The sequence below is a fragment of the Catharus ustulatus genome, chromosome 18 (genome assembly GCF_009819885.2).
Source record: "Catharus ustulatus isolate bCatUst1 chromosome 18, bCatUst1.pri.v2, whole genome shotgun sequence".
Classification (NCBI taxonomy): Eukaryota; Metazoa; Chordata; class Aves; order Passeriformes; family Turdidae; genus Catharus; species Catharus ustulatus.
Genome location: NC_046238.1, coordinates 1,658,408 through 1,798,119, shown reverse-complemented (window position 1 = coordinate 1,798,119; position 139,712 = coordinate 1,658,408). Strand labels below are relative to the sequence as shown.

Sequence of the window (139,712 nt, the reverse complement as noted above, 5' to 3'; positions counted from 1 at the left end):
AGACAGAAAGGCAGAGCCTGCCAACAGCGTGATTTATGTTGGCTTTGGAGCTGAAACACTTGATAAAGCATCCAAAGGCTTGGCTGGCTGCACAGGGGCTGCAGCAGAGCTGGGTACCAGCCTGGAGCGAGGGCAGGGCTGGGCTGAGATCAGAAATGCAGCCCTGGTGACACTGGGCTGGGGTTTCCCAGCCTGCAGCCCCTTCTGCACCCACACCCTCTTCTGCCTCAGCAGCCACAGGGGAACTGCCTGCTCCAAAAAAAGGAAGAGCAGGTGAAGAGCAGCACCCACCCAGCCATGCAGCCTGGTGTTGGCCACAAAAATCACTCAACATCCTGCTGTGAAATGTGAAATGCCCCAGAGATGGAGATGGAGACCATGGAGGGATGTGTCCACAGCAGGATGGAGGCTTTGCAATTCCTCAAAGCCCAAACAACCACCTTGAATTTTTCACAGGGCTGGGATGGATGAACGGGTTCCCAGCAGTGAGGATTTGTTCATTCCCATCCCGGCAGAGATTCCTCCCTTATTTAAATTGTGTCTCCAAGGCTTTACCCTCACTCATCTAATAAAGCAGCGTGTCAACACCAGTTCTGCACCACGAAATGAAGGGCACTGAGCGATTCCCCCACGGGACAATTCAATAAAGAGAGAAGAAAACAAAGGATCATCTCTGCCTGAGCAAAGACTCTGACTCCGTGGGGAGAGGGATTCACCCTGTCTGCTGGGCAGGTGGGAATGCTGCCCTGCCCAGCTCCCAGCACAGGGGAATTAAGGGCTCTAAGCCACTGAATAAAAGCTCAGGAATAATCCTGCAGGTGGGGTGGACAGGCTCTGGCAGCAGCACTGGGCTGCCCTGGTGCCCTCACAGGGATGTGAATCAGCAGCAAAAGGCTGAAAGGGGAATTTGCTGATTTGGAGCAAAAGGACAATAAAGCCAAGCAAAACACTTCAGTTTAGTGCTGGGTTTAGCAAACCCCGTCCTCACACAGCCTCACCACCTTTCCCTTTCCCTCCCCCTGATATCTGCAGACAGCAGCAGTGATGGCATCCCTGGGTTTAACATCAAACTCCTTTAATTCTGTTTTTTTAATGAAAAGACTTGAGGGCATTTTTAGCACATCTCCACTGAGTTGCTTGCCCAAAAAAATAAAGACACTTGGAGAACAGAGCTGTCCTGAAACATCATAGCTGTCAGGAAATATGGTGCTCTTATCCCCTTTGTAGAAGGGAAGCGGGGAATGTTTCCTTTAAAGTGCCTCAAAATGAATTTAATTTAGAATGGATTTCACATTCGCATTTGATGAATTAAAACCAGTGTGGTTTAACAGCTATGTAATGGGGTATATATATGATCTGTTAAACAGGTGTTTGAGGTTTAGCAATTATCTAATAAGAGACTTATACATATTACAGTAGATAAACTTCAATAAATATGTTCTTAATCAACCGGAGAGCACTCAACATACAATTACCGTCCCTGCCACATCTTGTTGAGGCGAGCAGCTGATTCAGAGCACGGCAGGATTTTATGTGCTGCTTCAAAAATCCCTCCCCTGCCTCCTGTTCGTGCTGCTGGGCTGGGGTCTCCATGCTGGGGAGGAATCTCTGCAGTGATTTTTCCCGTGGGATATTCCCCATGGAATATCCGTGATGGGGGTCCCTGTGAGCAGCACGAGCTCCTGCTCTCCTCTCCCCACCTTATTCACCAAGGGGAATGGGGAAGGATTCAGGATGGAGAGCTTCATCCCCACCAGGAGGTGTCAAAAGTGGAGCCATAGGATTAATCCCACGACACTTTGGGATTGTGCCAGTGATCCATGCCCTGCTCCTGGGTCACTCCAGGGAAGGATGCTCAGCCCCAATCCCACTGTGGGGTTAACGCTCTCATGTTTTGGCTAATTTGCCACGTTCCTAGCTCGGGTGTTAAATCTAATTAGCACATTAGTGCTGGCTTTCCCAGCTGTAAAACAGCAGGGAAATCCCTGCTAACACCAGAGACAGACTCGAGAGCTGCCCCAGCAGCTTCCCCCATCGCTGGGTTTCACCCCAAAACCGAGCACAGTCCTCCCACTGCCGGGAAAACAAACACGGGCTGCTGTGTGCAACAGGAAAGTACCCAGAAAGTACCACTGGGTCACCGAGTTTGTTCTGGCTTGTGCACAGACTCTGAGCAGGAGTTTAAGGCAGTGGGTGTAAATCAGTGCTGGGACAGAGCAAAATCCAACAGCAGCGCTGAGACAACCTCTGAAATCGCATCCTGGAGCTCCACCAGCCCCTGCTCATCCCACATTATAGCACACACTGAAAATACATGTAACACACAGCACACAACACAGATAACACACAACATGGATAACACACAGCACATAAAACACACAACATAGATAACACACAACACAGATAACACACAACACTTATAACACACAACACATACAACACACAACACAGATAACACACAACACAGATAACACACAACACATACAACACACAACACAGATAACACACAACACAGATAACACACAACACATAGAACACACAACACAGATAACACACAACACATACAACACACAACACTTATAACACACAACACAGATAACACACAACACATAGAACACACAACACAGATAACACACAACACTTATAACACACAACACATACAACACACAACACATACAACACACAACACAGATAACACACAACACATACAACACAGAACACTTATAACACACAACACAGATAACACACAACACATACAACACACAACACATACAACACACAACACATACTACACACAACACTTATAACACACAACACATAGAACACACAACACAGATAACACACAACACTTATAACACACAACACGGATAACACACAACACAGATAACACACAACACAGATAACACACAACACATACAACACAGAACACTTATAACACACAACACGGATAACACACAACACATACAACACACAACACTTATAACACACAACACAGATAACACACAACACAGATAACACACAACACTTACAACACACAACACAGATAACACACAATATTTATAACACACAACACATACAACACACAACACATACAACACACAACATTTATAACACACAACACTTATAACACACAACACAGATAACACACAACATTTATAACACACAACACATACAACACACAACACTTATAACACACAACACAGATAACACACAACACAGATAGCACACAACACTTATAACACACAACACATATAAGAAGACACATCCATATGAGACACATCCATATGAGACACACATAAAAGGGATCCCCAGTGCCGGATTAACCCCATCCCCACCCTGGACAGAGGTTTGTGTGCAGTTCTGGTTTGGGACCCCCTCTCATCCACATCTGATGTGCAGCACACAGGGGCTGCAACAGGCACAGCAAGGCCATCCCCCAAGCAGGGAATTTTCCTCTCTTTCCCCTCGACTGAGCACATTTTTAAACACAGCATCAATGCTAACAGCCAGGCTTGCTGGGGTGGGCAATGGGAGTGTCTCATTGATTTCCCAAAGCTGGACAGCAGGAGCGCCCGGGGATGAGCGCACACCGGGCACAGCCCGCTCCCATTTAATGATTTCTGCCCAAGAACAGAAATGTGCAGCCCTCCCTCGCCGTGCACAGCCCACCACAGCTTTGTCTTCTCCTGCTGGTACTTTTTTTTCCCCATCATTACCGGCGCAATTTTATCGATGAGTGTATTGCTGGCTATTTAATTATTCCCTTTTAATCCCTCCAAGCAGATGAGACATAAAAGCAAAGGCCATTAGTGACTCTGGAGCAGAGCTGGGGCAGCAGCCTGGCGGGCAGAGCGAATCCCAGCCTGGATTGTGCCGCCCACCCACCATCCCTGTGCTGGACAACCCTGTGGGAAGAGGCATGCCGGAGGGAACAGCGTTTTAAATAGACAACAAAGTGGGGAAAACAAGGAGGAAGGTGCCAAGGATGCTCCAGGGGCTGTTTCCACCCTCCCCAGAGCTCAGACAGACAAAGGCTGAGCATCCTCTGCGGGATTTTCTGCCCAGCCCAAATTCGCAGCACCCCAACCCTGCTGTCACCCCCAGCACCCTGCAGGGTGATCCTGCCAAGCTTCAGCTCTCAAGCTCAGGTGGAAGGAAAGCAAGAGAAATTTGCTTCTTTTTTTAGACCTCTGAACGGAGAAGTTGTACAATTTCAGCGTATAAATAATTGAAAGGCTAATGTGATCTCAAACTGAGCACTTATGAAATGGAAACGTCCCTGTTGACAGATGAATTCCTGTAAATTTTCTTTGGTTGAGCTCAGATGCCCATTTTGTGCTTCGAAGCATATGAGGTCACCCTGGCTGGACAGCACACGCTGTGCCTGGCAGGGACCTGGGCCTTTGGAAAGGAAAAAAGGATAATAACAATCATAGCCCTAATAAAGGGTTTTAAAGGCTGCAGGATGGCGCATACAGCTCAGCGCACACATTTGTTCTCTCTCTTCTTCAAAGACCCAAAGAGGGGTCCCTGGGAGGATGGAGATGACCCTGGCCAAGTCCCTGTGCATCACCCCAGGGACCACGGGCCCAGCAGTGTGGGGGGATGGAGGGGAAGGTCAGGACCCCTCCCAGACAGAGCTGCCCCCAGCGTGCCATCACCTCCCCCCACGCTGCCGCTGTGTTTATGTTCTGCCTTCCTTCAATTATAATTAATAGCGGCTCATTATCAGGAGGGGACCGTTTATAAGATTCAATTAGAAGCCATTTATTTTAATGCTTTTGAACACAAAATGAGTTTGATCTCAGGAAACATTTCATTAGCATAATCTTCCCATAACGAGATCATCTCCTGAGCCTGACATATTTACACACGGGTACCAGGGGGAGGGACGGTGTCCGAGCGGCCGCAGCCCTTGGGATGGTCAGTGGGGCACGGCCAGCACCCTGCACACCCCCAATCGTCCAGGGAGTGGCATCCTCAGGGAAGGGCTCTGCAGTTTTGTGGGAGTTCAGCTCGCCCTGGCAGCCCCAGCGTGGTCACAGGTGCCACAAAGGCAGCGCTGAGCCGCCAGCAGCGCCTTGCCCTTGACCAAACACAGCCCAGGGGCTGTGGCAAAGCTCCCACTGACCCCTCCAGCTGGAACCCAGCCTGCTCCAGCACACAGCAAAGCTGTGCCATGGCACTGAGAGGGAATGAGATCATTTCATTTGACTGTTCAGCTTAGGAAATTTAGTCATGAAGCAGGAATGAAAACTTGTGTCTACTCCAAGTCAAAATGCTCAATACAGCATGGCCATTTTTTTCCCCAGGGATAATCATCTCTGATTTGTTGCCCATATGGAAGATGTATTGGTTTTCCATACAGTGGATGAGTTATACATTTCATAAGCTGAGCTGTCCATATATTCAAAGTAATGTGATATCATTCACTTACACTTAAGCTGCACCACCACGTATTTTGGGTATAAAACTATGCCATGAACATATTTTTAAATGCTTGGTCTTTATCAGAGCCCTGTCTGGAGCTATTGCCTTCCAGAGAATGATGCTCAGGGTGTTCTGCAAAACAGATAAAACACCCCAGCTCAGGCTCAAGCAGCCCTGGGGGGAACAGGTTGGTTCCAGGGGATGTGGGGGTGCAGAGAAGCTGTGCCTTGTGTGTTGGGTGGAGAAGGAGCCCCCTTAGCCCGGGATCTGCCTGACCCTGGGCTCAGACACTTTCCCAGGCCTGGTGCTACTCCCTGTTTAACCCAGGGCCAGGCACGTTGCAAACAGGCAGGAATTGAGGTCCCCAGATCATTGCAAATGGACAAAGGGTACAAAAAGAATGTAATTATGATTAGAGCATTGGCATTGGAGAGCAGCACGGGCAGTGCCCACACTGCTGGCCCCTCTGCTGCCTGGCTGGGGCACTGGGCACAAAGCCAAAACCCTCCCTTCCCAGGATCAGCTTTTAAAGCTGCCTGAAACGCCGGGAAATAAATTCTCCTCCAAAGAAATCTCTGGTGTCACAGCTCCAGATTATCTGCTAGTGCAGGAGGCAGCGCTCAAATATTTTAAATGTATGGGCCATACGTTCTGGGAAATATAACATACACAGCGAAAAAAAACATTGCCTCCCATATGGGCTTGGAGAAGCTGCGGATTACAGCCAGATGGCCAATAACTCAATGCAGCTGAACAGAAATCTCTGGGCCAAATTCATCCCCAGCACAAGCACCCCGAGCCCAAAAGGCTTACGACACTGCTCAGCTCCTCTGCCCGTGTTTGACTCCTGCAGGGTGGGAGTTGTCTGCCTGTGGGAGCCAGGTTGTGACAGCTGGAGCTGGGGATGTGCAGCTGCTCCTCCTGCTCTACCAGGGGTTTGTCCCCCCTCCCAGAGGGGCTGGAGCCCCCCTGGTTCTCTCACTCCAGGGATGGGGAGTTAGACAATAAGTTCAGAAGAATTTCATGGCACCACAGCGTTTCATACCCACTCTGTGGGCTCTCCCTTGTTGGGGTGTTGGGTACCTGTGTCATGTCCCCCCCTCCTCGGTGCTGTGCCTCCAGCTCTGTGCTGCTGGACACCCCCCTGCACACTCTGTCACTTTTCTTTAATGATTTTGTCAGGATAAATGAGCAGAAAAATCTATTTTTGTGCTTAATTTGCCGCAGAGCTGGGGTGGTGAACAATGCCTGAGCAGCCCTTGCCAAACCCACCCCAGAACCACACAGCTCCTGCCTGCTGGTGGCACAGGGCTGTGGTGGCACCTGGGCAGCTCTGGCACAGCCAGGTCGCCAAAATTGCTCCCTGAAAGTTGTACCCAAACCCTAGAGGGGCACAGGAATTCCTGCAGGCACCACACTGGAATTAAGCATCACACAGAGATGGAAACACAAGACCCTTCCCAAAAGGTGATTAAAAGGATAGCACACCAGGAGTGTTTCCAGCTGTTGAACAAACAGCTCAGAAAGGAGCAAAGGCTGGGGCTCCCCAGCTCCTTGGGGCTGCCAAGGCTCTGGGACAGGCTGAGCCTCCTCCAGCTCCACGTCACCGGATTTTCCCCGGGAGGCCGGAGCGCCCAGCGTGCCGCATCCTGCCTCTGGTGTGCCGTGAGTCACCCACCAGCCTCCCCCTGGCAGCACCAATCCTGCTCCTCTCCCTCTGCTCCCCCTGTGCCACTGTCCTGATGAATCATTAGTCTGCAGCAGGGACACCAGATGCGCTCCAAATGAGTCATTTGAAGGAGGTGAAAGGAAAACCAGACCTGCCACATATTGAACAATAAAAGGACTGTGGACATAAATCACTATTTTCACTACGGCCAGAATGGTTGTGGAGATCACGTTGACTTGACAAAAAAATGCCAGGTCAGAACTTCCAGGGATGAGGCAGCCAGAGCTTCTCTGGGAAACTTCTCCATTAATGCCTTTGCCTTAATTGAATTTAAACAACCCAGGGATGGAGCGGGTCCCTTAATGCAGCACTGGGGTGCCATCCCTGAGGGGTTTTGGGACAACCCAAAAAGAAAGAGCCAATCAGCCCTGGCAGGAGCTGCTGCTGCAGCCACGCCTGCCCACGAAGGGAAGGCAGGAGCTGTGGTCACAGGAATAAAGACAATTCAGTTTGTGACACAGATTAGAGGGCTCAGTGTCACCCCAGAGGGGAGGCAGAGAAGGGAGATGCTGCAAGGGATCTCCCACACGTTTAATGAAGCACAAGCACAGCTTCCCTCATTAACCCAGCTCCATGATGGGGTTTTATGGGATTTTTTTGGAATCTCACAAAGATCTGCACCCTGGAGCATCCCTCCTGGAGAAGGGGGTGAGCCCCTGGAGCTCTGCCAGCACCGAGCCCTGAGGATCCCAGTGGCAGTGCCAGCCACCACCAGGGCTCTGTGGGCTCATCCTGAATTCTCCACATTCCTCCCCTAATCTCCAGCTGCCCACGATGCTCCTCTCAGCACCTCTGAGGAGCTGGGGCTGTTTCTCCCCTGCTCCAGGAGCTTTTGCAGAGTCACAGTGGAAGCAGAGGATGGGACAGGCGTGGATTAAGGGCTCCAAAGTGACACAGACAAAAACATCTCTGCTAAACAGTGATATCCTTCCTCCAGCTAACAAAACCACTAAACAGGAGCAATCTGCCCACAGTGAGCAGAATGTGGGGCTGCTGGCACCCTCAGTAAATTCCAAAGCCCTGCAGCCCTTGCCTGACTCCTGCAAGGAAAACTCCAGGAGCAGAGCCATTGCCAGCCAGCAGGATGCCAGGATTTGTGTGTACCCAGCCTCCTACATGGGGAAGGCAGAGAGGAAGAGGATTTTGAGCAGCAGAGAGAGGTACAGAGAGCTCTGAAATCCCTCTGGCTTCGCTTCACCAAGGTCTATGTTTAACCAAGCCAGCTCCCTCCCTGCCAAATGCAAACATGATCCTCGGGGGAATAACAGAGCAAAGAATTTGGATGAAGAAGCTTTAAAAAAAAAATTAAAAGGAAAAAGGAAGACATCCAATAAATACTTAAGGGAAAAAATGAAGAAGAGATTTCCAAAAATTCAGAAGCATAAGGGGTTGCTCTTAGGGGAAAGCCAGTCTGAGCATTTCCAGGAGCTGCTGTTCCAGCACTGGGATGTCCCTGCCTGCCCCAGCAGCTTCCCATGCCCAGGAAATTTTGCTTTATTTCTGAGCATCCCCAGAGGTTACCCACCGACAGAAAAGTCAGAAACCACCTCAGGACATGTGCAGTGCTTAAAAAAAGACCCAATTCATCCTGAAGAAATCTGGAGGTCCTTCACCATGTGGTCCTGCCCTCCAGGCTGACAAACCACCAGGAATCTCCTGAGGGGCAGCCCAGGGCCAGTGCAAACCCTGGGGACAGCAGAGAGGAAATTAAATCTGGTTGATCTCCCTTCCTCGGTTTTCTCTCCCTCTGGTTCTGTGTTTCTAGAGTGCAGCCATGGCAGGGGGATGTGGATTCTCCCCTACATCCCCCCCAGTGCAGGATGTAGTGTCTGCTGAGCACACCAACAACAGCACCCCAAGGCTCCCCCTCCATCCCCAGCTCCCACCACTGACACAGACAGACGGGCTCTGAGCAAACAGAGAGGGCAAGGAGGAGGTTTTCCCTTGTTTTTATTGCCTGGCAGTGAGGTCACACTGGTTTTGGGGCATTAATTCTGCACCAGTGCCATCCCCCCCCAGCCCAGCACCCTCCTGAGCAGGCACCAAAGCCTGGGGAACCATGCATGCAATAAATGATGCTGTTGCAAGATGGATTTAGCTGCCTGCTGCTCTGAGTGGAGCATTACATCCCACAGGGGAAGGGGAAAAGCCTCTCCTGGGGGATGGAGGAGCTGGAGTGGCCCAGCAGCTCCTGCCTGCTCCCCTGGCAGGAAGGGAAGGGAAGGGAAGTTTGTTTTCAAGACAGCTCCCTCCAGGTTCCTGGCTTTTCCAGATGGTTTGGCTGTCTGGGGATGCCTCTTGATGCCTTTCACAGAGAGCCCTCCCTGAAATATGGGAAATGGGAACTGATGCTGAAGCCAAAAAGCAGATTGCAGGAGGCGAAGAGTACAGATGTGTCACGAAATCCAAGAGTGGCTTTTCCTCTTCACCACTATGGCTCTGGGACTCCTTTTATAGCCAGAATATTAATGTGAAACAAACCTTTCCCGAAATGCCTGAAGCTGAGAGCCTCTTTCTGCAGCGGAAATTGCTAATTCAGTGCAGGGCAGACCTATGTCCACAGGAAATGGGAGTCTGGAGGAAAAGCAGGGAATTCCTGGGGAAGGAATCCCTGGATGAGCCAGGACCTCCAAAGGGATGTGCAGTTCTGCAGATGGTTGTTGTAGGTCCCTCCCAGCTGAGCTATCTCACCCTGTTCTGCCCATTTTTATCTGTCACCCCTCTCAGGGACCTTATTTTGCACCCCCAGCCCTTGGAAAATCTCCATTTCCTGGAGCTGTTTCCAGGGAGACTCTGCCACTCCAGCAGGGAGGAGAAGGCACGCTGGCTGCTTTAAACAAGAAAATCCATACATGGTAGGAAAGTTTGTAAAAGGCAGAATCATTTCGATCTCAGATAGAGCCAGCACGTGATGGAAAGAATTTCCCCACTGGCAGGGCAGGAGAATCAATTTAAGGTGTTTACACAATGCAAAGCTCCCAGTGTATAATTATCATTTTATAGTCAATCAATTGTAATTCTGATCCAGAGCACAGCACAGGAAAATTAGCATTCAGGAGTACCTTTGATAAATTAGTGAGGATTACGGGGTCTGTGTTTGCAGAGATTTTGGTCTGGCACTAAGGGAGGATTTAAAAATGGCAAAGTTTTTGCCTCTGCAGCTGAATACACATGGGACTGAGGAATTTAAAGCTGTTTAGTTCTGGAAGAGAAGTAGGATTAAAGCTATGGAGAGGGCAGGGATCTATTCTGTATTTGATTAGGAGTTTTATGATGCAAAGAAGCTTTAGGGAACGCTTCAACTCTCCGTGCACAGGATTATACACATCACTGTATTAATTATTAGTATTAGAATAACACCTAAAAACCCCAGCACAGCGGGCAGAGCCCTCCTGTTCCATAGATTTTGTGTTTGAGCCAAGCCCAGCTGAAGCAACCCAGGATCTGAGCTGATCCCTGGGGTAAATTACCTTGAATCACCCCAGTGCAGCCACAAATCTTTCCCAGAGGAAACCTCAGACAGGGGTTGATGAGTGTTTCCAAAAAAAGACCTTCCCTACAGACCTGACATCATCATCATCCTTTGCCCAGATTGCTGCAGCAGCTCCTGAGAGGGAGTGCAGCATTTCTCCCTGCCCAAGCACCACTTTGCCAAAAAAAAAACCAAAAAAAACCAAAAAGCATCCTCAGCAGGGGTTTGGTGAGCCTGGAATCAGTTTTTGGTGGCAGGGAAGGTGGTGCAGATGGAGGGATGCTCCCAGGAGCCCAGCACTGCCTCACCAGAGCTCAGGGATGAAATCACTCCCAGAAAACAGCAGGAAATCGATCCAGTGAAAGGAGATGCTTTTCCTGCCAGGGGAAGGACTTGCCCAGCTCACAGACTGCACATGGAAAAGCAGTTTCCAAAAGCTGCTGAACTGAGAACTGAGAAGCTGAGGGTTGGGCTGGCTCCTGGCAGGAGGTGCCTCCTCATCCACCTGCCCCCTCCAAATCTTTTCTTTGGGAAAAGGAAAAATTTGGAAACCCCTGATCCCAGGCAGGTCCCAGGATTTCCTCCCCTGACCTGTCCTATCACATACTTTTTCTAAAATCCCTTTTAGCAGCACAATTAATAGACAAAAATGCATGGGGAGGGGAAGAGAAATTTTAAAAAAGGAAAGGAAAAAATAAAAGCAGCAGCAAAAGGGGCCCAAGCTGAGTGCAGGGACTTTGTGACCAGCACTCCATCCTTGGGGAAGCCCCTGGGATGCAGGGAAGGATCTGCTCTGTATGCACAGCCCAGCCTTCATCTGCTTTATCATGGTAATACCGGGAGCCCAGTCTGGTGGCAATAATCTCCTCATTCTCTGCCATTTCCTCACGGGGGTAAAGATCAGGGAGCATTAACACAACGGATGTGCACTTTGAACCAGAAGCTGTTCCCTGGGCTATAAATCTGTGCCTGCCACAGCAGCACAATGGCCCTGATATTAATTACCCTGTCGCTTTGCCAAAGGGAAAGAGCCCTGTGCTGCTGCTGGGCAGGAACAGCCCTGGGGACAATCCTGGGACAGCCTGGGGACAGCCCTGGGGTGGCTGGAACCACAATTTTGGCTGCACATCTCCCTTGAAACCTCTTGAATGTACCTGGCATGGTCTGTGCTGCTCCCTCCTCGTCCCCAGGATGAGCAATAAAAGCACCAGGATGGGCCATGGAGCCCAGCCATTCATCTTGGGGTAAATCCCAAACAAAAACAAACCAGGTTTTTTTTAAGGTTTTTGTCCCTGTGCTGGTCCAATCAGCCCTCCCAGACAAATCTGCTTTGCACAGGTTTGAGGATGCAGGGCACAGGGGGTGCAGACATGAAGAACAAGCTGAGAGCCAAGGAGGGCAGGGAAGGAATGTGTTATTTTCATGAAAACCCACAAAACACGAGGCATTTCTAGCATTTCTCAGGTTAAAGTGCCATCCACTCTTTTGACACCTTTCCCATTGTTTCTCAGAGAAAGAATGGGAACAGGGAAAACACACCAGATGTGAAACCTGGGTGATCTCTGGGTGTCCCTCAGCCCCCAATAACAGCTGGACATTGCTGCCTCAATTTTCCCCTCCACATTCACCAGGAATCTCCCACCACCATGGGATGCACCCCCACATTTTTCCCTGTGACCCTTCTGGCTGGAGACACCCCTCAGATGTCACCCAGACCCCCTGAGCAGCAGAACTGCCAAATTCCACACCCCAAGTGCTGCAGAAGGCAGTGCCAGGGGGGAATGATGCTGGGGATTGGGGTGTGGGGAGCAGGGTCACCCTCGGGCTGCTCTCCCCCCACACCTCCTGCTGTCCTAGGAGATGCTATTTCTGACAAACACAAACCTGCTTTCCCTTCCCCACAGCCAGGAAGGTCACATCAAGCGAGTGGTGAAGATTTCCAGCTCGAACAGACTGTTCGGGGGTTGTTTGCTGTAAATTTTCTGGTTGGTTTGTTGGGTTTTTTTTATTTTTATTTTTATTTTTTTACATCTTAAGAACTGGCACAGCAGAGCCAGCACACAAGACCTTGTCTCACATGAGACACAAAAAAGAAAAATGCAGTTGGTGCCCAGTGTTTTCAGAGCATCTCCTGCCTGACTTGCAGACCCTTTGACCCACTGCAAACTCTCACCTCAGCTGGCAGTGCCACCCCTCCATCTGCACCTCCCAGCTCCTCTGAGACTGCAGCCAAAAGCATCCCTGCTTTTGGGAGCCAGAACAGCAAAATTCATGTGGAAATGAGACCCAAAACCATCGGTGCTAATGGGAGGGAGAGGTTGTACAGCACGAATAAAAACACAATGCCAGTGATGCAGAGTGAAACGGCAGCATCCATCAGCTCTGGGATGTTTGCTTGCAGAGCACAGGCTCTGGCTATTAGCTCCACCACCATTACAGAAGGGAAGGGGGGAATTACAGCACTTTTTCAGCCTGGCTTCCTTCCTGCCTGCACAACCCATCCCTGTCTGTACTAAAAGGTGTAAAAGGACAAAGAAAGATGAACCAACCAAGCAAAACCCAGGCCACAAGAAAGCAAGTCCATTTATTGAAGAGCTACTTACATCCTAGGAAAGAAAATTCAAAGTATTTCAAAGCTAAAAACTGCTGCTCCTCTCTCCATCTCCACTGAGAGCTCAATAAATAAAAACTTGCACCCCTTTGCACCTGGATGAAACCTTGCTTGGGAATCACCAAAAAAAACATTTCCTTAGAAAATTAGGATAGGAAAGACAGAAAAGTCAGAATTCACCACAGCACAACCTGCCAGGACACACCAGCACCAGCTCCTCCATCAAAATACATTTCCAGGGCAATTCCCCCAGGAAAAAAAAAAAAAAAAAAAAAAAAAAAAAAAAAAAAACCACAAAAACAACAACAAAAACAAAACCAAACACCTTTCTCCCTGTCATTTGCTATCACAGCATTAATTATCTCTCTTCTGACACTCCATAACTGGCACAGAACCCAAAGCATTTTGGACTCTGGCAGGAGAATCTCTAATAGCTGTTTATAGCTGCTGTGTTAGAGTGAAAATAAAACCCCTGTGCTCAGCAAGGCGAGGAACATCTCGCCTCTCCATTGCCATTTTTAGCTCCCTGGAGGTACAGGAGCACTCAGAGCCTGGGGAAGGACTCACTTCTCACCCATGGAGTGTCTGATCTTGGTGGAAGAGGCAAAGACAAAGCCCTGCCTGTCTGTGGGGATGCTGTGGCTTTTAGCCACAAGAGCATCTTCACAAAAAAAATCCTTTGGTTTAAATGAAACTCTCTTTTCTTTCCATTCCTGGTCACACATCCTTTAGTGACCTGATGTGAACACTTTATGAATCATTTTATTTTTTCACTCTGAGGGTAAATTAGACCCAAAAGCAAAAATCCTTGTTCACCACTGAGCTGGTCTCAATGATCCTCACAGGTTCCTTTCCAGCTGGAGGTATTTTATGATTCTAGAGGAGTTCTTGCTGCTGGAGGCGTTTTTGGGGTGCAGCCCTGTGTCCCTGCCAGGCTGTGCTGTCCCTGCCCTGCACCTCGGAGCAGCTCCCAGACAGGCAGAGCAGGAAAAGCACATTTTTAATTAAGTGATTTTGGCCCAAGTTTTTATAACCAAAAGGCCCCAGAACAAGAACAAAAGCTTCCTTTCAGGCAAAATAAATGTTTGATGAGGTATTTAATCAAAACCAGCACGACTTTGAGGGAAGAGGGGAGGAATTGTGCCAATTGCTGCGTTTTGGAGGATGGGAGGTTCCCCTGCATCAGGACAAGCCCCCTGATTGTCCTGCAGCCCCCACCCCACCATTCTGGTTCAACAAAGGACAAATGAGCAAAACTTGGGCTCTCCTCAGATATCCCAGAGCTGGTTCCAGGGAGTTCCTCACTCTGCAGAGCCCCTTCCCAAACCAAGGCTGCTCCTCCCAAGGCTGCTCAGAGGGACCTCACACCTCCCCATCCACTGGGGAGAATCCTCTGAGCCCCTCTGAGTGATTCATGCAAGCATCACCTCTCATCCTGCCCCCCCAAAACCCTGTACCAAAGACCTGCCTTGAAAATATATGTATATATATATATATTACAATTTTTTTGCCTTCTAATAATAAAACATTTAGTTCTAGGTCACTAAGCAGAGGAGATGGAAGATGAGAGGGAGAGCTGCTCTGATCTCTTTTGCAGCTTTTTATAGAGGAATGTTCTGCTTAACTACCTGGCTGAAAAATAAAACCTGCCTGCAGCAGAAATGGGAGCTGGCCCCCAGCCAGGGCTGCCCAGTCCAACCTGCTGCTGTGATCAGCCCTGGGATCACTGGGAGCCAAAGGCGAGCAGGAATTCACAGCACCGGTGTAAAAAACTCATTTTCCCTGGCTGGAGGAGCTGGATGTTCACAGGAGAGCTGAGCCAGCCCCAAAATCATCCATCAGGGGCAGCAGCATCCTCCAAAAGCACCAGAGGGGCTGGAGAGCAGCTCAGCCCTTCTGCATCCCCTGGATCCATCCAGAAAATCAGCACAGCGTCCCAGGGACACAACAGCTCCCTCCTCACGTGGTTATTGACATTGGAAATGTTAAATTGGCAGATTTAATCCAGGATCATCACTAAACCACCCAAACCAGCAACACCTGCAGGGTTTTTGAGCCCTTCCACCTTGCTTTGCTCCAAGTCTCAGTGTTATTTTGGGAATAACTCTGGACAAATAAAGGGAAAGGGAGTACAAAGCCAGTGTTGGCATTTGGCTGGATTAAACAGAATATGAATTTAAACCACTGGAAGTTCATCCACTCCTACAGCAACATGCTATAAAGCTTTACACACATCGATTTAGGGGGAAAAAAAGCAGTTTGCTTATTTTTTATTCAGCATTATGAACCAATAAGAGAGCAAAACCCAAGTCATTACTGAAAAGCCAGTGCTCACGTAAGCCTTACAGAAAATGTCTGTCTCCTGGCTTGATAGCCATAACAAAAATGATTAATAATCTGCTGCAGACACTTATAATTGCCATAGCTTCCTCTCGTGAATTTAAATAGCTTTCTTGAATTACTGCCTTTGACATAATCAATAAAGCTGAGTTATTGCTTTATCAGCCAGGTCTCTATGGCAGGGCAGAAACAGAAACCTGGGGAGGTGAAATCCCTCCAAAAATTCAAAGTCAGGGGGGTTGTCCCCAGCAGGGCTGGGCCACTGTGGCCCCAGAGCCCCTCCAGGGTTATTTCTGTCCTTTAAACAGCCCTGGCAGTGAGCTAGAGACAGGATGGGAACCCATCACAGCAAGCAGCAAATATTTAATGATCACTTGTAAACTCAACATGTTTAACTTCTCCCATTCCCTGTAAAAGGGCTCTAATTTAGCCCAAGAACTCTGAAGTTAAATGCAGGGTCTCAGGACATGCCAGGGTGTCAGGGGGACACGGGGAGAGTTTCCAGGCCAGGATTTCCATCCTCTCCATGTGCAATATGCTGTGAGTGTCCCAGGATGTGGCTTTTCCCTGCCCCCAAAATTAAACTTTTCACCACAGTAAGGATAAATACTGTGTTTTCAAGTTTCAGATAAAAATCTGAAATTTATAGATGTTTCCCCCTGTCATCCTCTGAAGAAAACAATAAGAATATTTCTTCCTAACAGGCAGAAAAAAGCAAGAACTCTTTTTGAGCTCTCAGGAAACAGCGCTGATTTGGCAAAACTCTGCTTTAACCCAAAACCCAAAGCCACAAGAGCTCCAAAACCCAAAGAAAAGCATCCCAAAGCCATCCACCAACTCAATAACTTTGGGGCAGAGCAGAAATGCCCAGGAGATGCTGCCCCATCCCTCTGTGTGACATCCCAGCCCCTGCTCCTGCTCTGCCTTGGCTCAGGCTGGGGCTGAGCACTGCTCTGGGACAGATCCTGCTTTCTGCTGGGAAAAAAGCCCAAAAATGAGCTAAAAATAATCTCCCTGAGGCCAGCAGTGTCTTGGGGAGCGAGTGGTCTCGCAGAGGAGAGAGGTTTCCGTTTTTGAGGCCAAACTAAATGTTGATTTTTATTGGGCTGGGTGGTTTTTTTTTAGAGCTCTTATCTCTTTCTTTGACTGGGGATGGAAACTGGTGAGAACCCAGTTTGAGATTTGGCTGCCCATCACAGGCAGATAAAGCATTGACAAGATTTTCTTGGTCAGATAAAGGGATTTTACTTGTTTTCAAATTCATACCTTTGATAGATTCTTTGAAGTGCAAAATATTTCCTTTTAATAAATGCTGCACCATATTAACATTAAGTAATTTTTTTTTAATATGAGAATCCCCTGGTAGACCTGCCCAGAAAGCAAAAACACCCCCAAAATTAGGGAAAAAAAAAAGAAATTCCCCTGAGGTTAACAAGGACTTCCCATAACTCACTCTGAGTCTCTGCCCTAATGGAGATGGATGAGTCACAGGTGGGGCCGCTCTGAGAAAATCACATTTTTCATTTTGATAGCACCTTTTAACAGGAGCTCTCAAAGTGCTTGAAAACCCTTTAGTGCTGCTTCCCAGGCATGGGGCACGGATGGAAATTCCCCCTGAGGGAGTGGATCAAGGCAAAACCTTTGGGTTTTGTTTTCCCTCTGCTCCATGATGCAGCAAAACCCAGGACAGGAGCTCACCCCATGCTCTAACATCAGCATCCTGGGCCCATGGATAAAGAAATCCCCAGAATTTCCTGGGATCCAAAAAAAAAAAAAAAAAAAAATTAAAAATAAAATACACAAGAAAAAAAAAAAATCTCACTATTGTGTTTTGCTTCATCTGTGCTCTCAGCACCGTGGAGGAGCCAGCACAACAAATATTTCCCACAGGATCATTTCTTTCTGAAGAGATAAATGAGCAAAATCTTGTTAAATTGAAGACCAGAGACAAGTATAAAGTGGGATTTTCCTGTCTAGGAATAAAAAAAATCAGTGCTCCTTTTTCTTGACTAACCAAAGAGTGCAGCATCTTTTCTTGTCACCTTAATTCCTCAGTGGCTTCCACCACACATTGGGAAAAGCCTTGCACAGCAGGAGAGCACCCACCCCATCTCTGGGGGGAAAAGGGGATTAACACACATCATCAAATCCCAGTTTTAGTGGAAACCTCTCTTTAATTTAATCAGCATCACGGATATTACACCAGCAGCGTGTTCAGCTCACAGCCAGGCACGCCTCTGCTGGGGAATTAGGGTGATTGAGAGGTGGAATTGATGGTGGGGAGGCTCCAGAGCTGCCTGGGGGTTTGTGCAGCCCCAGGGATGGGACACAGGGATCAATTTAGGAGCAGAATTTTGGGGAGATTCATTCTCTCACAGGGGGGTTAAGTGACACAAAGATGGGGAATCAGACATCAAATGCCAGCTCCAGCTCCTGTGAGTTTTGGGCTCCATCAGAGGTGGATGTGATAAAACTGTGGAATGGTTTGGATTGGAAAGGACCTTAAAAATCTATTTTGTCCCACCCCATCCATGGGCAAGGGCACCTTCCACCATCCCAGTTTGCTCCCAGCCTGGGATGGGGCTCCCCCACCCCCTGGATAAGGAATTTCTTCTTCACATCTAAATCTTCCCTCTTAATTTAAACCCCATTATCCATCCATTTATAAAGTTTCCCTGTTTCTGATACATAAATGCTGAGAGGAAATGACCAGACTTCAAAGCAGCCAAACCCCAAACACAGGCTTGGTTTGGTGAACACAAACAGCTCCTGCACTCCCAACACAGCCTCAGAAAACCTCAGGAAATTGAGAAAAATAAGGAGAGAGAGCTGGCAGCAGAAGGCAATGTCCCTGCACTGACACTGCAGCTGTGACACCTTCTCCAAGGGACAACATGAAGATAAAGTCCCCATGCCCAGCCCAAGGGATTGATTGATGATGGCAAGGGAAGGCACAGCTTCTGGGGAAGGGGAGAAAACCTGAAAATCCCTGGGATGTGGGATGCTCTCCCAGAACTGCTGTGCAGGGCTGGATCCTGCCCCAGCCAGGGGCACCCCAGCTGGAGCCTGCCCTGCTCCTGAAACCCAAACCCATCCTGAACCCCCAAATCCATCCTGAACCCCCCAATCCATCCTGAGCCCCCAAACCCATCCTGAAACCCCCTCCTGAAACCCCCTCCTGAACCCCCAAACCTCTCCTGAGCCCCCAAACCCCTCCTGAACCCCAAACCCCTCCTGAACCCCCCAATCCATCCTGAGCCCCCCAAACCCCTCCTGAACCCCAAACCCCTCCTGAATTCCCAAATCCATCCTGAGCCCCCAAACCCCTCCTGAGCCCCTAAACCCTTCCTGAACCCCCAAACCCCTCCTGAACCCCCCAAATCCCTTCTAAACCCCCCAAATCCATCCTGAGCCCCCCAAATCCATCCTGAACCCCCCAAATCCATCCTGAACCCCCAAATCCATCCTGAAACCCCCTCCTGAACCCCCAAACCTCTCCTGAGCCCCCAAACCCCTCCTGAACCCCCAAATCCATCCTGAACCTCCAAATCCATCCTGAACCCCAAACCCCTCCTGAATTCCCAAATCCATCCTGAGCCCCTAAACCCTTCCTGAATCCCCCAAACCCCTCCTGAACCCCCCAAATCCCTTCTAAACCCCCCAAATCCATCCTGAGCCCCCCAAATCCATCCTGAACCCCCAAACCCCTCCTGAACCCCCAAATCCATCCTGAACCCCCCAAATCCATCCTGAACCCCCAAACCCCTTCTGAGCTCCCAAACCCCTCCTGAAACCCCCAAACCCCTCCTGAACCCCCAAATCCATCCTGAGCCCCCAAATCCATCCTGAACCCCCCAAACCTCTCCTGAACCCCCAAACCCCTCCTGAACCCCCAAATCCATCCTGAACCCCCCATCCTGCCTTGTGCAGCCCCTCACCCTCCCTCTCTTCCTCCCCCCACACTTGCACCCTGTGGGATTGTGAATTTTCATTTCCACCATAAAATGATCTAAAAAGCAGAGGGGCCAAGCTCCTGCTCTCAGCTGCACAGAGGAAATTCCTGTCTGTCTCTCTGGGGCTTTGCTGGAGCTGCTCCCACCACCACCTTTTCATGGTTTTTTGACTCTTGCTGCCTCCAGCTCCTCATTCAGCTGCTCCAGTCACCAAATCTCATGATTTCCTGAGAGCAGCAACAACAAACAAACAAAAAAAATCTATTAATGCTGAGAATAAACCTCTTTAAGGGCTGCAGCTATGGGGCTCAGTGATGAAGAGCAGCAGAGCTCCTGGCCCAGGGAAAACCCTGGGAATTTTGGTTAAAAATTGCAATACAGAATTCAGAGAATGCCATGAAGGCTGTGGAGGGCAGCAGGGATGGTTTGTGCACCAGCCCTGAGCCTGGATCCAGCTGCTGCTGCTCTGGGATGGAGCCTGCAGCTGTGCCAAAGCCCAGCAAGGATTTTCAAAATGATTGGTGCTGGTTTAAGTGATCCCAGCCTGGCTTTGGGCAGTGTGGTGTAAACAGGGGTAATTGGCTCTTTGAAGGGAGTTTTTGCTCTGAATTCCTTAGAAAAACAACTGCCTTGGCATCCCACAGGAGGTGAGGGTGGGAATAATCCTGGAGCATCCCAGGGACCACAGGGCACAGCCCTAGGGGTTGAAAGCTTGCTCTGAATAAGAGAAAAGGGAAAAAGAACTTGTGGCCTCCTAGGCACAGAGCCAAAGGTGTGGTAAGGTGGAAACTGAAGCAGGAGCCCTCCAGCCTCTCCCTTTTCCAAATGGAGGGGAAAAAACTGGTGAGAAGAGCCAGTGAGCTGGATTTGAGAGAATACCTCATGCATTCCCCGAATAAACACATCAGCTGAGGATGGAGGAGGAGGGCAGGGCTGAATCCAGGCCTTGGGGATGTTAAGGAAACATTAGCAAGGGCTGGAAAAGCCCCAGCATGGCTCTGGATGGAAAATGTGAGGTTGACACAGGAGGTTTCCTGTCCCTGCCTCACACAATATTTTATTTTAAACACCCCTGGCACCCAGGTGCAATCACAGATGGAATCAAGGGTGGGGGAAACGTGCAGGAGTGATGATACACGGAGTGCTCAGCAGAAACAAAACATTGCAAGGAGTTACAAGCTGTAGGAACAGGCTTTTTGAAGTGTAAATGATGCTCTGAAAAGTCCTGAGGGTCCTGGCAGGTCAGCACACATCTCCCTGGTCAGCCTGTTCCTGGGACAGAGCAGTCTCTGTTTATTTACACACAGAAACATTCTGGCCTGAAGTTTTTATGATCACTTCAGCAGGAAAAACGTTAAAGGGACCTGAAGATTTGCAGGGTTTAACTGTTTGATTCAGGAGCTCTCTGCTGGGGTTTTGTCCCCCATGTCCCCTCTGTGCCCACACAGGACATCAGGAACTGTCACAGCTCCTTCAGAGTCACCCTGGGGCTCTCTGCTCTCACAAACTCATCTGAAAAACTTTATAAACAGCCCAAGTCCAGCCCTCTGGGGACCCAACAGGTCATTGCCCCTCTGGCTCAGCCTAGGTGAGTTAAGGGGACACCTAAAAAAGCAGATTTGGAAGGTGAGGTTCATTTTGTCAAACCTGCAATGATCACAGGACCTTTAGCAAAGCCTGGTCCTGCAGCAAACCCCACAGAACTCAGGTCACTATATAAAATAATCCATTTAAAGGCACCTCCAGTAAAATTAAAGAGTTTCTTCACAAGAGCCAGGTTTTGTTCTTGGCTCCTGCACTGAGCTTGTGGGGAAACTGAAGATATCACCTGCTATATTAAGCATGATATGCAGTTTAATGGCCAAAACCCACATATCTGGCCCTCAGCTGCCTCACCCACCCATGCTCCCAGCTCTTAAATAATTTGCTCCCTTTAATGTTTTTGTGTGAACAGGTTTTCAGGCATGGCAGGAATCCACCACGAGCAAAGAAGAGGAGACAGGGTGAACAGACATGTTTTCTAAAGCCAGGAAAACCTTGTTTGCAGGTCAAGATAAACAGGCACCACACAAATAGGGAGCCAAGTGATGAATCTGTGCCTTCCCACAGCTTTGGGATCTGCAAGGACACGATTGGGGCCAACCCCTTGGCACCCCAAATCCATTCCAGTGTTGGGGAACACCTCAGACCTCTGCAGAAACACAGCTCTCACAATGCACTGAAAAACACCAACAACAAAGCATGAAAAGCTTTTTGAAAAGCATTTGGACCAGCCCCACGGGCCAGCCTGTCCCAGGAGGGTGGGAGGCAGCCCCTGCCAGGGCTTACACCAATTAATGGGGAGTAGAAATACAAATTGTTCAAGCAGCAGCCGAGGGATTGCCGTGCATCTCCCCCAGCACCCAGCAGCTCCGGGCTGACAGAGATAATTGCAGCTGGGGGGAGAGAGGAGCCCTGCCTGCTCACAGCATCCCCCGAGGCTGCTTTCCCATCAACCAGCTGCTTGGTGAATAATCTGCCAGAGCCAGGCACCATCCCAAGCCCAGGAAACACCTCTTCATTAAAGGAGGGAAAGCTTTCCCAGCCCCTCACCTGTGCCCTGCAGAAGGTTTTTCTCAGGGTACCAGAGCATCTCCACTTCCAGCACTTCCCTGCAGTGTTTGTGGCAGGCAATAAGCCAACAGCATCATTGCCACGTTCCACCAGGTGTTTGGGTACCTTGGGTCATCCCCTAAAATCTCTGGAAGTGTTCCAGGCTGGGTGGACAAGGCTTTGAGCACCCAGTGGGTGCCATCCCTGCCCATGGCAGGTGGTTTGGGACTCAATTTTTAGGATCCCTACCAATCCAGACCATTTGGATTCCATGATCCCCAGCCCTGTCCCTCCCTCACAGCTGCCTGCACACACAAGGAAGGGAATTAAGCCGTGCAGGATGCATTAGTGATTTAACAGGGGGAAGGAAAGGACTGCAGATAAACCTTAATGATAGAAATGTAACCTATAATTAACAGTTAACATGCAGGGAAGATAGCCCTCAGATGGAGCCAAGGAGAAACTCGGTCATTTATATTCCATGTGGGTCCAGGAGCTCCCACACACACTGCCAGCACTTGCATGTGTAAATAACAGCTCCTTCAAATGAGGGAAAGAATTTACAGCAAACAACATTCTGTGTGCTTGCTCAAGTATCTTATGTTTAAATAATAGGAGCTAAGTGATGCATTTCTGCTCAGGCACTAATCACTTCCAGCTCCGTTAGGGAAATTGCCTTCTTCAATCATTCAGGACCATCTATGGCTTCTCTGGACCCAGAACTGTTCATTATTTGCCTCAGTGCTCTCATTCACTCGTGGATTTTTGGGGAGAACAATCAGAATTGGGGATTGAAGAGCCCGTGTGTGTGTTGCAGCTCTGGGCATTCCCTGCTGGGAGGGAGGAGATGCAGGAGATCCCATTCCCACCATCCCAGCCTGACACAGCTCTCAGGGCTGCCCAGAGCAGAATTTCAGAGCAGAGTTTCCAGCAAGTGCAGCAGCGTCCCCTCCCCTGCAAACACACTCAGGGCTTCCCTTGCCAACCCAAACATTATTTTAGCTGCAAAACCGAGACCATAATCCCTGTCACAGTTGGAGACCTGCAGGATTTTACAACCAAAGCTGGAAAACAAAAGGCCAACACTTAAGTTTTAATGCATCCCAGCTTTCCCCAGCCAGGTAAGAGGGGAAATCCTTCCCCCAGCTCTGGGGATCACCTGGGGATGGCAGATGCTGGAGCCAGGGTGGGGAGGACATGCAACCCACCGTGCTCTTAAAGCTGTTGTGCTTTTCCAACTGCTAAAATTTCAAGTAGGCATTAAATATCTTATTGAGACTATCAGCACATACAATTTGTGGTCATTAAATGCGTTTCCTTTATGTTCCCCCGAGGCTAGAACAAACCTTATTTTCAGCTCATTTGCAAGAAAACTCTCTGAAGACTATAATTTACCTGCTACCAACACCATAAATCTTTAAAATTAGTTACTTAACTGTTTGCTAATGACCACGGATGTGTTCACTAATGCAGCTACTTTTCAATTAGCTCACAAGAAGGAATTTGAGCAGAGAGGAATGCTTGGATTTTTTAAAATGTGAGTTAATGCTATCCCAAGATAACTGAGCACTACAGGACCCATCCTCCTTGTCACTCCAAACCCAGGATTTGGGGACAATAATTCCATCCAGGGTTGGAGAGCTGGATTCAGGCAGCACACACAGAGCAGCAAATAATTCAGGGAAAAGCAGGATATCGCCACTGTGGGCAGGCAGATGGGGATGCAAACAGCAGCTTGGGCCAGAGCAGGGATGTGGAGAGAGAATGGGACCAGCAGAGATGCCCTGAGCTGTGCTTTCCCTTTCCCTGCAGCATCCCCTCCCCTTCCCCCAGCCCCTCCAGAGCTGGCTGCACAATGTTCTGCTCCCCTCCTGCACAGGGCAACAGTTCTGCCTGAATTCCCACATTTATTCTTAATTACCTCATGAAGAAGTCAGATATATTGACTGCCACCTGTTCAATACATAATTCATGTGCCAGCAGAAGCAATTTCCAAAAGTTCACCTTGCTGGATCCTTCCAGGGGAAGGCAAGGCAGGATTTTTTTCCTGGGTGTCAGCAATCCCATGCTGTTAGCAGAGATGGATCCCTGCACGTGCTGCAGGGGCACTGCATTTCCAATCACCACTGCAAAACACGGGGGTACCAACACCAGCACTCGGAGGCATTTTGCAAGGCAGACATTTTAATTTAAATCGATGAGTTATTGATTCATTTTTCATGTGGGAAGGAGAGCTCAGTGTGTATTTCTGCCACTCTGTCTGTACTTCTGATGACCTCAGGCATACAGTATAAACCTGATGTAAAATATTTCCTTTCCTAATAGGGAAGCTTTTATGGCCTTGGACCTGAGTGAGCACAAAGTCATCTGGGAAAGGATGCCTGACTAGGAAACCATGGCAAGGAAGGTAATTAATGTTTAGCACATACTCTCAAATTAGCCTATCCCTGAATAGGAAGGAAATGAATCACGAGCTGAACTTTTATATAGCCTCAGGGTCTTCTCAGACACTTACAAAATTTCCTGGTGTACAGGAGCTGATAAAGGGCTCAGATCCCCACTCCTACAGGCTTGGGAAGGAGCAGAATGAAGCCAGCAGGGAGGGACCCCTCTGCTTTTGGGAGCTGCCCCATGCCCAGAGTTTGATTTTGGGAATAGGGAAGCTGGACAGGGAGGGATCTTTCAGGGGACAATCTTCATCAGGAAGCTCAGGGAGCACAGGGAAAGCTGGCTTTTGAGCTGTGACACTTGAAAGCACAATCCCTCTGCAATTAAAAGAATTACCAAGATGTCATTGATGCTGGACATTTCCTGATGGGAACCAACCCAGGAGCACAGCCTGTGCTGCAGGCAGGGTCCCTGCCCAGGGCAGGATGGGGAGCTGGCACCTTTCCCTGGCAATGCAGACAGGGAGACAGCTGTGGGTTTAACACTGCCTGCAGCTTTTCACTGATTTTTGCAGGTGAAAACATCCTTTTCCAGCCATTTCGATTCCCCAGCAGTGGCTTTTTTGCCTCCCATAAATTCATGCTCTCCACCCCAAACCATCACCTACAATGTCAGGGGGGGTGAGGCTGTCCAGCCAAGGAACAATTAATTAACCACAGTGACCAAAGGCCTTGCCTGAGTGCCATCTCTCTCAGAAATCTGCAAAAGCAATGAAAACAACACAAGGGCAGCCTGGCTGTGGAACGAGCTCTGAAGGGAAGTGGTTTTCCACAGATTTCCATGAGATACCAGCAGGTCTTCGCCCTGCCTGGGTAATTGCATTCTTTGAAGTCTGGCTCATAAACCAGCAACAACAAAAATCACTTTCATGTCTCTAATAAAGCAGAACTATAAAACCATGAGCCAGTTTCCAAGGCGAGCTGACCTGTGTGAGCCAGGACACCAGCCAGGCTGGGGACTGAGGCTGGGAGGAGATGGAGCAGCCAAAACAAGCCTGAGTGGAGGGGCTGTGCTGGGGCAGCATGAACCCCTGCCCTGAGGGATGTGCAGAGAAATTTTTGCAATGCTCCTTTGGATAAATACCATATTTTAGCCCCAAAAGCGACTCCCACATCCCAGCTTTGGCTGTGAGCTGGGAAAAGCTGTGTGCAAGTCCTGGTGAGCAGCAGCAGGAGCTGGGCACCCCCAGGATCAGCCCTCTCTGTGCCACCCTTTGGGGACAGATTTGCTGTCCCCAAATGCTGAGAAACCCCTCAGCACCCCCTGCAAGAACAAGCTGCCACCACTGGGATGAGCAAGGTAGAAAATTCTCAGTTCCTGGGGGGCTCAGCATCCCAGAACCAGCCCCCTCACACCATCCAGGGCCTTTATTCACCCCCAAATCCTTTTCCCACAGACATTAATAAGGTCTGGGCACACATTTTCCCCAGCTGCCTGATGAGAGTGCAGTGCTGAAAAAGTCCCTAATGCAAAATCTTCTGCAAGAGCACAGCACTGGAGCTGCTGCCAGGTGTGAATCCAGGTTTTTTTTGGTGAAGGAAACATCACATCAAGGGCAGTTTTTCACCACAGCAGACTCCAGGAGGTTTCTGCAGGTGAAAGGAAGAGCTCCCAAACATCACCTGGGTAATCATCGCAGAAGAAACCCTTCTGGTGATATGAAATGATAAATTATCTGCCAATAAGCGCCTCGGCAGCGATCAGGAGGCATTTCAGAGACGAGCAGGAGATGGGGCCGGTGCTGACAGTGACAAATTGGAAGTGCTGGCAGACACAGCGCCCTTCCCAAGCAGACAGGGAGGAAATGCCATGTGTCAGCATTTACAAATGAGACCTGCGAGCCTGCCGCAGCCACCGCCGGGGCACACAGCGAATTCCTCTGAGTCACCGGGGTTCAGAGGCGCCTCTGGCCCAGATCAGCCTGGCTAGGGGCTCATTTGCAGGGGGAAATGCAAAAAGGCACATTTGTCATGCACCAGTGTCCCCAGCTGGCAGCAGGGTTCTGCTTTTAACCCTCTGCTTTTAACCCTCTGCTCTCCTCTCCCCAGGCATGAGACCCTGGCACTGAGGAGTTGATGCTAAAGGACATTAAAAGATTTAATACTAAAAAAAAAGATATTTCAAGCCCAAAGCTCAGAACGTTGCTGCCACTGAAAAACAGTCAGGTCCCATCCCTGACAAAGAGCACATCCCACTGTGGGAAACTCCAGGGTTGTGGTTAGACAGGGAAAAGCAAACCCAAGCTTTGTCAGGGACAAAGGCTGCTCCAAAGGCACCTGCCCTTGCCAGCAGAGCAGAAGGAGCCTTGGCAGAGCCCAGAGAGAGCTCCAGCAGCAGAGCTACCTCGCCAGAACACGGATTCCGGAGCTAACAATGGCTCTTTGTGGGGCTAAACCACACCAGATGGCCTCTGCTGAGAGCATCCAAGTTTAAGGATGCACTGAGCCTTGGAGGAGGAGCAGGGGTGGGAGCAGAGCACAGGGAAAGGGCTGCAGGGATAATGGGGTGTAACATCCCCCTGTCCTTGCAGGGAGCTCCTGCTCTGCCAGCACCCACAAACACACCCAAAACCCCAAAAATCTCTCCAGACAGACCCAGGGAAGAAGCAGAGCTGGTTTGCCAGGCTCCACAGGGAAATACACCACTACAGCAGGATGCAGGTGTAGGAGGATAAATAAGAGAAAAAAAACCAGCAAAGGCAGGTTGCTGGTGTGCTGTGAAGAAAACCCTGTCCCAGAGAAGTGCTCTGTGTGTGCTACCCCCTGCACCGTGTACAGCAAAGGGGAATTGTGCCAAAGCCAGCAGGCTGAAGGAGGAAAGCACCAGGCAGTGAGTCAGAGGAAGAGATTTTGCCTATAGATGGAAGGAGAGCAGCACAGAGCTGCAAAGGGGGCAGTGGGGGGTGGAAAAGGCAGCAGCAGCAGCAGCTGAGGCGATGGAAGGAGCCAGGAAAGCTGAGCTGCAATGCAGGACGAGCTGGGAGCTGGGCTGGACATCTCTGCATTATGCAAGGCAGTAAAAGTACAACAGCCCAGCCAAGCCCTGCGTTCTGCAGAGCTGCTGTCATCGTCCCAGCGGGCACCACCGACCACAGAACAGCACAGGCCAGGGTGATGTGAGCAGTGGAAAACCAGCAAGAAGTTATAACCAACCAAACTCATGAATCAAACCAGCCCAAAGCCAGAGTGAGTGGTTCCTACAAGGGAAAAAACTAAAATTTGTGTCCACGGCTGTTAAAAGGCAGGGAGATCTGCCCTCGGGTTACCAGGGCTTTGCTGGGAGGGATGGATGGAGCATCTTGGAGCACTGGAAAATGTGAAAGTGCAGCCTCAGCTCTGGAGATGTGTGGGTTGAACCCTCTGGGCACACCTGGCACTGAAAGGGAGGGAGGTGCCCAGGAGGAGAAATCAGCCTCTCCCAGCACAGCACAGAGCAGAAAAGTGCTGTTCTCACCCCAAAACTACGGGCAGAGCTGCACAGGGGCAGTGCCCAGGCCAGGGTGGTGGCACAGGAGTGTCCCCAGCAGTGGGGTCTGCAGCCCAGGGCTGAGTTCCCACCCAAAACTTTCTCCAAGGAGTTTCACACTCCCCTCAGCTGCCAGAACCCACACACAGGTTGTGCCCTCACAGCCCCAGCTGCTCCAGGCTCCAAGGACAGCTGCACCCCTACTCCTTTTTAATAAACCCCAAGTTGTTCTGAGCAGGAAAACATTGGTTTGTTATGAATTTGCACAGTTTATCCTGGCAGCCCATCCATGCTCCCTGCCCACAACCTGCAGCAGGAGCACCAAGGGTCCCACTCTGCCAGATGCTGCTGGGATGGTCATGGGGCAGCAAAATAAATCTCCTGCAAAGCCCTGATTTCTTCCTGTGCCTCACTTTGCATCCCCCAAATCACACGTGCTGTGGCTTTTGCCAAGCTGAACTGTTAGGACAGAGAGGGGGGGAAAAAAACTTCAGGGGATTTATTTCTTGACCTAAAGCTATTCCTTTTGGAGGAGACCTTCCATGCCAAGCCCTAACAAAAACAAAAAAACCCAAACAAAACAAAAAAAAAATACAACCAGCAAAAAAACCCACAAAAAAAACCCAACCAAAAAAAAACCAAAACCCAAAAAACTAAAAAAAACCCACAAAAATAAACAAAAAAAATACAACAGAAAAAGAAAATAACAAAATCACATTCATTAGTCAGCTCACTTGGCTGGGTCTGTAATAAGAATGTAATAAACTTTCCATATGTCTCTGATAAACTAGACAGCTTAAGTTATGAGCAGGAAAAGGCATCAATTTTTAAAATGTCAAAATTTGCCATGAGACTTGGGCCAAGCACTTGTTCCTAACGAGATGGTGGAAAGAGTCAGATCCAAGTTTAGAGACAAAAGAGCTGGAGGAGGCCAGGCCAGCTCAGCCCTTGAGGCTCCTTTTAAAGCCCAGCTCCTTGCCCTGCTGCCAGCTGCCTGTCCCTGCTCCCGAGGCAGGTTTGTCCCCATCTCCAGGTGGGAGGCACTGCTGCCCTGCCAGGACACCCCTGGGATGGAGGGATGCTCCAGGCTGTGAGCAGGGCATGGATAAAGCAGCTTTGCACTCCCATTTTGGGCTGCACCCTTTGCCCTGCAGCCCCAGGGGTGTGATGCATTTCCAGACCCCATCCCAGAGAGCAGTGAGACAATGACCCTCAGCCCTGAGACAATGACCCTCAGCCCTGAGACAATGACCCTCAGCCCTGAGACAATGACCCTCAGCACTGAGACAATGACCTTCAGCACTGACATGTCCAGGAGCGCTGCCCTGAGCTCAGCTTTGATAAAACCAAACCAACACTCCTCTGCAAAAGGGTCTTGAGAAGTTCTGATACCCTGGGTATGACCCAAACTCTCTCTGCTGGGCAGTGTCACACACAGAACTGTCCCCTGCCCCATTCCTGATGCTGTGGATGGGGGCAAACCTCCAGCTTGACCCAGCACAGTTTGGTGCCCTGGATATCAGGACAAGGGATGCAGACTGGGATGGTCAGTCAGTCCCCAGGAGCAGGATAACAGCAGGCTGGCACTGGTCTATAAATATTTTGCAGCCTGTCCTCCTCACAGGTAGGCAGAGAGCAGGGTGAATGTGAGCAAAGCTCGGAGAGTGATGGTCTTTCAGCACTTTAATTACAAAGCAGTAGGCGAGAACAGCCCGCCTGATGTTCAGCAGGAAATTGAACTGCACCAGCACAGATATTCCTGCACAGCTCCCCTAGCAACTCTGGGAAAGTTTCCAAATTCCTGCACCATTAACATTTAAGGAATCGTCTCTGAACTCTGGTAGTTAAACAGCGAGGAGAAACAAGACCCTGTAAATGGATTTGTTCTGTGTAGGTCAGGCACTGAAGGGGCTGTTTAAATCAGGCCTTGCTGCTTCTCACTGACAGCAAAGGTCTGCCTCAAAGCACTTCATCATTTTTAGTTTTCCACTTATTCTTTTGCTCCTTGACCATTATCAGGCCAGGGCAATATCTTCGAGTGAAGGTGAGGGCACACAGCCTCCAGCTGCTGCTGGTGCCCACCCTGAGATCACAGTGATGCCAACCCAGCAGGGTGGGCTGGTGGCCACATCCCAGACCCCTGGGTGGACCAGGCCAGTGGCCAGATACAGCCAGAGCAGCCAGTGCCCATGGGAAGGGGCTGCAAGCAGCACTGTGGGTGTGGGGGGCACAGCTGCCCCCATTCCCAGCACAGATCCAAAATCACCTCCCCTGGCTCCCCCTCACCCTGCACCAGCAGACACCTTGGTGCTGTGGGCAGGAAAACAGCTCTGTGATTTATTTCCCCACTCACAGCAGCCTGACATCTTTATTGGTGCTTGCAGCAGGCACAGCAGTGCACACACAGACCCTGAGAGCAGCTGTGCTGCTGCAGCCCCCAGCACGAGGTGCTCAGGCTGCCCTGAGCATCCCTCCCTCAGCAGGAATCATGTCCTGGCTAAATCACCCCCTGGCCACGCTGCAGGAGCTCCTGTGCCTCAGGTTGGGTGGGCAAAGCTTCTCTCCAGTGCCCACCTCCCATTTCAGTTTAGCCTGAGTGATGGTGCTGGAAATGATTCCTTCCCAAACAAGCTGGAGCTCCCTGCTCCCAGAAGATGCAAAGTTTCCTCTCCCCTCTTACAGGGAACCTGCTCAATGCCACACAAGTACAATTATAGTTTATAAGCTCCTGATTCAGTGCCCTCAGTCCCAGACAGAGAACCAGTTCTGCCTCCACTCCCCTCTTGCAAACACACGGATTTGGGGTTCTCAACTGAAGAATCTAATTTTAAAAAATAAATTTTGTAAGCCTGCAAGCTGCTATCAGCACACTCCAAACCATTCCACCTCCTAAAACAGAGTTTTCCACGGCCCCTGCCTACAGGCAGCAAATGAAAGGAAGCAGTAAAACACTGACCAAATGTGCCCTGTCCCAGCTGAGCTGCCCCCAGCAGGACACACCGGCCCTGCCCAGCCCAGCTGAGGAGGTCACACACATCTGGGAGTCATCGGGAGGGAACAGCTCCCCATCTCTGCAGGGACACCAGGACCACCCAGAGCTTCAAAAGGCAGAATCTGCACCCAAAATCCACGTGCAGCCCAGTCCTTGTCCTGACCCAAGCTGCTGATGGCAAAATGCTGCGCTGGAGGATTCACAGCACCAATAAATTGAGCAAATTGCTCATCTGGACACAGCCTGCTGCCACGGGGCTTGGATCCCTTCAGGCTAGTACAAGGAGTTCATGATTTAAGAGTATATAATTTTTAAGTTTACAGTAAGTTTAAGAGCATGTAACAAGCCAAAATCACCTCCAATTAGTTCTTCTGGGACCACCCTGTGTATGGAAGAGTTTTACTCCAGCCTAATGACTCTGCCTCTCCTGCAAAAGGCAATTTTTTGGAATTGTGGAGAGCATGTTAGCAGAGGGGACTGTCCCCTCTGAGGTCTCACAGACCTGGCTGTGCTCCTGCCAGCCTCTGTGCAGGAGGTACCAGCACTGCCTCAGAAAAATCAGATTTGGCATTTGGAGACAGTACAAAGCACTTGTGCTCCTCTGCAGCCCAAATGTTTGCTGCATGTGTAATTCTCTCCGCTAACAAATCCAGGAGGAAGAAAAGAAAATTTTGAAAGAGTTTATGCTCACCCTCCTGGGGCTCTGTTTCAAGTCTAATTGCCACTCACACATATTGAGTTTCAAGTGAGGACCTCACCATTTCTCCAGTGCACACTGAGGATGGAGGAGAGGCTGCAGCAGGGCAGCAGCAGGGTCAGGGGGGCTGTGGCAGACAGCAGAGCTTCCCCCAGCCCTTTGTGGGTGCCAGGGATGGGGCTGAGGCTCCCCAGCCCCTGCTGAAGGATCTGGACCCACAGGCATGAGGAGGTTGTGACTATTCACACTCAGCAGTATTTCAATAAATGCATAAAGCCAGTGAGGTGCTCAGCCCCACCGCTCAGAAGGGGACCCCAAAACCCTCCAAGCAGTGTGAAACTGGGCTGGGAGCAGGCTCTGAGACCAGTAAATGAACGAGCAGCCCCCCCACAGCTGCAAGCACAGCCCCAAACACAGCCTGGCCCACACACAGCCCTGCTCACCTCTGGAAGGCAAATCCCCACTTGGAGCTGCACACTCCCGTGGTCCAGCACCCCTGGATTTACAGTTATCTATTTTAACCAGCCAAAACCCCCTGGTCAATAGAGCTGGCAGGAGAGCCCATCACTCAGCCACCCTGGCTCTCAGGCACGATGATGCTCAGGCATCAATCACCGGGCACAGCAGAAATAAAAGCACTGGAATATTGTTGTTCCAGGATTGATGCCTCTTGCTGTGAAAACAAACGTCCCAGGCTCGCCTCGGCGTTCATTTCTGATAAATGATTTGACTTCACCTTGACGCTCCTGTGGCAGCAGGAGACCATTATCCTGAGACAATGTTTTATTCTATTGACATTATCTCTTAATTATAATGTGAGGGATATCAAAGAGAGCAGGAGCCCACCCATTCCTCAGGCAGAGCTCCTGCAGTTTCTCCTGTCAGGATATCTGGGAGAGGTTTATTGCAGCAGTTCAAGGATCTCCTCCAGTCCAGCCTGCAAAGGGGAGCCTGACCCAGCTCAGTTCAGCCAGGGAAGCTGTGCCCCTTCACACAACCTCCAGAATATATGTTTTTATCCACTAGATTGCTGGTCTGGTTTCTTCTTTTTTTTTTTTTTTCTTTTTTTTTTTAATTTCCAGAAGCAGAGAGCTTTTCAGAAAGACAGAAAGGTCGCTTGCATATTTTAAACTGAGATTTTTAGCGAGATTCAAAAGGGATTTGGCATTTACTGTACGTCACTTAACATTCAGATGCAATTTTTGGAAGGGATCACAAACCTTATGCTTCAGGCACTCTGCCAGTTGCTAACTACTGGCAGGAGGTGAGTTATGTGCTCACCTGTGCTATTTTGGGGTTATTTTTCCCTGCAGAACCCCCCAGGAGCAGGCAAAGCCCAGACACTGCCAGAGCTCAGCCCGTGGGCTGTCAGCGAGCCTGATTGGCATTAATTGTTTGAAAGACTTTGTTTTGCAAAGCCCTTTTCAAGGCAGTGAACAAACAAGAAGGCGGGGAAGCAAAGCACTGCCTTGAATCCCTGAAGCACTGCGAGCATCCCTGCTCCTGTCTCAGAGCCCTGCATTGCTGCTCTGGAAGGAGAAACAAAAAACCAGCCCAGCAAACAGCATTTTTAATATTTAAACCGAGCCAAATTAATTAACTTGTGAGTAAAAACGGCAGTAAAAACTGGAGTGGGATGAGGTTTCTCCCCACCAGGACGCACCTGGGCAGGTGTGGTGCCAGCAGCAGGAGGTGACAGGAGGGCTGGGCCAGCAAAATCAGCACGTTCAGGATCAGAGGGGGAGGATGTGGCTCCCTGTGACATCTCCATTCCCACCCCACAGACAGCTCTGTGTCCCCAGGGCGCTCAGGCACAGCAATCCTGAACACACAGGGAGGGGCTGCTGTGCCACAGCCACACACCTGGCAGGTAAGGACAGGCTCAAACAACCCAGGGCTGTCTCAGGGCCAGAGCCCTGTCCCAGCCCCATCTCTGCTCTCACAACCCAGCCATGCCCAGCTCTCCAGCAGCAGCTGGAAACCAGAGCATGCAGCTCTCCACAGGGAGCATGTGTTGATTTGTTTCACGATTTCCATTAATTACCAGGTAAATGAGATCCCTGCACACTCCTTGGGCACCTTGCCTCATCTGTTTGGGCTCTGACAGCTGCTGGAGCAGTAAGTATGTTTTCATCACATGATGCCTGGCAGGGCAGCCTCTCCTCGCTCTGACCTCCACAATCATCCCATCTGCTTTATTTCAGCATCCTCCCCTGGAATTTGTTCTCAGCAGCTAAAAATCCATCCCAGTGCAGGCATGGGGGGGGCTCTGAGCTCCTGAGGCTTCAATTAGCAGGGGAAAAGAACCTTGAAGCCTGGCTGCAGTTTTTGGGCAAACGACACCCAGAGTGCTGAATTTGGGAGCTGGCACAGAGCTGAGCTACTGCCCACCAGGGACCAAGCAGATCAATCCCTGGTGCCTTCAGCTTTCCCTGTGAAACCTTTCCTGGAAAGCCAATTAACAGCACCTAGCGCCCGCTCTGCTGCTCTTAATTTGTAATTAAAGTCAGGCCACAGCTGAGCAATAGCAACCTTTGAGGGGAGGCATGGGGAAGAGGGGAATAATCTTTGATTTATTACGAGAGAGAGCCACAGCCTGGCTGCAAGAGGGACTTGTGCAATCACACAGGTTCCATGGCTTAAAGCCCCATTGACCAGCAGGGGCTGGGGGAAGGCAGAGCTCCTGCTCTCTCCCAGGAAATTCCAGGGATGGAAAGCAGACTGAGTAGGGCAAGAAGTGCAGAAGATGCCACAGGGCAGCCCCAGTTAATGGGGGGCTCAGAGATGTTCTGGGATGAGCTGGGAGCACCCAGATTGAGGCACACACAGGAGCTGGAAGACACCAAACCCATCCCAAACATCCCCTCGAGGTGAGCATCCCACATGGAAACACACCCAGGGGCCAGGCACGCTCCCACCCCACTGCCTGTGGTGAGCTCTGATTCAACAAGGATGGTTTTCCTGGGGCAGGGGCAGGTTTTGGATCACATGAAGGGGTGGGACGTGCTCTCACCCCGCTCATTTACAGCTGTGACATGCCCCAGTGATTTACAGGCACGAAGAGCAGCCCACTGGGCTCTCAAGGATTACTTAACACAGGATGAAGTGGATCAAATGCGAATGGGTGGATGGTATGTGAACCACTCCAGCCAGCCAGGGCTGCTAAACCCTCTGGTTTCTTTCACAAGGCTTTGAAATGGGGAAATGTAGCTTCAGATAATTTATTTGCTAGGGGCACTGAGGAGGGCAGGGGAGTGTTGGTGAGCTGAAGAAAATCCACAAGGTTCTGTCTCCAGGGCTGCCCCCACCAGGTGGGTGGGGAGGGGGAATGTGATCCCTGCCCTCAGCCCTGGGAGAGGGGTCACCTCCTCCAGAGCCCCCAAACTACTCCCATCAGGGCAGGAAAATTACCCTTGTAAAGAGAATGTTCTGGGGAAGGGGGAAGCACAACCAGGAGCCCTAAAATTCCCCCAAAAAAGGCCCCAAATCTCCCCCCAAAATCCCCCAAAACAGCCACAAATCCCCCTAAAATTCCGCCAATAAAGCACCAAAATTCTCCCCAAAATCCCCCAAAAATCTGCCACAATGGATGCAAAATCCCCCAAAATTGCCTCAAAAATGGACCCAAAATTCCACCCACATCTCCCTAAAATTCCCCAGAAAAGCCCCCAAATTCTCCCCCAAATCCCCCAAGGATGGCCCCAAATCGCTCTAAAAATTCCCACAAAAAGCCCCAAAATTAGCCCAAAAATGGCCCAAAAATCAGCTCTAAAAGGGCTTCAAATTCAGCAGGAAAATGTCCCAATATTCCCCAAAATTGGCCAAGAAATGGCCCTAAAATTCCTCCCCAAATTCCCCTAAAATTCTCCCCAAAATGGTCCCAAAATCCCCTTAAATGTCCCCCAAAATAACACCAAAAATGGCCACAAAACCCCTGAAAAATCCCCAAAATTCCCCCAAAAATGTCCCTAAATCCCCCCCACCAAGCCCCCAAAATGGCCCTAAATCCCCCTATAATCCCCCCAAAAGGACCCAAAATCCCACAAAAGTGGCTCCAAATTCCCACTAAAATGTCTCAAATATCAGCCCAAAAATGGCCTCAAAAATCTCCAAAATTCCCCGAAAAAGGACACAAAATTCCCTCGAAAATGTCCCTAAATGCCCACACTGAGCCTCCAAAATGGCCCCAAACTGCCACTCAAATTGTCCGAAAACTCCCCCAAAAAAGCCCCAAAATCCCCAAAAATTGTACCAAAAAGGCCCCAAAATATTGTCAAAAAAACCCCAAAATTTCATCCCAAAATGTCCCAAAATGGCCCCAAAATCCTCAAAAAAAGCCCCAAAATAGACGAGGGTCACGTGGCCGGGGAGGCGGGGCCACGTGACGTCACCGGGGGTCACGTGGCCGGGGAGGCGGGGCCACGTGACGTCACCGGGGGTCACGTGGCCGGGGAGGCGGGGCCACGTGACGTCACCGGGGGTCACGTGGCCGGGGAGGCGGGGCCACGTGACGTCACTGGGGTCACGTGGCCGGGGAGGCGGGTCCACGTGACTGCACCTCGGGTCACGTGGCCGGGGAGGCGGGGCCACGTGACGTCACCGGGGGTCACGTGGCCGGGAAGGCGGGGCCACGTGACGTCACCAGGGGTCACGTGGCCGAGGAGGCGGGGCCACGTGACGTCACCCTCGGGTCACGTGGCCGGGGAGGCTCGGCCACGTGACTGCACCTCGGGTCACGTGGCCGAGGAGGCGGGGCCACGTGACATCACCAGGGGTCACGTGGCCGGGGAGGCGGGGCCACGTGACGTCACCGGGGCACGAGGGCAGCTTTGGCGGCTTTTTAGGGCCATTTTTGGGGCAATTTCGAGGATTTTTTTTTTTTTTTTAGCGATTTTGGGAGATTTGGGGGATTTTTTGGGTGACTTTTTTGGGAATTTTGGGGGGATTTTTTTTATTTTTGGGGTTTTTTGGGAATTTAGGAGGAGTCTCCCTGGATTTTTAGGAAGATGTCGGGGGAATTTGGGAGAGATTTTAGGGGGATTTTTTAAGAATTTAAGGAAGATTTTTGGGGGACTTTAAAAGCGATTTACGGGGCATTTTTGGGGGTTTTTGGGGATTTTTCTGGGGGATTTAAAGGAGATTTATGGGGGATTTTTTGGGTGGATTTGGGGAATTTTTTGGGATTTAAGGGAGGAATCAGGTGATTTTTGGTATTTTGGGGAGGAATTTAAGTGAGGATTCAGGGAGGATTTTTGAGGGTTTTCTTGGGGTTTGAGGGAGGACTCAGGAGGGATTGTTGGGGAGTTTTGGGAATTTTCTGGGGATTTAAAGGAATATTCAGGAGGGATTTTAAGGGGGTGTTGGAGGTTTGCTTCCCTCCTTTTTCCTGAATTAGTCTGTACCAGGCTGTGCTGCTCTGCACGGTGTCATTGTGTCAGGAGCTCTGTGTTTGATGGCATTTGTCTCTGGGGCAGAGCAGCTGTTTGGTCACCCACAGGGGATCCCCTGCACCCCTCCAGGATGTTCAGCACAGCTGGAGCAGCCCGACCTGAGGGCAGGGACTGAGTTACCAACACCAGAAATTGCTGTTTGCTAAAGCAGTGCTCAAAAACACCACCAAAACCCCAATCACCATTTGTTTTTGTCATCACTCAGGTGGTTTTCCAGCTGCTGGTGGCATCCAGAGCTCTGGAAGCACAGTGCTCCCAAGTTGGACAGCTGAGAGAGGCTCAGTGTCACAACTGGGGACACTCCATGCAGATACAGAGCTGTGAACCTGGAAAACACCAACTCCCAGCCCCGGATGTTCCCATGGATCTGCTCTGCTCCGGTTACTGCACAAATGGCCCCAAGCCAGAGACTTACTTGGAAAAGCAGAGGAAGGAGAGGGGGAGAGGGTAATTCCTTGAAATGCTGTCTTTGGGGATGGATCTGCAGTTGCTGGAAATTCCTTCCCTGGAAGCTCAGCTGCAAAGCTCAGCTCTCTCCCAGGCCTGAGCAGTGCCTGCTGCTCAGCACTGGGACACTCTGACCCACAGGAGGTGAAGCCTCCTGTTCATGGGGTTGCTCAGGGGGTAATTTCCTACAGGAACTGCTCCAGGAACCAGTCCAGATGGAAAAGACAGAAAGCAGCTGGGGCACCTAGGGAGGTGGGGTTTCTAAAGCCCAGAAATGCAGCTGGACACCCCCAGGAACGCTCAGCAGCAACATCCACGGTCACAGGGGCAGACAGTGAGGAGGGGAAGGATCTCCGGGCTGGGAACCAGCAGGGTGCTGCCTGATGAGGATTGTCTGCACCTGAGGACAATTCTGTGGGGCTGGCAGAGCCCCTGGTCCTGCAGGACCTAAAAAGCAGCTGGAGAAGGGCTGGGCACAGCTCTCAGACCCTCCTCATCCTGCAGACACCACACATACCCAAAGCAGCATCTTGTGCCATCAGCATCAAATCTGAACCCAGTTCATATCTGGGAAAATTAGGAATTTACAAAAGGAAGAAAATAATAAACTTTTAAAAAGAAATTCCTGTAAAATAACATTGTGTGCCTCTGTCCTAACCCCCAGGAACCACAGATTGAGGGATCAAACCTCGTTCCTCAAGGGACTGATAGCACCATTTGGTATCCATTCTCCATCTGACTGCTCCTTTTTAGGAATTGTTTCTCTTGCTCCCAGGGAGCCACCAAACACAGGGAGCGTGGATCTGAGCTGGCTGCACATCCCCAGAAGCTTGGATTTCAGCGGGATCTCCCTGCTGCAGTGTGGGCACACACAGGGAAGGGAACCAGGGACTCCACATGGGGCTGGGGTCTGGTTTATCCCAACAGAGCCGGGGTTTGGCACAAGAACAGCCAGGACAAGGTGGTGCTGGGGTGCCTTGTGCCCACAGCAGCAAGGATGGAGCATCCCCAGGTGATGCCCTGGGCTGAGGTGTGGCTCTCACTGCCAGGACACCTCAGTGAAAGCAACGACTCCAAGCAAGAAGCACAAGGGGTTTTGTTCCCCTTTCTGAAGGGCAGGAGAATTTCTGGCAGCCCTAGGTGGAAGAGCTTGTGCATAGACAGGATTATTCCCACAAATGGTCCAGCCCTGACTGGCAAGGCAATAAAATTAAGCTCCTGTGTCCTCACAAGCAGGAGGCAGAAGGACATTTAGTCACACTCTTTCAATGAGGCACTAAGCACCATAAAGTTTAACACCGACCTCCAACACACCCCTTAAAACCCGAGGTTTCACTGCCAGAGCCAGGATTTGCTCTCTGCCACAGAAACACAGCCAGAGTGGCACACAGAACATTTCCAGGAGGGGAAGGGGATACCCAGGGCAGGAGGGTGATGCTGGGGTCACCCAGCACTGTCCCTGTCCCAGAGAAGGGACACAGGCAGAGCTCTCTGCATCCTTGGCACCTCCTGGGTGACAGCCAAGGTGGCAGAAAGGCACACAGAGCTGAGCTGGCCGAGCACTCAGGGCAGCTCAGGGCCAGGCAGTGCCCGTGCCAGCACTGCAGCACCTCAGCTCTGTGTCACACTGGGACAGATTACAGCAGCACAGAGCCCCACACACAGCCTGGGGAGCAGGGCACAGAGCCCCGAGCTGCACACAGCAGGGCGATGGGTTTGAGCTACAAATACCCATCCAGGGCCTGAATCCTGCACCACAGAGCCCTGCCTAAAACAGGATTAAACCCAACCAGCACAGGAGCACAGCAAACCCTGCAGTGCCCAGGCACAGCCCAGGCTCTCCTCCAAAACCACATGAGCTGCTTGTCTTCCCTCAGCTATTCTGTCTCAGAGAGGTGCATTGTAGCCAAAGACAAGAGGAACCAGGTACAAGTCACTTCATCTCCTCCAGGCACCTCTGGCCTGGATTTCGGGTCCTGCAGTCCCACACTGCAGGGACAGAAGGTTTTCCAGGAAGAAGAACACTTTCCCATCAAAATCCACCAGTACCACCCCTACAACTGCAACAGCTCCACATTGCTCTGTTTTGTTTCTTGGTTTTTTAAGCAATAAGAGCCAGAACTCTGCCCCAACAGATGCCTCTCCCACAATCACCCCAGCATCACCCTCACTCACCACCCTGCAGAACTCAGTCACTGCTGGAGGAGCCTTGTGTGCAGGAAACCAGAGCCAGAACTCAGGAAAGGACCTGGATGTGATGAGGAGGAGCAGAACAAACACACCGCAGAGCAGAAACTTGCTGGAGCTCAAACCAAAAGCTCCTCCACCTAACAGAGCTTAACCAGCTTTAACTGGCAGTTTTCACCCAGCTCAGCTAACAAGGAACACCTGGGAGCAATGAGGCACAGGTGAAGGGGATAACACAGATTGCTCCTGGTCTAGGAGGGTCCAAACCATCTCCTCACCCCTGCAGAGGATGGCCAGGCTGGGGGTGCTTCAGGAAAGATGGGACAGAGATGGATACAGGGAATGGGAAAAGTCTTTATGCTGCGTTTATAAACGCACCCTGCCCCCAGTGTGGATGGAGAGGGCTGTGTTATCTCTTCCCTCTCTTCCAGAGGAGACAGTGGAGCCTCTGGAGGGGAAGTAGACACCAAGCCCTGACAGCTCCCCCTCGGTGATGAAGTGCCTGGTGGATGGAGATGACTCCCTCATTTCCCATGGCTGTGCCAGGCCGGGTGAAAGGCGGCTCCCACGGCTCTGCACAGTAAATCCAGATTGTTGTGATGATAACCGAGCCTGTGGGGGCCAATTAAAATCCTCGGGAGAGGGTGAATGACTTCAACCCCCTGGCACAGGGGAGGGAGGGTGCTGCACCAGGGCTGTGACAGCCCTGAACGCGCTGTACGAAGGGAATTGGCAAGGGACAGTGAGTCAGGGCCAGGGAAGGACTCGGGGCTGTGAGAAGCATTTTAAAACGAGTTGGAAAATTCACGAGCAGCCAACAAGGTGACTGAAGTACGGGAGGAAAACAACGGGAGTGCTGAGTGCTGATGGACGGACACACCGTGGGGGTTTGGGGCATCAGTGCCAGGATCTCTGACTGTGCCTGGGTCACTCTGTCCCCCAGGATCAGAACCTGGGTCCTCCCTGTCCCCCGGGGTGACACTCTGTCCCCCAGGATCAGAACCTGAGTCCTTTCTGTCCCCCAGGGTCACACTCTCTGTCCCCCAGGATCAGAACCTGGATCCTCCCTGTCCCCCAGGTCACACTCTCTGTCCCCTAGGGTGACACCCCCTGTCCCCTAGGGTCACGCTTTCTGTCCCCCTCATGCCTGGGTCCCTCTGTCCCCCATGGTCACACTCCCTGTCCCCTTCTATCCCCCAGGATCACACCCCCTGTCCCCCCATGCCTGGGTCCCTTTGTCCCCCAGATCACACTCCCTGTCCCCCCGCTATTCCTCGGGGTCACGCCCCCTGTCCGGGTCCCCCTGTCCCCCAGGATCAGACCCAGGGTCCCTCTGTCCCCCAGGGTCCCTCTGTCCCCGTGGTCACCCCCCTTGTCCCCTCCTGTCCCCCCCCTGTCCCCCAAGGTCCCCCCAGTCCTGCAGTGTCCGCAGCCCCACAGCGCCCTCGCGCGGCCGCACGGCAGCGCTGCAGCGCCGGCCAAAGTGAAGCGGTCTCACAAGGTGTTCTGCAAAACCACAAAAAAACCCCAAAACCACAAAAAAACCCCAAAACCACCCGCCAAGGCTTGTGCTCAGAGCGGTATTCCTGTGTTTTATTGGTGTTCACTCGTCCAACTGCAATTAGCACCGTCGTGTGGTTAAAGCCTCTCGGAGCCACGCGTGGTTTTTGCTGCTGCACCCTCTGGTGCCCCAGAGCTCTGCCCCGCTCCCGGCTCCATCACCCTGTGGCTGTGAGCTGCTCTCTGCCGATGTTCACTCGGATCCAAGGCCACAGCGAGTTCACAGCTGCAGTTTAACAATCACTCTCAGTGGGGATTGGTGCCACGGAGATAACCCAGCAGCAGTGACCACAAGAAGGGACTTGGCCAGTGCTGTTGTACCTGCAAGACACACTTCAGGCACAGAGGGGAGTTCAGTCCCTGGACCAAAGGGCTTTCCCTGCTCTCTGGGCTCTAGCACAGCTGTTTCCATGGCCAGGCAGCCTAGGCCCACTGCAGGATGGGACAAGGCCAGCAAGGAATGCACTGGTCCAGGAAGAATTTGGTTTAGGTCCTGTGCTCTTCCTGCTCATAAGAGGAACGAAGATGTAAGAGAAAAGTATTGCTTACCCCACTAGAAAGTCACCTGGACAAGGGTTTCCAGACCCCATGAGTATTCAGGTCACACACAGTGCAACAAGTCCTCTGCCTCTGTCTCATGCTCCAGTGCTGGCCCCTTTGGTTTTCCCAAGCTCCTGGCTGGAAGTGGACAAGGCAGGTGTGGTAGACAACTGCAGACCAGTAATTTTCTAAAAATATTCCTGGCTTTGGGGTTCCTTCCCATGGAAGTGTGACCCAAGATCACCCACCCCCAGGTCACCCAACACACCATTTCAGAAATCTGCAACACTTTAATCAAACCCTACTTAAGGCCATTGTTACTTTCATGATTGCACATATTCCTCCTCAAAAGCACAAATATCATCACTAGCACGCAAGGACAGGGTCAGGCAGTGTGACCAGAGCTCCTGACACCTCCCAGTGCCCATGGCCACGGCCAGAAGAGCTGATCCTGGCTGAGCAGGCAGCAGGGACAACTGCCAGGAGCTGAGTGACAGCTCAGATGTACCACTGAGCTTTTGCCAAGGCTCCTCTCACACAGTCACCTCCAGCCAGCAGAGATTCAGTCACTGTGAGCTGGAATCGCTGTGGAGCACAAGGTCATGGCACAGAACTGGGGCTTTAAAAGTCACCACTACTCTCCAACACATGCAAAGGCTGGAGCAACCCCAGGCAGGCTCCAGGTACTGTGGGAAGAGACATCACTGAAGTGACAGCACCCAGAAATGATCTGCAGTGCAGCCCAGATACATCAAGTGGCAATAAAACTGTGAGTGGCTCCAGGACAGCGTGCCCCATTTGGTGAGATGAACAGTGGCTTTTAAAAAGATCACTAAATCCCATCAGTGCTACCTATACAAACCTCATTTATTTTAAAGGCTCTCATTAAAGTGCCTTTTATCCCTAGCAATAGGCAGTTTTAAATTGCAAATAACTTCTCAGATCAGTCAGCAACCATCTTCATTCCACCGGAGAGAAGGGCCTGGCTCAGGCTGGCCCTTGGGGACAAGGGAACACTGTGTTGAGGTCTCTGGATGAGCAGGAATGCTGAGCAGCAGGACAATCCCACAGCTGTGCAGGGGCTCCACTGAGCTGTCCAGGGCTTCACCTTCCAGAGGGCTCTGGGGACGTGAGGCAGGTGTCACCTGCAGCGTGGCTGTGTCACCTGCAGCGTGGCTGTGTCCCTGAGGGAAGGGTGTCCCTGTGGGATCGGTGTCCCTGGGGAAGGGAGGGTGTCAGGGCAGGCAGCTCAGGCTCAGCACTCCTGGCTCGGGGCGTCGGTGTCGTGCAGCAGCGGTGTGGTCTCGGAGGAGGAGGGGGGAGCTTTGCTCTGCCTGCCAGGGGCGCTGGGGCTCTTCTTAGCCTCGATTCTCTGCAGAGGAGGGACAGAGGTCACAGCCTGGCCACACCCAGCCATCCCCACCCAGGCCATGCACACCCCAAACCCCTTCCAGCAGTCAAGGACCCTTTTCTTAAACTGAAGATTTTTGTATCTCCTTTTTGTACCCCTACCATAGTTACTTCATTATTTCCATTGCTGCAGCACCACCCTGGAGCTGTGTGCAGGAGCTTGGGGACAGGCAGTGCTGCACACATCTGAGATGGAAGGCAGAGGGACACTGCTGAGGGACAGAGAGCTCAGAGACCCCCAGGCCCATCTCCAGCACTACAGCACTCATTCCCAGGACAGTGGTAGGTGCAGCCTCTGGGGAAGGGTTGGAAGGGTGGAAGCTCCTCCTCAGCTAAACACACCTACAAAACAGGTTCAGCACCCTCAAAGCTGAGCAGGAGCCAGAATCACCTTCAAACAGACCACGTGGGCCTGACCCTATTCATGCAAGAACCTCAGGAGGAGCAGCAGGTGACAGGAGTGGGTCCCTTCCTGCTGCTGGGGACAGAGACACCAACCTGCCCCTCACCCAGAGCCTTCTGCCTGCTGGGGACATGGATTGGGATGCTGTGGAGGGACTGTGAGGTTTGTGTAACCCTCTGACTATTGCCCATTGCTGTTCCAGTGTGGGCACCAGTGACACCACCAGGAACACCTGGAGACTCTTTGGGCATGGTGGTATTTGGATCTTGGAGGAATTTCCAACCTTAATGTGTCTATGAGTCTAGAGGTGTCTACAGATCTCAGGGGATACAGTCAGGGCAAAAAAGATGGTTAATATTAAAAGGTCACCTTCTCCAAGTTCAAGAATAGACCACCCTAACAAGCATCCCTAACAAGCCAGGAAAAAAGTGCCAGCAGGGCAATGTGGATGAACCAGGAGCTCCAAACACAAATGCAGAAAGGAGACAAATGGAAGGTGGGAGCAGGGACAGGTAACCTAGCAGGAACATGGGTAAACTCTCCCAGCATGCAGGCATGAAGATAGGAAAGCCAAAACCCAGCTGGAACTAAATCCAAGGATGCCAAAGACAAGAAAGGATTCTCTAAGTACCCAGGTGACAAAAGAAAGAGGAGGGAACCATGAGGGCCTGGGGCTGGATGAGGCAGGGGACCCCAGAAACCAGGGGAAAGTCTGGAGCAAGGAAGATTCACCCTTGGTGGAAGAGGATGAGGTCAGAGAACACTGCAGGAACCAAGACATGCACAGATCCAGGGACCAAGAGGGGATGAGTGGGCTCATGCCACAGCAAGGCCATTCCCTGTTGTCTTTGACCAGTCCTGGCCCAAAGACTGAAGGAAAGCAAATGTCTTGAAAAAGCTCAAGAAGGAAGAGCTCAGGAGCTACAGACCTGTCACCCTTCATCCTCAAGAAAGTGATGGAGCAACTAATTCTAGAAACCACTTTCAGGCATATGGAGGACAATTAAATTACCAAGTGTGGTCACTGGGCTTCATCAAGGGGGAACTGTGCTCAATGACCTGTGATGGAATGACTGGCTGGGTAGGTCAGGGGAGAACAGTGGGTACTGTCTACCTGGACTCCAGGCTTTTGACACCACAAAAACCTCACAGAGAAGCTGATGAAGCAGGGATTGGATGAGCAGGCAGTGAACAGTGGGTGGACAGCAGGCCCAGAGAGCTGAGCTGGAGGCCAGTAACCATCAGTGTACACCAGGGGTCAATACTGGGTCCAGGCCTGTTTAACATCTTTATTAATGGTCTGTAAAAACTGGGGGAGTGGCTGGAACACCAGAGGGACCTCAGCAGGCTGAGAAAGGGACTGGAAGGACCCTCATGAGGTTCAACAAGAGAATGTACAAGGTCCTTCACTTGGGATGAACAACCCCACACACCAGCACACACTTAGAGGTCACCCAGCTCTGCGGCACTTTGGCAGAAAAGGAGCTGAGGGTGGTGGGGACAGCGAGCTGAAGGTGAGCCAGCAGCGTGGCAGGGCAGCAAAGGCAGCCAGCTGATTCCTGGGCTGCACTGGGAGTGTTGCCAGCAGGTCCTGGAGTGATCCTTGCCCTCTGCTCAGCACTGGTGAGGCCGTGCATGGAGTGCTGGGTTCAGTTCTGGCCTTCCCAGGACAAGAGAGATGAAGAGTCCAGCAAAGAGCACTGAAGTGATTTTGGGACTGGGCTCTTATGTGAGCAGAGGCTGAGAGAACTGGGAGTGTTCAGCCTTGAGAAGAAAAGGCTGATTTTACCACTGAAAACAAGTTTGTGAAGGAAGGGTGTAAGTACAGAGCCAGCTCCTCTTGGTGGTGTCCAGGGACAGGACAAGAGCAAAGGGGCACTTAAACACAGGGGATTCCACCTGGACATTAAGAAATACTTTTTTTTTTCTTTTTTTTTTTTCCTTTTAAAAAATATAAAAACGAGAACAGGTTGCCCTGGGGAATCTCCATTCCTGAAGACATTAAGAGACATCTGGACATGGTGCTGAGCTAGGTGACTCTGCCTGAGCAGAGGGATTGGGATAGATCATCTCCAGAGGTCCCTTCAAGCCCAACGACTCAGTGATTTTGTGTTCCTGTAATACAAACCCAGATATTTTATACATCAGAAATCCCCTCCTGAAGCCTCTCTGCTGAGGCTCCCTGCATGCAGGGGAGGGGTGATCCCCACCAGTGGCCTGATCTCTGTTACCCCACAAATTTTTACCCATTCAAAAAACTTACCTCTGGATCTCCAACACACAGAGATAGGGGGAAAAAATAGGCAAGAGAAGTATTTCCTCACACCAATCCTACTTTTCCCCTGATCCCTGCTGACATTATTAGGGCTGCAGAGCAGGTCCACCAGGAGAAACAATAAGAGCATGTGCTTGCAACCTGGTTAAGTGCCAGGATTAAGACATCTAAAATTGCCCCAAACAAAGCCATGAGACAACACCAGGAGGGCATGGCTGGGAGATGTGGACAGCAAAACGTTTCATTTGATTGGTTTGAAGTGAGGTTTAATCAAATGAGGGTGAGAGGAAAGTGTGTTACCTTGACTGGGTACCCACCTACAGTTTGGCTTCCCGCAACACCGTCCCCTTAACCGGAGGCAGCTTTTGGGCAGAGGTGGCCTGGTTTGCCTTATTACTGTCTGAGCTCTTTTTATTGCTACTCCAAAATAAACAGCATTTTTCCTAGAAGACAATCAGTCTAGTTTATGGTGCACTCGGACATGAATTTCATGAGGGCTCCAATTTTCGGAGGAGATTCGGAAAAATCACCGGTTAACTAGAATCTAGTTATTAATTAAGATTTTGAAATTTAGATTAAACTAAATCCTATTTAAGATTTTTTTTTTCAGTGTCAAGCCAGTTTTTAAATGGTCTGTTTGCCTTTTGAAAGTGTCACCACACAGGCCTTAGGCCACAATGGCTACAACATCTGAGGGTATTTCACACCTGTACAGATTATGGAATTTTTTAGAGCTGCGAGTCTAACAGATGCATTTCAAACTGGCTCCACTATAAACTAGACTAAGATTTAAATGTTTCACTCATCTGCACTGGCTTCAGAGCACACTGCTCCCTCCAGAAGGCAGAGGCACACAAGACAGCTGAGGGAGGAGCTGGGTTCAGGGAGACTTTCACGCTGGCAGACACGTGAAGGTGTGGACAATGTCCCCTCTGCTCAGCGTCCCCTCTGACATCCTGTGACTTCGGGAGGCAGAACTGTGCACGATTAAGCAATCAGGGCTAGATCAGCAACACTTCAATCAAATGAGGAACACACCTTGGCTGCAAATCGCTGTCTTCCAGTTTACAACCTCTTATCTACTCATTAGGTGGAGACATTCATGTGTTGTACAGCTTTCTTAGAGATTTGTAAGGTCATTGAGGTTTTTAATCACTTTCCAGGTAGTCAGGCACTTCCTGCCATTGATTTTTAGTTCTAACACTTCATGACTCTTTTGGCTGAGCACAGAAATACAGCTGGCTTAAGCCTGGGTTTGGGATATTTCACAAGCAGATATTAAGTTGGCTTGAATGAGTTTAAAATCCAGCTTTTTTTCCCCTGACCCTCTCTAGCATGGTTAAATCTCTTTGATACCAGGAATTACGACTTGCACAAAGCAGGCTGAGGAAATGCCAGCTCAGGGCTGCAGAAGGTGTTAGGAATAGCTGCTCAGCCCTTCTTCAGAGCCCCTGGGGTCACATAGCAAAGTGCAACCACTCACACATGCTGAAGGGGAGCAGCTCACCCCAGCACCATCCTGGGAGCACAGAAAGGGTTTGGTGGTGAGCTCTGGGCTCCATGCTGGGCCACCATCACTCCCACTCTGCAGGGGAGTACGTGGAGGAACAAGGGGATTTGGGATCATGTGTTTAAGTCACTTAAGTAATTGCAGACTTGATTAAAATCCAATTACGTGATGCTCCGAGAACCCTGGCGCTATTTCAGGTGGGTTTGCATCGGTGTTTCAGGAGGGCAGGAAGCAGCTGAGCAAAGGCAGCCCCTCACACAGGCTTCCCCTCAGTCTGCTCTCATCCCAAGCACTGCCTTTTATCCCCACAAGCAGCCTCTTCTACCTCTGCAGCTTTAGAGCCAGCCTAAGCCACCTGCAAAGCTCAATCAGCTTTCTTTGATACAGGGTTAGGCTAGCAAGTTAGATCTCTACTTCCAGAACTAAAGCTTGTGGAGAGCTCAGTGTTACCAGATCACTGTGGAGCCAGAGCCACAGCTCTCCACTGAGTGTTTTGGCTGTTTTATATTCAGTCCTGCCAGCTCAGCTCAGCCTCACCCACTGCCTGCCCCACAGCACAGCTCCCAGCAGGCTTCAAAGGTCTCCACGTCTCAGTAACCTCAGATCCACAAAGGCTCTGAGGGTTTCACTTTCAGAGCTCCTTGGAGCAGTTTGCACTGAAATCAACTGTGTTTCAAGGAAATACAGAATCTGTGCTGGGCTGAGAAGCAGCCACAGTGGCTGTGCTCCCTCTGCAAGAACACAGCAACTGCATTTCACTGAGCAGGCTGTGTTCAGATAGCTCCATCCTCTGGAGAAGGCTCTGTTCTGACTGCAAAAATGCTGAGACCCTGCAGAGATCTGTGCAATGGCACAGACTTGGCTGCTGCTTTCTACAGAGGCTGAATTGACAAACTAGGATTGTTTCTTCATTAGCTAGGTGAGCTGAGAAATACCTCCTCCTCCAGGAAGCCACTTCCATCACTGCTGTGCACCAAAAATGCCAGAAATGCTGATGTTACCCATTGGCAGCCCAATTTCTAGATGGCTAAGGAAGTCCTGCTGCTGTCTGCTGGCACCTGGCACCATTAGGAGATTGTTGGTGGCATCAGCCAATGTTTCCTCAGACATGTTAGATTGTCAGCCCAAACTACATGGTGTGATTGAGTCTGATTTGACTGGCAGCACTTCCCACCAGGCATCTGCAGATCCTTACCTTACTCAATGCCATGAGCACAGCTGCTGAGATAATGAGTGGGACACTCAGCCCAAGGAAGGTGTACTGCAGGTAGTCCAGCACCGACGGGAGCAGCACCAGGTTGGTGTAAAACTGCTTTAGGACTGGGCCTTCCATGGATCCACTCTGCTCAAAAAAGCAGAGCTGTCAGTGGCATTCCCTCCCAGCCAGGGCTGAGACACACCAGCTGAATGATTCCTTTTCCCTCCACCTCCCAGCATAAATTGGGGAATTTATGCAAGATTCAGTCAGGCTAAAAGCTTTTACTGAATAGGGGTCAGCTGGATATGCACCCACAGCTGGAGGCTGCACTCCCTGGCCCATATGAGGACAGGGATGCTGGCAGCTCTGCCCAGGGCCCTATTTAACCCCACATCTAGGGCAGAGCCAGAGATTTACCAAGTATAGTGCAGGGTTTGTTCAGCTCAGAGGGATTAATGGCATAGCCAAGTATTGAAAAGCCTTCTGTTGGTGCTTAATTAGTCTGGCTGGCTTAAAAGCTTTATCCAAACTGGAGTTTCCCCAGCACTGGGTAATGGGGAAGCAGAAGCTCTGCAGAATGAGGCTGAGGAAGGCAGCTCACCTCTGCAAACCACAGCAGCGGCAGGACCACTGGCTTAATGTTCTTTGTTTGACTGGGGGGAAGAAAATTAAAAAAGAAACACACTCTTAGGTTTATGGTCACAATTACCATGATAATTCTTCCTAAGGGGACACATCTGACAGACTGACAGTGGCCAGGAATCCAGCATAAGGAGGTGGCAATCCCTGCTGCTCCACTGAGCTGCTCCCACCTTGGGGGACCAGGTGCTTTTCATGCAAGAGCAGAGCTTGTGCTTCCATGGGGCTTAACTGCCCAAAGACAGCAGTAAAATCCATCCAGGGTGCCTTCCCAAACCTGGGAGACAAAACTCAGTGAACCAGAGTGCTGAAGTTCATGTCTCAGCCACCTGGATGGCACCATGGGGGATGTCTGCAGGTGTTTGCCCCTCAGCCCAAGCAGCAAGAGCACACTGCCACCCTTGTTGGTATCTAACATCTGGCACCACACAGTTGGGTTACAGAGACCTCCTGTTGGCTTTCAGGAGTTGGAAGTGTCTTTTGGAGACAGGCTTCTCTCTCTACCCTGCAGGAATGGGCTTTGTCTCTCCATGTTGCAGGTAACTGAGAGGCAGCACAGTGCAGGTGAGCAGCTCCTGCCTCACCAGGAGGAACAGTCCCTCCCTGCTCAGGGACAGGGACACTGAGCTGAGCAAACAGGCAGCCACTGTCTGCACTGCTACAGGATGGAATTTGTGGGCACTGGAATGGCTGATGTTACAGCAGGAGCCAGCTGGCTCCAGCAACAGGACAACTGGTCAGGGTAAAGCTGCTTCATCTTTGGGGAGAGTAAACTCTGCAGCACCCTCAGCATCAGCAGAACTCCCTGCTCAGGGAAGGCAGGTGGACATTTCCAGGAGGTGACCACTTACGATATACCAGACACCTCCTTTATGTACAGGTTCAGCTGGAGCTTGATGGAGCAATTCATGGGGATGCCTGTCATCTGTAGAGGAAGAGAACAGACAGTTCATCAGTAACTTCCAAGTGACTTCTTGGGACCAACAGACCCTGTCCAGCAACATTCCCAGACCAGGAAAAGATCACACTTCAAAGCAGGTCTTGTTGACATCCATTAAGACACCCATTTCTCATGACGCTGCAGTTTTGCAACACATTTTTACAAGCAGAGAATTTTTGTTGGACTGTCCCTGTTTGTAGTCAGCAGCCTGCAGCTAGATAAAAATATAGCTAACTGTACTGTTATCAGTAGATGTTTGATACTGTAATAAACTTAATTAGATTTTCATAACTATGATAAGAAAAGCAGTCAGAGCCCAATGTCTAGATAACACACACAGCTTACCTTACCTCATGAGATAAATAGGTTTTTTTGCTTGAGTAAACATCACTGAACATTTAGAAAAACTGACCATGCACAATACAGGCTGTGAGTGGAAAATCCCAAAGTCCCTTTCCCATCAGCAGCTGGGACAATGACAGCTCAGGACACCCCAAATCCCCGCTCTGGAGTGGTGACTTCACCCTCACCCTGCAGGTACGTGAGGGGTGTAACACAACAGCCACACAGTGCAAAAGCAGTCAGTTCCAGATGGGCAGGTTGAGAGAGAGGAAGAAGCCAGCCCAAAAATGGAGGTGCCAGCTTGAGCCACAGCCTGTTCAGGCTTTGCCAGGCAGTTCTCATGGCAATGTGCATTTGCAGATTTGGGGCATAGCTGGGCTGCTGCCAGGTACACCTGGTGTTATAGGTCTGAGTCAGTGGAAAGAACTGCACTCTGCTTATCAAAATAATTATGTTTATAATTAGTTCTGCAATTCTCCAGAAGCCAGGCTAATTATTCAATTAGTTTATGGCTTTGATATTTTTATCTGCACATGCCCTTGCCAGTCTTTGCACTATGGAACCTGCTCAAATCAGTGCCACGAGAGCAGAGTGCCGCCACCACGCAGCTGATGGCAGGGTTCCCCCATCCTGGGCTGGTCCCTGGGCTGAGGGGAGGTCCCTGCTGGGCTCACTCACAGGGTGCACATCGAGGAAAAGCCCGTGCTGCTCCTTGCTGGGGTGCAGGCCTTCGACTGCATTCACCAGGGACGGGTCGGCGTTGTAGAAGTGAGGGTGGGAAATGAACAGCGGTGCATCTGCATGAGATTAAAGACATCTTAAACTCCTCCACACCCACCTAAGAGCTTTTCTTGAGGTTTTTAAGCCCTTGCAGTATTTGTTCTGAGCAGGCTTTTTTATTTTCTCCTCCCAACCAGCAATCTTCCCTTCCCTCCCTGCAGGTTGTTCCATGGATCTGGGAGGGTTAAGGGCTCTGCCACCAGCACGCAGCCACAATGCTGTGAGAACTCCCTGCTCCCAGACACGAGTTAGGACACTCAGTCTGGACTGTCAGACATACTCAGTTAACATTTAATTTGGCAGCAGTGTGGGCTGCCTCTTCCTTACTCTCCCCACCAGCCCAGGGGTGCTCCCACTCTATCCCTGGGCATTCCCACAAACGCCAGGCTCTCACAGGGCACTGAAGGAACTTTAGGCACAAGGGTTTTCCCTCTATCCCTCATTGCTGGGAGTGCAAACACAACCCACCAGTTCTTTTCAGCATCTCAGCAGGCACTAGAGCTCCTTTTTCTGGTCAACCAAGCTTGTGCTGCATCTCAAATTTAATATTGGTGCATTAAGGAGAGGCAGGGGTGGGAAGGACTTACTGAGCCTACAGGTGCTGACGTTCTGGATGCCAGACTGCAGGCAGGGGCAGAAGCCCTCGTTGGGTGCATAGTCTGTGCCGTTGGCAAAGAGGGTTTTTGGTGCCACAAAGCGATAGGTGGGCACACCCTCGAACTTCCCAGACTGCTCGTACACCAGTGTCATGGATCTGGAAGGGTTTCAGTGGAGAAGGATCAGGATTAGCTAACAGAAGTGGGTTCTTATCTTGGCTGGATAAGATGCAGTTGCAATGTAACTTAGACTTTGAGATCAAGATAAACCCTCAGAGCAGTGCTTTGGGGAATGGGGAATGAGTATTTAAGCCTTTTGCTTTCCATCTTTTAAGCACTTCTAAAGGGTTGGTCAGGACTAGTTCGGGAGAGAAACCACAGGCTTATAAGTCTGTTTGCTCTAGCCAGGTGAGATTTGTAGAAAGGCATGTAGTAATCCCCAGGGCTGCTCTCCAAGAGATAATACCCACTTTATGCAAGCCTTGGCTCTGAGGTGCTCCATTACAGGGCATGGACACTGGATAAATCTCTTTCACAGCCCAACTCAGCAAAACAAACTGCCAGGGGAGTGGAAAATTTCCCTACGTGACACACCAAGATTTTTTTTTTCCTTGCTATAGAGGCTATTGATGTGCTGCAACATTCTGGTCAGGTTTGAAGCAAGTTTCCAGGACAAAAATTTGCTCCCTTCACACTTGAGTGAGGCTTGCAGGGATCAGAGAACCACAGAATGGGTAAGTGGGTCACAGCGGGCTGCCAGGACATGCTCATTCCTACAGAGGCCTTCTGATGCTGGGAGCAAGGATGGGGGATTCAGGGCATGTTCAGCATTACACATGTGCCTCTTGGCTCTGCTCACCTTCCAGCAAGGAGGCAGAGATTGCTGCAGCACATGAGCAGGATAAAACCTCGGTAGCTGCCTCTCACAGGGGATGATGGACCCTGCCTGCTCCTGGCTTACCCAATGTTTGTGACACTGTGTGGACAGAGGCAGAGGTTTGGGGAGAAGACACAGCACTGTCTGAGAAGCTGAGCCACTTCCCCACAGCTCTGTGTGGCAGGAACCTCCTGTGCCAACAGGAAACCAAGCTTGGTTTCCTCCACTTCACTGCAAGCCCTGCCTGGAAGCATGCTCTGTTCCAGAGCTTTCTGTAGTTTTACAGGAGCAGTGTTTAAACTTTGGTTACAGGTAAACTTCCCTGTAAATTCCTGGCTTGGGGTCATTCTGGTGTTTGCTGATGTTCCTGGTGTAGAGGAATCCCTGTGCTATTGCTCAGCTCAGCTGTTTATTCACTGAAGAGGTCATTGTTCTCTATTCAACATGAGCACTTGCTTGTTTTGCAGCACTATCTACAAAGCTGGAATTATCATTATCTTCCCCAAGCTAGGGACAGGGTTTTGTGCTTGCTTCCCCTCCTTCCAGCCTCAGGCACAGGCACACAGGCCAGCTCTGTGAGGTATTTTAACCCCTGGGTGATCAGCTAAGGTCAGGGTGTCCTATACAAGCAAAAGGAGAAAAAAAAAACAAAAAGGAAAAGAAAAGAAGAAAGAGCCTGGAAATGGCAGCACTTATTTCCCCCCTGACATAATTTCTCCAAGGATTTAGTCAGCTGAAAGAGTTCTGCAGTTACAGTTGCATTTCCCTCTGACAACCCTTACTTCTCCTAACTGCCCACATCTTATCTACATTAAACAACCACATCTGGTTATTTTGTACTGATTAAACGTGGGCGAGTTGGACATTTCCAGTGATCTGGAAGGTATTTATGGACACCACAAGATGCTGATAATGAGACAACTAAGCTCAGAGATAATGCAAGCCCAAACTGCAGCTGAAGTTTAACTACAGAAATAAATGCTGAGCCCTGTGTGTGTGCAGGATGGGAGCAGCATGTCCTGCCACCTGCATGGGGACAGGCTGGCAGCTGTGGCCTCACCTGCAGGCATCAGGGCTGTAGAACTCCAGGGAGGTTGGGGACATGAAGGGTGGCCACATCTCCCCTGCTGTCCCGTTGATCATGTTGCACTGGCTGCTCCGCCAGTAATTCACCTGTGGGACAGGTGGAGAGAGAAGAACTCAGAAGGACGAGCCTGCTGGAGTCAGTTTTCACCCCTGCATAGAATGTGCACCACCCCACACTGCTTCCACAGCAGCATCAAAGATCTTTCCTGTCTTTAGCGTATTTTTCATCCTCCATGGTTCTGTGAGCCAAACATCCAGTCAGTTAATGCACAAGATCCACCTGCCCCCAGAGTTTGGTCTCTACATTCAACTGATTTTAGTTAGGAGCAGAATTCCAGAAGAGTAAAGCATCGTTTAACAAGAGCATTTAACACCTTCAACACAGGCCACAGGAACCTGAGGCTTCAACCATTAGAGCAACCAGCTCCAGCAGCACTGCAAGGGAGTGGCAAGTGAAACCCATGAGATGAATTTAATGCTTCCTGAAAAGCCCCTTGCCACATGGCTGCCTCCTGGCAACTTGCTAGAACAGAAGTTGCAACACCTGAAGTCCTGTAGAAACTTATCTTCAAACCTGACCCACGCACAACAGCACCCAGAGCTTTCAGCTCTGCCTGCTTTAAATCAGGCATTGCCCATTATTCAATTTTTTCATTATTCAATGTTTGCTGCCAGATACCTTCTTCAGCCCATTCCATGAATCCACCATGTGAACTTCACTGATGTTCTTCATGCCCGTGTTTACTGTGAACAGTCCTGAATTGGAGTTGTTAAACTGCAGAGAGAAGGAATGATTGTTTCATTTACTGCACACAGCAAGGCTGCAGCACTTTACAGACGCTGGGTGTCCCACCAGCTCTAGGGGTGCCTCACACACTGGCAGCTACTCAGCTTCTACTTAGCTGTGTTTGAGCTACCCCAAGATCAATATTGCTGTGGTTTTAGCATTCCCAGCCACCACTTTACTTACATCAATGAATAATCCAAACTTGCCCTTGAAAGGAAGCAGGCCAGGAGCAAATATATTTATGGCATCTATAAGGGGGTCGTTGTACCCCCACATGATCTCCTTCACTGTCCGGTTCATGAACGCCTTCTGTCCCAGGACAAACAGGAATCCACTCAGTGCCTCTCTCACACTCTTTGGCCAGTTTTCCATCATCACAGCTGCTCCCTGAGAAAGACAAACCCCTGGCATGAGAGCCCCCTCTTTACCAAAGATGAAACATTTTTGTTGCTAACAAAAATCCTTCTGCTGCTGCCATCTATAGCCCCAGAGCAATCCTCTGGACAGACTGAGGTTCTTCATTTATTCCCAGTTGGGGAAGAAAGCAGTTGAGGGCTCACAGGCTTGATTTCCCCACAGAATGCTCAGATGAGGTTGCAGACTCAAGACCAGCTGCTCTGCACACTGATTTTGGAACAGTAGCAGCCTAACAAACAATTAACACCCACAAAGCAGAAAATTGCATTATATAAACTTAACCACCTCATTGCTTGATCAGCCTCAAGCCCTACAAGAAAGTGATTCAATGCTGGATATCACCACCCTCCCCTCAAGCTCAGAAGGTGGAACCCATCCAGGATACAAGCACTTACCATCAGCAAAATGTTTGGCACAACAACGTACTCATCTTCTGTGCCATTGGACAAGCGTGGCTGGAAGAAAAATTTCCGGTACTCCAGGTAAGAAACGGTATCATTGTCATGAAATGTGATATTTGTTTTATTCCTGTACTCCCTGCAAAGAGAGGGGAGATCATGGGAACCATCCTTGGCAGAGTCCCTGCAGCCTATGGAGCAAGAATGGGCTGCACAAGCCTGGGCTTGCAGCTGGGGGAGACCAAAGGCCAGCGAGGAGCCACAGGGCAGCTGGGGAGGCAGTGTGGGAACAGATCTAAACCTCCCACCCAGCCAGGCTTAGGGTCTGGCAGGAGGACAGAGCAGCCCAGGCATCCCTGACAGGTTGGATTCCTGCAGACACAAAGTGTTTCTCTCCAACTCAGTACCCAAGAAATTTAAAATGAAAGCGTCAATCTCCTCTGTTGCTTCACCTACAATCACTGGAAAGCCCAGCCACATCAGGGAGGTGCCCAGACAGCCAGAGCCACAGCAAGCCACACAGCAAAACAACCTGCAAACAGCAGAGGACCAGCCAAGATGCCACATGTTCCCCCAGTGAGCCCACACTGATTTGCTCCCAAGCTCCCTGATGGCTCCTGGGTTCAGGACAGCCTGACCCTCCACATGGCATCGTGGCCTCTCTGCTCCTCAGGCCTTCATCCACATCCTGCACACTGCCCAGCACTGCTGGACTCCAGCCCAGGCCACAGGGGCAGCCCCAGCCTCATGGGGTGCTCTGCAGGAGCGTGGGGCTGTCCCCAGCATCACAAGCCTGTCACTGCTCCTGGAGGAATCAAAGCTCAACTCCCCGGCAAAAACAAAGTCCTTCACTGTGGAGCCTCTGTTTTACAGCCCACATTAGGGAAGGGCACTAATCTTGCTCAGCAGGAACACAAGGACACTAATAAGCTTTGCCCCTTTGTTTATTCTTATTTACAGTGAGTGAAGCTTTTCCCCAAGCCAAGAGAACGATGAGATGGAAATGTAAAGAACCCACATGGGGGGACGTGGCCAGGCCAGGGGAAACAAGGGCACATACATCCTGCAGGCTTCCCTGCACACCACTGCTCCAGCAGCTTTGGATTAGCCAGTAATCTTCCACATGAGCTTGCTTAGGCTGCTGATTCAACCTCACCACATTACCAAGCACCAATATATTGAAGATCACTGTTTATGAGAAGTTCACATGCTCAACTCAACATCAATCACTCCCTTCCCTTTCAGCCACCATCCTCAGCCATGGCAAACAGACCCAGCCCTGCTGTGTGTGGGTCTGACCCAGTGTTAGTGCTCCAGTTTCTCCAAACTGGTTCCCATGACCAGGGCACATTCTGGGTCTCACAAAGCCTTAGGCTGACCCAGGAACTTTGATATTGAGGTGACTCCAGCTCAAGAGCTGGGCTCTGAAATGCACAATGAAGATAAAAGAGCACATGGAAGACAAGGTCACCCACCACCACATCAACACCCCTCATACCCATGTTTGGACTGTATCAGCCCAGCTCTGCCTGCCCAACAGACCCCAGAAAAAAATTTTGCTCCACAGCTCCGTGGAGCACCCACCAATGTCACAGTGCCTCAGTGACCAGAGCTCCTGCGTGTGTCTTCAGCAAGATCAGAGCAGTTAGAGCAGATTTGGGTCACTGCACAATCCAGTGCCCCAGGCTCTCACCAAGCCTGCTGATGCCATGTCCTCCTGCCAGAGGAGCCAGCCAGCAGCCTGGCAGGCAGCACAGTGCTCAGGCTCATGCCAAGCTGGACACAAGTGGTACCTGACCTGTACACGTAGGGCCCACGCTGGCTCAGCACCGGCTTGGCTCCCTTCAGGACCTGGTTGGGGTTCAGCACCTCGAAGAAATACGCTGACAAGAAGAAAGGAACGGGGATGTCTTTCCACATTTGGAAGGACATGCTGCTGGGGTCAATCTTGACGTTCTGTAAGGAGAAAAAATAAGAAGGCCCAACTTTTGGGCTCTGTGGCTGCAGATGAACACATCCACACTCAGCTCAATGTAAGGCACAGCTGAAGGTGGCAGTTAGGACAGGAGCTCTCCAGAGGATCCAGGTGTGTGTTCAGTGGCAGACTGAAACCCAGCTAGATCTACAGTGAGAACTCCTGTGTGTGCAGAAGCATCAGGTTTATGCCACAGGATGTCTGCTGGTTTATTTATCCAGGCTTAACTTTTCTAATCCTACCCGCAGGGCTTCTGAATGTTTTGATATGCTGGAGACTTGGCTCTGAATTATTCACTACTCTGCATGTTTTATTTGTCTGGCAGAAAAAAACCCTGTCCCAAAGGCTTTCTCTCATGGGTTTGGCAGGTCCACACAGTTAAAAGGAAGCAAGGAGAGGTGGCACAGCTATCCTCATAACTGGGTGCCAGCAGGGAGAGCCCTCTAGATTTCTAAAAAGAAGATGGGATGGCAACCCAGCAGTGTCCCAACAGCACAGCCCAGGACAGCTGTGCCTCCTCTCAGCTGCCAGCCTGCATTGACTCACACTGATCATGAGGCAGGTCAAAGGCAAGGCACAATCGTGCTCCCATATCACTGTCCTGTGTGCTGGGAAATGCCTGCAGGAGCTCAAAGACAACTTAAGCCCTCCTCAGACAACTTAAGCCCTCCTCAGCTCAGGATCTGACACATGGGCACATCTGCCTCCTCTCCCTCCCTGCCTCCAGGGCACCACAGAAACTTTTTCCTTCTTAAACATTTACTTTGGACATTTTCCACCATGATCTTTTCTTCTGGAAGCACAATTCCTTGTCCTTGCTTGAGTAACCCAGCCAGCTCATGGAAGTGGGGTTGATCCACCAGCAGGAGGAGGGACGTGGGCTTTGTGCTGCTCAGTCTGACCTGACACACATCTGCTGACACAGGGAGTTGAGGTGCCAGAGGTTTCCCCATAACATCTCATCTCTGTTGAGACATTTCATGGCAAGGCTGAGCTGCCTGTGAGCAGCAGGCCCCTGCAAGCCCCTCATCCAAGCCCTACCCCTGGGAAGACATCTCCACAACGCTGTGCAACCCATCAAACCCTTCCCACCACCACTTCCACGCCTCCACACTGCTCTGATTTTGCCAGCTTCAAGGATTTCATGGCAAAGAAGCTGTAATAAAACAAATTTTTATTCAGTCTGCTTTACAACCCTGATTCCCAAGTGTCAAACTGATTATGATCATGAACATCTTTCCTGTAATTGCTTGCTCTGTTTTGCACTCCCTTGACCACCTGTTGCATATGGATTTATTTTTATAATAAGTACCCAGTCAGATGGAGCTGCATCCCAGCTCCCTGCTGCCTTTCCCAGCTCCCTCCCACCCGGGCACAGCAGCTCGAGGGACTCCACAGATGCTGCTAAGATCCCCACAACAGGGTAGCCTTAAAATTACACCACTTTTAGGTCAAAACAAACACGGTCATATGTCTGAAACAAAAGCAGAGTATTTGTCAACTAGATGGGTTGCAAAGGGTCACTGAGGTGTTTGACCCCTCCTGCCCAGGCTGATCTTTGTTCCTGAGGAACTGAAAGGAACTGGTTACAGCCCATGGGCTCCAGATGGAGCCAGCAGAGCAGCAGCTCCACCACAGCACCCAAATCCTGCTTCTCCAGGAGGGAGGCACCCTGCTCAGTAAAACTGAGACGTGAGGTTTCCCCTGCAGACTGGAAGGAGCAGTTAAGCCGGGTGTCAGCCAGACCTCACCCTCCACATCCTCTCAGCACCCTCCTCCTCACCCTGCTCCATCAGCCAGGACCTGGCTGTGTCCTGCTCCCAGCTCCTGCACCCAGGGCAGCATTGGAGCTCCCAAGTGGAGCAGGGATGAGCTGATGCAGCCTCACTGTGTGCAAGCTCATACCTTAGGCAGGTCTGTGGCATTCCAGATGCTTCCAGAAAAGCAATAGTCACCAGGTTTTACAGGACAAACCCCACAGGCAGCCCAGTGCAGATGGGGCAGGAGACAGGCTCCTTGCAGACTTCACCCAAAGACATCCTTGAAACAACCTGTAACTGAGTGCTTTTCCATCAGGATCCACCATCCTGACAGAGCTCAGGAAGCCAGATGGGCAAACCAGCCTCTACCTGCCCAAACCCAGCCCTCCAAGCTCCTCTTACCCACACTACTCTGGAGACCAACCCAGGAGTTTCAGTAAGGGCCTGAATGTTTCTCATCAGCCATCATCACTCAGTTATTAGGCTTAATGTGAAATGGAAAAAATATGAGCTCAGAGCAATTTGTGTCATGTTGAAGATGGGGAGACCAAAGGCTTGAGGTGAAGGGAGGAGAAACAAGGGTCGATCTTTTCCTCATCTTCTGCTCTCATTGCAAATTACTAGGACTTGGTTAATTAGGTTGAAAGAATCAGGATAGCTAAAAAGAGGACAGAAAGGTTTTTGCACGAAAAATGTCATTTCTGTTCTGCAGGGGCCTTTTATTTGCAGGGACCAGTTCCTGACATGCTGAAACTGAACAAAGATTTTCTGCTCTTTAATCTGCAGGACAGTCTGGCTCTGCCCAGCCAGCAGCACTTCCAAGGGGTATGTTTAAGTAGGTCATTTTCGGCAGAGACTTTGCGCCACACACAGCGCCAGCCATTGGCTATGAGGTGTTTGTTCACCTCTTTCATCAGAAGCAAATTTTCAGGGGCTGACCTGGGTAGGTGGAAGCTTGGAGAAAGGCCAAGGCAGGGAGCGCATCTGCCTTGGACAGGGAGTAAAAGGTTTGGCTAAATGTGGGGATGAGCTCTAATTAGAGCAGAACTGGTGTCCCAGCAGAGACAGGAGTGCTGTTCATCAAACTGTGCAGCAGGTACCGAACAGAACAACAACTCCATCCCCAGCCCCACATTTTGTCAACAAACCCTCTCCAGCCTCGAGACCTCTCCTGTGGATAAAACAGCTCTTCAGAGAAGCAACTCCTCAGGTTTTCAGTCTAGGAAAGAGGAGAATTTGGAGGCTGCTCCATGCACAAGGCTTCTCTGGAGCACTCCTGCCTCCAGTAGTGAAAGCATCTCACCAGAGCACGTGTGAGCTCATCTATTATGAGAGGAAAAACTGGTGCAGCAGGCAGAGGCAGGAGGGAAGGAAGCGCTGGTGATGCTCAGCCAAGCCTGCATCCCCAGCCATGCACAGAGCCCTCGCTAACCAGCGGTGTTTGAGCTGCTCACTGTGGGCAAAGGGTGGATTTGCCACCACCAACAGCGCTGGGCTTTCTGGACTGCTCCGCACAAGGGGAAGGTGCCCAAAATGCAGCGAGCCCAAACCGCACCAGGCACCGCAGCGAGCCCAAACCGCACCAGGCACCGCAGCGAGCCCAAACCGCACCAGACACCGCAGCCAGCCCCGCACCGCACTGAGCCCCGCACCGCTCCAGGCACCGCACCACAGCCAGCCCCGCACCGCACACGGGCTCCAGCGCACCCCTCTCGGCCCCTGCACCGAGCCAGCCCCGCACACGGGTTCCAGCGCACCCCTCTCGGCCCCCGCACCGAGCCCGCACCGCCCGCGCCACCCCCGCACCGCCCGCGCCCCTCACGGCCCGGCCCCCGCGCCCCCTCAGCCCCGCTGACCTTGTTGACCTGCTGCCTGATGATGACGGGCCCCACCAGCAGCAGGCAGCCCCCCAGGAGCGCGCAGCACACCCCGGCCAGCCCCAGCCCCACGGACAGCCTGCGCCGGGCCACGGCCATGGCGGGGCGGAGCCGGGAGCGAACCGGGACCGGTACCGGGAGCGGGTCCCGCCGCCGCTGCTTTATGGCCCCGCGGCCCGGCCCGGCCGAGGGGGCGTGGCCGTGCCGGACTGGGCGGGGCTTAGTGCGGATGCCACGCCCCCCAGCCACGCCCTCCCGGGAAAGGGAAGCGGAGCGTGCTCGGTGTGAACGCGTGTGTGCATGCGGAAAAACGGGAAATCTGGTCAAATATAGAGAGAAACGGAGTGTATAAATAGATAGAATATCGCTCGGTCACGCGGTTGTAGAGTAGAATGGGTTTGCGTTGCAGGGGACTGCAAAGATCGTCTCTCTGCAGGGACACTTTCCACTATCCCGGGTTGCTCCAAGCCCTGTCCAGCCTGGCCTTGGACACTTCCAGGGATCCAGCTTCTCTGGGAAATGTGTTCCTGTGCCTCACCATCCTCACAGTAAAGATTCTTTTTCCTAATATCTAATCTAAATCTAGGTTTTTTTCAGTTTGAAGCCATTCCTTCTTGTTCTGTCACTACCCACCCACCAGACAAAAAATACATAAACATGTTTATATTCATGTGTATATCTATATATATATATGTATATGTCTTGCCTGAGGAGTAAACATCCATCACCATTAACCTTCCTGTTTTTCCATTTAACCCAGCTCTGCTTTTCCAAGTTCTTTTGTCTGTCTTGTGCATCTGAACGTGGTCCTGAATAAAGCCTCATTGAGACTCATCCCCAGAAAATAAAGAGTCCAGTTTGTGACAGCCTGTTTTAAATCAATCGTGTGCAACATCCCATTGTCCCAGCTGAGTAACACACCTGGAAACTGGAGTGCTTCCACCTGTCCTGCACCATGAGAGGACACACAACCTGGTGGCTGTCACCAAGCATAGCACAGGATCTGCCTCCTGCCATGGCCCCCACCTCGGTGGAACTTTTGTATCTTTACACTTAATTGTGTCTTTTTTTTTTTCATTCTAAACTTTTTACCCTGATCGTTGCCTCTGTTTAATTAGCAGATCAATTAACCAACGTCTCTGTTCAACGTTGACCTCTCCCAGCAGCAACGCCTTCAGAACAGCACGAAGCAGGCACCGTGTTTGCTTTTACTTTTAAGAACATTGCCTTTACAAAGAAATGCTGTGAAATGAATTTTTCTTCAAATCCCAATAAACCCCAGTAAAATCCCAGAGATTCCCCGAGGCGCTGTGAACAATGCACCCGTGAGAAGATCTCTGGGAACAGCGTGTTCTGCCATGGTTAGAACAAAACACAGCCCTAAAGTCTGACATGCTTTGCTGTTCTCATCAAATTTTGGCTGTTCTGTGGTTGATCCCACCCCAGCTGTGGTGTCTGCTCAGGGGTGCTGCCTCTGAAGCGTTGGCACTGCCACTGTGAGCCTTGAGGTTCCTCAAACCCAGCAAAGTGTCCTGCAGAGGTCACTGAACCATAAATTGTCCTGGCCTGGAAGGGACCCACCAGGATCATGGAAAAAACCTGCACAGAACCGCTCCAAAATCCCACCACGTGCCTGAGAGTGTTGTCCAAACTCATCTTGAGCTGTGGTAGACTTGGTGCTGTGACCACTGCCCCAGGACAGGTTCAGCCCATCCTCTGTGGGTCCTAGCACCCATTCTAACCCTCCTGACACAACTTTATGCCTTTCCCTTTGTGGTCAGCAGAGGCTGACCCAGCTCAGGACACCACAACATGGGTTTTACCTCCAGGCTTCCTGCTCCAAGCCATTACAGATTTGTCCAGCATTGCTGTTTTTAAATATGCCATTGTAAAGGTTTTTTACTGAGACATTGAAAGGATTTCTTAGAACAGCTCTGCAGTCATTTGTGGAGGCTTTTGACATTCATCAAACACCCGGTGTCCTGCTGCAGCTCTGCCCTGGTGGCAGTCAGACTGCCTCCAAACCAGAAGCAGTGCTCCCTGATTCAGTGACACCCTGCCCTGCCCTGAGCAGACACCTGTGCTCAAGGAGCTCTGCTGAAGGGATGCTCAGCTTGCCAATTCTGATGTCCCAAGAGGACAGAAAGCCCACACAACAACAAACTGTTCATTGCAGGTGTTGGGGCTCGGCTCAGGAACCGGGAGCCAGGGGAGTGTGGGCAGAGCCTGGGGCACTCCCGTGGGGGAGGACAGGATGTCCAGGCTGGCACAGCACCAGCTCCCACCCACACAGCACTGAGCTCCTCAGCATTCAAATGCTTCCACCAGCACAGCACAGATCTTGGTGTTCCTTACAAGCCACACTACCAAAAGCAGCTGGTGTTACTTGAGTCACACCCTGCTGTCCCATCCGTGTAAAATCCCCTGGGCTCCCCCTGAAGCCAGTCACCAGCTCAGACCATTACTGAGCTCCCTCTGCATCCCCTTCCACAGGTGAGCCCATGTCATCATTCCTGAAAAGGGCATTTCTCTTTTCACTCTCCCTTTTCCCTCTCCACACACCCAGCACAGCCATGGTTAACTCATCAGCCCCTGCACCAAAAATACTTCAGAGGGAACTTCCCTTTTGCCAGGGCTTCTACAGCACACAGGAAACTGCTCTGTGACAGCTCAGCAGCATTTCCACTCGGGGCACAGCTGGAACAAAGCATATTCAGATTTCCATTAAGTACATCTGAAATTACTACTTGCTTAGTGTCATTAAGCTCGACAAAAAAAACAAATCCACCCCGTAACTGATGAGATCTACACTTCCCACCCCACTTTTGGAGCTCAAGGGCTGCAGGAGCACTGACACCCTGTTACCCCAGCCTGTGACAGAGATGCAGGATCACCCTTCTGCTGTTTCTCCACTAATCCCAAAATAAGGGCAGTTGCTGGGCAACCCAGAGCTGTTTCAAAGCCTCCCGACTCGGGAGCATCCCGTTGCATATCCCTGCTTACATAACACCCACAGCTGCACAACATCTGCAGGCGGGCACTGAGCTGCAGCCAGGTATCAGAGCACTTACACAACCCCAGGAAAACCATGGCTGAGGGATTAGCTACAATCACCAGGCATGTGGAAGCCTTGCATAAGGCAGTTTTGCAACTCCTTTGTCTGTGGAAACTACATAATTACTGTTTATTAGAGAGCTGGAGTCAGGCAATGTCATGAATGGCTGTTCATGTAACTTGGGACACAAACTTTTATGGATGCAACAGCTTTATTGGAATGAACAAGTAAGTGCAGGGAACATTTGGAAGCAACAACCTGCTGGCTCAGTTACCACCTCGCAGGCGCAGGACAAGGTGCAGAGTCGATTCCTTTTGGATGTTGTAGTCAGACAGGGTACGGCCATCTTCCAGCTGCTTGCCAGCAAAGATCAGCCTCTGCTGGTCTGGGGGAATGCCCTCCTTGTCTTGGATCTTGGCCTTGACATTCTCAATGGTGTCACTGGGCTCGACTTCCAGAGTGATAGTCTTGCCAGTCAGCGTCTTGACAAAGATCTGCATCCCACCCCTGAGGCGCAGCACGAGGTGCAGGGTGGATTCCTTCTGGATGTTGTAGTCAGACAGGGTACGGCCATCTTCCAGCTGCTTGCCAGCAAAGATCAACCTCTGCTGGTCAGGAGGGATGCCCTCCTTGTCCTGGATCTTGGCCTTGACATTCTCAATGGTGTCACTAGGCTCGACCTCAAGGGTGATGGTCTTGCCTGTCAGGGTCTTCACAAAGATCTGCATTCCACCTCGCAGGCGCAGCACCAAGTGCAGGGTGGATTCTTTCTGGATGTTGTAGTCAGACAGGGTACGGCCATCTTCCAGCTGCTTGCCAGCAAAGATCAGCCTCTGCTGGTCAGGAGGGATTCCTTCCTTGTCCTGGATCTTGGCCTTGACATTCTCAATGGTGTCACTGGGCTCGACCTCAAGGGTGATGGTCTTGCCCGTCAGAGTCTTGACGAAGATCTGCATTTCTCCCTGGAGGAAAAACACGCCGTGCTTTAGCGACAGTTCCCATTCCCCGCACGCAGAGCGGCGCCGTCCGTGACGTCACAGCGCAGGCCCCGCCCACGGAGGGGCGGAGCCTCCACCGGCTTCCCCTTCCCGCCCGAAGCGCGCGCCCGCCACCATCTTGGAACAGCGCTGCGCCTGCGCCGCCGCCATTTTGCCGGTGGCCGCTCGCCCTTCCCCGCCACCGCCGCGCGGTGCTGCCGTTGAAGGGGAAGGCAACGTCCCAGCCCTGCCCCCGCCATCACTGCCTGCCATCGCCCCCAGCCGCATCTCCTCAGCGCGCACACCCCTCCCTCCCGCACGTCCAGCCCGTATCTAGGCCCTCTCCCCACCGAGATCTCACCGCAGCACTGTTCAGTAAAGCCCACACCACAAACCTCACCCAGGCCCGACTGCGCCACGCATCCCCCCGCTCGGTGCTTATATGGCCCCTGGGGCCCCGCCCCCGCGTTCGGATCACTCCGCTGCGCACTACTTTCCTCGCGCCGCGCGCCTCCGCTCTCCTGCGTGGGCCCGGGGGCAGCGCGGCCAGGCGGGCGGAGGGATCGGTGCCGCGCGCGGGTGCGCTGAGGCTGCGGCGCGCGGGACGGCGAGCGGCGAGAAAACCCGGCCTGGAGCCGGCGGAGCGGGGCCGTGGCTGGCCCGTCTCAGTGACCCCAGATTGGAGACGCAGCGGTTGTAAAAGTTTTGTATAGAAGTTTTTTATTATGTTCAAGGGTTTAAACCCTGCAGTTATGCCCTGGTTTGAAAAACACCTCCTTGATTTCCACGCCGGGGCAGGGCGAGGGTCGTGAGGGGGGTCCTGAGGGAAGGAGCTCGTTGCTTGATGCCGAGGGACGCCTCGAGTGTTATTTCTGTGTGAGAGGCCTCTGCATGTGGTGGAACAGGTTTGTCGCAGAGGCTCGGTGCCATCGTCCCTGGGATGAGGGACAGGGCAGAGAAGGGGTCTGGCTGCTGTGGTGATTCTGGGCCAAGGATGGAGCAGCCTGGAAGGACAGGGAGCACCCCAGGAAAAGGGGGGTGCAGGGGGCTCCTGCCTGGGGATGGAGATCAGGGAGCCTGGAGAGGGGATGTGAGGGACAAAGAAAGGCCTGGTGGATAAAGAGATCAATTCCTGCAGATGGTCTGCCTGAGAGATAATCTGTGTGTGTATGTGCACACATAAAGTGTGCATCTGAGCTGTAATGGAGATTGTAACTCGGGGGTAAAATCAGAAATAATAGTAATAATTATGCCTAATTCTTATTCTGTTCTCAAGGAGCACCTTCTGTGCTGCACTCTGACAGCCAGCTCCACTCCAGCACCGTCCTACTCAAACTGCACAGCAATTCCAGGCAACAGCTTTGTCTGCAAGATTCGGGCAGTGCCATTTGGTTTGATCCTCCTACAAAATCCTGCATTTGGCAGCCCAAGGAAAAGGGAAGGGACACCGATGACACCCAGGAAAAGAGCAGAGCTCCAGCAACAGCTTTGTGGCTTGAGGAAAAGTGCCTGTGTCTGCCTGACACATGGAGCTCTGAGGAGTTCTTTGATCTCTGGTGCTTTGTGTTTGTATTAACACTCACTGTAGTGATAATAATCTTAAACATTCAGGTAGTTTAGATAGAAAAAACCACCCCACAGAAGTCTTTTGGTTACTCCTCAATGCTCACTGGCTGTGTGCACTGGTAGTGTAGAAATATCAAAAATTGGAAAATCCTTCCAGGTTTAGGTCTCTTCTCAGCAGAAAGTGAACAAGAATGTTAAGCTTGTTCTTTTAGTTACAAGGTGAGCACTTAGGACTGGTCAGAAAATCATCAAAAAGGCACATGGGGAAGTATTTTGTGACAAAAAGTGTATTACTATAAATTGTCTCTTACATTCACATGCAGGGCACATTCCAGAAACACAACCAGGGAGTAATTTACAACAGGGATCTTCACACTTGCCAGCACTGTAGCCAAACATTGGCTCAAAATAACAACTGGAAGTAAGGTGAGTAAATAAACAGCACAAGGAGCTTTTCAGCTGCTGTGGCAGGAAATGTCACTTTGCATTTGTCACCCCTTCTGCATTTTGGGGTTTGGTGCTTTGTCCTTTTTGGGCCTCCTTGGTGCACAGATGGGACACTAAAGCTGTGTGTGTTTGCACAGGCCTGAGGACAACCAGAAGGAAAAAAAAAAATCCAAAATTTTATGCCAGTGGGAAGTGCCATTGTGGGACACAATGACTCTGCATACAACATCACCAAAACGTGGGTGAAAGAGCAGTACTTTGCCTGTATAAAACACCACCAAAGAGTGGGTAAAAAAGCAGTACAGTAATTTCACGAATACAAGCCGCACCAATTTGACCAAAATTTTGGTGGAAACCCGGAAGTGCGGCTAATATTCCGGGGCGGCTAATCTATTAACAAAATTCTAAAAGCTGCCAACACGGAAGTGAGAGCCCGCGGCAGCCCCAAGCCAAGCTGGAGCCCGGCCGGCCCCGGCTGAGGTGGGAAAGCCTGGCAGAGGCGGGGCCAGCAGTGTGGGGGGCGGGCGGCAGAGCCTGAGCCAGCAGGGCGGGGGAGCCCGGGAGAACTGGGGCTAGCAGTGCAGGGGAGCATGGCAGAAGCAGGAAGGCCGGCGGGTGGGGCTGCCTGGCAGCGGGGGAAGCCCAGCAGAATCGGGGCCAGCAGCGTGGGGGAGCCCGGCGGTGCGGGGGCCTGCAGTGCTGGCCAGGGCGAGGAAACGCGGCGGCGGTGCAGATGGGAGGGGGCGGCCGGCGAGCCCGGCGGCGGCAGCCCGCCGGCAGGGCTAGGGAACGCGGCGCGGCGCGGCCGGCGAGCCGGGCGGCGGCGGCGGCAGCCCGCCAGCAGGGCTAGGGAACGCGGCACGGCCGGCGAGCCGGGCGGCGGCAGCCCGCCGGCAGGGCTAGGGAACGCGGCGCGGCCGGCGAGCCGGGCGGCGGCAGCCCGCCGGCAGGGCTAGGGAACGCGGCAGCGGGGCGGTGCTGACGGGAGAGGGGGGCCGGCGAGCCGGGCGGCGGCAGCCCGCCGGCAGGGCTAGGGAACGCGGCAGTGGGGCGGTGCTGACGGGAGAGGGGGGCCAGCGAGCCCGGCGGCGGCGGCAGTGGCTGGTCCGCCGGCAGGACGACTACGTAAACAGCGCAGCGGCGAGGCGGCCGGTATGCCTGCCAGCGGCGGCAGTGGCCGGTCCGCCGGCGGGGCGACTACGTAAACAGCGCAGCGGCGAGGCGGCCGGTATGCCTGCCAGCGCCGGCAGTGGCTGGTCCGCCGGCAGGACGACTACGTAAACAGCGCAGCGGCGAGGCGGCCGGTATGCCTGCCAGCGCCGGCAGTGGCTGGTCCGCCGGCAGGACGACTACGTAAACAGCGCAGTGGCGAGGCGGCCGGTATGCCTGCCAGCGCCGGCAGTGGCTTGTCCGCCGGCGGGGCGACTACGTAAACAGCGCAGCGGCGAGGCGGCCGGTATGCCTGCCAGCGCCGGCAGTGGCTGGTCCGCCGGCAGGGCGAGTACGTAAACGTAGCGGCGAGGCGGTGCTGACGGGAGAGGGGGGCCAGTGAGCCCGGCGGCGGCGGCAGCACCACCCGGCCAGCCCCGCCGAGCCGTGGCGCTGAGCTGGGCCACCCGGCCCCGTCGGCAACCATGAGCGGGCCGAGCCTTCCTGGCCCCGCCCCAAGCCAGTAAAGCCCGCTATGCCGCGATCCTGTTACTAATTGGCCAATTTGTGAAAGCTGCGCACGGATTCTCGCGACGAACGAAAGTGCGGCTAATATTCGGGGTGCGGCTTATCTATTGACAAAGACAGCAACATTGTCGAGGCACCGGGGGTGCGGCTTATAATCCGTGCGGCTTGTATTCGTGAAACTACTGTACTTTAACTGGATAAAAGCAATATTTTACCTGTATAAAAGCCCACCAAAGAGTAGGTAAAAAAGTAGTACTTTAACTGGATAAGAGCAATACTTTACCTGGATAAAACCCCACCAAAGAGTGGGTTAAAAAACAGTGCTTTAACTAGATGAAAACAATATTTTACCTGGATAAAATACCATCAAAGAGCAGGTAAAAAAGCAGTGCTTTAACTGGATAAAACCAATATTTTACGTGGTTAAAACACCACCAAAGAGCGGGTGAAAGAGCAGTGCTTTAACTGGATAAAACATCACCAAAACGTGGGTGAAAGAGCAGTGCTTTAACTGGATAAGAGCAATATTTTACCTGGATAAAACCCCACCAAAGAGCAGGTAAAAAAGCAGTGCTTTAACTGGATAAAAACAATATTTTACCTGGATAAAACCCCAACAAAGAGCAGGTAAAAAAGCAGTGCTTTAACTAGATGAAAACAATATTTTACCTGGATAAAACCCAAACAAAGAGCAGGTAAAAAAGCAGTGCTTTAACTGGATAAGTGCAATACTTTACCTGGATAAAACCCCACCAAAGAGTGGGTTAAAAAGCAGTGCTTTAACTGGATAAGTGCAATACTTTACCTGGATAAAACCCCACCAAAGAGCGGGTGAAAAAGCAGTACTTTAACTAGATGAAAACAATATTTTACCTGGATAAAACACCACCAAAGAGTGGGTGAAAAAGCAGTGCTTTAACTGGATAAAAACAATATTTTACCTGGATAAAACACCACCAAAGAGCAGGTAAAAAAGCAGTGCTTTAACTGGATGAAAACAATATTTTACCTGGATAAAACACCACCAAAGAGTGGGTTAAAAAAGCAGTGCTTTAACTGGATAAAAGCAGTATTTTACCTGTATAAAAGCCCACCAAAGAGTAGGTAAAAAAAGCAGTGCTTTAACTGGATAGGAGCAGTCCGTTACCTGGATAAAACCTCACGAAAAAGGGGATAAAAAGAGCACCGCCCACGTGGAGATGCCGGGGATTGAACCCGGGACCTCATACATGCAAAGCATGCGCTCTACCGCTGAGCTACATCCCCGTGCCCGCAGCTCTCCTCCTGCGCGCCGCCCAGCTCCGCGCTGTGCGGGATCCGGTGCGGGAAGGGCGAGCGCATCGAACCGAGCCGAACCGAACCCCGCAAAGCCCGGGTGCGCTGCTGTGTGCAGAGCCCGGCGCGATCCTCAGCCAGCCCTCAGAAATGCAGGAATGCGCTGGGTCGCACAAGCAAAACTGAATGATTTTGCTCTGTCGAAAATCAGAGAAATCCGTGCAGGTAAAAAAAAAAAATAAAAATAGGTAACAAAAATATTGTCAACCTCCCCGTCGGGGAATCGAACCCCGGTCTCCCGCGTGACAGGCGGGGATACTCACCACTATACTAACGAGGACGGTTGGAGAATTGCTCCCCGCAGGCCGGGCCATGCCCGCAGGACCCGCTCCGTCCCCACCGCTCCTCGGGAAGCGATTCCTGACACAAAGTCCCGCACTCGGAGCGCCAGCGCTGGCACCGCCTCAGCCGCCGGACGCGGGGCCAGCAGTCCCGCCCTCTCCGCTCGGCGGCAAAAGGAACCGTCCCGACAATAAAAGAACGACAAAAAAAAAACTTCTATCGGAAAGAAAAAGCCTCTGCCGAAACCCGGGATCGAACCAGGGACCTTTAGATCTTCAGTCTAACGCTCTCCCAACTGAGCTATTTCGGCAGGCAAGAGCCCCCCTCCCTGGCTGTGGATACGACCCCGCCCCGCGCCCCCCTGGGCGCCGCCGCCCGGCCGGTGCTCCTCCCGGTTCTGGGGATTTGCACCTTCCCGAGGGGATTTGTACCTTCCAGAGGGGATTCTGAGCTTCCCGCGGGGATTCGCACCTTCCAGAGGGGATTTAGAGCTTCCCGCGGGAATTCTGAGCTTCCCAAGAGGTTTCGCAGCTTCCGGAGGAGATTTGCACCTTCCAGAGGGGATTCGCACCTTCCCGAGGGGATTCACAGCTCCCCGCGGGGATTTTCACCTTCCCGCGGGCATTTCCGCCCCGAGGATCCCCGGCAGCCCCCGGCAGTACCGGCAGCCGCGGGCTGTTCCGCACGCACCCCGGGGTCGCGGCGCTCCCCTCCCCTGGCACAAAACGCGGCTGTGCCCGCTCGGTCCCGCCCCTCCGGCCGCGGGGGTTCCACGGCAGCACCCGACAAACCCTGTACGGGGCCGCCCACAAAAAATGACACGCGGGGACAAAACTAACTGCGCCTCCCCGTCGGGGAATCGAACCCCGGTCTCCCGCGTGACAGGCGGGGATACTCACCACTATACTAACGAGGATTGGCACGGTCCGTGTCTTGCTGCCCTGCAGTATGAGGTTACGGCCCCGCCCGGGCGGAGCTGCCGCCGTCCCGCTCCGCTCCCGCCGCCGGGACCCAGCGGGGGACACAGGCTGACCGCGAGGTGACCGCTGGGTGACCGCGATGTGACTGCGGAGCCCGCCCCGCGGCTGCTGGTACCGCTGTATTCGGTGTATTCAAACGTTCCATCAGCGCGGGGATGTAGCTCAGTGGTAGAGCGCATGCTTTGCATGTATGAGGCCCCGGGTTCAATCCCCGGCATCTCCACTTTTTGATTCTCTCTTTTTTTTTCCCCATCTTCGAGAAAAGCCGAAATTTCTCCATATGTTGCTTGTTGTTTTATTTCCCTTCCCTCGGCAGTTTACAGACTTGCAAGGAGCCTTGCCAAGAGCCCCCAGCACTCTCCTACCCCATGGTGCTGCAGTGTTTGACTGAAAATAATCCTTCTAACCTAAATCTAAATTTGGGGCTCCAAATCTAAAGTTGAAGTTTCTTCAGCTTTAGATAGGTGAATGCTTACTGCACCTGTTTTTAATGCTTCCTTGTGTCCTCTGAACTGTGTGGGAGCAGGGGGAAGTATTAATGGTGATTAAGTTTCGGGTTTTTTTGAGCACTGCTTTATTAAACAGCAATTTCTGGTGTTGGTAACTCAGTCCCTGCCCTCAGGTCGGGCTGCTCCAGATGTGCTGAACATCCTGGAGGGGTGCAGGGGGTCCCCTGTGGGTGACCAAACAGCTGCTCTGCCCCAGGGACAAATGCCATCAAACACAGAGCTCCTGACACAATGACACCGTGCAGAGCAGCACAGCCTGGTACAGACTAATTCAGGAAAAAGGAGGGAAGCAAACCTCCAACACCCCCATAAAATATGCATAGTTTTGAGGGGATTTTGGGGCTTTTTTCAGGGAATTTTGGGGCTTTTTTTGGGGATTTTTGTGTTTGGGGACACAAACAGCAGCTCCTTAGCACAGCCTGAGCAGTGACTTTAGCAAAACTCAAGAGGAAGCTTCAAGCTCCTTCCCCTCACTAATTAAACCATTCCTGTCTCCAGCCATGAATTTCCTCATCTTTGTGCTTCCCAAGATGTGCCTGCAGAGCTCTGATATTCTGCTCACTGCAGCACCCCACACAAAAACCACTTCTCCCATCCAAGACCAAGAATTTTACATATTTATTACAGTTCATATGACTAATATAGTCCAAAGAGAAACTTCAGGTAAAAAAAAAAATCTGCAAAATACAATGGATAAAATTATCCAAACATTAATATTATGAAATACCAGCCCAACAGCTGGCAGGATGTGTGGGAAACCAGAACAACACCTGGTTTGCTCACAAAAAGGTATTGCTACAGCTGGTTCAGATTTCCAAGGAATCTTTTGGAAACCTCTCAAAACATCTTGGAGAGGAGTCCATCAGCACTGAGAGTCACAGGGCTACTGGTGGCCACTTGAGGGCAAGCTCCTGGTGCATGGCCTCAGGCACCCACTGGCAATAGGCTGAGAGCAGATCTGCAAGGGAAGAGGAGCAGTTACAGATTGTGCTGGAAAAATCATCTGTGGGATCACCCCATGGGCCAGGACAGAAATTTCCGTGCTGCTGCATCTGGGAAGGAATTCTCATTTAATCTGGCACTCAATATTGAGGAAAATCCATTGTACCAGGAAAAAAACCCAATATATCCATGGGCAGTAGCACCACAGTTTAATACACTCTGTGGTTACAACTACAGAAAAAAAAATCTTAGAATACAAATAAATGTTGCTTTGTCATTTTTCACAAGAACCAAACATGGCATTACTGCTTCTGGTACGAAAACAGGAAATACTTGGAGTTTAACAAGTGAAATAGTAATTTTTTAAAAATTTAATTCAATAGTGCTTGAGGAACTCCAGTGATATGATGACAATCAGGCAAGCAGAACACTCACATTTAGGATCTTTCCTCCATGCAGCCAGCAAAGCCTCACGATTATCACAATTTTCTTTAACCAGAGCCTGCAGGAGGGCTTCTGTCCTGGGCTGAAGCCTGAATCAGAGATAGTGCAATAAAATAATGTTCATTAGCACAGTATAGCAGAGCTACAGCATTCAGCTTACCTTTAGGAACTCTGCATCTTTTGAAAAGGCTAAATACAGATGTAGAAACACAACCTCTGCATACAGAAATGTGCCACTGGCTGAAGAAAATTCACTGCAAGTATTTTCTTCCCCCCAGCACAACTTCTTGTGGTTAAAAGTAGCAGCAGGTTGGTCTTGTGTGTCCTCTGCAGCTGCAGGGATCAAGGCAAAGCAAAAAAAGGAGTCCCCAGGGGCCATGCAGGGCTCTGAGCTGACTAAAACAGGAAAACACTGGGTCACTGCAGGGCCCCAGATAACATCTGCACTTTTAACAAAGCCCTCCCAAACCCTTGTGCCTGGGAACTCCAGGGAAAGTCAGGGCAGACCTTCAGCAAGTTCATTTTTAAATGGGAGAACGGAGGGAGAGAAAGGGACAGGAGGGTCCCACGTCATCAGAAAACCCAAAACCCATCAAAAAACCCCCTGGCTGCTGGAAAGATGTTTTTGAAGAGAAATAAAGGCAGAGGAAGCAGCCAAATCCCAAAGCAAAGCACAGAGGGGAGCAATGCTCACTCCTCACAGGGGTGAGCAGCACCTGGGCAGAGCTCAGTGTCCCAGCAGTGTCCCCAGCAGTGTCCCCACCACCACCAACTCTCCTAGGACAATTTGCTTGGTGAGAAAACTCTTTTTTTTTTTGCAGCTACAGCCAAGATCACAATCCCCAACACCCTTCTCAGCAGTGAATTTTTTTTTTCAATTTACAAACTAAGTGTAAAGTGTTTGGTGGAGACCTGCAGTTTGTTTTTAACACTTACTTGGACCATGTTTTCAGCATTATGAGGGGACTGGACAGCAGGCACTGGCTGTAAGATTTCAGCTTTTTAATGACCTGGAAGATTTGTTACAACAATTATATAATGAATAAGGTAAATTAATCGTTAAAGAGAACAATCATCAATGAACTTGTGCTACCACAAATTTCTGTGTCATATTCTCCACCATCATCTTCCTCCCATCCACGTGTCCATAAATCTTGTTGGATAATCATGGGCTATTAGCTTTTCTTACTTTGCAAAAACAAGATTTAGGTTTGAGGGTATCTTTCACCAAAATACTGATTTTTTTCCTGGTTTTTTTTGTGTTTTAAAAATACCTTCCCCACATTTTCTACCACAACAAACTCTTCCATCCACCAGCAAGTGATTAGCAACAGGAAGACATAAAAAAATAAAGCCATAAGGCTCATCTACTCCAAAAATTGGGCTAAAACTCCTTGATACCATCAGGGAAATGATGCAGCTGCAACACACTCACCTTCCCTTCCAGCAGGAACCTGGCAAAGTGTTTGTAGCGATCAATTCCTGCAGGGTAATCAACTTCCACAGCAGGGAGCTGCCAGCCCACACGGTCTGGGAACAAAAACCAGCCCAGGTCACCTCCCTGCTCCCTGAGGAGGGCAAGGAGAGTGGGGAGGCACTGCCAGCCCCACCCAGCTCCACAGTGCCCATCCCAGTGGGAAATGCCAACATTTAAATGTCACAAACCCCATGGAGCTGCTCAAACCACTGCTGGGCAGCCCAAGCAGAGCTGGGGCTGTGAGAGCCTTAAAAGCAGCAGCAGAGCACTGCAGAGGGACACTCACAGAAGACACTGGGTCTGTGGCAGCGAACTCTGCCTGTCCCAGGGCAGTAGGAGGGAGCAGGGCTCTCCAGAGGCTTCCCAAAGTGGCAGTAGGGTGGCAGCAGGGCAGGGATCCACTCTGGTTCCACTGCAGACACACCTGAGGAGGGAAAACAAAAAGGAGTGCAGGTTTGCTGGCAGCTCACTGGCAGCTCCATGGGTATAGGGCATGGTCAGGATCTCATCTCCATTGATTTACTTGTCCCTCATTTATTAAATTTAAAAAAAAAATTGTAAAAAATCTGTTCAGAGACCAGCAGCAGGCAGCTGTGGTTGGCAGGGCTGAGGCAAAGCAGATGTTTCAGAAGCTGAGCTTTGCTCCAGCCAATTCTGCCAGATAAATTTTTAAAAAAAGCCAATTTATCTCCTGATCTAGGAAGGCTTAAGGATCCAAATCCCAGGAGTCACAGCCACTCAGTAAGGAGAGCACTCAGCCAGCACAGAGGGGAAACACTCTGAGCCATTTCTCAGCTCTCACCAAATGCTCTCCAAGGCATCTCTGAGCTCCTCAGCAGGGCTGCAGCACAAGCTGCCCCACAGCACTCACCTTTCATGTACAGCTTGGTAGTCTCAACGATTTCCTGGTACACCACAAACTCTGGGAGCTCTCTGAAGAGCACTGAGCTCGGGTGGATGAACACTGGGTCCTCCAGGAGTGCAGTCTGCAAGGAGGCAAAGATCAAAGCAGAGTAACACCAGTTATTGACAATTCAATTCCTTCACTGCCTCTCATTCCAGCCTCTCTCAGATGCACATTTGTGAGCTCTCCTTAAGTGATGGAGGCTTTTAATAACCCCATTTTCTGCTTCACATTCTCTGGAGACACCAAGCACTTTACAAGATGAACTAATGGTATTTCTCAGCAAATGGCAACACTGCAAACTCAGATTCCACAGAGAGAAGATGCAGGAAGCCAGCCCAGGCATCCTGAGTGCTGCACCCAGCCAGAAACCTGCACAGGAGCAGCTTTGAACTGAGCCAGACCAAGCTGCTCACCTTGTAGGCATTTTTCCACTTGTCATCCAGCAGCTCCTCTGCCTGAACCCTTCGGGCAACGTGATCCCCCAGCCCTGCCAGCACAATCTGCCTCAAGAAGGTGACCTGGGCTTCTGTTGGGGGCTTCATCTTGGGGTCAACGTAGAGCCCGGCGTCCGTGCAGACAGAGTTCACTGCGGGGAAAAGAGGTGGGAGAGGATTCAATGGGAGAAAAACGAGCTCTGTGGATGTGGCATCCCCCAAAAGAGAGCAAAGAGAGCAGCTGCTGCCCAGCCCCACTGACCTGCTGTGGTCAGCTGTCCTCTCAAGCGCCGGACCTCCAGCATGGCTTTGTAGCGCAGCCCGTTCTCCTCGCAGAACTTTGGGGTGCACCCAGCGTATTCACAGGCACCCACTGCTCCTGGGAGGGACCAGACAGGGGCTGATCAGTGCTGCTAATCAATCCCACTGGCAGAGAGCAGCCTGGAAAGCCCTGAGCTCAGCCCTGCAGCAGCAGGGAGCCTCTGGCCGTGCCAGGCTGAGGGCTCAGGGTGACAGCAGGGCAGGATCAAGGGATGGCACAGGGAATCTGTACCTAACATCACCATGAGGTCCCCCAGCTTCTGCATCGGCCCCTGCCCAGCCCACACCTTCTGCATCTGTGAAAACCTCACTCTCTTCCTCTTCAGCTGGGCTGCCTCCTCCTCGCTCACTGCTGGCCTGAAAGAAACCCAGAGGAGCACAGTGAGGAGGGGCAGGGTGTGACAGGCAGGGCTGTGACAGGGACAGTGCCAGGCTCACACTCTCACCTGTCCAGCTCCTCAAACAGCTCCCTGACAGTCATGGCAGACACGATGGTGATGGTGTAGGGCAGGCAGTTGTGCTGCCTGCTCAGGGCCAGCATCTTGGCATAGCGAGGGGCCACAGGGAAAGTGGCCATCACCCTGCCCAGGGCACTGATGGGGCAGCTCAGCTTGGCTGCCAGCTGCTGCTTCAGCCTGGGGAGGGAAAGAGAGCTCATCAGATGAAGTAACTTTGAATTAGAACGAGTTTGTGCTCCTGGTTCTGGCAGCCCATTTAATTTGGTGTGTTTGTCTCAGGTTTTGTTAGGTGCTGGTCCCAGAGGCTGGGGGGGAAGATTCCTCTTGCTGGCACAGCTCCCACCAGCCCTGCATGGGGCTCCCAGCAGTGTTTCCCTGCCCAGGGCCAGTGGAACAGCCAGAGGTGAACCAGAGACTGAGCTGATGCAGCTTCTGTGCCAAAGGAGCCCTGGGTGAGGGCTGAGGAGGAGGCAGGAGGACAGCAGAGCCCACAGGATTACCTTCCTGTCACAGGGGGCTCCTTCAAGGCACCCAGGGCTATCAGCAACTCCTCAGCTGCTGCCAGTGCATCCGTGGAAGGAGGTGTTGGGAATGGGAAGTTGATTACCTAGGGAAACAAGAGAAAAGCCCCTGAGAGACACAGCACCCACTGGAAAACAGCCTGAGCAGCCAGAGGAGCTCTGGAGGGGAGGGAAATGCTCCCCCCTGGCTACATGGACCAAAGAAAAACATTGGGGATGATTGCCAGGAGAGAGAGGAAAGGACACATAATGGCAGGAAATGCTTGGAACAAGAACAGGAGGAAACAGCAGCACCAGAATCACCCTCAGCTGCCACTGACTGCAGGCACCGCCCAGGCCAGGCTGATTTAGGTCTAAATTTAAGTGTTGTGCTTTCTGAAAGTGCTGCAGTATCTCCAGAACACAGACCCTGTTCAGACAGGATTTTTTTTTAACATCTAAGTATATAAGAAAGCATGTACTCCTTGAACAAACATGCCTGTTTAGGCTCAGTGGAATTCAGAGCAGCTTCTGCAACGTGCAGAACCAAACTGGACTCTCAGGATCTTCATTCCTACAAGGCACAGCTTCAAGCAATGACAATAAAATACATTTCTGTTTGTTTATGGTTCCTAAGGGCAATCACTTGGATGGGTGCTGTCCTCCAAAGCCCTTTCCAACTCACCTTTTCTATATTTAATGCCTTCATTTGCAGAATCAAGTCTTCCACAGGTCGCTTTGTTATTTCTGGAGCAGAAAATTTCTCAAAGTCCATGAAAACTGCTGAAGAGTATAATCTAGTGGATCAGAGGTGTTATTTAGAGTCTTAAAAGAAATACTGAATCAAAAGATGCATAGGAAAAAACAGCAAAGGATTAAAAAGGTAGCTGTGGATAGTATTTAAATAATTGTATTATTTACAGGTTGGGGCATTTGCCTTATTCATAACAAGTTAGCTTGGCTTGAAGTTAAATCTATCTGGCTGTAGAGAAATCTCATCTCATCTGGCCATGGTAAAAATCTAACACAGCCATGAAAATGAGAGTTTCCAGCAGGAGAAAGGCCCTTGAGAAGCCAAGCTCAGCCCAGTGCCAGCTCATGTTTGCCTTCACCTCTCCCACTGGGATGCAGAGAGGCAACCCCAGAACATTCCAGCAGCAGTGGGATGGGGGATGATGTCAAACCATCACTGAGAGCCCCTGGGCTGGCTGTCCCTGCCTTGGGCTGGCTGTCTGTCCCCCCTGGGCCTGTCTGTCCCTGCCCCCCTGGTCTGTCTGAGCCCCCCAGGCAGGCTGTCAGTCTGTCTGTCCCCACTCCTTGGGTTCCCCTTAAGCTCTCTCTCTGTCCCCCCAGGCTCTCTGCCTGTCCTCCCCACCTTGGGCTCGCTGTCTGTCTGTCCCACCCTCCAGGCTCTCTCTGTCTGTCTGTCCCTCCCCAGGCTCTCTCTGTCTGTCTGTCCCTCCCCAGGCTCTCTCTTGTCTGTCTGTCCCTCCCCAGGCTCTCTCTTGTCTGTCTGTCCATCCCTCCCCAGGCTCTGTCTGTCTGTCTGTCTGTCCCTCCCCAGGCTCTCTCTCTCTGTCCGTCCATCCCTCCCCAGGCTCTCTCTCTCTGTCCGTCCATCCCTCCCCAGGCTCTCTCTCTCTGTCTGTCCCTCCCCAGGCTCTCTCTGTCTGTCTGTCTGTCCCTCCCCAGGCTCTCTCTGTCTGTCTGTCTGTCCCTCCCCAGGCTCTCTCTGTCTGTCTGTCCCCCCAGTCTGTCTGTCTGTCCCCACACCCCCAGGCTCTCTCTGTCTGTCTGTCCCCCCCAGGCTCTCTCTGTCTGTCTGTCCCTCCCCAGGCTCTCTCTGTCTGTCTGTCCATCCCTCCCCAGGCTCTCTCTGTCTGTCTGTCTGTCCCTCCCCAGGCTCTCTCTGTCTGTCTGTCTGTCCCTCCCCAGGCTCTGTCTGTCTGTCTGTCCCTCCCCAGGCTCTGTCTGTCTGTCTCTCCCTCCCCAGGCTCTCTCTCTGTGTCTGTCTGTCCCTCCCCAGGCTCTCTCTTGTCTGTCTGTCTGTCCCTCCCCAGGCTCTCTCTGTCTGTCTGTCCCCACCCCCCCAGGCTCTCTCTCTCTGTCTGTCTGTCCGTCCCTCCCCAGGCTCTCTCTCTCTGTCTGTCCCTCCCCAGGCTCTCTCTCTCTGTCTGTCTGTCCCTCCAGTCCGTCTGTCCATCCCCCCAGGAGCTCTGACCTGTAGCAGTGGCCGGGCTCGGTGCGCCCCGCCCTGCCTGCCCGCTGGTTGGCCGAGGCCTGGGAGATCCAGGTGACCCTGAAGGACGAGACCCCGGTGATCCTGTCGTAGAAACGCTGCTTCACCTTCCCGCAGTCCACCACGTACTTGATGCCCGGGATGGTCAGCGAGGTTTCTGCCACGTTGGTGGCCACCACACACAGCCTGGTGCCGGGAGGAGGAGCCCTGAACACCTGCAGGGGACAGGGGGGGTGAGAGGCACTGACAGGAGAGAAGGGGACAAGGGGAGAGAAGGGGACAAGGGGAGAGAAGGGGACAAGGGGAGAGAAGGGGACAAGGGGAGAGAAGGGGACAAGGGGAGAGAAGGGGACAAGGGGAGAGAAGGGGACAAGGGGAGAGAAGGGGACAAGGGGAGAGAAGGGGACAAGGGGAGAGAAGGGGACAAGGGGAGAGAAGGGGACAAGGGGAGAGAAGGGGACAAGGGGAGAGAAGGGGACAAGGGGAGAGAAGGGGACAAGGGGAGAGAAGGGGACAAGGGGAGAGAAGGGGACAAGGGGAGAGAAGGGGACAAGGGGAGAGAAGGGGACAAGGGGAGAGAAGGGGACAAGGGGAGAGAAGGGGACAGGCAGTTGTCTTGGATGGGCTGCAAAAGGATGGCAGCACAGTGGCACTGCAAGGGGAGCCCAGGACCTAACTCTGTGTGTCCAGCTCTGAAATTCTTTGTCCATCTCAGTTAAACCTCAGCAATGACCACAGTGCTCCAGGAGGAGCAGGAGGACAGTGCAAGATGGGAATTTCAGCTCACTTGTCATTCAGACAATGATCACACAGCTCTGTAAGATCTGCTCACTGTGACAATCAATCCTTTACCTTCTCCTGTTTCTCTGGTGCCAGCAAGGAATAGAGTGGGAGCACATACAGGGGCAGGGATGAATCTGATTTCTCATCTGTAGGGAAACAAAGCAACACTGTTCAGTCTGATTTCCAGGCTTAGTCCCAACATCACTTCACTAAAACCAGGAAAGTAACAGGTACAAATTGGGACTGGAGCTGGAAAACCTTAACAGCCTTCCCATGACATGGGGCTGCTCAGGACAGGGCAAGCAACTCATGTCACTCATATCACAGGGGACACAAGACAGGGATTCTTTCTTTCCTCTGTGCCAAACCTTCTTCTGAGTCTCCATCTCCTAAATCCAGGTCAAGATCAGAGCCTGCAGCATCATCATCACTGTCAAAGTCTCTGTCTTCATCTCCTTCATCCACTGGCACCACAGAGTAATTGTTCAGATCAATTTTGGGGAGTGTCTGAGAAAGAAAAATAAAAACACCATGTTAAAGGGGGACACAGAGAGCACTTGGCACTGCTTTGAAAGCAAAGCTGAGCACTGACTCCAGAGATCTGAATCAGTGCTGCCTGCAGGGAGGCACCTGCTCCCTCCTGCCCTTGCAGGAATTCTTCCCATCACACATTACCAGAACTTTCCTCCTCTTCCTTGATTTCTTAAATTTCCTGAGTTCTTCCACCGAGTCTTCCTTGTCATCCCCTCCTCCTACAAAAACAGAGGAGCAGCTGTTAGCTGAGCATGAGGAAAAGGTCATGGGAGGAGTCTGGTCCCACTCCCACAGAAATTCCCACAGAAATTCCCACAGAAATTCCCACAGAAATTCCCACAGAAATTCCCACAGAAATTCCCACGGTCACACTAAAGGAAGAGGGGAAACTCAAACCCAAACTCAAACCAGCACAGAATTTAATATCAGCCATGATAATCATCCACAACAAGCCCTTTCCCCACCTTTTTGTGGTTTCAGAATAAAAGTTCACATTTTTAGATGCAAAGCAAGCTCACTTCTTAGCATGATAAAATTGAAGTTTTAAATCTGAAGTTTCTGTAGCATTACCTGCAGTGTTGTTTTTTTGGTATGGGAATGCTTTCCTTAATCTCCTACACAGAGAGTGAACTTCTGCCTGGCCTGTTAAAAACACCAAAATCCCACCTGCAAGAGGAAAAAAAATGGAAAAACTAAAAAAAACCCCAAAAAAACAAACCAAACAAAAAGAACCCCACCAACAATAAAATTCTGACATGTTCAGCATGAGGAATTTGAAGCTCTCCCACCTGCAGGCAGCATCCTGTGGATTTTGCACACTTTCCTGAAGCACTCCCCACTGTAGTCATCCAGAGGGGTTTTCTTGTTAAAATGCACAGTCACAGGGAATTGCCTAGCATCCACCTGCAGAGAAACACCAATAAAGGGTTTGGCTGCTGCCACAACTCCACACAACCATCACAGCATTCATGGGACAACCAGAAAAGCTCAGCCTGTATTTCTGTTCAGCTCTTTGGAACCCTACAGAACACCCAGCCCACAGAAATTGCTGGTGCTGTCTGCTCTGAACACCACAAAACCATGCTGGAAACCAAAGCTTTTCTCCCTTTCACATCATTGAGGCTTTCTAGTTCTCCTTAACCAGAACTTAAACAGTTTCTCAAGATAATCAGATTCTGCCAGGGCAGTTTCCTGATAAAAGTGGAAAGAAAAACACCAAGTCCCCAAAGAAACAATAGCCTAAACAAAATCACTGTTTTTAAACCCATATGTGAAATATTTCAGCAGCAAGTGGAAAGATGAGAGTGCCCCTGTTTTGCAGGTTTTATAAAGGTTTTTCCAGCTCCCAGGGAGGGGAACAGTACCTGGATGACAGGAGGTTTAGCAGAGAACAGCCTGGTGTTGTCAGTGAAATCCTCCACTCGCAGGGTGGCTGACATGATGATCAGCTTCAGGGGCAGCCCCTTCTGCAGGGACACAAATCTGTCACCCTGTGCCCTGCACTGCAACAATCCCCACCTTGAATTGCTGCTATTCCATTATCTACACGTGTCCTGGGCACTCCAAGTCTCAGTTGAACTGGATTTTTTTGAAAAGCCATCTCTTGGTACTGGTATTTACTATTTGGTGTAGGCTCTGTGCCTCTTCAATCATACAGAAAGACAAATGTGATAACTGAGTGTTATTCCTGCCAGATTTTCATGGAATTCTGTTGCACACAGGTAGAGATATTATAAAACAAAGGAGTTATAAAATACAGTTTAGGCCCTGCTACTCTAGCTAAGCTAACAGCCAGCTTGTAGCTTCCCATGTGAAAAATCCTAATAATGAAAGCAGCACAACAAACTCTCTGGTAAGAGAACTGTTTGCACCTGTAAAAACCAAGAAATGGGAATCAGGGAACAAAATACATAAACTATCCAAGAATAGAAAGATGTAATGCACAGGCACAAAAGCCATTTACCAACCAATAAACTGAATTTCAGTGCACTGTTCACCAATTAAGTTTAACATGGTGCCTTCTAATATTTCCTGTAAGTTGTGTGAATGAAGAATTTGCTTTTTGTGTGTGCAGGAGCTGAGTGCTGGGTGTTTATTACCCCAGGATTCCCCTCCTGGCACAGCCCTGCCCCTCTCACCTTGTGCCGGAGCGGCACGATGCGGGACAGGAGCCCAATCAGGATGTCAGTGTACATGCTCCTCTCGTGGGCCTCGTCAATGATGATCACCCTGTACTTGGACAGCAGGAAATCCTGAGGACAGAACATTTCAGCACCATTTCAGAGCCAGGACACGGCTACACAAGCACTGACCCCCAGGACACAGCTACACAAGCACTGACCCCCATGCACAGCTGGATTTCACTCACCCCACACAAAGCAGCCTGGCTCCCAAGTCTCTCCCTGCCCTCATCTTACCCAGCAAGACAATCTAATATTTAGAGATTTGGGCAGGAATATCAAGGGTAGAGATGAAATAAATCTCTGGTGCTGAAAGGGACTCTGATTTGAAAGACTGGCAACAAATCCACACTGGCCTCTCTTCCCAGCTACACAAAATTCCCTTTTTATGACACTGAGGACAGCAGCTCACCTTCTGAATCTCTTTGAGCAGCACACAGCAGCTCACCTTCTGAATCTCTCTGAGCAGCACACAGCAGCTCACCTTCTGAATCTCTTTGAGCAGCAGACATCACCTTACCTTCTGAATCTCTTTGAGCAGCACACAGCACCTTACCTTCTGAATCTCTTTGAGCAGCACACAGCAGCTCACCTTCTGAATCTCTTTGAGCAGCACACAGCAGCTCACCTTCTGAATCTCTCTGAGCAGCACACAGCAGCTCACCTTCTGAATCTCTTTGAGCAGCAGACATCACCTTACCTTCTGAACCTCTTTGAGCAGCACACAGCAGCTTACCTTCTGAATCTCTTTGAGCAGCACACCGTCCGTCATGAACTTGATCTGCGTCTCGTCCGTGACGTTCCCCTCGTAGCGGATCTGATACGAAACCACTCTGTGGGCAAACACCAGGGCAGGACAGCAAAAAGCACAAAGTCACTCCCAGAGCATCTCAGAGCCACCTCCCAGCAAGGTGTGAACCCTTTTGGAGCTCACCTGTGGGACAGGTTCATCTCCTTGGCGACTCTCTGGGACATGGACACGGCAGCCACGCGCCGGGGCTCCGTGATCCCGATGGCACCACCGGGGCTGAGGGGGAGGAAAAGAAAAGGATGGCTTGTTTTAATGAAACAGAGAAGCAGCCCTGAAAAACCACAACAGGATTTCTCACTAATTAAGTGGCATCAGTCACAGCCTCTTATTTACAGCAGGAATAAAAACACAGACAGGAAGCTTTGGGATTCCCCTCTGTTACATCTACATTGATCTCAAGGTGCATGGATTACAGCAAAGTTTTTTTTCCCCAAAATGTTGTCTCTGCAATTCCATTTGCTGCACATAAAATGCAGTTCCCACCTGGCATATCCAGCCTCGTAGAGGAACTGAGGCACCTGGGTGGTTTTGCCGCTTCCCGTCTCTCCACAGATGATCACAATGGGATTCTCATTTATGGCTTCCATCACCACTTGCTCTTCAGCAAGGATTGGGAGCTTTAGTCTTGCTTCCTGAACGGTGTAAAACACATATTTCAGTTGTGTTGTTTCTCACTTCTTTTTGTTTTCCTCAGGATTGAGGAGTGTTGCCTTTCTCAGACCATAAAATCCACAGACAGAAATTCTGCAAGCTCTGACCACAGAGTCACCAGAGCAGCTTCCCAGGAAGCAGAGGGCAAGCCCTGCACTTTAATCTGTGAAACTTCAGAGTCCCTTGAGTTTCTTAACATAGCACTTCAAGGGAAAACTCATTTCACAACTGTCTCATCTGCTAAGATTGATGCAGAGCCTCTTTGTTTCTGCACAATGCCCCACCTGCAACAAATGGGACAAAACCACACAGCACAGGACACAAAACAATGGAGAGCTGACAGGGAGATTTCCCAGCAAAGGACAATCAAGGTCTGTTAATGGTTTGTGTATATAAAATTAAAGATAAATGCTTATATCCCAAAACAAACTGAGATTTCCTGCTGCAGCAGACAGGTTTAAAGCTCAGCCCTGCAGGAGCTGCCAGAACAAGGACCCTGAGAGCCCCCAGCTGCTGGAACTGCCACCCTCTCCATCCCTCTGATAAGCAGTGCTGTTCAGAGCCTCACCTGCATCTCAGGACTCCTGTCCACAGGGACAAACACTGCAGGCTTGCAGGGAGCCCTGCTGGGGGCTGCCTGGGCAGCTGGGGCACTGGGAGCAGCTGGAGGCTGCTCAGCCCCTGCCTTCCCCACTCCTCCCTCTGCCTTTTCAGCATTCCCAGCACTGGCTGAGCACTTCTCAGTGTCCTGTGTCTGCTCCTCCTCCTCCTCAGAGCTGCTGGGCTCCTCCTCAGGCTCTGATTCTGACCCTGAGCTGTGCCTTCTCTTGTTTGCACCGCTGATGCTCCTGATCTTTTCAGGGACATCAGTCCTTGGCTCCTGTGTCACCCTGGAAACAAAACAACCACAGGTGAACTGTGTTTTGGCACCTCAAACCAGACAAAACCTCCCCAAAAAACAGGATCTTCACCCCTGGAGGTTTTCACAACTCTGCCAGTAAAGCTTTGGCTGCCCCAATTTGTATCTAAGCATTTTCTATCCTGGGCTTGATTCACTTCTTCTGAAGGCATCTTTGCAGTTTAATCTATAAATCCATCTCTTGATAAATCTAGCAACCTTGGTCAACATCAGTAGATGTCTTCCAGTACAAGAAAATAAGTAAATGTGCATCCACCAGTTTTGTAGTTTAGCATAATTACTAAAAGCCTACAGATTGTGTCACCCATCTCATCCCACATGAGACCAAATTCTTTTAACTAAAATCCTTTCACACAAGAAAATAACCATCACATTATCAGACAAAAACAGCAAATTATTTAACTCCATCCATTCTGAAGAAACTGTTTGCATCAAGAAGAAAAAAGAACAAACAAGGGAAAGCTCAGGATGTTGCTGCTCAAACACAGTGATAATTGCAAGGGTTCTACCCAAAAAGCTTTTACCTTTTAGCCTGGAACATGCGCTCCCCAGTCCCCAGTTTGGAAGTGGTGTACAGGAGTTTCATTTCTGCCTCAGAAGCCTGGACCTCGTTCAGCTTGCTCAGCAGCTCAGCTCTCTGTTTGGGGAAACAACCAAAATCAGTGCTTGTTTTGACCAGGAAATAATTTCATTTTAAGATTTGCACTTGAGCATTTCAAGGTGTGCTCTGGCCAAGCCTGCTTTGCAGCTGTAAACCCTCCAGGGTCAGTCAGAGCAAAAACAGAAATGGGGACTTGGCCTCACTGCAATGAGCAGCTCAGCTGCTCCCTAAAAACAGCAGAAAAGAAAAGAGATTTGAACTAAAGCACTGGAATGAGGCCTGGAGCAATGGGAGCCTCCCCTCAAATCCCTCCTGGGGCACTGGCAGGTCAGGCAGCCACAGTTCCAAACTCCCTCCAAAACCAGAGCTCCTTGGTGAAAGCCATGGCTCACACACTAACCAGGAATTGTGGCTGGAAAGGTTTCACAGAGACAGAAAAGCTCTTATTTCCACACTGCAAACACACAATAAGCCTCTCAGAAGCACTGAGGGTGCATGGAGGTTTGCAGGCCACAGCTGCTCACAGCCCCTGTGGGACAGAGAGCTTTAAAAATAAAATAACCTCACTGCCAGCTAGTGATGCACTCCACAACACTTGTGTACCTGCTCAGAACAGGAAATTATACCCAGAAATGAAGTGTTCCTACAGCTCCAAACCCACTGGGAGGGCAGGGAATGCCTTCCCCAGGGGAGCAGCTTTGTCACAGAGCCCAGCAAAGGGAGGCTGATGCTGTTTGAACATCACCTGCACCCTGTCAGACACACCTGAGAGTTCAGGTGACAGTGACATCCCTCTCAGCTCCTCAGCACCACCCCCTTCTCCACACCAGCATTTTAAGAGAAGAGAACAAAGCTGCTGCTGCCAGCAACAGCATCATACCTGCTTTTTCTTTTCCTTCTGCTCCAAAACTTTCTGCAGGTTTTTCTTCTGTTTCTTGCTCAGGGGTTTCTTCTGCTGTTGCTCAACACGTGGGATTTTTTTCTGCTTTGCTTTTTTTGCTGGCAGGACCAGGGCATTACTTTCATCAATCCCCTTCAGGGTTGCTCCATCTGAAGGCAAGGTTTGGTTATTCACTCCTGCCAGGTGGATTATTTTCAGCACACTGCTTAGCAGGCTTATCAAGCACCAGGCCAGATTTAGCTGTTTCAAACAAACAAAACCCTCATGCCCAGCCAAAAAAAAAAAAATCCTGCAACATCAGCAAGGGCAAAAGACCTCGAAATTGGGGATTCAATAACCCTGAGCTTTCTATAGCTCTGAGGGCGATTTTCCATGATTTATGTAACAACATTATGCAATTTTTTTGCCTTTTTACTCAATTCCCCAGGGTCAGGACACAGTGTGTCCTGGGGTGACTCCCCAGCTTTCTGCTTCAGTGAATTTTAATACTAAAAAACTGCATTACTAAATTCGGAATAATAAAAATAGAATAGCAAACGCCATTTTTTTAAAGCAACACTTGAGAAAGCGAACGTTTAACATAAATATGTTTAGTAGTTGCTTTAATAAATAATGGAACCACTGAGTGTCGTGATTCGGAAGGGACCCACGAGTCCAACCCCAGAACTGCTAGAATAGAGCTCTCAATGCAAAGCGAGGTCACAGAATTTGGGAATCAATTTGGCTGGACAAGACCTCTGAGATCATCATCATCATCATCATCATCATCATCATCATCCAACCTGTGACCCAACCCCACCACGGCCCCGAGCGCCACATCCAGGGACGGCGAATCCATTTAAAAACAACAACAGCGCTTCCGATAAAAACGCAATAAATACTAGCAAAGACACGGCAGCAGCTCCGCGCTCCCGGCTCTCAGCACGGAGCGGAGCCCGCGGAGGGGCCGCGCCGGTCCCGCCGCACCTCCCAGCTCCAGCGGCAGCTCCAGCGGCGCGGCGGGCGGCGGAGCGGGGCCCGGCGGCAGCCGCGCCTTCCAGTTGTGCCGGCGGCGCGCTCGGCCCATGGCGCGGGGACGGGGACAGGGACGGTGACAGGGACGGGGACACGGCCCGAGCTGACCGGGCCCGGCCCCACGTGCGGCTCCGCTAGCGCCACTTCCGGGAGAGCGGGGTCTCGCGAGAAAAAACGGGAGTGGGGCGGGGAATGGGGCGGGGAAAAGGGCGGGAAAGGGCGGGGCAAAGGGCGGGAAAGGGGTGAGGAAGGGCGGGAAAGGGGTGAGGAAGGGCGGGAAAGGGGCGGGAAAGGGCGCGAAAAGGGCGGGAAGATCCCGTGGGATCGAGATCCCCCATTCCACCCCACCCCACTCCACCCCATCGCGTCCCTCCCCTCCCATTCAATCACACCCCATTCCACCCCATCCCATGGATCGTCTCCCTTCACTTTCCCTTCCCTTTCCCCTCCTTTTCCCCTCTCTTTCCCTTCCTTTTCCTTTCCCTTTCTCTTCCCTTTCCGCTCTCTTTCCCCTCCTTTTCCCTCTCCCTCTCCGTTCCCTTCCCTCTCCCTTCCCTCTCCCTTCCCTTCCCTCTCCCTTCCCTTCCCTTCCCTTCCCTTCCCTTCCCTTCCCTTTCCCTTCCCTTCCCTCACAGCCAGGCACTCGCAGCTCAGTGCAAAGTCTCAGTAAACATTTATTCGAAGCTTTGCCACAATACCTTAAGTTGATTTGTGAAACTGGTCTACAAATACTCAACTACAGAGTACATGGTTTGGATGGTCCGATAAAGGAATAAATAAAGGCATGTAAAGCTCTGTAAAAATTAAGTTGTAACTACTAAACAGTATTACCATTAGGATCTCGTATGTGTCTAGGATCAGAAGTGAACACACAGCATCCCTTCAGACCAAATCATTTTTACATAAACAATTGTACAAACTGAAACACTGTAATCATAAAACCTGATGTACAAAACAGGATGTGAAATCACTACCATCAGTGCCAACAACGAGTGCTACCACAGCAAATAGAACTTCTGAATAAAAGGAAAAGATCGGTTTTTACATGTGCTGTCATCACAGGTCGATGGAATTCTCCAAAAAGTTTAAAATACATGCGGATACAATAAAACCTTTTGTTTTCCAACCCAGACAAAGAGAACTCATGGTCACTTAACGCCATTAGCTGCCAAATACGGATCAGTATGTGAGGCAAACCACACTGACACACTTCCACACCACCGAAGAGCTAAGGTTGATACTGCTTCTATTTTCCACACCGACGACGCAACGAGTCTTGAGAAGCAAATCACGAAGTGAAGGACGCGCTATAGAAGCACAGCACTGAGCCACAGCGGGTTTGAACACCACTCTGACACCCAAACCACCGGGAAAGGTCACATCCCACAGGACACACCGTCCCGAGGAGCTGCTCTGCCACAGCGGGGAAACACTGCACGAGGTCAGGGTGGCTCCCAAAGCAGGCAGCTGCAAACCCTCGGGAGCACGGGGATCCAGCAGCCAATTCCCATCCTCACACACAGGGATGGCTCCTCCAGAGGCTGCAGGAAGGTCCAGGAGCGGGATCCACCCTGCAGGAGCAGCCAGGTGGGGCTGTCCCCGTGTCACCTGTGCCCCGCAGGAGGGGCAGCTCCCAGGAGGGCACCACGGGCTGTGACAGAGCTGCTCCGTGAGGTCACAGCAAAATGTGGCTTGTCCTGTGCCATCCCTGCCCCAGGTGGGTGTCACCTGCTGAGGGTTGTCCTGTGCCATCCCCACCTGGGGCAGGTGTCACCTGCTGAGGGCTGTCCTGTGCCATCCCTGCCCAGGTGTCACCTGCTGAGGGCTGTCCTGTGCCATCCCTGCCCCAGCTGGGTGTCACCTGCTGAGGGTTGTCATTGCCACCCCCACCTGGGGCAGGTGTCACCTGCTGAGGGCTGTCCTGTGCCATCCCTGCCCCAGGTGTCACCTGCTGAGGGCTGTTAGTGCCACCCCCACTTGGGGCAGGTGTCACCTGCTGAGGGCTGTCAGTGCCACCCCCACTTGGGGCAGGTGTCACCTGCTGAGGGCTCTCAGTGCCACCCCCACCTGCTTTGCCCACAGGTGACACAGAGCCCTGCCTGTCTCTGGGATGTTCTGTGGGATACAAAAAGCAGTGCAGCCACAGGTTTCTAAAAAACAGCAAAAAACCCTCCATGGATAAACCAGATGGCCCGGTATGGAAAATACTTGTAAAAGGTATTTACAAAAGTTGGAAGAGATTAAATACAATACCACATTCATGTCCCCAAAAGCGCTTTCACTACAGTGCATGTTTAAAAATACAGAGCATTTTAAGGTATATATTTATATATATATATTTATATATATATATATACTGAAGATTAGATTGTGCTTTAAAAAAATCATTACTTCTGAATTTGACTAACGTGAAAACTGAGTGCTGGGAAAAATACTGATTAAAAACACCCAATTTTATATATACTGCTTTTCACATAACATTTTGCTATACATGGGATGCAAGTAAATATAAAAATACCATTTTTCAAGCAGCAGGGTGATCGAAATGAAAAGCATTAATATAGGAGGGCTGGTTTTATAAAACTAAGAGAAGTTATTAGAGCGAGACAGGGAGAAACTATAATCAACTTCTATATAATACTTTTAAAGAAATCTTTTTCATAGACAACTCTTAATATAGAAATGATTCAGTATTTTAACTTCAACGTTAAATATGGATTACACAAAATACAACCTGTGCAAACTGACCCATGCACGTTGTCCTAAGGAGGCGATGGAGCCGCTGACATGAGCAAGGTTTGCAAACTTTGGTCCTCAGGTCTCAAATTTGACAAAAACACATCAAGACCTGACAAGCTTTACTATTCCTAATTTCCAGGTTGGTGTTTTAGCCCAGTCCTCTGTGCAAAACAGTAGGGAGAACTGAGTTTACAGGGAAGACTCTGTAATACTATGGAAAATGAGCTGGAAAAAGGAATTTACTGTAATTTACATTTTCAGCTTGACAAAGTGGAAATGTTGCCATAGTCCCTATCTGTTCACAGAAAGATTTGAAGTTGTGATAAGCAGTTATTTCACAACTCTAAACCATGTACTTGTTAATAAATGGGGTGCAGGGGGATTTACAGGTGACACAAAAAATCAAAATGCATTCCAACCGTGCCAAGTGCATATGAACTTCAACCGTGTTGAACCAAAGTGATCACCAGGAGTAAAGGCCATTAACATGGATTTAAAAATAAAAAATAACCCCCATGGAAATGTCTCACACAGACCCAAAGAGGTTAGGCAAGTAACACACACATTTCAAGAAGAACATTAAACTTCAGCATAAAGAGAAAAATCAATTCTTTGCCCCACAGTTACATTCAGTTAAGCATCACATCCAACAAAAGCTTTGCCCAGTGGAAGAACAAGCTGTGCTCAGCTGCCCCAGCCTGTCCCACTGGAGCTGGCAGTGGCAGGCACACCTGGGGAACCTCCTCCTCCTCCTCCCCTTGCTTTGTAGCCAGGCCCATCCCAGACCGAGTTTGTTGCGCTTTTTGATGGAGTTTGTTTGGACCCTATGGGATATGGAATGCTCCAGCTGTGCTCCAGCTGTGCTCCATCCTACCCCCCGTGGTACCTGAACTGTGCTCACCACTCGGGGTAGGTGCTTCCCCTCCCTCACACATCTGTGTCCTTGGATGCTGCTGTTTCCAGGTGAAGCCACACTCCAGACTTCCTTCCCTGAGGTTACCTTAGTTTCAGTAAACCAGCACAGCCAGTGATACCCTACCAAGCTGCTTAGTTCGAATAAAACAAAAATCCTGCAAAATAAAATTTGTTCAAAGCTCCACTTTGAAAGAGAACTGCTTCCTGCACCCTCCTCTTAAAGGTGACTCGCTTTGCCCAAAACCTAATGAGGACACAGACTTCAAGCAAAAAGCTCCTATAAAACTATTGTAATTTTAGAAAAAAATCCAGATCTTCCTGAAGAGAATTTATTGCCGCTTATTGGTCCTGAGAAAGCTTTAAGCAACAATATATTAGCACGTGTTTTAACTGCTGCCTTTTCTGAGAAAGTACATGGGTCCTGAGGTTAAAAATCATGTTTTAGGCTATGCATTTAAGCTTGGAAAATGCTTCACTGTGCAGATCGAATATGAATTACAATTTGTCACGCTACACCTTCCTTCTGTGCCAATTTATTAAAGCAGATTTCCTTCCAGACACTAGCAAATTAAAGTTTTCGGGATGGAATGCAATGGTAAAATGCCACACATGTGCTTCCTCACACTGGACTGGCATTTAAGGACTTCAGATCTTCCTTCTCCCTCATTCCCCACCTCCTGTTAAAAGCTATGGTGTGAATTTTTTGGCCTGGATACCAGAAAATTCCTCATCTGATACTCTATGAAAGGCAACTTCAAGGCAATGAAATAAGCCAACAAAAACACAAAAACATTCACAACTCTGAAGAAAAAATATGGACCCACAGCAGTTACTTCTCAATGGAAGTGCTTGGTAGCTTGAGATTTTTTTTTTCTTTTTAACTGTTAAAGTGTCAAATTTGCATACGTTTAACTCAATTTCAATATCTGAAAGACTACTCAATTTGCTTTTATAAAAACTTTACAAAAGATGTTTTTAAATGCTTGTAAAAGTAAGCGTTTATCTACTGAGAAAATTCTAGTACTGGATAAAACTCGGAATATACAGCTGAATTTTGTAAATGTTTTTTCTTTTTTCTTTCTCCTAGAAGTCTAACGTGTTTAACCTAGATAAATTAGTCTCAGACATGATGAAAAGTTATAACTTTGCACACTTTTTACCATGTGATGTTTTTTGTTGCTTTGTAACTTCGGGTGAGACAGTGCTTAGGAATTTCCCGGAGCTGGTGCAGAGGTGAGCAGGGGCCGGCTCATTGCTCGCTGCCCCTGTCCAGGTTCTCGATCACCCTGGAAAGGCGGATGTTCAGCAGTCTGATCTGACTATCCAGGTGATCCATCTTCTCCTCCAGGCTGCTGTTGCTGTTCCTCCTCCAGTAAAACCCAACTGGCCCCGTCATGAAGTAGACAGCCACGACGAAGCAGAGCGGCAGCACGGCGTGCTCCGGGTCGCCCTCGTACTTCTGCAGGATGTACACGCAGGACAGGGTGAACAGGGCCACCCTGGCGATCCAGAAGAAGCGGCCAAACAGCATGTGCAGGAGATAGAAGAAGAATCCAAGGAAGAGAGATAAAAACCAGTAGGCCAGTAAAATGGCACCGATCAGCAGGAGGGCGCGGGTGGGGTTGTTGGCAATCGCTGCTGGGCTGAAGTAATGAGTCAGGTTGGAGGCTGAAAAACAAAGGAAAATGTGCAGGATGTTAACAAGCGTGGGATGAAGGTGGTGCGGGGCAAAAAACACCAGCACAGCTCCAAAAGGGCAAAGCCCCACAGCAGTGGAGTCACAGCCATGCTTTCTAAAGCGAGGGGTAAAGCTGGTTCACCTATTTCTGGATGAACCTTCTTCAAATCACTGGCTCAGCTCCAATGATTCAACTGAATTCACTCCAGGAAAGGTGCTAAAGGCTCTTTAAAGACAAACCACTGTAGAGCCTGAGGTCAAAATTCATACTGGGGCCACAGGTCCTGCTTTGTAAAAGCCACATTCTAAAGGCTCCCAGCTGCATCTTTTCCTTCACTGGTTTCCCTGCACTGTTCCTGGCTCTGTGAATCCATTTAATAACATTGAGGAACAACCCTGACTTGTAATTAATTCATTCTATACACATCCTGTAGATACACACACAGAAATGGAATGGTGGGGTTCAGTCTTCTTGGTTGAAGATACTAATAGGAAAGTCAAAGCCATGTAAAGCAGAGACACCACTGATGGATGTTTAAGCAGCATGATAAAATGCAATTGTTTTCCCATTTGCTTGTAAACACTGATACAGGCTGAGACAGTTCAAGGGTGAGCAGGCATCACACTTACCATCAATTCCAAGAACATCTAACAAATCAGTCCATATTCTCCAGAATGTGTCCATTAATACATCCACCCCATTCACAAACCTCTCTGTCAACCTTGAGAAAAACTGAGAAATAAAATTGAAAATTAAAAAAATCCTCAATTCCCAAAGTAACGCTTTGAGACTTATTTGTCATGAGAAGAATTATAATTCATTAAGCAAGAATTGTAGATTATTTCGTAGTCCCCACGGGTAAGATTGTAAATCTGAATTTTTTTTAAACTCTGTGAATCATGAATTTATGCGTTGCAATTATCGTTACTGTAGGTATTCTGGCATGTAAATCTATATGCTGGCAGGATTTTAAAAAGCACTTTACTGGCTTTACTATCGTTTTGAAGTTCAGAGAAAACACTACTACCAACAACCGGGTAAAGCAAACCAAAGAATTCCTTTTATCAAGCAGCCGAGAGACGTCCCCACCATCACACGCAAACGTCTCAGGTGCACTCGGAGGTCAATGGGACAGAATTTATTATTTCTCGCTGCTGCCTGAGGCAAGCAGGAGCAGAGGAATGCTCAGCTCCCTCCTTTCCTGCGAGTTCCGACGGCCCCGCAAGGATGCTGTGCTGATGCACACACCGCATTTCAGCTCCTCACCGCCAGCCAGCGGCCCCGGTCGTCTCCCCCACCCCAAACCACCTCCATTTCAGCATTTAGCTGCTATTCCCCCCAGCTCGCTGCAAGCCTGGCCTCCCGTTTTTCTCCCCAGCGGGACGAGGCCACGGCCGCTCCACCACCGAGCCCGCACCGGGGGGCGATGGAGCCGCGGCCCAAGAGAAGGAGGAGGGAGGAGAAGCGAAGGAAGCTCGCGGAGATGGAGGGGAAGATGGTGGGGGGGATGAGGCAAGCAGCACCCGGCGCCTCACCTTCTGCAGGGCCCTCACGTTGTCCTCGCCGAAGAGGCCGCTAACGCCCTGGTAGAGGCCGCTGGCGGCGCGGCGGAGGCTGTTCTGGCGATCGGCCCCGCGGCTCCGCGCGGCCTCAGCGCCGGGCCCCGCCGCGCCGAGCAGCAGCAGCAGCAGCAGCAGCAGCGGCCCCCGGAGCTGCACCCGCCGCGCCGCCGCCATGGCCGCCCCGCCGCGCCCGCCGCCGAGCAGCGCCGCCCGCAGGCCGCGCTCCGCAGCGCACCGCAACGCTCCGCGCGGGCGGGGCTCCGGCACGGGGCTCGGGGAAAGCGCGGCGGAATCGCCGGGATTGGGAACGGGGTGGGGGTAACGTGAGGAGAGCGGTTGTTCACTCTGCTGAGAGAGGTTATTCACTCTGCTGAGAGCGGTTATTCCCTGTGCTCCGTCCTAGACAGGCCGCGGGTGTGGGGAAATCACGGGAAAATGGGGCTGGGGAAAGGTGTGGAGGTGACCGTGAGGAGAGCTTCCCTCTCTGCTCCCCCCTAGACAGGCCGAGGGTTTGGGGAAATCACGGGAAAATCGCTCGAGAAAGGTATGGAGGTGAAGGTGAGGAGAGCCTCCCTCTCTGCTCCCCCCTAGACAGGCCGAGGGTGTGGGGAAATCACGGGAAAAACGCCGGGATTGGGAAAGGTGTGAAGGTAACAGTGAGGAGAGCGGGTTCTGCCCTCTGCTCCGCTCTAGACAGGCAGTGGATTTGGGAAAATCACAGGAAAATCACGGGAAAATCACTCGAGAAAGGCAGTGGAGGTAACGGTGAGGAGAGCGGGTTCTGCCCTCTCTAGACAGGCCACGGGTTTGGGGAAATCTCAGGAAAATGGGGCTCGGGAAAGGTGTGGAGGTAACCGTGAGGAGAGTGGGTTGTGCCCTCTGCTCCGCTCTAGACAGGCCGTGGGTTTGGGGAAATCACGAGAAAATCACGGGAAAATCACTCGGGAAAGGCAGTGGAGGTAACGGTGAGGAGAGAGGGTTCTGCCCTCTCTAGACAGGCCACGGGTTTGGGGAAATCTCAGGAAAATGGGGCTCGGGAAGGGTGTGGAGGTGACGGTGAGGAGAGCGGGTTCTGCCCGCTGGTCCGCTCTAGACAGGCCGCGGGTTTGGGGAAAATCATGGAAAAATCACTCGGGAAAGGTGTGGAGGTAACCGTGAGGAGAGCGGGTTCTGCCCTCTCTAGACAGGCCACGGGTTTGGGGAAAATCATGGAAAAATCACTTGGGAAAGGTGTGGAGGTGACCGTGAGGAGAGCGGGTTCTGCCCTCTGCTCCACCCTAGAGAGGCCTCGAGAGAAGAAGAAGAATCCAAATTCAGGGAAATCACGGGAAAATTGCCAGGCTGGGTGAAAGTGTGCAGATAACGGTGAGGAGAGCTCTGCTCCTCCCAGCATCAGTGCCCAGCTCGGGGCTCCTGAGCACACAGAGATAAGGAGCTGCTGGGCAGGGTCCAGCACAGGCCACAAAAATGATTTGGGGTTTGGAGCATCTCTTACGAGGAGACACTGATTTTATACTCCATCGGTGTTCAAACTGTGTGGCTCAGCCTAAGCCTGGTAGCTGAGTGGACATTTAGGATATAGACATCTCTGCTATGGCCTTTTTCCCAGTTTTAGTCTGGCCAAACCACTTACTTTCACATTTAGCAGAACCTTTCAGCATTGTTTTCAATTTGGCCCTGGAAGGGTTGGGCCCACATCCAGGGAGGTACTTAGGATTTGATTTCAGCAGGATATAGCTGCTTTACATATTTATAAATGTGCTTTCATTTAAGATTTGCTGATCTGTTGATACCTGTGTATAGTCCAAAGCCTCATCCTCTTCCAGAACAGGTTGGTAAGTGATGACAGGTATTTTTGAGGCTCTTGTGAGATTTCTGGTTATCTGCCCTCAATTCCACATTGTGCCTATGCTCTGAACACACACTCAATGTCAGCTTCTGGGCATTTCTTCCATGTAAAGAGACTTATGATTAAAAAAAAAACAAAAAACTTGATGATAATTAACTGTCATGAGTGTTGTTTTCTGTGCCTGGTATAATTCTTTAATTTGCTGTTGGCACAGCCTTCTCTGTGTCTCCTTGTGCTCTTTGTGGTCCAAGGAGTCTTGTTTGTGCAAATTTTGTTCCTGTTTGTGTGAATTCCCATGGTGGAAGCCCCTCAAAATCCCTTCTCCAAAGTGCCTGGTGTTTCTTCCCATCTGTTCTTCGCATAGTTCCAGAGCTGTGGTCGTGGCTGCCTTCTCAGGGCTGTCATTTGCACGAGGTCAGGATAATTTGGGAAACCTTGCTGGTATTTAATTGATGTCCTGCCCTGTCTCAGCGAGCCTATTTCAGGTACGTTTATCTCTGCAAATGCCCAGCTCTTATGAAATTACTGTGTGTATTTCACCCTCCTCGTTTAAATAAATGAAATAGCGTCCGCTCAAAGAATGCATTGCGTCATGGCATGGAGCTCAGATCTCAGCCACGCTGAACTTCTTAGTGAGAGGAGCTGGGAGGTTTCTAGAAAGGTTTCACTGTACAGAGAAGCATGAGTGATCTCTCTGTCCTCATCTGCACTAAAAACTCTCTAAGTTGTCTTGCTCAGAGATAGGGATTTAACAATAATTTGAACAGCGTTTAGAAAAAATTGGGGGCTTCTAGGGGTCTGAGTTTTAGCAGATTGCAGGGTTCTGTCTTTTAAAATCATCATTATGCTCAAAAAAGTGGCATGGCCTTAAAGAAAGCCAGCTGATGTTACCATGGGTCAGTTCTTAACCTCACTGACCCTTACATTTCTGTCTTTGCTTCATCTCACAGCCTCAACCTGTCATAGCTGATCTCTTTATGACCATTGCCATTTTAGGCCTTTTGTCCTTAATGAGATTTTTCTTGCAATGTGTCACTGTTTCTTTTCTTCTTTTTTTTCCCCCCCTTTTCCTTTTCCTTTTATTTCTTTGTCCCTTTGTGCAAACACCTTTGATTCTGGTTACTTGTACTCCTGACACCATGTAGAGGTTGCAGAGATCATAGACATCAAATGAACCAAAAGTTTCTTATTCTTATCCAGACTCATTAACCAGCTGGCTGATGTTCTGAATATAGGATTTTTTAAAAAAACTTTCCAAAATCTTTAAATTTCCTAATCCAATTGTTGGTTCAATGGATCATGGTCAGGCCTCAGCGTATTGCAGAGATCACCCTGAGGTATTATTACAAAACTTTTATCTCATAGATCCAGGCATTTCATCAGTCAATTTATTCTTACAGGTGACTCCAGGTTACCTCAGAGCCCACACTGGGGTAGTGCCATCAGCAGAATTATTTCTACTCATCAGCTCTGGACATCTTTTGAACATCCCCTAATCTAATCTGAGGCAGAAAACATGATTCCATTTCTACCCTATTATTGCTATTAGCAGGCGTAAGGCAGGGCTTAAAAAGATTTGAAAATGGGCAATTCCAGTTAATCTTATTTTCCTCTGGCTATCCTAATCTATTCTCCAAACTAATTGTAATAGTCACTGCAGTCCTCTTAATGCCCATTTTCTCATTAAAGGTTTGTTTGATTTTCCTTCTTTTACTTGCCATTTTTTCAAAGCAACTTCTGAAAGAGGGAAAAACTGGTTTGGATAAGGGAAAACTGGAATGAAGGCAGGGAACATGGATGCATAACCCCCTCTTAAGTAAGGATACAATAGTAAAATTGCTCCTAATAAGTGAGAAAGTGCTATCAGGTTTTATTAAAACCCCAATTTTATCAGCAAATCCATCATAGCCCTTCCTCCCTGAGCTCTAACTGGGTCAGTCCTTTCTAAATTACACATTTTTCAGTTCAGTGCAAGGATTTTTGGGTCCCTTCTCTGGTGATTTAGCTCCTCATTTTCTTTTTAGGTTGTTTGGGTGGGAAAATGTGGCGGTTCTGCTGCTGCTTTTAGGAGGAAACACTTCGCAGAAAGGTTGTTTTAGTCTTAAAACCCATTATAATGTGTTTTAGTCTTTAGCCCATTAGAACGGGCTGCTCAGGAAGGGGGTGCAATGACCCTGGAGGTGTTTAAGGACAGGTTGCATGAGGCGCTCAGTGCCATGACAGGGTGGTGTTGAGTCATAGGTTGGAATCGATGACCTCAGAAGTCTTTTCCAGCCGAATTGGCTCAGCGATTCTGTGGTTTTTTATCCTAAAACGGGCAATTTCGGCATCGCCTCAGCGCTGAGGGGAGCCCCGGACGGACCCCCGCCCCTCCCGCCGAGCGGCAATGAGAGCGCGCCTCTGATTGGGCACACCTCCCCCTGATCCGGCCGCTCATTGGTCAGCAGGGAGAGGTGCTTGAGAAACCTCTGCTCTGATTGGTCCGCGCCGGCGTCGGCTCTTCCCCCGTCGGGCCAGCCGCGAGGAGAGCGGGCTCTGGGCTGATGTGGGGCCAGGCGCGCCGCAGCCAATCAGGAGCGGCGGCGTGCGGGCCGCCGTGCGCCGCGCGGGATCCGTCCGCAGCGCGGGCCCGCCCGGCCCTGAGGGGCGCGGCGGCGGCGGGCGGGGCGCGGGGTCACGGCATCGCTCTGGGGAAGGCTGTGAGCATGGGGCTGCGAGCCAGCACCGCCAGACAGCCACAGCAGAGCCCTCAGTGCCGGGTCAAACCTTTAAACACCGCCAGGGGCTGTGATCCCACCACCTCCCGGGGAAGTACATTCGCTGTCCCCTCCTGTCAGGGAGTTGTGCAGTGCCAGAAGGGCCCCTCTGATCCCCCTTTTCCCCAGGCTGAGCCCCTTTCCCAGCTCCCTCAGCCCCTCCTGGGGCTCTGCTCCGTTCTCGGGACTCCCTCCAGCACTTCAATGTCCTTCCTGAAGGGAGAGGTCCAGACCTGGGCACAGGGCTCGTGGTGTGGCCTCCCCAGAGCACAGGGGTCAGCGGGCGGCCTCACCCTCCCGAGCTGTGACCCCTCAGCACCTGGGGCGGCCTCAGAAAAAATGACAAATTACCGCTTTGCTTCCAGTCCTGGCAAAGAGAGCGACAACCATAGAAGTCATCCACCAGGTGTGTGCTCAGGTGTAATTCTCAGCCTGTGCCAAAGCTCAGCTCAGAGCAGGCTGCTCATCACCGGGGTAAATGTGTGGAGGGGCTGCCCAGAGCTCTGAGAGCAAACCCCGCTGTCCCTTTTGGGTTGTGAAGGTGTTTATGGCACTAACAGAGCGTGGGTACATCCACTGCCACACCAGTATAAATTCTCTGTGGCACAGATTGCAGGAGGACGGATTCTCCAGGCAGTTTCGTCACTGCAGATCCCAAGCCCATTGACCCCTCTGGGACCCGGACACTGGAGCTGCTGTCCTGCCTTCTCTGTTATCTCTGTGCTTGGCAGGTGTTTGCCCACGGATTTCACACTTCCACTGACCTCTGAGCACTGCCAAAGCGAGGGCAGATAACATGTCCCTTAGGCTCTGGGGAGAGTTATTTAAAAATGCACCACATTTACGGTCTGTCTTGAAGCAAATAAAAAAATCTGGATTGTTTAAATCACATTTCCATGGCCTTCATATTTAATAAAGGAGCTGTATTCTTGCAGCACAAAAATCTAAATGATACATAGAGCAAGTATACAATCTTCTACACGTATTTACTTTCATATACAATGTGTCTGCATAATTTCCTATCAATTTCCCATCAATTTCCCGTCAATTTCCCATTTGGGAGATTTCCATGAATGAAAAGCAAACCCATGACCTTGAAAATAAGTTACATAAGCAGCATGGATACACGGTGAATCGTGGAGTGGTTTGGGTTCTGAAAGACCCTTAGAGATCACAGACTAGCAATGAATTGCACGTTGTTAAATGCTTTATTAACCATCAATCCCCGGCTGCAGAATCTCGATGGTCACACTTAGAAAGCAAAGCAGCAATAGCAAGTTTTAATCCAAGGTGCAAGCCGTGTAGGCTGGGAGCATTGCACAAGCGCAGCTGGGATGGCGAGGCCACGGAGAAACGCGTTTCTTGCCTCATTTTTGGGTCAGAAACACTTGTTGGTGCTTCTTGGGGAAAAAACAAATAAACAGAGCGGCGGTGATTGTGCGGAGATGCGGTGAAGAGCGCGAAGCGGTGGCGGCTGGTGACCTTTAGAGGTGACAGGGTGTCCTCTCCCCATTCATCCCGCACCGCCCGTGCCCTCCCCGTGCCCCGGCGCTGGTGCCATCCCCGCTGTCCCCTCTGTCACCTGTCCCCTGTCCCCACCGCCCCTCGGCGGGCGGGCCGCACCGCCCCGCACTTTTCTCCGCGGCGGAAGGTTACGGAGTGCTGCGCCCCGCGGCGGCTTTAAAGCGTGCGCACGGAGGAGGGGCCGCACTGAGCGCCGGGGCGCGGTGGGAGCGGAGCGGGCTGGGGCTCTCTCGGTGCCTGCGGGACGGACGCTGCTCGCCTCGCCCCACTGCCGCCGCCATGTCCCGCGAGCCCGAGATCATGGAGTCGCAGGTGATGTGGGAGCCTGACACGAAGCGCAACACCCACATGGACCGGTTCCGTGCCGCCGTGGCTAGCAGCTGTGGGATCCGCCTGGGTGAGCGCTGGGCGGGGGCAGGCGGGCGATTCCTGGGGCTGTAGGGGCCGGCAGGCGCTGCCTCCCCGGGCTGGCTGCACCGTGCGGCCCATCCGTGTGCTGCCCTCCTCCCGGGATAGAGGGGCACAGAGCTGCGGGCAGGATGCTCTGCTTGAGCCTGAGCCAGAGGCCTCCGGGGCAGCATCCGCTGGTGTGAGGGTATGTACCGATGGGAAAGGCAAACAGCGTTATCTGAGCGTGCTGCCGCGGCTGGATGGCAGCCCGGGCAGCGCTACCTGCGGTGTGCGGGTACCGGAGTGACTTGGTGTTTTATAGGGATGGGGGAGGCGGGATCGCTGTCGCTATGGCTGAGGGGAGTGTGAGCCTCCAGCACAGAGGGTGGCGTTATGGCCATGCTCGTGTTTTATTATGGACAGTGTGTCTGGTGGTATTGAGGTATGGATGGTGATATATGAGCTTGTTCTGTGTAGGTAAGGGGGTTTTCTGTGCTTCTGCCAGCTGTGCCTCTTCTGCTGCAATCCCTGCTTTGTGCTCGTTCACAAATACCTGTGTGGCTGTCGAGAGGTGTGTGGTTCTTTGACTTGGTAACAACCTGTTGGCTCTGATAGGATGCCTGCTTTGAGCAGGGGATTGATGTCCAGAGGTATTTCCAGCTCAGAGTGTTGTTTTTTCCATAACTATTGCCTGTCTGTAAGGAGTCTGTGCTGTCTCTGTGGACTGAGTGAACTCAGTGCATGTGGAGGTCAAACCCTTCAGTTCTGACTATATTTTATATTGTTCTCACTAAACATTTGAGGGTCTAAGCTTGTGTAGCTTTCCTGTAATAATTTGTGTGATGGAGGGTGAAAGGAGTAGTGTTGGCAAGTGGCTTGGAAGTTTGTCAGTCCAGGAGAAGTGTCAGTGGTATGAGCAGACATATTCTGGAGTGCTAGCAGTGTCAATAATGCTTCTGTCAGCTCGTGTCTAGCAGGTGTTTCCTTGCTTTGGTTATGTGTGGGTAAGCCAGGTGATTGTTTTGACTGCTGGTGATTTCCCATTGGAATCCAGGTGTGTGGTGTCCTGACTCTCCTGCTGGATGGGAAGCAAGGAAATCCAGGGTTTTGGGCAGCTCCTGGGTGGAATGGTGTAAGTGGTACACACATGATCAAGGGCTACCTGTGTTTATGGCTGAAATAACTAGAACTCTTTTCATCCCACTTGGAAGTGGCTATCTCTATTGGAAGGTGGATTCCTGTGTACATCTAGAAACCTTTCATTTTCCATTAGGTTTGCATTGGTGCTCCATGGCATGAGTGCTATTCACAGCAGAGGATGGATGCTCTCTGTAACATTAAGATGTGGACTCTGAGGAGAGCTGAGGGCAGTATAGCCCCTTAGACAAAGGCCCTGGAAATGTAGCAACAAAATGCAGTGTTTGATTGTTGAGTAACAGGCCTGTGCCCTGAAGGACTTGCATGCTGAAGCTTATTTGGAGCAAACTTTATAGACAAACCAGAATAAACTCTTCATGTTGTAAAAAACCAAGTCAATTGTGACCTGTAGCTTCTTGCATGTATCAAATGATTTGGGGCAGGTGGTGCCATTGGGTTTTGAAGGGGGAGATGGAAACTTGATTTTTTTTTTTCTTGTGTCAAGTCTTATCTCTGTGCAGCTGATATGTGGAGTAAAGGGTAGTGCTGAGTAACTCTGGAGTGTAAAAAGGGTGTGCAGAGGCTGGGATTTGGGCAATATGTAGATAAAATCTGTTATGGGAAGAGTCTTTGCCTTGTCTATCAGTAATAGCCAGGGGATAATCTCACTTTGATAGAAAGGATGGGTGGGGGAAGCAGTTTAGTGGCTAAGTGTGAGTAACAGTGCAGAGATGGTTTTGAATGTTTTTCTTCTAAAAAGCTGGACAATGTGCTCCTTGTAGAAAAGGGGTTGCAAAGATGACTTTGGCAGCAATTGGCTGGATAACAGGCTGAAAAAAACAGATAATTGGTGAAAATGCCTTTGAGTGGTTTAGCTGAAAGCACCACGTAGGGAGCAGTTGGCAGAGCAGCAAACTTACTGTCACTGATGGCAGAAATATTTAATTGGTTACTGGCACAGCTTCTGATATTGTGGACACAATGAGGAAATGTCACTTCCAAGCTTGGGATGAGGAATTGGCTTCAGTTATTCATACCTAGAACTGATTTACACTAAATTTCAGCATTTGGTTTGGATTGTGGGGTTTGTTATGCATGCTTCAGGTTGCTTCATGTGTCTCAAAATCAGCTAAGAATTAAACTGCTTATTTCCTTGTTTTTACTGACAAGTCATGATTTTAATATGTAGCTAGTAAACATCTTGTTTGACTTCATTCATGCAGTTTCAGCTTGAAAAGGTGAGCTGCAGTCTGTCAGACCTCATATTTACTGAACACTAGCTGTGCTTCCTGAGACAGTGCTGTTGATAGCAGGGCTGGATAATGAGTGCCTCTAATCTGTGTCCCTCAGCTATCAGAGGCCTTTGGCCCCAGGCTGGGACCTCACAGCGAATGTCCCTTGTTAGGAAGCTCTGTTTATCTTGTGCTGTGTGAAAGTATCGTGTTGGTAGATAGGAAGTGTCAACAAGCAGGACTTGTTTAATCTTCGGTGGCAGGGGAGTGTGTGTGCCTGTTGCAGGGAGTTTTTTAGAAAAGGTCACTGTCTCTGTGGGGGCAAATGGCTCCTAGCACAGTCAGGTGAAGTGATGCCATCTGTCCAGGGAGGTTCCACAGTCGCTTCCTTTGAGCAGAAATTATCAACTCTGTGCTCAGATTTATCTTCCTGATGTTTTTAGCCATGAATGTTCTTTATCTGGGATATCCCTAATTGTAGTTTGTGTGGATCCCTGTGATACTCTGCATGGTGCTGACACATATCTATTCCTTCCAGCCAACTATGATGATCTCTACCAGTGGTCAGTGGAGTCCTACTCAGACTTCTGGGCAGAGTTCTGGAAGTACAGCAACATCGTGTGCTCCCGCCTGTATGATGAGGTAAGTTCAGTGCTTATCTGCTCAGTGCCACAGAGCGGAAATAAACGGGTGTTACAGCCAGTCTTCTGACCTCTTCTTAGAACTCTGGCATGCAATAGGAAGAATTGATCTAGTTCTGGATTTCCTGATGTGTTGGGAGGTGCTACTGTGAAACTCTTGGGTTTTGTTGTGCTGTAGTGTCCTTGTGGCCGTGTGCTCCTGCACGCCTTGTCATTCCTGGCTGCTCGTGGGGAGTGCTGCCTTAGGATGTGCTGGTGGAACATCATCCTGGTTTTGTAAATGCTGGCATTCTCCCAAGTTCATGTTTGCCTTCTCTGACTCAGCTTACCTGATAAGCACACCTGTTACACTCTGGCTTTGTAGAACTGGTCATGGAAGCTCTGCAGTCAGGGGTAGGCTGGAAATACCTCTGAGGGAATGGTGGTGGAACACCAGACAGTGCCACAGTTCCTTTGGAGGAAAGGTGACTCTGCAGATGTTGCACATGGAGCCTTTGGACAGTCCTGGGGTAGGATCTCACCACCACCCTGTGGTTTTCCATCTGAGGGAGATGTTGGGCTAATTACTTGATGCAGTGGAACGTTCCTGGTTTTAGGACATGTCTTAATGCCTGGAGTCCATCTGTCCCAGAGCCCTCAGAGTTCTGGCAGTCCTGCAGAGGGGACTGGTCATTCTCTTTTCACTTCTCCTGTTTTGCTGATTTCTGGTGGGATAGATCAGGTGTTTCTTCCTGCCATGGGGCTGTGTGCTCAGGTGTCATTTAGTGTGACCCACCCTTCAGAAGAGTGAATGCAGCAAGAGAGTAAGAACTAGCCTGCTTTGAGGGGTGTGGTCTAAAACTTTACATTTTCTGTAGGTGCTAGCTCAAACTCTGGGAATTTTCAGAGTAACTGAGCTGGTCTGTGGTAGCTAGAGGGCTGAACAGTTTGGTTTGAACTCTTATAGCTTGATCCTGTCTGCTGGAAGTAAACATTGTTTTGAGGTAAATAAAGTTTTTTATGAAACAGAGTTGACTCTTTTGTTCCCAAGTATTGAAACAGCTTCTACTTCCACTGGTCATTCCAAGAAAAACAATAAAACTTTGTGTACAGAGAGTAAACCCAGCCAGGATTTTATTTAATCCTAGTAAAGGTTTGAGGTATGTGATGTGTAGCAGTTGACATCTGTCACTTGTGTCATGAACAGAGGTATTTCAGTGTGCAGAGCTGTGCTGGCAGGCAGCACTGCTGTTGGAATGTCAGCTTACAAGCAGCTGTTTTTAAACGAGGGATGTCTCTGAAATTCTCCTTTTGCTGTGAGAAGCACCTGACACCTGTTGGTGCTGTGGAGGGGCCTCTAAGGGAGGGATCAGGTTGTTCATCTAACCAAGTACCACTGCCAAAGACTGGGTGTAACTGGGAGTCCCAGGTGTTACCTGGGGAGGAAATAAAGGAGTAAGAGTCCTTGTGCTAGTGGAGCTCCTACAAGCTCTGAAGGATTTTTTCCACTTCAGAAAAAAAACTTATGTTGGACCTTGTCCTGGAAAATGTTGAAGGCATTCTGCTCGCTTTTCTTCAAGCTGAGGAAGTCAGAAATGAGTCAGTTGTAAGAGCAGCTTCTAATTGCTGCAGTAATGTCTGTTAGTATAAAAATCATTTGTGCAGCCTGGGTTGATCAAGTATAAATGTTATAATTCAGTTCTTGCCAATTGTTAGGAGCAAAGAAATCTGAGTTCCTTTTCTAGAAAATTTGAAATAAAATAAAGCAGTAGTGTACTTCCACATGAGTTTTAACTTGAAATTTAATTTAAAGATTGCCTCCAGTAATACATACAGTAGTTTCACGAATACAAGCCGCACGGATTATAAGCCGCACCCCCGGTGCCTCGACAATGTTGCTGTCTTTGTCAATAGATAAGCCGCACCCCGAATATTAGCCGCACTTTCGTTCGTCGCGAGAATCCGTGCGCAGCTTTCACAAATTGGCCAATTAGTAACAGGATCGCGGCATAGCGGGGTTTACTGGCTCGGGGCGGGGCCAGGAAGGCTCGGCCCGCTCATGGTTGCCGACGGGGCCGGGTGGCCCAGCTCAGCGCCACGGCTCGGCGGGGCTGGCCGGGTGGTGCTGCCGCCGCCGCCGGGCTCGCTGGCCCCCCTCTCCCGTCAGCACCGCCCCGCTGCCGCGTTCGCTCGCCCGGCTGGCAGGGCTGCCGCCGCCGCCGCCGGGCTCGCCGTCCGCCCCGCTGCCGCTTTCGCTCGCCCCGCGCCGCGCCTCGCGAGCGCCGCGCCCGCCCCGCGCCGCGCCCGACCCGCGGCGCTGCGGCGGCGCTTTCGCGGCTCGCGGTTCGCGGCTCGCGGCTCGCGGTTCGCGGCTCCCGGCGGCGCTTTCGCGGCTCGCGGTTCGCGGCTCCCGGCGGCGCTTTCGCGGCTCGCGGTTCGCGGCTCCCGGCGGCGCTTTCGCGGCTCGCGGTTCGCGGCTCCCGGCGGCGCTTTCGCGGCTCGCGGTTCGCGGCTCCCGGCGGCGCTTTCGCGGCTCGCGGCTCCCGGCGGCGCTTTCGCGGCTCGCGGCTCCCGGCGGCGCTTTCGCGGCTCGCGGCTCCCGGCGGCGCTTTCGCGGCTCGCGGCTCCCGGCGGCGCTTTCGCGGCTCGCGGCTCCCGGCGGCGCTTTCGCGGCTCGCGGCTCCCGGCGGCGCTTTCGCGGCTCGCGGCTCCCGGCGGCGCTTTCGCGGCTCGCGGCTCCCGGCGGCGCTTTCGCGGCTCGCGGCTCCCGGCGGCGCTTTCGCGGCTCGCGGCTCCCGGCGGCGCTTTCGCGGCTCGCGGTTCGCGGCTCCCGGCGGCGCTTTCGCGGCTCGCGGTTCGCGGCTCCCGGCGGCGCTTTCGCGGCTCGCGGTTCGCGGCTCCCGGCGGCGCTTTCGCGGCTCGCGGTTCGCGGCTCCCGGCGGCGCTTTCGCGGCTCGCGGTTCGCGGCTCCCGGCGGCGCTTTCGCGGCTCGCGGTTCGCGGCTCCCGGCGGCGCTTTCGCGGCTCGCGGCTCGCGGTTCGCGGTTCGCGGCTCGCGGCTCGCGGCTCGCGGCTCGCGGCTCGCGGCTCGCGGCTCGCGGTTCGCGGCTCGCGGTTCGCGGCTCGCGGCGGCGCTTTCGCTCGCCGGGCGGCGCTTTCGCGAGCGCCGCTTTCGCTCGCCCCGCCGGCAGGGCTGCCGCCGCCGCCACCACGCTCGCCGGCCGCCCCCTCCCGTCTGCACCGCCGCCGCGTTTCCTCGCCCTGGCCGGCACTGCAGGCCCCCGCACCGCCGGGCTCCCCCACGCTGCTGGCCCCGATTCTGCTGGGCTTCCCCCGCTGCCAGGCAGCCCCACCCGCCGGCCTTCCTGCTTCTGCCATGCTCCCCTGCACTGCTAGCCCCAGTTCTCCCGGGCTCCTCCGCCCTGCTGGCTCAGGCTCTGCCGCCCGCCCCCGACACTGCTGGCCCCGCCTCTGCCAGGCTTTCCCACCTCTGCCGGGGCCGGCCGGGCTCCAGCTTGGCTTGGGGCTGCCGCGGGCTCTCACTTCCGTGTTGGCAGCTTTTAGAATTTTGTTAATAGATTAGCCGCCCCGGAATATTAGCCGCACTTCCGGGTTTCCACCAAAATTTTGGTCAAATTGGTGCGGCTTGTATTCGTGAAATTACTGTACACTGCTCTCAAAGCAAAAAGCCATTGGGTTTTTTGGAATGGGATGTATTTTGAGGCTTGCTTGGCTTTCAGAAGAGCCTTTCACTTGGACTGAAGGAAAGCTCTTTCTGTAATGTATGTGCAATCCATGAGAGAGAACCTGAGGGTATAAACTGAAGCTTTCAAAAACACAAGTATAAAATAAAGTTTCTATTTAAAGATTTCCAGAGAAATGTGCTGCTGAGCAGCTGAATCAGTAAGCAGAGGGACATTTTGGGAGGAATTTAGACCTCTGGCTAATGCTAAGGAGCCATTTACCTATCAGTGTTATTCAAGTTAGGCTTAAATGTGACTTATGAAGGGGTATTTTAATACTTTGAGGCTTGATTAGTTCAAGATGGGGCAAATTTCCAGCTGACTATATTTTTGATGATTTTCCACGGCATTTTTCAGTTCTTTGCATCTCTTAGTCTGGAGTGCTAATTAATACAGGTTAATTAGGTTGGATCCTGTTAATCCTTAAAAGTGAGAACTTGAGTAAAAAGCTGGAACTCTTCAGTTACATTTGACTCCACAATTAATTATTTTGGATGACCATTGTGTGAGCTCCTGCTGTTGGTGGGGAAGAGTGGATGCTCCCTTTGAAAGAGGGTATGGCCTGGCACAGAGTTCAGATGTGCTGCAGCTCAGTCCCTGTTTGGGATGTTCAGGGACAGACCCCAATGTTCCTGGGGGATCTCCTGCTCTGGGTGCTGTCACAATGGTTTGTTTTAGTTGTGTGTTAAAGGCTGGTCCAAAGGTAGAGCTGTCAGCAAGGAGCTTTCCCTGGTTTGTGGTGACGTCTTTGCTTGTGACAGTTGACAAATAATTAAACTTTCCCGGCCTCTAATTACAGGGTCAGTGTCTGTTTGCCATCTGCAAGCTGGCAGAAGTGATTCTTGCCTAATGAAGTGCAAAGAGCTTGGAAGTAAGGACTTGTGTACAACGCTGTGAAAAAGCAATTCTGTTTCAGTTGTCCTGGAGTGAATTTCTGCTTCTTTCAGGTGGTGGATACATCCAAAAGCATCGCAGATGTCCCGGAGTGGTTCAAGGGCAGCCGGCTCAACTATGCAGAGAATCTCCTGAAGCACAAGGACAACGACAAGATTGCACTGTATGCAGCAAGTAAGGGAGAGTCATGCCTTGTGTTTCTTTGCTGCTCACAGGACTAGGCCTTATGGAACAGCTCTGAGGAAATGTGGGAATAAACTGGTTTGGGTGAAAGGGAAAAAGGGTGATGAAGTCAGTAACACTGCACAATCTGATGCAGCTCTGCAAAAGAAAAAAACCAAAAGAGCAAAACATGCTCTGGGAATAGAGACCTGAAAAGTCCTTGGAAAACTGAATGATTTCTTAGAGTGTGCTCAGCTGCATTAAGGTAGTGGAGGTCATGCTGTATTTAAATCACTCAGTATTTGAGATATTAGTTCACATTTGTCATAAGCACTCACCTACTGCTTGCCTTCAGGAAGTATTTTAGCATTGTAGCTTGATAATGTCCTTCCACCTTCTTCCTGTGCCTTTTATTTTGGGAATACTGAGAACCACATGGGGTTTAGGCAGGAATTAACTCTACTTTTGGCACCACAGAAGAAAGTTATGTGCCTGGAAGATTTGTAACTTTACTTTGCTGGAGTGCTAAATCTCAGAGTTAATTTGTTACACTGAAGATTTGAGCCTAATAAAATCTGTGTACCCTCCTGAGGATGTTCATGAACAAACACAGAGAAAGGACTTTTCTTTTTTGTCTACTGACTTTGGTAACTTTTTAAAAACCAGTTCTAATCTCTATTTGGTGGGATTATCTGTGCAGGAGTGGGAGTGCTTCCTTAGGGAGCTGCATTTGGGGCTTCCCTTCTGCTGGAACTAATCCTTGTCATGGGACTGACCAAACAGTGATGCTTCTTAATGGCTTATCAATGAACAATGAAGCCTTGCAGCTCCTTAGGAGAGAAAATGATGCAGAACTCTGCACTGACTGTGTAGGTGTTAGAAATCTTAGTTTCTGATTTTTGGCTATGTGGGAATTGGTTTTTGAGTTACACAGCTGTTTAAATACAATTTATTTGTGAGACAAGAATCACCTTCTGCATTGTTGAAGAAATCAGTTGCATTTCACTGGTTAGAGGTATTGAAAGAGACCTCTCTGATCTCATATATATTAAAATAAACTACAAGTTCAGAGAGAATGATGAAATCTGTGACACAGTTTTGGTGGAGTAAGAATTGATCTGGTAAAGTCTGGTGGAAATGAGGCTTGTAACCAAAAGCTGGCTTTAAAGTAATTGGAGGCATCACTTTCAGATTTTGAGATCATTAGAAAAGCTTCTTATGTATTATTTAGTGGAGAAAAAGTCACTGTAGTTGAGTGCATCTTGTGGAGCACCTGAAAGCCAAACATTGATTAACAAGTCAACTCTAAGTGTATGGAGAATTGATGTGATTGATTTGTTAATGTTTAGCTTTTAACATGTGACTTGGAGTTAAATATTGTCACTCCAGATCATCACAGGAATTAACAATTCAGTGAATTCCTTGGTTTGACATGTGATTATTGTTCTGTAGGTCTCTTTGTTAGGCAGTCATGGGGTGTATCAGAGACTGCTTTGTCACATAATCACAGGTGCTGATAGCAAAAGGAGCAAAATTATTTATTGGCTGATTATTGTGTGAATGCTGGAATGAACAATTGGCTCCTCTGCAGACTTCCACCTGCATTTTGTTCCTGACCTTCTGCTGTGTTTAATCTTCTTAAGGCCTCTTAAGTCAGAGTGGTTTTTGGTGACTCCCTGCTGCTGGGTCAGAGTGGTGCTTTGGGGGCCTGGGTCAGGTTTGTGTTCACTGGGGATGGTTCTGTGGGAGCTGTGTGGATGTCCCAGGGCATAGCAATCTAAATTAACTTTCCTAAACAATTTCACTTGTCACTGGCTCCCATGGCGAGTCTTTTTTGTGATTCCCTTCTCCTGGGGCTTTAATCGTGGAGCAAGATCAGTGTCTCATTTCCTGTTGCTCTGTGGGAACCCAGGCTCTGCTGGCAGCCCCTGCTCAGTTTATGAACTATATTAACAGGGACTTGGGTTGTTTTGAATCATGACTTGCTTTGTGCAAGTCCAGATTTATTGGTGTGAAGGTCTAAGAAGGCAAAAGATTAAAAAAATACCATTCCCTGCTTGAGGCAGTCAGACAGAGTAGCTGTTGGGAGGAGCAGGGTGTGCAGCTCACCTTTCCTGTGGCATCCTTGGCATGTGTGACTCCAAGAGCAGTGCTGGACAGGGGGGACAGGACAGGACTTGTGTTTGCAGCAGGCACACTGAGGAGGTGCAGGAGGGGACGTGGAAGTGACAGATTTTTGCTTTCATAACATTTCAGTTAGTTTGTTTTGTTTCACGAGTGATTTATGAACAGCTTATGTAACACCTGACATGGAGTACAATGGGGAGAACACCCTGCAGATCCTTTCAGAGCTGAGTGCAGCCCAGTTTGGTTTGTTTGCTTTGTGCTGCATTGACAGGGACAGATGTTCCAAAAGCACACTCAAAGTCAGGCCTGGCTGTGTATGATGATTTTCTAGTCACTGACTTGCTGTAATAAAACCTGAACTTGGCAGCTTGTGCTGCTTCTTAGACCTGATGAGAAAACTGAGCAAAAAGGGAAAATGAGGTTTTTATAGTGTTAGAAATTACCCTTGGTGAGTGCAGTATATTTGCCATGAATCCTCCCTGAGAGCACACCTTTCTCCAGTGAATAGTTTGTGTCTGCAGATGTGTTTATCTTTAGAAATGTCCTCATGCCTGCTGAACAAATACCACTGATTAATAATTGATTCCCATTAAAAAGAAGTGGTTTTGGTGCAGCATAAGAGGAACTTCAGAAGCAGAGATATAAATATTAGTGGAAACTGTTCTCATAGAATTGCTTTCTGTTCTTTTAGGATTAGTTGTTTGTACTAGACTAATGTTGCAGTGCCTGATTTGACTGATTGCTTTAATTTTCTTTCCTCAGGGGAAGGCAAAGAAGAAATCCTGAAGGTTACTTTTGAAGAACTGAGACAAGCTGTGGCTTTGTATGCTGCAGCCATGAGGAAGATGGGAGTAAAAGTAGGAGACAGAGTTGTGGGTGAGTAATTTTTTTTAAGGGCCAAGAAATGGAGTTTTTTTTTTTTTTTTTTTGAAATGTGGAAGTGAGTTGTCAAGAGTTAGAGAAACACGACTGTGCAATAGTGTTTCACAGAAAATTTCACATAAACATTCTAAAGAAAAGGCTCTTGTGCTGCTGTATTTACATTTGTAGGAAATGCATTTCTAGAGGGAAGGAGCCTGGATTAGCCTGCAGGTTCTCCAGCACCAAAGGGGGAAGGAAAAATGCTTCATTCACCAAGGTCTGCTTCAGAAACACTCTGTGGAAGCAGAGGTGATGGAGATGCCTCTAGCTGAGCCTTGAGATTTGTGTGGGGGCAGGAAATGATGCTCCAGGGTTGGCTGTCCTGGTGCCACTGGCAGTTCTGACCCTGTGACCTCAGGTGACCCAGCTCTGGGAGCTGCAGGTCTGGAGGACAGAACTTGTCCTGCCCCCAGAATGAGCACAGTGAGCAGCTGCTGGGCAATAACTCTTCAAGTCACCAGTGCAGAGATTAGAGATGGAACCCTGTGATCCTTTCAGAAGCTCACCACATTTCTGCAGCAATATTTCCTGTCAAGAGACTGTCATGTGTGTTTTTCTATATAAACCCTGAGCAGCTTGTCCAGGCTTGGAATGGAGTTACATTTATTTCTAAATTTGATTTGAGCTGGGTTTGATCTTCCAGCTGAGCTGCTTCACCTTTATTTTGTGTGCTCTGTGATACCCTTTAATTTGTCAATGTAATGCAAGTCAGAACTGCAATGTCCTTGAAGCTCCTTGGCTCCCACCTGGCAGTTCTGGTGTTTGTGTCCCTGTGCTGCTGGAATCCCATGTTCTTGGAGCAGCACTTGGCCGTTATCCTAAATAAGTGTGTGCAGATTGTTACATGATGCAAACCCAAGTGATGAAACTCTTGCTTTGTTTTCTGCATGCTACAAACTTGAACCTGTGTCTTGAAAACCAAAATTTAAACCCACAGCTATGATGTGAAAATGTAAATCTACTCAGAGCTCATTTCTTGCCTATGGTATGAGTATACTCTGTGGGACTGGCAGCCAAACATGAAATTATCACAGCTGGTGGCTTGATTTTTAACACTGAATTAGAGCTAAATCCTTAATTGGGTATGAACTATACAGTGAAGTTGAGTGGTTTGTCTTAATGGAGATACTCTAATTTTATCTCCATTTTCAACCTTAATGTTGTCATGTTCATATCTGACCATTTCTTGAGCAGCAGCAGCAGGGAAAATGTACTCTGTAGCTGGAGAAAACATGGTCTGGAAATGGAGCTTAGCCTGTGCTGCTAATAATGCTATTATAGTTTTTAGTAACAGTTCCTTTTAGTTAATGAGTGTCTTGTTTAGCATTACAGGCTGGCTGATTTTTGAATTTTTCCTGGTTTTGTGGCTGGCTTACCTCATTTAAATTCAAAGCACAGTTGATACTTTTTTAAAGTATTAATAAAGTCACTTTAGGTGCTTCTGTGGTGTCTCAACTTCCTTGCTGTGTTTCTTGCTATTCCAGAGGCAGTCATTGGAAGAGCTCAGCTATAACACTGCAGTCAGGCTGAAGCTTCCCAAACTGAGCTGGGCAAGAGACATGAAGTGTTGGGTGGGGAAGCTGGAGTCCCACACCCACTTGTGCTATCAAAAGTCAGGCTCTCCAGAACTTGCCAGAATCCATGGGGATGTAATTTGTCCCAAAACTTGGAGCAGATGGCAGAGGGAAAGGCAGTTCTCACTGTGGTTCATAGTAGTAACACAGGGCATGCTTCTGGTGCTTCTGCAAAATCAGTTTTGGAATAGAAAGGAGATATTCCATGAACTTCATTACAGCTGCCTAACATGCAGTCAGCCTGTCAGGTTCTGACACCCTTTGTTGACACTTCCTCCCAAAATCTGAGCTGTTGGAATTACACATGAGACTATTACTGTTGTTTTCCTGTGATTTTCATCTCCATGCTTTGCTGCCTCTAAGATAAGCCTACTTTAACTTCTCATTACACTTAACATACCCCCTAGTTTGTTCAATGCAATTTATGGTTGCATCATGACAGTAATAGTGTGTTGAAGCTGGAGGTGGGTGAGTGTGGGTGGACAGGCAGAGGTGTCAGCACTTTTTCAGCTTGATTTCATTCCAGTCTTCCCTTTCCATCACTGAGAGCACTTAATAGTGAACATAATTGAAGCAGATGTGTTGTGAAAGATATTTCTTCCTCTAAAGATGTCTTGTAGTCCTGTCAGTGATTCTTGAACAGTTGGAAGAGAGATAGAATACCTACTGCAACCTGCCCAGATCCACATGTGAGCTACTCCTGGTCTCCCACTGCCATCTGTTTGCCAAATAACAATGACTAAAATAAGAATAAAATACAACTGGGAGGATGTTTCTCCTCTCTGGATAAGTTGCTTCTACTCTATCCCTGTAGCCAGCTTTGCTCTGTTACAAGTCAGCAGTTAAAAACAATCTGATCTTCCCCATGTGTTCACACAAAAGCATCCTCAACAAAACAGCAGTGAATTACATTGTCTAAAGCTATTTTATCTATAGCAACTGTATTAGCCCTGCTTGCTTACGTGGGTTTTAAAGCTAGCTTTGTAAGGAGATTACCGGGGTGCTAATAGCTCCAGGCCACAGCAGTGTCAGGCACGGTGGCACTTGCAGGTCCTGCAGGAGTTGAGGTGCTGAGAAGGGAGAAGGGGAGTCTGGGCTCTGAATTCTCTGCTGGTGGAGTTCAGTAATACAAAACGTTAATATATTTTAGTTGCTGCTTCCTATTTTCCTTCCTCTTGATGCATCCTTTCAAGGCTCAGACAGCTTTTGATGCAGGGTCCCAGTTCATTTGTTGATTTATTTTTTTTCCTTCATGCACATAACTGGATGTTTGGGTGCCTCTCTTCCCAAGAGGAAACATTTATTAAACTTCATTAAGGCATTAAGTGCTTGTATGGAATGTGTTCTCAGCACTCTGAGGAATCAGACTTCTGCTCTAGTTTTCACCATCATTATATCAAATTTTTGGACTTCAGTTTTTGCCTGTTCTGTTGGTGAAGTGCTGCAGGGTAGATGAACACATGTGAGTGTAATCTTGGTGTATGCTAGATTAAGCAAATAGCAACTGACAGACAATGCTGAAGCACTTAGTCCTGAGCAGATCAGGCTGTGCCTGATAAGTGCCTCTTAAAAAAAATCCAGACAGTGTTTTTAAAATGCCACTTGTCCTGCTTAGAGACTTCACAGGTTTTATGTCAGGTAAAGCTTTCATTTCTCTGTTTTTATGGAGCCTGTGTGCATTTTTATAATTCAGGAGGAGTTCTGCTGGGAGCCTTGTGTGTCTGATATTCCTGCTTGATGGGTTCCCAGCTCCTGTGTTTGGAGCCCTTTATTCAGTTGCTCTCTAGTTCAACCAAGGGAAGATCCTTTTCTTTCTGGCAACAGAAGGTAATTTTCACCTTTCTTAGCACCTTCAAGAAGGTGGTAAGGAAAGATGCAGAGATAGAGAAATGCCTTCTGTTGCCTTCCTCATGCTGCCAAATCCTAGTTTTGATCCTTAGCTGAAATATCTCAAGGAGCATGGAGGCTCTAGTTAAATATGAGTAAACATGATAAATATTTAAATCAACAGTACCTTTACTCCTCTATAATACAGAGCTTTTGTACATAGGTCACTGCTCTGTGCTCCTGCCTGACGTTAATCCAGCTAAAGAAGTTGCCTTTTTCATCCTCTTTTGTCAGCAACATTCCTGTTTCTCCAGTTTCAGCCCACAGTGCCCTGAGGAGTGGGCTGACATCTCGAGGGGCACAGTCCAGCCAGAACAGACCCCTCTCTATTTCTGATGCTGTTGGGACAAATCTGAGATCCCAGAGAGCAGCAGGATCAGGTGAAGGCACAGAAATGCAGAGTCAGCTGCTGTGCATGTTTTGTACCTTAGGGCACTTTTGGCTGGAATCCTCCAAAACTGAGCCACCACCTCAAAGGCAGCTGACAAATGAAGGTGATGATTTAATTGTCTGGCTCACAACCATCAGCAGAGGCTGTGATCCTGCCTTGAGGGCTTCAGTGTGGAGTGGGAAAAGGAGAATTGCTTAGAACAGAACTGAAGCTTGTAAGCTTCAGTAAATATCTGCTCCAAAGCATGGGGAGAGATCTTTGAGATTTCCTTGCACTCTGGCCCCTGATGGTCCCATCCAAGAAATGCTCAGTGCAAACAGTTGGCATCAGTTAAAGAACTGCTTTCATCACACAGAATGACATTTTGGTCTGTTCTGGTTCACAGATTGCAAATTATTTAGGGAGGGATATTTGTCTTGCAAGAAAAATCACTGAGATTTTGGGATACTGTGTCTTGTATAAGCCTTGACCCCAGGGGAGAAATTGCAAAATAAATAATGCTTTTATGGGCATGAGCTGTTGCTGTACTTTATGTGCTTAAGAACTTCACTGAACAAACCACTATAAGCTGTAGGCAGTTCTAGGGAGTAATTTATATCTTAACATGGCATGAGGCTTTTATTCATAGTTGTGTGTTTTCCAGAAATTGTTTTAAAAGTTACTACTCCCAAAAGCACAGCAACTTTCAGGAGCACCACAGGTTTTAGAAACTGGTTTCACTGATTTCTGAATGAGAGAATCTCAGTTTAAGACTTAGTTTTAAAGTTCACTTTTTACAAAGGTGGGTAAGGATGGATTTTTTTTCCAAGCAATGTAGAAAAACCTCACAAAAATCCATCTTGCTACTGTTCTACTTGGTAATATTAACCTAACAGAAATTGCTGTTCCTGTCCTGAGATGTCCATCCATAAATATCCTTTGAGAAGTGCCTTGCTCTGGTGTTTGCTGTCTGGAGAGACTCCTGGTGCACCTGCAGTCCAGGGTCTCAGTGCCCACCACTCTGAGCAGATTGGAAAGTATTTTTATTGCCATTTCAGTTTTGCCTTCAAATGTAGAATTCTAATTAGATGTCAGAACACTGCAATTATGCCCAATTATGCTTTTTTTAGAGTTCTTGGACATGTATTTGGTTGCTAAAGAAAGATGATCTGAAACTCCAAATCTTTGATCCACCTCAGTGGAGTTGGAGTTCCAGTTGCAGGTTTTCATTTGAGGGCTGGATTCTGAGCAGTGCAGAGTCAGACTCAGCCACCCAGCACCTTCTGGAGAGTTGCTCAAACTGAGCTCACTGAAACTAAAATCTGACTTTTTTGACATTAATTTATTCTCTATGTCACAATAAACTCAATTTAAATCTTGAAATCCTGCTCCAAGCTAATGAGAGAAACCTGAAGAGCCACATTTGTGTGGGAATGTTCCAGGGCTTGTCCCACTCTGTTCCTCCCTTATCAGCTGAGACACTGGTTTTGCTTGTTTGTGTTAAATTCTGGCAGTATCTACCAGACACTGTTTAGCTTTGTGAAGCTGAATCTCTACTCTTGAACTATTTATGATCTTTCCTTACAGATACTGATTCTTTCACTAATGGCTGTTAAGACAGTCTTGTTCTATCCCCCTGCATGCTGCTGTCTTAGTCTGTGTACCCTAATCAATCCACTAGTTTTCTCTCTTTTCAGTGTGCTACCCTCTTATCCTGAAAGGCTTATTAATTATACAGGATCATTTGTAAATTTAGAGTAATATCGTAGATTAAAAACCCTGATACAAATGTTTTTATAAATTGATTTATTACTAATTCCTTGTCTAACTAATTTGGCTTCAAGATATGATAGTAATTGTGTGGAAAACTTTATCCTAGACTGAATCACTCTTTATATTATAGATTTTTTTTTTTAGTGTTGTTCATCTCTAACCATTGCACTGTGCCCTAGGTTACTTGCCCAACAGCATCCACGCAGTGGAGGCAATGCTGGCTGCTGCGAGCATCGGTGCCATCTGGAGCTCCACATCCCCAGACTTTGGCATCAATGTGAGTAACCTCAGTGCAGAGCAGCCCCTGCTGTGTCCCACACAAAGGTGAGGGTGAGGAATTGGGGTGGCAGATGGGTTCTGTTCCCTTCAGCCTTGCTGCCACCTCCTGGCACAGCCCAGCACTCCGGAGCTGTTCCAGCTGCACAAACCCAGCTCACGTTCAGTTGTCACTACTGATTTTCAGCTTGGTGGTTTGAGTGGCTTTAGCTGCTCACTGTTGGGATATTTTCAGATGGGCTCCATGGTCTTGGTGAGCTTTTGTTATATTAAATATGCAAGTGAGTAGCAGTGCAGCAGAGTTGTCTGAGGTTTGCTGTTCTTCCCAAGCCCCACCCAGGCTGCTTAGCCACACTCTGATTCCACACCCCAATTTCTCTGCCTAAGCTGTCCCATCCTTTGCTCCTGTCAGGGTGAGCTCAGCACCACCCTGGTTGGTTTTTTTCCATAAGGCTTTATTTGCCACCAGTGAGGAATTTCATACTAACATCACTAACCTGGTAAACTCATTTTTAGTGTAGAAATAAATGTGTGTGAAATTATGACACAAAGATGTGCCCTGGAAGCTTTGGTAATTTCTGCTTAATTTGCAAAGTTTTTAGCACAGATCAAAATCACTTCTAAGGGGGATTTTGAACTTCTGTCTAAAAGTTTACATATGAGAAATGTAGTGTTTTTGAATTGCACTGCAGAGAATAATGTTTTCTAGATAAAGCCTCAATTTTGGTGTTTAACCCCAGTGGCTGGGAAAATGTATGGAATAATCATTCCTGGATTAGCACTAGAGGGCAGCAGCATTCCATGCTCTTACACTTGAGGATGTATCATTGGGGAAAGAAATTATTTTTAAAAATCATTGCAGCATATAATGATCAATCTGTTCTACAAATATTTTCTGCTTGCTCAGAAAATGATGGTATGGAGTATTTGCTGTGCAATGTGATTCCATCTCTTATCTGGGGGAAGATTGTTCACTTCACTTGCATTCCAAAGGACTGGTATGTTTTCTGTCCATGTTGGTGTGCTGCTGTTTTCAGTGCCCAGCTTTTAGTTTTTTGTGATAGCTTTTTAATGAAGCTTGGCCTTGGAGCTGCAGTGCCATCAATATCATTTATTTTCCTTTGGCAGCATGTGTTGGCATGAATTCTAATCCTAAAATCCTGGGGGAGATCAGCAGAGGCCCTCAGACATTGGCTTCCATCCTGAGGAAAAGCTATTCCTCCTTTTGTGGAGTTGCATTAATACAAAGGAAGACTTTAGTGCTTGGAGAAATAGCGCAGCATTTTCAACATTTGAAGTCCAATTGTGTGTGTGTGTTTTGTGAAGCTCAGAAATGTCACTCCTCAGAGCTGCCTACACACACTGCAGGCTCTGAATGCCATCCCTCCAAAGGCTCCAAGCCTTGAGGAAGTCTGCTGTCAGAGAAGCACTGAGCTGCCTCCCACGCACAACGCCGCTCTTGGCAGCTGCTGCTTCATCTCTCTGCTCCCTGGTACCCATTTCCATAAATTAATGGCAAACTTGTGGCCTGTGCATGAGAAATGCTTGGGTTTATAAGTTCATAAAGAAGCTCTGCTCCCAGAAGTGGGTGAGGAGCCTTTGGTGAGCTCAGTGCAGCTCCATTTGTGGGGCCCTGCATAATTTTTTGGACTGAAGTGGAGGCTCATGGAATGGAATGAGCCATATCTGCTACACCTGAGCTTTTTGTGGAAGGAATTCCTTGCTGAGCCATCTGCTTGGATTAAAGTTCCAGTGTAGCAATTACATGTTCCATCTGTTTGCATTGCCTTTGTATCATATCAGGCTGCCCTGCAGGATTTGATCCTGCCAGTGCTAATGAATCTAACTGGGTGTGTGAGCAGATTTGGTAGGACCCTGAGAACTGGAGCCATCTCTGCTTCTCATTCACACTTCTCTTCAGATTTGATTCTTTTTAGAGGACCCTTAGTGCTCATTGGTCTTAATTTTGAAACATCAGGCAGCCTGGAAATGGGATGTGTGTGCCCTGCACTCAGCATGAGGGGTGTGCACACAGAGAAATGCACACACAGAAATGCACACACCACGTGTGTGGCTGCTGGGTCTGTTCCTGGGAAGTGGCACAAAGGAGGAGCTATGAGGATACACCAAAGCAACAGGGGATTTGACTTCATACATTATATTGTCATGTATTAATTAAATCTCCCTTTCTGAGTTAGTTGGGTAACACTAGGGGCTCCTTGGAAACTACTTCTGTCAGAACAGTCTCTTTTTTTGTTTTCTTTTTAAAAGTAATTGATAAATTTGAATGTCAGTGCATTGTCACTGTGTTTTCTTGTAATGTGAACAAGGAAAAGGAAATAAATCTTTGATAGCAGAGAAAGCTGTTAAGTGACATTCTCAGCTAATACATTTATATTTACTCATATCCTATACATTGCCTGTGGTTTGCTGAGGAGCCAGAATGGGAGAAATCATCAGGACTGGACTCTTGTCCTTTTGCAGCAGACTTTTTTTGTAGTGCTGAGCAACCCAGCCTGGAAAGGAGTTTGTAACAGAGTTGAGTTGATTGTGATGTTTTTGTTTTCATCTTCTGATTTGGCAATAATTTGTTTCTCATTTTGGCTGCAATGTAGAAGGCAAAATAGAAAACAGAAGAATAAAGAATGCTGGGAAGAATAAGCAGATGACTCAAGTCTGATTTCTGCAACATGATTTAGGAGATTGTTCTTGAACACTTAGCTGACAATTTTACAGTGTTCTGTAATCTTGTAGTTCTTAATGCTTCAAGTAATGGAGCTAGAGAGGTTTGAACATCAGTGTGCTGAGAGCTTTTATTGAAAGGATTTGCTTCTTGCTGTTGACTACAAAAAGATCCATTTCTGCTAGGCTGCTGCATGCAGTGTACACGGAAAAAAGTAAATGCCAGAAGGGTTTTAATCTCAAATAGGATGATAGCTGTGGTAAATTCCTGAACACAGTAAGCTGGAGGAGACACCTGAAGATTTAGCATTTGAATGTGTTGTGCTGCAGATTCTAAAGGAGTAACCTGTGTGTGTCCAACATCAATTTATTTTGCTAAAAAACCAGTGGTGAGGTTTCATTGTTAAAGGTGGCAGAACAAAGCTGCAGTTCATGTGGGGGCCAGCCCACCACATAAATAAATCTCCCCCAAGACTGGGGTTTGTTCCCCCCAGCTCTGGTGCTGTCAGAGCAACTTGGGGCACCTGGAGCTCCCTCTGCAGCTGCAACCTGGAGTCCTGTGCACCTTCCTGGGCATCAATTCCTGCTCACATCACACTGCTGGTGCCCTTACAGAACTCTAACCTGACTTGCAAGGTGATTTTTAGCTGTTCAGAGCTTTGTGAGCCCTTCCCTAAAGGGTGTTCTGTGATCTGTGGGGGTCTTGTAATTGGTTGGTCTGCTTGGGGGTTGTGAAATAAATTGTTACAAACCTGTTCTTCAGAGATCTTGTGTTAGTGGAAGACAAGCAGGCAGTCCTTTAACAACTCTCCTGGTAATTCTTGTCCTTATTCCTTGCTTGTTTTGAAATTTGCATTTAGCACCCACTGAAGTTTCCTACTGTAGCAATTAATTTTCATTTTTAACACATTTTTCTCTCCATCCCTAGGGTGTACTGGACAGATTTTCTCAAATTCAGCCTAAGCTCATCTTCTCAGTTGAAGCTGTTATATACAATGGCAAAGAACACAACCACTTGGAGAAGCTGCTGAGGGTGGTAAAAGGTATTTCACTGCATCCCACCTGCTCTGTGGCTCTGTGAGCACTCAGAGCCTGCCCTGCCACTGCTTGTTGCTGTCCTTCTTTACAGTGGCACAGTGGTCACTGAGCTTTTCAGAATAGATCTGGCTGAAAGCTGAATGTTTTTTCTGTAATTGTAACAATCTTCTGCTTGCTTAACTGTAATAGATCATCAGAAATTAGCCAACAGTGGGAACAGGGGCTGAGATGGTGTTTTTGAGCTCAAGGAAAGTGCTGCTGAAGACAAATGGGGAGGTATTACAGCACTAAAGCTTGCAGATTTACACATAAAAGGCTGGCAGCACTGAGGAAATTACATCTTGGGTAACAATCCAGTCCTCTGGGGTTTCAATGCTCAGTGCATCAGAATTATTTCTGTTACTTAGTGCATTACACTGTATGATTCAATCAGGCAGAAAAGGCCTTTGCTTATGTAACTGAGTGTAGCAAAGAATTGTTTTCTTCCTTCTTCCAGGGCTTCCAGACCTAAAAAAAGTGGTGGTGATTCCATATGTATCTTCAAGAGAAACCATAGATATTTCCAAGATTCCCAACAGGTAATGTGAGCACTGCTGGCTGCAGAGGTGATCTTACACATGCTTTCAGAAAGTTTTGAAATGTTCTTTTCCCCCCCCTTCTTTCTTCTTCAGTGTCTTTTTAGAAGACTTCCTTGCCACTGGGAAAGGAGACCAGGCTCCCCAGCTGGAGTTTGAGCAGCTGCCTTTCAGCCATCCTCTCTTTATCATGTACTCCTCAGGCACCACAGGAGCACCAAAATGCATGGTTCACTCAGCAGGGGTATGTCCTCCCTCCTGGAGCTGCACTGCCTGTGCTTCACTGCTTGCCTTACATTTCTCCTTTAACAGCATCACACCATGGTGTATTTTAAGGAAGAATTGATTGCTGACAGTTTTTCAGGAACTTGACACTGAGCCTTTTTATTTGTTAGTGGTTATTTGAAAGCAAGTGTGAATTGGTAAGGATGTAAAATGCTTTGGTTTAGGAATAAGTGTGGAGACCTTTCAGATTCCAGGTGTTTCCTGAGAACAAGTGTAGCTTACAGAAGCAACAGTAGATGTGGCCTGACTGATACTTGAAGAAAAACCAAAGAACTTGAATTGGGTTTGCAACTGATTTTTGGACAGTGTCAACTTGAGGCCTATAGGGAGCTTGCAGTTTTTATTATCTGGATGATTTTTTACCTTGAACATTATTTCATGTTTATCAGTTTAGAGTGTGTCATCCTCATCAATCCTTTAAGGAAGGAAGCCAGAGAGTTGGAATCTCCTTGAGTGTAGGTTTTGCATTGTATGGGAACTGCTTGAAGCAGTGTCTCATTGCTGAAGATATCTGATACTGGTGCCAGGATGACCCTTGCTCACATGCTTTCCACTTGCTGTTGATGTTCTAAAGCTCTTAAAATAGAGGCAGTGACTGCAGCAGTGTTAAAACTTTAATATAATCCTTAATAGAAGGCAGTTTTTTCCCATTTAAGGCAGGCAGGCTGTGTTGTGTAGGGCATTTGTACCAATGTGTATAAATGGAACTGCACATTTCTGCTGTTTGCATCAGGATGAGCACCCTGCAGGGCTGGGTGGCCTGAGGGCAGGATCCTTTAATGCTGTGCCCCCAGTTTTGTGTTCTTGCCTCTCTTTGATGGTAAGGACTTGAGGATTTGCCCCCAGACAAATCCCCTGCTGCCTGTAAACACTGCTTTATGTGTTATCAGTCAGTAGGAGATTGTACATCACGTGCTGCTGGCACCAAATGGTCCCTTGGGGACACAAATCCAGTGTTTGTGCAGAAGAAAGGAGGTGGGTTTTGAAGCCTGACAGCTGTTTTGAAGCTGTGCTGGCTTTAGACTGGTTAAGTACTTGCAGAGGTGGATTAGCAAAAACAGGACAGGTGTTTTGTTCAGTGATGGGTGATAAACAGCAGAGATGAAAAAGAGCTGTAGATCAGGCAAGAGGACTTTGCAACAGCAAAGTTCTTTCTTTTCCCATGGTACCTGTGTTAGTTTACTCTGAGTCATGGCTCTGCTCTGCAGCTGAATCATGTACAGAGCTACCTGAGGGTTTAGGTCCAGTCTGCTCCTCCTTGCTGGGAGGATGGCAGGGCATGGATGGATGGGTGAATAAGATCTGTTTGTGATTCTGTTCCCACTGAACAGCTCTGTAGTTGTGCACAATGATTATCTTTTTTTCTGGTGCTAACACCTCTAGCTGAAAAGCAAATTGTTGAATTAGGGACCTCATTGTTTGAGTAGGGCCTACACAAAGTCCGTGCAAATAAATTCTTAGAGGTCTTTTACACACTTGATTGGGTTTGTCTGTTTGTTCTAAGCTTAATCTTGTTTCCAGTGGAATTAATAGGATGATTTGCATTGATTTGGTTTAAAAAAAAGGCAGAATTATCCTACTGTCTTTGTTTTATTTTCCTTAAGCTTTAGTTTAAACCTAGGGTTTTTCTAGTAGTGAAAACAGCAAGAAGAGATGACATTTTGGTGAAGACATTTCAATTATTGCTTATTTATAGTATGCTCCAGTGCTGGTTTGTTACTGTACTGATTTTAGATGCCAATAGGCAGCTTATTTTGAATTCACAACTCAGTTTATATAATTCTGCAGTATATTTCTGGTGTGTTTTCTTGCTATGCAGTGAAATGACATACATAAATAAGGAAACTGAAGCCAGGTCATGGGAGATTTAAAAAATAATGGCTTAGTGGGTAGGTGTTTTTTATTTTTGAGGTCCTAGAAGCAAAGCTGGTTTTGACCAGTTGGGTGTGCTGCAGAAAGATTTTTTTAGTCCTGAAAACATTTTCTTCTTGCCTCATTCACATCAGGCACCTTTCCAGTTATTCTGTGCTCGCTGCTCTTGAGCCCAGCCTGGGGGGCTGCTCTTGAGCCGAGCCTGGGGGCTGCTCTTGAGCCGAGCCTGGGGGCTGCTCTTGAGCCCAGCCTGGGGGGCTGTGTCAGGCTCAGCTCAGCTCTGCTCCCTCCTGGGCTGTGCTGGGCTCAGCCCCAGCTGTGCCTGCTGTTCTCCCACACTCCAGATGCTCAGCACTTCACCAGCCCTGCTCCTGGGGAGGAGCAGCAGAGCAGGGAGTTGGATCAGCTGCCAGGTCTGGTGTGAAGTGAGAAATGCTTGGGGTTTATTTGGACGGTTGTAGAAGTCCTGTAAATAAATGAGTCCTGTAAATTAACTCAGGAGGGTTTTGGGCTGTGGGTTTAGAACAGCTCTGCCTTCTCCCTGAGTCCTTTTGTTCCCAGCCTGAGATGTACCAGGTTTGGCAGGGAAGTTGTTCATAGCCTGTACCTAAAACCATTGTTTAAAATCCCCTTTGGGTTCCCAAACTGTGAAGTGCAAAAAACTAAACAAAGGAAAAAGAAAACCAGTGTTTATCTGAATTGAATATGACTTTTAATTTTGCTGTTTTGTGTGGCTCTTTCAGAATCTCCTGCAGGGACAATGTGCTTTCCTTTAGAGATGCAGTAATTATGTAAACACCTGCAATTCTTTTGGCAAGTTCAGTTGCACACAGAGTTTCTGAATCCCGATTTTTTGGGTGATTCTCAGCTGTAGAAGATGGCAGCTGTAGCTAGATGGCAGCGTTGTGTCAGCTGAGGCTGTTCAAACTGCAGTAGGTGAATTCAGACCTGGTTCTTTTGAGCAGTGAAGTGAAAATAAGATTTACTCCTTTATTTTTATTTAATGTTTTCTGCTGTTTCTCCCAAAGCATGTGCCAGTTTTATGAGTCTCCTTTTTCATTTTGAATGTTTATCTGTAATCTGTTTTCTTTCAGTGTAAATCTTGTTTCATGCTTATGAGGCTCTTAATAGTTTCAGTACAGCTCCTTGCATAAATGCAAAAACCATTTTTTATTTTAACATTGGCTACATTAATTTGTCACTGCAGTGAAGTGACTTAATGAAGTAGTGTGTAAATTTATTTATCCCAGCTTTAATCATGATCAGGAAGGTGGTTTAGCAGCATTTCCAACAAAAGGAAGTCATCCATTTCAGGACATTATTAATATTGATGCTCTGAGCAGTGAGACATTTCACATTTCTAGTCACTGCAGTGTTTACAAGAGATCTGTACTGTCAGGTCCTTTGTCTCCTAGATGTTAATAGATAAGATAATTTGGACACATGGTGCTAATGTTTAGCAGCTGCTGCATTTTATGGCAGCTCTCAGTCCTTCACTCCTCCCATTCCCAAACAGACTGAAAATGGAACTGTCAGAGGGCTTCTCTGGAAAACCTGGCTGCTGAAAGCCTGCTGTTAAAATGAGGGTCTGCATGGAGAGCTCTGCAGCTCTGCTGGCTGTGTGGAGCTGGAGGAAGGGAGCTGTTTGTTCCATGGATTAAAAGTGATGTGCAGGGGGAATTGCTGAGGTCTAATGAGAGAGGTTGAAAAGTTCTGTGAGAAAATGGAGAATGCAATTGCTGCTGCTGTTAGATAGGCCCTGGGATTTACTTCAGTTGTAGTTAAAGGGAATTCTTGCTTTAATCCCGGAGTACATCCAAGCTATTGAGTGTTAGTGTTTTTTAAGTCTTAATGTGCTGTCAGAGTTCTGCTGTTCATTTGTGTGATCTTTTATTTTCCTTTCACTTTTTGCAGGGTACCCTAATACAGCACCTGAAGGAACACATTCTTCATGGCAACATGAGCAGCAGTGATGTGATTATGTACTACACAACGGCAAGTGGGGCTGCAGGGCTTTTTAAAAATACTGTAACATGTTTTTCCTGAAGAGATGGGACAGCTTTTCATACAAATCCACAAGTATACTTCTATGTGTTAGATTTTTTTTTCCTGTAAGGGATTGTCCCATCTGAGTTAAAAAAAAAATCAGGTGAAATAATAAAATGCAACAGGGACCTTTCTGATGAAAGGTCAAACCCATGTTAAATGTTTGACCTCACTGGTGAGGAAAATGGATTGATTTTTGGTCTCTTAGGTCTATTGATCAAGCTACCTCATCAATATCACAAATCAGATTCCACCTTCCTGCAGGGCTAGGTCATACTGAAGATGAGAATTTGTTGTTTCTGTTTTCTTTGTGAGGAAACAAACTGCTTGATGGGGGAAAGGGGGTAAACCTCAGCTGTGTGTGGGAGTTATGTGGTGGGGTGTGATTTCTTTTTTTTTTTTAATTCTGTGATTAAAGAAAAATGATTGCTCAGCCTTCAGTGACTGCAGCAGTTTGAGAAGGTGATGTCTTTCCTCATGAGCTCCCTTGTGAGCTCTAACATGACCAGTCAGTTTGCAGTATCTCCATGGAGGGATCATGGTAATTGCCTTGTCTGAGTTGTGCTGTCTCCTGCCTGTGCTCTGAGCTGTGTGTGCAGGGAGGTGTGGAATCCCCATCTCAGGAGGTGTTTGTGAGCATCAGTTAGATCAGATCCATCAGGAGCCTCAGCTGGTGCTGAGAGGATGAGCAGAGCTGCAGCCTTGTTGGCTGATGTGATCAGAGTTAGTGCTGAGGGTTTAACAGCAGGGAAACTTCAGGCAGGGGGAGTGGAGGGGAAGGTGGCACCTCTTCCATGAGGACTGGGATCATTTTTGGGTCCAGCTTCTGCCAAGATCTGCACCAGTGCATCCTTGTAGAGCTACCTGGAACTCCTCTTTCTCCTGTAAAAATGGGACAACTTTTCATACAAATCCACAAGTGCACTTTGAGTGTTAAAATATTTTACCACAAGGGATTGTCCCATTTGAGTTTAAAAAAAAATCAGGTGAAATAATGTCTGTACCAGCAGGCAGCACTGCAGCAGTGCCAAACTCATGGGGTTTCTTCTCTCCTCCAGATTGGCTGGATGATGTGGAATTGGCTGGTGTCTGCTCTTGCTACAGGAGCTTCAGTGGTGCTGTATGATGGATCTCCTCTAATTCCCTCCCCAAACGTGCTCTGGGACCTGACTGACAGACTGGGGTATGTACCCAGGGTGGTGGCAGTGGCTCCTGTCACACTGACCCAGGCAGCCCCACCGTGTGTGGTGTTCTCTTGCACAGCATGACACAATTTGTCTTTTGGCTCAGTCTTGGGTGGAACTGCTTTTAAAAATTTGTACTAAAACATTTTCTGAGAGAGGAGGGGAGACAAAGAGCTGATTGTTTCAAATTGGAGTCAGGTATTAGAATTCCAGGCAAACAAAGACTCTTGGTTCAATAGTTTTCAAGAGCAACCTTTTCAAAAGGCAGTAATTGGGAGCAATCTGAAGAGTAATTTCTCAGCACACTCAGAACTTAGTAAATAAGAATTCTTTTTTCAGGCAGCTCAACCTAAGATTTTAATATAGAACTTTGACTTAAAGACATAAATTGACTGGAAGGGCTCAGCAGGGCTGCTTATATTTTCATATTTTGCTTTTTAATCTTTAATGCCTAATTCATGCTGATAAGCTGTTCAGTAATTGTTTCATGCCATTTTTTGTGCCTGAAAATGCTCACAGCACCCTTTCTTGAAGCTTAAGAGAAATGGCAGGTAGCAGATAAACAGCTGTAAAACCCTGTGATTGCATTTAGCTTTGTACACTTTGTTAAACTTCAATTTTTAAAATTTATTTTGTAACGTTCCTTTTTTGCCAACTGCATGTAAGGAGTAAATTTGAATTTTATTACCAGTAAAACGAGTGTCATTTTTAATTGATAATTAAAATTGTTTGTGGTGGAAAGTGGATGACACAAGATTCACTTTCTGACTCTGCATGATTAATAATTTAAACTTGACTGTCTTTTGTGACATGCAATATTTAAAGACTGACATTTTGTCTCTGGCTATTATAACTGAAGCTCAATGCCAAGTCAAAATGCTTCCAGTAAAAAAAAAAAACAAATACAAAAGAAGCCCACAAATTTCAGCCATGCTTCACCCCCCAAGAAACCCTGGTAGAACAACAGGCAAAAAAAAAAAGATTGAGAAAGAACCCAGCTTATTTTTAAGCATTGTTTCCACATGCCAAAAGCAAGTGAAGATAAATGTGTCTGCATGTCTCACTTTTGTAATCTGGCGCTAAAAGTGGTGGCCATCTGGGTGCTGCTTCATCATGCAGTCTGTTCCCAGCTCACTCATATGTTAAATATGATAAAAAAAATGCTCCAACATGTGAAGATTACCTTATTCTCTGAAGATATGCACCACACTTTCCTTCAGAGAGTATATTCTCAGGGTATCATCAGGCTATCTCATCCTGCGTGGCAGGAGTGACTCAAGTGGTCATCCCTTAATGATCTGTGCAGGGGAATTGGTGGATGGTGACTCAATGCACTTCTGTAGCATTTGGAAGGAAATAAAGGGAGATTTGGCTCTACATGTGCTGTAGAGGAAGTGTCAAAGAGCTTAAAATAGAGAAGCATTTTGTATTCTAATGTAAAATAAGCGCTGGTTTGAGGCATGGAAGGGAAGTGAGATGTTACACAAGGGTAAAAATAGTTCATGTGGTCGGTGCACAGGGTGGCTGGGGAGCACTGGGCTGGGGGCTCTGGTGGTGGGAGCTTCCCTGCTCATGGCAGGGATTGGAACCAGATAATCTTTAAGGATCCTTCCAGTCCAAACCACTGTTCCCTTCCCATGTGCCTAATAAATTGCTGTGTGCACTGATGTGTTTGTGCAAGGAGCCTGTTCCCACTGAGGGGGTGTTCCAGCATGGCAAAGGGAGGGATCCCCTTTTGGCAGTGGTGAAATATTCCCCTCTCCTTGCCTGGAGCAGTGTCCTGCCTCCCATCTTACCTTTGGAGTCACAGCCAACCTAGCAGGGTCTCATTTAAACTCTGCTGGTGTTGCCCATGCTCTGTGCACTCAGGCTGTGTCCCCTATCCTCATCTATCTCTGCATTTTCTTGAGTTTATTGCTGAAATGTAAAATGAATCAGCAGAAGGCAGGCAAGAGGATTTCCTCAAGTCAGCAGGAGCATTAAACTGGCACTTCCATTGACAGATGGAAGAAACACAGCCTTTGTTTCAAGTTTTAATTGTATTGCATTGAAGAGCTCTAAGTACACTTTGCAAGGGCAAGATTGAATTGTTGGGCCAAGTTTCCTGTTCATGTAGGCATGGGCAGCTAGCTCCAGAAAATCACTGCTTGCTGTCCCAGAGTAAAGGAATCTTTTGTCAACCTGTGCCCTGAAATGAAGTTTTTCTGTGTAAGCCTGTGCCAAGGCACTCTTGGAAAATTAAGGAAAATTATGACCCATTAATAAAGTAAACATCATAACATTTTGTGATGTCTTTAGAGTGTTGTGCAGTTACAAATTCCTGTAAATCTAAGTGAATATGAGATGGGAAAGCTTTGCTTAATATTTAAAGATGGAGTTAAAGGTTTCAAAGCTGCAGAGATGACATTTGATCTGACTGGTTTTGATAGTTCAAAAGGATGTGCCTTGCACTTGGGAAGCTCTAAGAGGCTGCATTGTTTATCTAATCCACATACAGAGTGTGTAACAGCCTCTGCTCACTGCAGTGGGAATTGCAGATCTTTTAGAATCTTAGCATATTTAAATATGCAAAACATGTAAACTTTTTTTTTTGTCTAGGATCACCATCCTTGGAACAGGTGCAAAGTGGCTGGCTGTGCTAGAAGAGAAAAATCTAAAACCATGTAAGCTTCAAAAAGCTGGTGAATCCCTTCTGTCCTCCCTCCTACCTTTCCTCTCCTGGTTGTGGCTCCCTGTCTTGTCACAGTCCTTTATGTAATTATTCTGGATTGTAATGACAAATAGCTCCAAACACTTGGAGAAATTCTACCTTAACCTGTGTTGCTTTTCTCCTTTGTAAGGTGAAACACACAACCTCCAAACACTCCACACTATCCTGTCTACAGGATCACCTCTCAAATCTCAGAGCTATGAGTATGTCTACAAACACATCAAAAGCAGTGTCCTCCTGGGATCCATTTCAGGTGAGGCTTTTATGCTGCAGCATCTCAGTAATTCTCTGCCTGTGCAATTCCTCCCTGCTTGTTTGGGAAGCCTTTGGATCATTTGGGATTGCTTGTAGTTAAACTGGAATGAGCTGTCTTTAGTGCTGAGCTTTTTCTGCATAATTCACCGTGCCATAATGAAAGTCAGGCACTCCAAAGTGTTTTTGGTGGATGTTTTGGATTTTAAGTGTGATCATTTATTTTGACTGGCTGTCCTTAGGGGTGGCAGGGTGAGATCAAGCGAGGAGTCTATTAACCTACAGAACATCCTGTTCTGCATATAGCTGACTTTAGCAGAAAATACCTCTTGGAGAGCTCCCGTTTCAGTTCCTTTGTGCCAAGTAATTGGCACTGCAGATGGATTTTTTAGTAGATTATATAATTAGAGAAATACTGAGCCCCCATGCTGTGCAGTTTGTTGTGAGCAGTGCTGGCTGAGGCAACTTCTGCTCATGTCAGGTCCACCACAGCACTCCTCATTCTGCTTTGTAACAAGGACTGGCTTTTTCAAAGGGCTTTTAAACTCAGCTTGATGTTTTTTAAAAATATAACTACTCTGCTACTGAAGTTATCTCAGACTCTGGGCTTAGTAAAAGTAGTGCTGAATCTAGAACTTGCTACTACAGACATTAATAGACTCAAATGCAGGAGCCTATTTTTGAGAAGAGCTAACATGATTGATTTGTGTCTTAATTCTCTTCCATGAAGTCCTAGAAAGATTATAAATATTCCAGTTAAGTAAGCACTTTGACAGTATCTATTTTTCTTTAGATAACTGTTCATCCTGAAGGCCTGGCTCCCCTCCTCCCATGCTGATAAAGTATAAAAACTGAGTAAATGTAGAGTGGAATAACTTGACTAGTTACTTTAAACTAATGAAAACAAATAAGAAAACATTTCTGAGTAATTCTGTAAATATCTGAAGTCTGTAAAGCAGGGCTTGTTTATTTTCTCTCTCCTGTAAATGGGAATTTCCTTAAATGAGATTAAAGAGACAGTTGAAAGGAGAAAAGTTATGCCTTAAGGGATAGTTCTGCATGAAAGGCATACACACATAACAAGATAGATAAAGTAAGGAAGAAAACCTTTTAATGAAAGTCACAACATCCTAGATAAAGCTGTTTGTTCTGTGCTGCTTGCTGTGGATCAGGATCCTTTGGCAGAGGTTGGCAGTTCCAGACTTCCTATATAGTTTTCAGGTTTGCTTTTTCCAAAAAATACTATATATTCTAAATGGATTTTTTATTGCAGGTGGGACAGATATAATTTCATGTTTCATGGGTCACAATGTTACAGTTCCTGTTTACAAAGGAGAAATTCAGGCCAGAAATCTTGGAATGGCTGTAGAGGCATGGAATGATGAAGGTAACTATGATCCAAAGTGCTGTGCACACTTACAAAATACAGTAGCTAGATATCTTAACTAGTAAGTGTAAATACTCTTTGCTTTGTTACTGTTATTAACAGAAAGGAAATGCTGAAAATGCCTTTTTTTTTTGTTAACAGGAAAACCAGTTTGGGGTGAAAGTGGAGAGCTGGTGTGCACCAAGCCCATTCCCTGTCAGCCCACACACTTCTGGAATGATGAGAATGGAAGCAAATACAGAAAAGCTTATTTTTCCAAATTCCCAGGTGTGTAAGCAAGGCCTTTGGATGATGCAGGCTGTGAGGGGAGGCCCAGGTTTATTTTCTGCTGCTCAGGTGCAGCTTTGAGTCCCAATTTCCAGGGTGAGAACTCCAGTGTTTGATAATACCTCACTCTGTGTTCTCCTGCTTTGTTTTGAACAGAGATCCAAATAAAACCAGTCAGGATCTCTGCAAAGCCCTAATCCAATTTTGCTGCTGCTCTCTTTGGGCAGATCTGCCTGTCCCAGACTGCTTGGCACAGGTGTGAGATGGAATGGGCCAGGTACAGTCAGCTGTTAATGAGTGCTGCTGCTCCTCTGCCAGGCTGCTCCTGCCTGCCTGGAGCACTCAGTCCCAAGGCATCAGTGCTGACCTGCTACCTCATTAGCATCAGGATTAATTATATATGAAATATAATTTGCCTCAGACATGCAGATTCTCCATCCTTTGCCTTCTACAGAATAAAGTAACAGGCACCTGTGGAGCAGAGGCTTTTCAATCCCAAAATCCCTGGTGTCTCTGGGGATTTTTAGGAGCAGCATCTCCAGCTGTTGTTTTTTTTGGATGTGGAAACTTTTTCCACTGCTGGGGACAGTTCTCAGAGTATATCAGTTGGATTTGTGTGTATTCCACTCAGTTAATGCCAGCTCAGTTACACAATACTGCTGTGACTGGATCAATCAGCTGCTTAACCTTTGCCATTCCCCACCAGGTGTTTGGGCCCACGGTGATTTCTGCAAAATTAACCCCAAGACTGGAGGAATTGTCATGCTGGGTCGCAGGTACAGTGTTCTGATAGGAGAGTTTGGAAGGAAACAAGTGTTCAAATTTGCAGTCTTCACCTAGGAGTAAAATGCACATGATTCTGTCACCCTTGTTAAGTTTACATTAATTTTATTGAATCCCATATTGTGGATTTCAACCCTTAAAATAATCAGAGCAGCTGGATTTAGAAGGGAGCTCATTTTGAGGTTCTACCCCACTTTTGTATTTATGAACACAAAATTTTAGTGGGCTTAGTTTTGTGTTCCATGGTTGACAATGGTCACAGGAGTTTGGAGATGGTGAACTGGGGAACTTGTTTTGTGGTCTTGGCTTTGCCACCCTCTTGTTTCACTGCAAACCTTCCTTACAGAAGGTCAGGAATCATTTTTGTGCCTGTGTCAGTGATCACAGACATGCAGGATCACAGTTGAGGCTGAATTTACTGATTGTATTTCCAAGTTGCTGTTTGAAACAAAGTTGAGCGGATTAATAATGTTGCTGATCACTGTACAGATTCATTCTAATGAGTAAAATGCCTTTTTGACTCAAATTCTCTTAAAATTCTGTTTCTAATGTGATTTTGCTTTCACTAGAGAGACTTGGTTAATTGCATCAATTTTTCTTCTTGATTGAGCTGTAATCACACTTTAATGTTTCTCTTTTTGTGATTTTTTTTTTTCAGTGATGGTACATTAAATCCAAATGGAGTAAGATTTGGAAGTTCTGAAATCTATAACATAGGTATGAAATCAACTTTCCACCTCTTCCAGCTGTGACATTGTTGCCTTAAATCTGAAATTTAAGCATTATAAATGTGTTTGGAAGGATTAAAAAAAACTTGCTGTTTTTCAAATGAGACAGTGCAGAGTGTGTTAGCATCAGTCAAATTTGATTTTGTGAACTTAAAACTGGTTCCTTTCCTGAGGTATCTGTAGGGTGGGAGGGTTGGGATATAGAAAAGTAACATTTTATGGAGCAGGTTTTTTTTTCTGTAACCAGTCAGGCTTTTTCCCCCTAAAGGCAAGCTCTTGACTCTGGTTTTTATTGTACTTTCCCTGATTATTGGAAGTGTTGGAACCCAGAAACCTTCTTGAGCTTGTGCCTTATAAAGACTGTTGTGACAGTGGGGAAACTGTCCCTGCAGTGGTGCTGATCTGAGAGTCAGGGACCTGTTCCCTCCTTGTTGTGCCACCAGGGCTTTGAGTCTCCTGTCTGTGCTGCAGTGGGGAAAACCAGAGAAAATGGCTGGGTGTGAAAGCTTATCTGTCCCAGAAGTAAATTTTTGTGGTGTATCTGAATGGTCCTTAAACCTGGATTTCAGGGAAGAGAGAATTTCAGAAGAGCAGGCAGAGAGGGGAAGCTGAGGGCAGGATAATTGGGGCAGAGAGAGGTGCAGGATAACTCAGGCAGAGAGAGGTGCAGCTCAGTACAGGATAACTTTGGCAGAGACAGGTGCAGGATAACTCAGGCAGAGAGGTGCAGGATAACTCAGGCAGAGTTTCTCTCTGCCCATGCAGAGCAGGTGATTTTTCCTTTCCGATCCAGCCGCAAAAACCAAACGCTCCCCACAACCCAACTCTAACCGTGCCTCCCTTTGCAGTGGAAGCCTTTGAGGAGGTGTCTGACAGCCTGTGTGTGCCCCAGTACAACAAGGACGGGGAGGAGAGGGTGATCCTGTTCCTGAAGATGGCCTCCAGCCACGCCTTCAGCCGCAGCCTGGTGAAGCGCATCCAGGACGCGATCCGCGTGGCGCTCTCCGCCAGGCACGTCCCCAGCCTCATCCTGGAAACCAAAGGCATCCCGGTATGGCAGGGGAGAGGCTGCCTGCTGTTTTCTTTGTCACCTTGAATAGTAATTAAGGAGCAGTTGTCACTGCTCTTCAAACCCACATACGTGGAAATTTTAGCATCTCAAAAGTGTATTCGAGCTTTATAAATAGTTTGTCTATGTTGCCTGGCAACATCTTTTCATCTCCTCTTCAGTAAGCGTGGTTTTTGTTTTTTAAATGGGTTGAGTTTTTTCAGTAATATGTACTTAAACCTCTTAAAAGAAAATATTGAAAAGGTAATTTAACTTTGGCTTTTCTAGCTGTCCATAAGCATATTTTGTTTTTGTGTTCTTGCTACGAGTGGCTTTCTTAGGAAAGCTGAGAGCACTTGGCAGATTCTGAAGATCATTTTGTAAACCATTTCACTTTTACATCTGTTTAGCCACTTAAATGTAGCTCTATCACTGTCTTTAACTGTAACAGTAATTAAAATGAAATTGTTGTGCTTGTTCAGGGGAGGAATTAGTGTAGCTGGAGGTTCTGCATGCTCGGGTTTGTGGTGCTGTTCTGCTGCAGCTCTGTGTGAACTCTTCATCTGCAATGTTTTATTGCCCTCTCTGTGTCTCCTCAATGTCTGAGCAGCAGAATGGGGGTGCAGAGTGTGGCTTCCCCAAGTCCATTTGCACGCAGACTTGAGACTTCAGAGCCATCATTTGCTGCTGGTTGCCCTTCCTGCCACTGAGGGCTTCCATGTGGAAGTGCTGCAGGGTTCAGGAGTGTTCTGTGTGGCCCACAGAGGGATCTGGCCTGAGCTCTTGAGTTAATTTTGTTTCAGGATGCTGTTGGCAGTTAGTCCTTGGCTCAGAATGTCTTTGCAGGAGTGTAAAATCCCCTGAAGTTCCCATTTTCAGGGCTGCAGCTCAGTTTCTGTGTGGAGTGTTGAACTTGTGAACTGTGAATCACCTGGAGGTGCAGCAGGGAGGGTTTGGGATGGGCTGTCCCTCAGGAGAGCCTGCTCACATCATTAATTAGTTCACATTGACTCAATTGAGTGAATTTTAATTACCTTCCAGATAAATCTGCCAGTGGTGAAGTGATCAAAGCTGTCACCCATCTTTCTTTAAAAGTTTTGCTTGGAAGGGGAATGCCTATTTTCTGCTGCTTTTGGAAATGTTTGAAACCTCATTTGAAAATACAATCTGACCTGACACTATTCTGGTAGCAACAGTACAGCTGTGCTGAGGTGATTTAGTAGCACAAAACATGATTTTAGTGGGATACTCAGTGTGAATCTGTCTAGTTCTGTCCTGACAGAACATTCTGGTCATCATCCCAGGATTCACTGATTTAAAGTAAACTTAAAATTTACTTTGAACAGCCTTATATATATTTTTAAAGGGGGCTTGTTGAGCTGTTGCGGCTTCTGGGCACCTGTGAAAATTAGGATACTGATTGAGTAGAGGTGGCTCAGGAGGGTGGGGTTACACATCAGCAGGTCTAATAAAGAAAAGTTTGATTTTATTTTTTTTTTTGTATTGGGACAATATTGCAAGGATGTGCTGAGGATTATTTCACTTGCTCTGGGTCACCTCCAGTGATCATTGGTGGTGCCTGGAGCTCAGGTTTGGTGGCTTTGGAGGCAGGACCAGCCTGGTTGAGCAGCAGAGCAGGTGGGGTCCTGTTCCCAGAGCAGAGGAGGGATTTGTGTGTCAGCTTTTCCAAGCTGCCACCCCCAAAATGTCTCAGTGGAGCAGCACAAGGAGGGGGCTCAGAAAGCCTTGGTGCCTCTTAAAGCAGAGCTCAGCCAAGCTGGGCCTTGGCTGCTGTGTTTGCACTGGAGCAGATCCTCCTTGCTATGTCAGAAATTACAGTGCTCTGATCCTAAAAGGAGAATGAGGGGTTTTCCTGCAGTGTCCTTACTTTGAGTCACACAAGGTAATGGAATTTGTGTGATTCAAAAGTGGAGGTGAAGCCTCTGCTGGTTGCAGTTTATTTTGTTTGTTATGGTTTGTCATGAAGCATTTACCTGTGGAGCACCATTTAAGCTCAGTTTCACTTCACCCTTTTGACAAGCTGTCCTTTTCAGATAACAAAATCATGGTTTTCTTCCAAAGCCCAGCACATTTGGACTTTGTTTTTGAGCCCACTTTCAAAAAAAGTAGAAATTGTTTGAACATTGGATGTGTCAGAACATAAATACCAAATATTTTTAGTGTTTATGCCATGATTCTTATCTGGTTTTGTTGTTTTACATTGGAGCTTGATCATGTTCTCACAGAATTGCCAGTAGGAGTAATAAAATGACACAAACTCTTGGAGTTCTACCTCCTCTTCAAGTGATTTTCAGAAGAAAGTGCTTCAAGTGTAACAAAAGAGAAGGCATTCTGCTAAATTTTGATAGAGTTCTGGAATTGGTGGGGGGGGGTTTCATGCATATTTTCATAAAGCCACTGCATAAAAAGTAATTTTATCTTTGCTGGTTTTGTTTTTCAGTACACAGTAAATGGGAAGAAAGTGGAAGTAGCTGTGAAGCAAATAATTGCAGGGAAAGAAGTTGAGCAGCGGGGAGCTTTCTCAAACCCAGAGGCTTTGGACCTGTACCAAAATATTCCTGAGCTTCAAGACTATTAAAGTCACTTGTTTGGGGTTCTTTTTTTTTTTTTTTGTCTGTCTTTGTTCTGTATTTGTTTTGTATATACCAATACTGTATGTAAAGAAAAAGCTCTATTTAATACCAGTGGTTCTTTTAAAAGGAGAAAATATTTCATGAAGTGCATTATGAAAGGCTTGGGTAAAGCTTAGCTCCCTTTTATTGGTTAAATATGCCATATATTCTGGAGGTTTTTCCAGCCTGGAAGGAGAAACCTGCCTGTTTTGATTTTTATATATATGTGAGTGCATCTTTTCTGCTTAGATTTACATCAGCAACCCATCAAATGGGAGCACCAATAGTTGCAGATAGAATATTTCTTTCATAAAATGTTTGCTTTCTTTTTTTATTTTAAACTGGATTTTTAGCACCATTTGTCAGTCCCTGTGTCTGTCCCCTGTAAGGGATACACAGATTTTAACCCCTTGCCCCTGACCCATGCAGGTGTTCTGTGTAGTGTGCATTAAGGTGTTTTTATAAAGCCCAATCATAATGCACTAAACCCATTTGACCTGGCTCAGAATCATTTCAGTCTTGAAATATCTCGTGGTACCTTTGAGGGTGATTGCTGCTTCATTTTGTGCTGTAGCCTTCCTTTGTTTGAACTGAGAGACTTCTGGGGGCTCAGAAGGTGCAGGGAGCATTTTCCTCCTCCTCATTCCTGGGGTAACTCCAGGTTATTTCCATGGAATTTGCTGTCATCACTGTGGATTAACATAATTACAGTTGAAGACATTTTGCTTCCTTGGTTGAAGTCCTTTATTGGCTCAAAGGTTAGCTGAGGAATTCCAGGGTGTTTCTTTGTTTAAAGCTGATGGGTTTTGTAACTTTTTTTACTAAATGTCATGTTGAAAGTGAGAGACCCCTTTTCTAGGTCTGTAACCCTCCAGTTTATAAAGGGAAAAAATACTGTAATTAAAAAACTGAGCTGACTGAAACAGTGAAATGGAAGCACTAAAGTGTTTTGTTTTTCATGAACTACAGTTGCAGTAGTTGTACCAACCCTCTGGCATTCAGTGTCTCCTGCACTATTTGGATTTTGTGGGTGAAATATTATTGTACTGACAATTGTGTTGAATGCATTCAGCGTTGATGAAGAGTTAATTAAAAGGAATCAATTCTTTATATATATAATTATATATTACATCCCTCAGCTGTTGCTGTCTTTATTTTCCTTTTGATTGGGTGTCATGAAGTGATTTTTAGTTTAGTTTGTTACTGATTTCAATGGGTTTAATCCAAGTCCAACTTAGTCCAAAACTTTCTGTGCTGGTACTTCCTCTACTGTACCAAGTCAGGCCATGCTGATGTGAAAATAAAAATACCAAGCAGCCAATAGGAAAGTAGAAAAAGGAGCTATCAAACTGCCAATAACCTGTGGTTTAAAGTACTTTTAAATTCCTTCCCCTTCTGGCTTGCTATATATAAATTTTACATTAACTGTGACTTTTGTCTTCATTAAAACTTCATTATATTGTTCTTTAATTCATGCAAAATGTCTGAGGTTTACAAAGCCCACAGATCCTTATTAATAAGTAATTTGGGGTTATTTCATTAATTAAAGATACTTTAGAAGCACAGATACATTAAGAACATATACAATGCCTAGAGGCTGCTTTTTCCAATCCTTTATCATGCTGGAAACACTGGAGAAAGTTTAATTAACAGATATAATTTGATTTCTTTTACTTGTCAGATGTTGCAAAACTTTTTCTCAGACATCAGTTACAAACAAAACCACAACTTTCCTTCTGTATTGCCCTGAAAGTTCCAGGTTTTACCCAGAAATGCTGCATGGATGCCTTGGGGCTGCCAGGATGTAGCTGTTGTACCTTGAGTGCACAGCTCTGTGGTTTTTTATTCCTGTTACCCGTTTCTAATTTGAGGTTCACAGTGTTTTGCCTGGAAAGCTCCATGTGCAGATTTCAGTGGGATGTGTGGCATGCAAATAGAGCTGGCTCTGGAGATGGCTTGGAGCTCT

General features: G+C 49.0%; 5 protein-coding genes and 5 non-coding genes across 18 annotated transcripts; 2 read left to right on the top strand and 8 right to left on the bottom strand.

The window, feature by feature from the left end:
- Positions 1-42,183: 42,183 nt before the first annotated feature.
- Positions 42,184-61,346, bottom strand: SCARB1 (scavenger receptor class B member 1). The gene is made up of 12 exons (XM_033075769.2): positions 61,163-61,346; positions 57,370-57,527; positions 55,569-55,710; positions 54,940-55,143; positions 54,649-54,744; positions 53,944-54,056; positions 51,998-52,164; positions 51,309-51,427; positions 50,200-50,273; positions 49,311-49,362; positions 48,707-48,853; positions 42,184-43,285 (listed from the first exon to the last, which is right to left on the bottom strand). The coding sequence occupies exons 1-12, from the start codon at positions 61,280-61,282 to the stop codon at positions 43,169-43,171; spliced, it is 1,509 nt and encodes a 502-aa protein (XP_032931660.1). The 5' UTR covers positions 61,283-61,346; the 3' UTR covers positions 42,184-43,168.
- Positions 61,347-64,430: 3,084 nt separating this feature from the next.
- Positions 64,431-65,694, bottom strand: UBB (ubiquitin B). Of its 3 annotated transcripts, none has more exons than XM_033076178.1 (2): positions 65,616-65,694; positions 64,431-65,200 (listed from the first exon to the last, which is right to left on the bottom strand). In XM_033076178.1, the coding sequence occupies exon 2, from the start codon at positions 65,192-65,194 to the stop codon at positions 64,505-64,507; it is 690 nt and encodes a 229-aa protein (XP_032932069.1). In that variant the 5' UTR covers positions 65,195-65,200; positions 65,616-65,694; the 3' UTR covers positions 64,431-64,504. The 3 variants fall into 3 exon arrangements, with proteins under 3 accessions (XP_032932069.1, XP_032932073.1, XP_032932070.1); XM_033076182.1 differs by having other exon boundaries at positions 65,577-65,679; XM_033076179.2 differs by lacking the exon at positions 65,616-65,694 and adding an exon at positions 65,566-65,588.
- Positions 65,695-70,099: 4,405 nt separating this feature from the next.
- Positions 70,100-70,171, bottom strand: TRNAA-UGC. Its single transcript has one exon. It is a non-coding gene; the product is annotated as a tRNA-Ala (tRNA).
- A 277-nt stretch (positions 70,172-70,448) lies between these two features.
- On the bottom strand, positions 70,449-70,520 carry TRNAD-GUC. The gene has a single exon. It is a non-coding gene; the product is annotated as a tRNA-Asp (tRNA).
- Positions 70,521-70,759: 239 nt separating this feature from the next.
- Positions 70,760-70,832, bottom strand: TRNAF-GAA. Its single transcript has one exon. It is a non-coding gene; the product is annotated as a tRNA-Phe (tRNA).
- A 534-nt stretch (positions 70,833-71,366) lies between these two features.
- On the bottom strand, positions 71,367-71,438 carry TRNAD-GUC. Its single transcript has one exon. It is a non-coding gene; the product is annotated as a tRNA-Asp (tRNA).
- Positions 71,439-71,653: 215 nt separating this feature from the next.
- On the top strand, positions 71,654-71,725 carry TRNAA-UGC. Its single transcript has one exon. It is a non-coding gene; the product is annotated as a tRNA-Ala (tRNA).
- Positions 71,726-72,605: 880 nt separating this feature from the next.
- DHX37 (DEAH-box helicase 37) lies at positions 72,606-88,179 on the bottom strand. Its single transcript, XM_033076108.1, has 27 exons — positions 88,080-88,179; positions 87,093-87,262; positions 86,136-86,248; positions 85,261-85,582; positions 84,525-84,673; positions 84,165-84,257; positions 83,967-84,063; positions 83,189-83,302; positions 82,415-82,516; positions 81,839-81,953; positions 81,621-81,716; positions 81,192-81,268; positions 80,885-81,023; positions 80,586-80,662; positions 79,716-79,948; positions 78,180-78,291; positions 77,495-77,601; positions 76,983-77,171; positions 76,769-76,893; positions 76,478-76,594; positions 76,195-76,367; positions 75,746-75,860; positions 75,161-75,298; positions 74,833-74,927; positions 74,334-74,407; positions 73,389-73,486; positions 72,606-72,969 (listed from the first exon to the last, which is right to left on the bottom strand). The coding sequence occupies exons 1-27, from the start codon at positions 88,177-88,179 to the stop codon at positions 72,887-72,889; spliced, it is 3,423 nt and encodes a 1,140-aa protein (XP_032931999.1). The 3' UTR covers positions 72,606-72,886.
- A 598-nt stretch (positions 88,180-88,777) lies between these two features.
- LOC117004807 (BRI3 binding protein) lies at positions 88,778-95,208 on the bottom strand. 7 transcript variants are annotated; one of them, XR_006163091.1, is made up of 5 exons: positions 94,996-95,208; positions 94,090-94,192; positions 90,166-93,449; positions 89,989-90,033; positions 88,778-89,901 (listed from the first exon to the last, which is right to left on the bottom strand). XR_006163091.1 is itself a non-coding variant. In XM_033075913.1 (3 exons), the coding sequence occupies exons 1-3, from the start codon at positions 95,194-95,196 to the stop codon at positions 93,031-93,033; spliced, it is 723 nt and encodes a 240-aa protein (XP_032931804.1). In that variant the 5' UTR covers positions 95,197-95,208; the 3' UTR covers positions 88,778-93,030. The 7 variants fall into 7 exon arrangements, 4 of the variants coding, with proteins under 4 accessions (XP_032931804.1, XP_032931803.1, XP_032931802.1 ...); XR_004419684.1 differs by having other exon boundaries at positions 88,778-89,855; positions 89,943-93,449; XR_004419685.1 differs by having other exon boundaries at positions 89,989-93,449.
- A 6,122-nt stretch (positions 95,209-101,330) lies between these two features.
- Positions 101,331-138,884, top strand: AACS (acetoacetyl-CoA synthetase). The gene is made up of 18 exons (XM_033075737.1): positions 101,331-101,548; positions 104,449-104,552; positions 109,220-109,340; positions 112,218-112,331; positions 118,160-118,257; positions 121,867-121,981; positions 122,473-122,554; positions 122,648-122,795; positions 126,623-126,703; positions 127,813-127,937; positions 130,537-130,601; positions 130,779-130,901; positions 132,174-132,287; positions 132,429-132,554; positions 133,261-133,330; positions 133,996-134,054; positions 134,914-135,116; positions 137,575-138,884. The coding sequence occupies exons 1-18, from the start codon at positions 101,431-101,433 to the stop codon at positions 137,710-137,712; spliced, it is 2,004 nt and encodes a 667-aa protein (XP_032931628.1). The 5' UTR covers positions 101,331-101,430; the 3' UTR covers positions 137,713-138,884.
- The last annotated feature ends 828 nt before the right edge of the window (positions 138,885-139,712 follow it).

Excerpts from the sequence above, each read along its gene's own strand:
- SCARB1 (XM_033075769.2), bottom strand. The coding sequence starts at position 61,282 with ATGGCCGTGGCCCGGCGCAGGCTGTCCGTGGGGCTGGGGCTGGCCGGG. Across the intron at positions 55,144-55,568 it reads TGCCAAACATTTTGCTGATG|GGAGCAGCTGTGATGATGGA; the intron begins GTAAGTGCTTGT and ends TGTCTTTCTCAG. Across the intron at positions 51,428-51,997 it reads CGTCAGCACCTGTAGGCTCA|ATGCACCGCTGTTCATTTCC; the intron begins GTAAGTCCTTCC and ends AATCTCATGCAG.
- LOC117004807 (XM_033075910.2), bottom strand. The coding sequence starts at position 90,303 with ATGGAGGGTTTTTTGCTGTTTTTTAGAAACCTGTGGCTGCACTGCTTT. Across the intron at positions 89,856-89,901 it reads CACAGGACAGCCCTCAGCAG|GTGACACCCACCTGGGGCAG; the intron begins GTGACACCTGCC and ends AACCCTCAGCAG.
- AACS (XM_033075737.1), top strand. The coding sequence starts at position 101,431 with ATGTCCCGCGAGCCCGAGATCATGGAGTCGCAGGTGATGTGGGAGCCT. Across the intron at positions 112,332-118,159 it reads AGTAGGAGACAGAGTTGTGG|GTTACTTGCCCAACAGCATC; the intron begins GTGAGTAATTTT and ends ACTGTGCCCTAG. Across the intron at positions 130,602-130,778 it reads AGAGAAAAATCTAAAACCAT|GTGAAACACACAACCTCCAA; the intron begins GTAAGCTTCAAA and ends CTCCTTTGTAAG.
- DHX37 (XM_033076108.1), bottom strand. The coding sequence starts at position 88,179 with ATGGGCCGAGCGCGCCGCCGGCACAACTGGAAGGCGCGGCTGCCGCCG. Across the intron at positions 76,368-76,477 it reads AGGACAGCTGACCACAGCAG|TGAACTCTGTCTGCACGGAC; the intron begins GTCAGTGGGGCT and ends TTTTCCCCGCAG. Across the intron at positions 72,970-73,388 it reads ATGGAGGAAAGATCCTAAAT|ATCTGCTCTCAGCCTATTGC; the intron begins GTGAGTGTTCTG and ends CTTCCCTTGCAG.
- UBB (XM_033076178.1), bottom strand. The coding sequence starts at position 65,194 with ATGCAGATCTTCGTCAAGACTCTGACGGGCAAGACCATCACCCTTGAG.